The 144,179-nt window shown below is 39.6% G+C and overlaps 7 protein-coding genes and 1 long non-coding RNA gene across 14 annotated transcripts; 7 read left to right on the top strand and 1 right to left on the bottom strand.

The window, feature by feature from the left end:
• The first annotated feature begins 7,443 nt into the window (after positions 1-7,443).
• LOC137026837 (uncharacterized) lies at positions 7,444-28,713 on the top strand. 5 transcript variants are annotated; one of them, XM_067394375.1, is made up of 10 exons: positions 7,445-8,100; positions 8,663-8,782; positions 8,873-8,914; positions 9,032-9,076; positions 9,197-9,214; positions 24,101-24,499; positions 24,711-24,884; positions 26,863-27,147; positions 27,657-27,785; positions 28,184-28,713. In XM_067394375.1, exons 2-10 carry the CDS (start codon positions 8,734-8,736, stop codon positions 28,234-28,236), a joined length of 1,194 nt encoding a protein of 397 aa, XP_067250476.1. In that variant the 5' UTR covers positions 7,445-8,100; positions 8,663-8,733; the 3' UTR covers positions 28,237-28,713. The 5 variants fall into 5 exon arrangements, with proteins under 5 accessions (XP_067250478.1, XP_067250476.1, XP_067250477.1 ...); XM_067394376.1 differs by having other exon boundaries at positions 8,015-8,100; positions 26,863-27,135; positions 28,184-28,707; XM_067394377.1 differs by lacking the exon at positions 9,197-9,214 and having other exon boundaries at positions 7,444-8,100.
• Positions 28,714-32,917: 4,204 nt separating this feature from the next.
• Positions 32,918-39,638, top strand: LOC137026840 (macrophage mannose receptor 1-like). Its single transcript, XM_067394381.1, has 4 exons — positions 32,918-33,183; positions 34,264-34,668; positions 34,882-35,046; positions 38,381-39,638. Exons 1-4 carry the CDS (start codon positions 33,138-33,140, stop codon positions 38,755-38,757), a joined length of 993 nt encoding a protein of 330 aa, XP_067250482.1. The 5' UTR covers positions 32,918-33,137; the 3' UTR covers positions 38,758-39,638.
• Positions 39,639-52,021: 12,383 nt separating this feature from the next.
• Positions 52,022-60,095, top strand: LOC137027422 (uncharacterized). Its single transcript, XM_067395607.1, has 3 exons — positions 52,022-52,379; positions 52,855-59,772; positions 60,083-60,095. Exons 1-2 carry the CDS (start codon positions 52,022-52,024, stop codon positions 54,231-54,233), a joined length of 1,737 nt encoding a protein of 578 aa, XP_067251708.1. The 3' UTR covers positions 54,234-59,772; positions 60,083-60,095.
• A 3,788-nt stretch (positions 60,096-63,883) lies between these two features.
• Positions 63,884-79,604, bottom strand: LOC137026839 (uncharacterized). Its single transcript, XM_067394380.1, has 12 exons — positions 79,441-79,604; positions 78,964-79,246; positions 75,633-75,766; positions 75,493-75,519; positions 71,516-71,795; positions 71,180-71,313; positions 71,065-71,097; positions 70,148-70,427; positions 69,812-69,945; positions 69,697-69,729; positions 68,780-69,059; positions 63,884-64,793 (listed from the first exon to the last, which is right to left on the bottom strand). The coding sequence occupies exons 1-12, from the start codon at positions 79,502-79,504 to the stop codon at positions 64,649-64,651; spliced, it is 1,827 nt and encodes a 608-aa protein (XP_067250481.1). The 5' UTR covers positions 79,505-79,604; the 3' UTR covers positions 63,884-64,648.
• Positions 79,605-98,436: 18,832 nt separating this feature from the next.
• LOC137027424 (uncharacterized) lies at positions 98,437-108,449 on the top strand. Its single transcript, XM_067395608.1, has 9 exons — positions 98,437-98,503; positions 99,206-99,233; positions 99,349-99,393; positions 99,510-99,547; positions 102,895-103,293; positions 103,515-103,688; positions 106,247-106,519; positions 107,732-107,848; positions 108,322-108,449. The coding sequence occupies exons 1-9, from the start codon at positions 98,437-98,439 to the stop codon at positions 108,447-108,449; spliced, it is 1,269 nt and encodes a 422-aa protein (XP_067251709.1).
• Positions 108,450-112,433: 3,984 nt separating this feature from the next.
• LOC137026843 (macrophage mannose receptor 1-like) lies at positions 112,434-118,035 on the top strand. The gene is made up of 5 exons (XM_067394389.1): positions 112,434-112,708; positions 113,494-113,898; positions 114,112-114,276; positions 116,496-116,873; positions 117,300-118,035. The coding sequence occupies exons 1-4, from the start codon at positions 112,663-112,665 to the stop codon at positions 116,870-116,872; spliced, it is 993 nt and encodes a 330-aa protein (XP_067250490.1). The 5' UTR covers positions 112,434-112,662; the 3' UTR covers position 116,873; positions 117,300-118,035.
• Positions 118,036-121,152: 3,117 nt separating this feature from the next.
• On the top strand, positions 121,153-121,774 carry LOC137026845 (uncharacterized). Its single transcript, XR_010895940.1, has 3 exons — positions 121,153-121,287; positions 121,389-121,423; positions 121,669-121,774. It is a non-coding gene; the product is annotated as an uncharacterized lncRNA (long non-coding RNA).
• An 11,009-nt stretch (positions 121,775-132,783) lies between these two features.
• Positions 132,784-140,962, top strand: LOC137026844 (uncharacterized). Of its 3 annotated transcripts, none has more exons than XM_067394391.1 (14): positions 132,784-132,859; positions 133,046-133,168; positions 133,261-133,299; positions 133,420-133,461; positions 133,764-133,805; positions 134,493-134,534; positions 137,176-137,205; positions 137,380-137,664; positions 137,949-137,990; positions 138,315-138,359; positions 138,553-138,597; positions 138,867-138,911; positions 140,335-140,457; positions 140,780-140,962. In XM_067394391.1, exons 2-14 carry the CDS (start codon positions 133,120-133,122, stop codon positions 140,833-140,835), a joined length of 885 nt encoding a protein of 294 aa, XP_067250492.1. In that variant the 5' UTR covers positions 132,784-132,859; positions 133,046-133,119; the 3' UTR covers positions 140,836-140,962. The 3 variants fall into 3 exon arrangements, with proteins under 3 accessions (XP_067250492.1, XP_067250494.1, XP_067250493.1); XM_067394393.1 differs by having other exon boundaries at positions 140,798-140,962; XM_067394392.1 differs by having other exon boundaries at positions 137,380-137,652.
• The last annotated feature ends 3,217 nt before the right edge of the window (positions 140,963-144,179 follow it).

Here is a 144,179-nt window from a genome sequence, read left to right on the forward strand (position 1 = left end):
CAGACGTGGCAACAATGAGCCGAGCGTCGTTACATGGCTAGCGGCTGTGTGACAGACAGCTGACAGTTGATGTTTGTGCATTTTAAAGTTTTATGACTTTCTGTTGGGTTTTGACACGCTCACTGCCAACGACGACAGGACACTAGACCAAAATATGTAGCCTATGGTTAAACTATGTAATGTTAGTTTTCGTTAGCAATTAGTTAACCTTGTTTGTTTTTTGTTTTTTTTAAATGAAATGTTAACTTGGAAAATATATTCATTCATATTTATACATTTACTCTGAATTTAAGTCTAAAAAGTACAGTAGGCTACTTTAGGATTTTATTCAACCGCACTCCATCTCAGAGACAAATATTATATTTATGAAAAACTGACGATTTGGACATCACGGATAGCCTATTACAGTTTGATTTAGATATTAGGCTACATATTGGTGAAACCGGGGCATATCTTACATTTATTTGAATTCACACCTGAAATCCTGTCGTCACTGGCGCGCAATGAACTGTGGGATAGTATAGACCGCGAAGTGTCTTGAGATGGGCGCTTCATTCCACTTGGGAAAAGGAGAGGGTGCACTTGAAGTCGCTCCTGAATTACGTCAGCCGTCATCGCGCCGCGGTGAATCACACTTCTTCTTTTTTTTTAATGGCACATATGAATATGTTTGTTTAATGCAGTTTAAATGTTATGTGGCTGTATAAGCAGTTGTGTTTTAAAATTAAAATTGATAAATTGCTGTTTCCCTTTCCAGTTTGACTTGCCAATTTTACCTGAAACTGCTCATGCAAAGAAAGTTGGCACAGCTGATGTTTCAAGAACTGTAGGGTCTAAATAATTACATTTTATTACATAATTTTAACACAAAATTATCAAAAACAGTCATTATTAATCATAAAAACACATGGAAAAGGTATATATGGTATTGTATTGTTGTCCCAAGTGATTTACCAAAAAGTGGCCCAATTTAGCTGATATCACCCTACCTTTTACAATTATATAGGCTACAACATAACTTAGATTTAACATCAGAAAAATAGCATAACATTTAAAATTATCAGTATATAAAACAGAACAAAACATAATTGTGTACACTTTCATTCGGCTGAGAAGGGAGACGCTGGTGGAGTGCATTATATAAATATATAAAAATCAGAAATATTTGAACTTACAAAACAAATCTATGGTGTATTCAAATTTTGTCTTGGTCATCATAGCTTTAAAATTCTTGCCTGTTACAAATAGCCTAGTCATGCTCAGCAGGTATATTTTAAGATGTCAGTGCAAGTTTCTTTTAGTTAAAACAACTTACACAGTTATATCATTTAACAAAAAAACAAACAAGGTTAACTAATTGCTAACGATATAAAACTAACATTACATAGTTTAACCATACATATTTTGGTCTAGTGTCCTGTCGTCGTCGGCAGTGAACGTGCCAAAACCCAACAGAAAGTCATAAAACTTTAAAATGCAACACAAACGTCAACTGTCTCTGTCTGTCACACAGACGCTCGGCTCATTGTTGCCACGTCTCGGATTGGGATACTTTTACACTGTGCTGTGATTGCGCTACTTTTGGGATGGTTTTGTTGCACAGACCTGGCAACCCTCCACTCCAAATCCCCACCCCTTTCATGCACTTCGAAGTGCGCGGACCCTGAATAGGGACACAGCTTGAGACAGCCCTTAAAATGGCTGACTCCCTGGTCAGTGCTGATTACTGAACTAGGGAGCTGATTGAGGCCCACTCATTATCATGTCCACACTAGTCAATATGGTCATCATAGTAATATTAATGTTGACTGGATTATTTAATTTAGCCAGACCAACTTGTATACATTGTCATAAAGCCACCAGTCTTGCCTTTAGTTGTCTACATTAAAGACTTAATTTCTTCCACTGCAGGAAATGACTCAGCCCAGAAGGAACTTTCCCATTCAGGAATAAAATTGGTGTTAAGGATTTTGAAGCTTAAAATTCAGTTTTTATATTATATATACTTTCTGTTTTATTAATTTCCAATTGTATCTGGACATTTTAATTCAACAAAGATGATGGATTTGTATGTTTAGGAGTGTTGAATACCAAATAATAAAAATGTATAGCCTATAAATGTCTATACAATGTAAAATATTTTATGCCTATGTATTTTCACATTTAAAATGTTTAAAATAAATGTCATTTTGTGACACAAATCATGTCTTCATTTTATAGTACACAATAAAAACAGTTTACAGTAATCGTATATTTGCTGTGATAAAAAAATACAGCAGTAATAATAAAATACTGTGAAATGTATGGTGACTACGATGTGCGTAGTTTGTCATATCCATTTTGTATCAATGAAGTTCCATATCGATCAAGTTCCCGAACAAAACTTGTTGAACCAGTCACCATATATTATAATGCTCACAATGCTTCCACAAGGCAGGAATTAACTTAAAAAAGCTAGCATCTATTTTATGTAGCTGCTGTATTTTTCCTGGCAGAGAAGCTCAGAAAAACATGATCCTTTGAAAAAATGTTGTGCTGTTTTAAATCCTTACCTGTTGCTGCATTTTACTTAAGCCTGTTTCGTTATTTGATTCATCATACCATAGCTAGAAAAACAAGAAGAAACGGCTAGCGCACTTTGCTAACACACATGCATGTGCATAGAGTTCCAGTTTACTTTTATCCAGCAATGTTACTCCACCAAACTAATGACGTTATCAAATATTGACAGATAAAAAATAAAAAATAAAAAAAAAAATATATCAAGTTTGCATGAGTAAACAGTTATGTTTGTAATGATATTGCTTACTAGTGCCGCTCTGTTCATCTCTCCTGGCGCACTCCTAAACACAAGTGAATTTACATGAGGACGCTTTGGTAAATTAACCTAACATTGCAAAATATGAGAAAATACAACGACAGGTACAACAGTACATTGAACATTGCAGTGTACAGTGATCTCTGTAGTGTCTGTGGATATGTCAGTGCATTCATCTTTGTTCCTGTTTTTCTGCATTTCCCTGCAGTCTTGGATCATCATGAGGAAGGAGTATCTTCATTCTACATCTGCTTTTCCTCCTTCATTGCTGTTGTTCTCGTCATCATGACTGCAGCAGTGATCGTGACCACCATCAGGAGCAAAACTAAAGGTGTGTTTCAGCAGTACTCACTGTCAGATCAAGATCTAAAAATGAAAATAATGAAACGGCATACACAATGTGCTGAGAGCAACTCAAAATGCTTTGTTATAGATTTTATTTCATTATTAGCTTAATCATCATTCATTTTGGCTACTAAAGATACCTTGCAAGAACATGCTTTAGTTTTCTGAGCTGAAGATGCAAGTCAACGAACAGAGTTTCTCTTCCTCAGTCTAATTTCTGATGACTGGCTTCACACATTATGTCTACAGTCAGAGCTCAATATAGTTTCCTACATTAAGTGTTTCTATATTAAAATCTCACACCAGTTGTTGGTATGAGAGGCATTTTGACATGCAATGCTTTTAAAGACAGTTCTGGCATTAATACATGATATGATCGTATTTGTCCTTGATGTGATGATGATCTGATGAGGTTTGGTGTCCTGACTGTGTTTCTGTTGAGTTTGTGTTCAGGATTAGATTTGATCTTTATCTTCAGTAGATTAATCCAGTGAACTCTTTGTACTTTTGTTAACACAGATTCCATCAACCCCACCACAATTGTTACAGACAATGTCTACATGGATGCATAAATAATCAGAAGACTTACTTAAGAGAGAAGAGCAGACCTGAAGAAAAAAAAAACCTTTTTAAAACTGCACATAAGTTTTCATTTGTTAACATTAATTAACTACTTTAGTTACCATGAACTAAGAATGAACAATAATTATAAAATTGTGTGTGTTAACATTAGTTAATGCACTGTGAACTAAAAGAACATTTTTATTAACTAACAATAATAAAGGTTAATAAATGCTAACCAATGAGACCTTATTGTAAAGTGTTATCCAAACTTTTACTGTAAAAATATAAGCGCAAAACATTCAGTTAACCTTTTGCATTTTTTTTTTCTTTTGCATTTTACGTGATTGCAATTTTGCAATTTAAAACTGTATTGCAGCAATGTTCAAGTTACTTTCTCATTATGATTAATTGCTTATGCTGTAACATTCCTCTTTATATATGTTATATATGCTTAGATAAAATGTGTGTTTAGATAAAAATGTCTACTAAATGAATGAATATAAAAATAAATGCTTCACCTATTGCAGTAGCTTTGAGTTCTGTCTACATACAGCAGAGGGCAGTAGCTATTGTGTTATATATGTGTTATATCACAAATGATTCTTACATTATGATCATAACGATTACTTTCATGAATCAAGACAATGTGAATTGCAGATGTTAATTATATTAACTAACATATACATGCAACAACAAAAAAAGATACAAGGTGACATTTTTTTTATGAACTGGGAAATGAATGACAAACAGTCTATATATATTTGTCATAATGGACTATTTGCTTAAAAGAAAGAGGAAGTACAGTTAAAAAAAAAAAACCCTGCAGAAATATTGCAGAGTATTATTTTTCCACATTATACAACACACAGTTACAACAACCCAAACTATATCTGTGTGTGTACAGTATACAGACATGTGAAAAAGAAAGCATTCTTTGAATTAGGCCTGTCACTATAACAACTTTTTGTTGTGCTATATGTTCTTTCAGAAATAATTGCGATAAATTATATTATTGTAATTTTAAGACCATTTTATGCCACTGAATATATAATCATATAACAGCATAATACGCAAGAACTTACAGTAGTTGTGCACTGGTGCGGAGCGGGCAGAGCGAGCGTTTTCTGTTCATTCCTATGGAAGTTGAGCTTCGTGCTCGCAAGGTGCATTGTGGGATTGTGAAGCTCGACTTCTATAAGAATTTATTGAAATCTCTCGCTCTGCTCCGCCTCGGCATTACGTCGTCACGTTGGGCTCAGCCTGAGGACATGTCCACATCACTGGCAATGTTACACAGATTCATTTATGCTCCGAATCTTCCTGAAGCAGTGTTTTGAAATCGGCCATCACTTTATAAGTCGTTATTTTGTTTTTTTGGCACACCAAAAAAACATATTTATAATATTAATATTGAACCACTGTACTCACATGAACTGATTTAAATATGTTTTTAGTACATTAATGGATCTTGAGAGAGGAAATGTCATTGCTCCCTATGGAGGCCTCACGGAGCCATCGGATTTCAACTAAAATATCTGTTTGTGTTCTGAAGATTAATGAAGGTCTTACGGGTGTGGAACGGCATGAGGGTGAGTAATAAATGACAGAAATTTTTATTTTTGGGTGAACTAACCCTTTAAGTTATGTATGATATTGCCAGATCAGGGAATATCATGGGTTCAAGCCCTGAACAGCCCTGGATAACCCTCACACCAAATGAAATTTCACAGGTTTTGTTACCCCAAGGAGGACTGGATGGAGTGATGTGTAAATATATGTTGTCACTAACAAAAAGAATTTCAAGGTTTTCCTTTGCAGGTCAAAGCCGTGCTGTTGATTGCTGAAATTCATCCTACTAATCCGAGTGATAATTTAGTGTTAACTGTATGAAAAACGACAATGTTGTTGTCTTGTTTTGTTCTTGTTGTTTTTTTGTTTTGTTTTTTTGTGTGTCCGTTCTATCTTCTCCATGTCTAGGTATGGTATGAGTAAATACAATCAGGAGATTACGTGTGGTATTTTCATAGAACCAGTTCGCTTTTCTGAGTGATGCCTGATTGTGATTACTGGAAAGGAAGTGTCCCTTAGGGGGATCAAAGAGGAGAATGAGCAAACTCAACTGGTGGCTTAAAAGCCCAATGTTTTCTCCAACTGATCAAGAGCATCCCAGAACCAAGGAAGGATCGACGAGCACCTCAATGCTTAGCAACACAAGGGGAATGTGACAGAGAGACTGATTACATCATCCTAATGATGAACCACAGAATGAAGAGATTGAGACTTTGAAGGATTGAGTTGTGATTTATCAAAAGATTTATTTAAGGATTTATTTTGTCTATTTAGTATTGTTATTTTAAGTAATGGGGTCTAGTGTTGATATTAATTCACGATTCATTTTGGCAGATTAATTTTACTATTTAGTATTTACATTACATTACTAAACTGGCGAAAATGAAAAGATTAGTGGAAGAAATTTGACCACACTTTATCCACCTGACAGTTGCGTTAATTCCTAAACCCAGCAAAAGTCCAGGGGACGTTGGGGTCGGGTTCTTTTAGTGGCCCTCGTCGGACCAGCCTGGTGAAGGTTCCCAGTTAATATTTTACGGAGTTAGCTGGGGTTAGAGAGGTATTTGTGACTTGGTTTATTTTGGATGTTTTTCTTTTATTATTCCATTTCAATTTTGATGTAACCATTTTGTGTTTTTTTCTGAAGATTTTGTGATGAGTCTTTCAAGATTGAAGTGGGAGATTGGTGAATCTAAAATTGTCAATATTCATTTATTCATTTATGCATGTTCATTTATTCATATTCTATGTTAATCACTCATTATTAATCACTCATTATCATTTATTGCTTATGATTTTTAATGTTACTTATGACTTCAAGTATTCATATTATCTTACTAAATTACTAATATATAGTGGTAACATTTGTGGTTAAGTTGGGTTCCTGCCAAATCATACCAGAACATAAATGTTCTCAGAACTGATCACACTTTGTACTTTTCCTACAATAATATTTTGTATCTCTGTATTCAAATGAAAGGGGATTTTTTTAAGGTGTTAACCCACCCTTTTGGGGGCTTTTTTTTTTCTTCTGATAAATGTCAACTATCAGGAGACCATAAAATTACCCAATGACTGTTTATATAGCAGGAAACCATGAAATGTCACAACATTTCTTTAAATCCTCCAAAACAATGGAAAAGTTCACTTTGACCTTTTCTTATCTATCCAAATGGACCAGGAAGGGTGTGATGTAAATTTTCCTATGCTTATCGTATAAAATGGACTGAGTCATTGATAGTTTAGCTTTTTCCTTTGGTTTCCCTTTCTTTTCTTTGCTCTTCTTCTCTTCTCATTCTGCAAATGTCTTGATTTTGTTCCTTCTTTCTGTATATTCTGATCTTCATCTATTAATTACAATACTCTGGATTTTACACTACTCTAAATTTTATTATTAACTATTAATTACTTAATAAATTTGTTTGTCTCTATAATTTTTAATTAATAAATGTGTTATTCCTTATTCAAATTTAATCTCTGACATAATCATTGCTGAACTGCCTGGATCTCATTTTCTCAAGTTTTTGCATCAATACTGAACTAAATAGGAAAACAAATAGAATCCGTGAAGCAAGGACCTGCATGCTTCTGAAATTGAATGTGATTTCTCTCTCATTGCCGCGACAGCTCGATGAATGTTGAATGTTGATAGGCTGACATAAATGACACTGTAGCATTTAACATCCCGTCTAAAATGATAATTTTTTCATTAAAGCAGTACATTAAACTAACATTTTCTGTGATTATTTAGATAATCACAAAATAGCATGTGCATACGTCATGAGAGGGACATTGCAGCCTGAAGCTTAAGTTTTAAATAAAACTACATCAGTAATTTAATAGATAACGATAAAGTCAGACTGGACTTTAAACAAGCTATAGCCTGCAATGGAAGTGAAGGTTGGCGTCAGCAATCTTTTATACTCCAAGTGTAAGATAATTATTGGTTAGATCTAAACTAATAGGTGACGTAACATTGAGTCTTCCTGGCAGAACTTACGCTAGAGCTTTCATTTCTTTACCTCATTACTGGCCTTTAATGATAAAGAGTCAAGATATGGAGCAATAGATTCTCTATTTCATCATTATCGATAACAAGTAACTCTGTTTTATCTTTGTTTAGCTGTAGAAAATTCTGTGACATCCACAATTTTTTGCTCTCTATGCAGTCCAGCAGCTTGTCATTTGCATACTGGTGAAATGAAATATTGTACTGATTAATTACACCAGCTAAAGGAAGCATGTAGAGTACTCAAACTTGAGCCTTGAGGATCACCACACGATAAGATGTAACGCCTAGAGGTGTAGGTACCCAGTGTAACATATTCTCTGCTGCTTAGGATCTGACCAGACAGCTGATAGACCGACCCAGTTCTGTAATTGGTCGAGTAGAATCTCATGATTAATAACGGTGTCAAAAGCAGCACTCAGATCTAAAAGAACAAGGATAGCCAAGTTGCCAGAGTCCTAAAAACTTTATTTTGCCAAGAAATGGAAGATTAAAGCACAAAAGAATCAGTATTACTTTTCTTCAGCAGGGTCAAACTTAGCGGTTTTAAAAGTTTGTGGAAAAATTCCTTGCTGTAGGGACTGATAAACAATATTCAGGATGTCTGTTAATAAGCAGTTCATAACTGTTGCAGTTGTTTGTAGTTGTGCACGTAAGTTTCTATAAACTGTGAAGACCTATGAACATATTGTGAATGCATATTTAAATTATATGCATCTATTGTTCTATTTTAAATCTTTTATTACCACAAATTAGAAGCAGCATTATGTCAACCTTATAGTTTGTAAACAGTAGACTTAATATCTCTTGAGAGGCATTTCTGCTTTGCTACATACACTGCATATTTTGTTTTTAAGACAGGAAATCACTATCAGGCTCAGTTGGTGCCACGCCAGTGTCTCAGGAAGCTGAAGCTCTCTAATCTGACATGATGAACTTGCTTTATATCCTTTTATTGGTCCTGTGGTCAGCTTTCAGTAAGTGAATTATATATTTCTTTGCCTCAGATTTTGTGCCTATCTACTATGGACAGGAATCAATAAATGTTTTGCTGTGTGTTTGTACAGATTCATCTGATGCATGGGACCCAGATTACTATACAACGACAGGTGCATCATCTTTGACTTTAATCTATACACTTTTCTGTCAGTATTCCTGTATAATATTCTAAAATTTTTAAAGTGTAAGGATAGCAGTAAATATAATTATGCTGTGTTTTTGTACAGATTCTCCTCATGCACAGCAAACTACTGCGAATACTTCAGTGACAGGTGAATCATCTAATGACTTTATCTATACACTTTTCTGTCAAAATATTTGAAAGTGTGAGGATAGTATCAATTTCATTTTTGCCTTCTTTTGTACTCATTCACCGGTCAATGGTACAACAGTTTACCCTTCAAAAACAGGTACAGTACATCATCGCTACTTCTATATGAGTGACAAGTCTATATGTTTTACAGCTAGTGTAAAAAAAAAATGAAAGTGCAATTTAAAATTAGGAAACTTTTACTTGACTGAAATATCTGTTAAATACTACAGGAAGTAAATTCTTTAACTGATTGTGAAGAATAATCATAACATTCTATAAGAATCAAAAATTCACTGGGAATTGCATGTTATACCACTGAATATCAGATAGGATCAATTGAAAAAATAAAAATATGATTTAATTCAGTATGAAAGACCAGATACAGATGAAAATAACTGTAAACACTTAATTCCTTTTCCAACTTGGTCTCATAGGAAAAGAGAAGTGTCATCAGCTAATTGTGCCACCTTGTTTAGATACACTGCCCTGCCAAATAAAAGAGTCACTGTTTGGATTTAAATGGGCAAATACTTTGTTTTATAATAATCATTGTTGCAGTGATTATTATATTTCTAGCATGTTATATGTCTGACAAAAGTTCTTCTTACCCTAATTGATTCAACAATTAATTAGACATGAACTTTTGGACGATTAGGTTGAGTAAATGATGGATGAATTTTCATTTTTTGGGTGAACTATGTATATATTTTTTAAATTACACCTTTAATTTGGCTTGTTGCTACTTTGAGGCAACTGAAAACGACTGCACCATTGACCAACAAAAGTCAATGGTCTAAAATCAATGGCATAGGTTAGTAATTAGTAATATACGCCTATAGGTGATTGATCATCAAATCCTTTTAACAGTTTATTTTACACACTTTGTGTTTAAGTCTTCCACTTTTTTCACAAAACCTTTGCTCTCTAGAAACCCAGTCAGTTTGGGTTAAAATTCTTTAAAAGGCTTATAAACACTGAATTATTACCAACATATGAAATTAAATTAAGGACATGCATCAGAAAAATTGGGAATGTTGGACAATAAATATAGGAATATAACAGCTTGATTTTGCAGTTTTGTCTAATGTCCATTAAAGCAAAAGTGTCCAAAAGTGGGAATTATGTATACAGATACAGCAATGCATCATGTATTATAAAATCATTATGTTTGTAGTGTGATCCATTAAAACGTACAATAAAGCCTAAATATTTCAATTCAGACCTAGATATTATTACTATTACTCCACGAGGTCTAAAATATATTGTTAGCTGCAAACATGATGATCTTAAATTTATTAATTTACTATTAATAAATGTGTAAAGTTACATAAAATGTAAATACTCAATAAAGTAGGCTAACTACGTTACCTCAGATGGACGAATGGTTGGTTTCTACAACTGGTAAAATAAACCATATATAGGCTAAGACAATACAACATTTATTGAGGGAGCCATACAATTTACTGGTGATTTAATAAAAAAAAAAAAAAAACTGTTCTATTGCGCTTCTGATTTGGCAGTGAAATTCGCCGATTTTGGGTGGGTATAAGATGTGAAAGGTTCTATGGTCCAGTTAGTATTTTCAGCCAACAATGGCGACTGCGCTACCGGAGCGCCATCTAGTGGCTGTTACCCAAAATATATTAAAGTGTCACCTCTTGGGTTCTAAGCTCTTTGACCTGGGCTGCGCTCAGCCCAGACAAAACGTTGCAAAACTTTTTTTAAACGGAAACGGTGGAGCGTTGAACACCCTGTTCTGATGACGCAAGAGATGCAACTATGGCAGCTGAGAAGGCCATTCTTTGTGTTCTTTTTTGAAGAATTTTCGGAGCCTGATTAAATCGGTATAAATACATGTTTAATACTGCAATACGCTCAATGTTACAGTCACTGCCCTTACCGTCCAGAATAAAAGAGAACATCCCAATCGAGTGAAGGGATTTGTGGAAACTGTGGTTCCCATTCAGTCGGTCACGTTCGACGTACGTCGGACAGACCGACGAATAGGAATCTTGCTAGAGAGGCCAATCTACTTCGAGTGTAACTACAATGAGCCAATGCACATTGGCATGCAATCATATGCATCAGCTGCTTGCCTCGCAGCGCGGGTATATAATAAGCAGCAGGTGCGTTGCATCTTCAGCTTTTCGCTGAGGAGCCGAACCGTCTGTAATAAACAGTGGTGTCTACGAGGATGTGTTTGTCTTCAATGAGTCAGCTTTTTTTGGAAAATCTGCTCATGTTGGTGCAGGCGGACAGCACTGCAGCGGGACCGATCTCTCTTCTTTATTTTCTCTTTTCTTTTGTTTTGCCTTTTTGAGAGAGCAAAGCCTCAGTTGTAAAAAGCCGTTCTCACGGCTGGTGAATGGTGCTCTTTTGAGCGCTTAAGAGCTGTTCTCACAGCTGGTAAGAGGGCGGCTACAAGGAGAGAGTGCACACGACAGGCTGCACTATCCCCTGTCTGTGCTGCAGCGGTCATTCCCCTGCGTGCTTCAGCACCTAAAAGAGTAGTCCCTAAAAGAGCTTACACAAGAAGATTTACGTCTTTTAAAAGATGACATTCTACCTGTGTGCTTCTGGTTGCGGACGTTTCCTGTCCTCACTGACGGCCACGAACATTGTTTCACATGTCTGGGCGCATGCTGAAGCGATGCTCGTGGGTGATTTCATATGATAACATGATCACGTTGACACGCCGGTCGTGACTCTTCTTTCTCCGGGAAAGCTTGAGTCCCCTCTGTTGTTGGCCAGCTGCCGCTTGTGTGTTAAAGCACAGCCGCGGGATTGCCCAACACTTTGAGAGACCGTAGAGATCAGCGAGAGCAAAACTCTCTCTCCTCTGCGTGTCGTGGGCCGTCGAGCTGCCGGGCTGCAGCGCGGGTTGTCACGGCAACACAGCGCTCGCTCGGCGCTCTAGATGTGCGGTTCCCTTGCCTAATCTCATTGTAGCGCCCTCTCTGGTGCACCAGAAGAGGTCTACTTTGCTGATAAGGCTTGGGTGACATGCGGTTGAGGGGTTCCATTGGGGAACCAACCCCCTAAGGGCCCCTCCCTCTCTAGCTCATTGCAAGCTGTGCAGTTTCTGGATTGGATTGCTGGTCCTTCTCATAGGGGAACCTAGCATTTCATTCAGAGCTCCAGCTGAGGGTCAGATGTCGATTGCAGCATCGGAGAGAGTGCTGTTATGCTCTGGAAATGAGGGTGATGCTGCCCACTGTAATGGTGTGTGCTTATGCTGACTCAGATTCAGAGTTCACAGCCATGCTTTCCTGGGTATTCCGGATGTGCATGGAAAACTTGGCAGCATGGAGGTATATTGGTGCCATAAATATGGAACGCCAAAAGTGCCAAAATCTGCATAAGTTTTTCCTCTCTCACTGCCCTCTTGGATGGGGTGGCTGTACACAGACCACTCCCACCTGCATGTGAGACCAAGGCACTCTAATGCATGAGGGTAGTTCTGAGCCGGGGTTGAGCTGCGCTTGTTGACTGACCGTGATCAAGTCACGGCACAGGCCCTCGGCCAGACGATGTCCACCTCAGTGGTCCAGAAGCACCCCCTGGCTTACCTTGTGAGGTGTTAGAGGTTGTCAAGCTAAATGCTTTCTCAACGCTCCCATCTCACGAGGTGGCCTTTTCGGTGACACTGACGAGGACTGAGCCCAGCAGTTCTCCTCAGTTAGTAGCAGACCAGGGAGCTTCCCATGACAAACCATTGAGTTCCTCTTGGGCCGCCCCTCAGTCTGCTCGTTGCCAAGGGTGTCGTCTCCTGCAAAAAACTCTGGACCAGCCTGCTCTACTGTGTCAGTTGCGGGGAGGTGACACCTCCCGTTTCTGCTGCTGTTTAAGCGGTTGGTGAGAAAATCACCCCTGAGACGGGCGACCCAGAGATGGGTGGGGCTGCTCTTTCCACATAGCCCAACAGCCAGCGGTACCCAAATTTAAAAAAAAAAAAAAAAAAAAAAAAGTCTTGGAGAGCAGTGGGAGGGGAAAAACCTCACCACTCTCATCCCCCCCCTTCTGTCGCCAGTGGACAGTAGTGAGCAGCGGGTAAACAAAGCCTTGACTGCTCCATCTGTCCAACTGTGGAACCAGGTAAGTGTTGCCCAGCACACTGTGACGCCGCTTCAGGCCGCCTCGCAAAGAGAGCCCCCCAAGCTGCATCCCTGTGTTCCACCTCTCTGCCCCACTGTGGGTACGCCGGTTGTCCCTTTGGTCCTGCTTGTACGGTGCGAGCCTGATTAGCGCTCCCCAGTCCGTCTCACTGGCTCATTCGGACCATCTGGCTCGGCTATGCAATTCAGTTTGCCCGGCGTCCCCCCAAGTTCAGGGGCGTCCTCTTCACTACAGTGAAAGATGTCTGCCCCTGTCTTGTGGTGTGGAGATCGCAGTCCTACTGGCGAAGGATGCGATAGAGCTGGTCCCTTAAGCCGATATTAGGTCAGGGTTCTACAGTCCCTACTTCATTGTACCCAAGAAGAGCAGTGGGTTACGACCTATCCTGGATCTGCGAGCCTTGAATCGGAGCCTTCACAAGCTACAGTTCAAGATGCTCACACAGAAACGCATTTTCGAATGCATCCGTCCCCAGGGTTGGTTTGCAGCGATCGACCTGAAGGACACGAACTTTCATGTCTCGATTCTTCCCCGATGCAGGCCATTCCTGCAGTTCACGTTTGAAGGACGAGCATATCAGTACAGAGTCCTACCCTTCGGGCTGCCCCTGTCTCCCTGCGTCTTCACGAAAGTCGGGGAGGGAGCCCTTGTTCCCATGAGAGAACAGGGTGTTCGCATCCTCAACTATCAAAAACTATCGACAACTGGCTCATTCTAGCACAGTCTCGGGATCAGCTGTGCGAACACAGGGATTTGGTGCTCACACACCTCAGTCAGTTGGGGCTTCAGGTCAACTGGGAAAAGAGCAAACTCGCCCCAGTGCAGAGGATCTCTTTTCTCAGTATGGAGTTGGATTCGGTCGAACAGATAGCACGCTTCACAGAGGAACGTGCTCGGTCAGTGTTGAACTGCCTGAATACGTTCAATGGCAGGACAGCGGTTCCACTGAAATACTTTCAGAGGCTCCTGGGGCATATGGCAGCCGCAGCAGTTGTAACACCGCTCAGTCTGCTTCATATGAGACCGCTTTAACACTGGCTTCACGGCCGAGTCCCAAGATGGGCGTGGCAACGCCGCACGTTCCGGGTGGCAATCACTCAGGAGTGTCGCCAAGCCTTCAGCCCGTGGTCAGACCCCTTGTTTCTTCGGGCAGGAGTGCCCCTAGAACAGGTGTCCCGGCATGCTGTGGTTTTCACGGATGCCTCGACCACTGGCTGGGTCGCCACGTACAACGGGCTTGCAGTTTCAGGGGTTTGGACGGGACCCCATCTGCAGTGGCACATCAACTGCCTCGAGTTGCTTGCAGTACGCCTTGCTCTGAGCCGCCTCAAAGGGCTGCTACGAGGCAAGCATGTACTGGTTGGTACAGACAACACTGCGACCGTTGCGTACATCAACCGTCAAGGCACACAGCTGGCCCCGGGGCCTGCGCAAATATGAGTTTCCCCCAGTGAGCCTACTTGCACAGACACTGTGCAAAGTCAGGGAGGACGAGGAGCAGGTCCTGCTAGTTGTGCCCTATTGGCCCAACCGGACCTGGTTCCCGGAACTCTCACTCCTCACCACAGCCGGAGGTTTTAGGTGACTTACCCCCCGAGGTACTTAACACCATCACTTCGGCACGTGCACTGTCTACAAGACGTGTTTACGCCTTGAAGTGAAACCTGTTCGTCGAGTGGTGTTCTTCTCACCGAGAAGACCCCCGAAGATGCTCGATCCTTCTTGCAGTAAGGGTTGGAGCGTAGGCTGTCCCCCTCCACCCTCAAAGTCCACACTGCTGCTATCTCCGCTTACCACAACCACATAGATGGCAAAACTGTTGGTCAACACGACCTGGTTGTCAGGTTCCTTAGGGGGGTGAGACAGTTAAATTCTCCTCAACCTCCCTCCATACCCTCTTGGGACCTTGCTCTGATGCTTCGAGCACTTCAGATTGCTCCCTTTGAGCCCTTGCAATCAGCAGACTTAAAGATTCTGTCTCTGAAGATTTTGCTGCTGGTTGCATTGGCCTCCATCAAGAGGGTAGGGGACCTGCAGTCATTTTCAGTCGACGAATCGTGCCTAGAGTTCGGGCCGGGTGACGGCCACATGGTACTGAGACCCTGGCCTGGCTATGTGCCCAAGTTTCCTACCACTCCCTTCAGGACCAGGTAGTGAGCCTACAAGCGCTGCCCTACCCAGCCCTGGCTTTGCTCTGTCCAGATACTTTTTTTCCATGGTTGCTCCTAAACGAAGCCCGTGTCTTTCTCTCTGGGAGAACCCATCTCTCATCGAGTTGGAGTCACCCCAGTTCTTCCATATGTTGTACAACCTACAAGGTTAGTCCATATGTACTTCTCCACATAACTCCTTCGGGGAAGGATGTGGCTTCCACAGCGTTCCTTTTCAAACGAAAGGTTACGCTTTCCCAGCGTTATCCAATAATCTCACTGAATGGGTTTGGGAACAACAGTGATCGATCCTCTCTGTGTGTTAGCCCTGTCCCACCGTCCACAGGCAAGGGGGTTCAGGTGGCTTACAACAGAGCGCTGGAAGAGGGCAGCTCCTGTGGCGCTTTGGTAGGGATTCCTATTCATCGGTCTGTCCGACATACGTCGAACGTGACCGACTGAATGGCAACATCTCGGTTACAAAGGTAACCCTCGTGGGAGTTGTTGTCCTGCTGATGCTGCCGCCTGCTTGGTTCGGCTCCTTAGCGAAAACCTGAAGATGCAACGTACCTGCTGCTCATTATATACCCGCGCTGCGAGGCGAGCAGCTGATGCATATGATTGCATGCCCATGTGCATTGGCTCGTTGTAGTTACACTCGAAGTAGATTGGCCTAGTAGAGGGTTACCTTTGTAACCGAGACATTCCTAATTATTGTGATCCAACATTTGTCTTTATGTTTATGAAATTTTATGAAAGTATCCACAATACAATAGCAAAATATATAAGTATAGTATTTAATTATGTTACAATCAGTGTCTAGCCCACCTTCCTAAGAATACGGACAAGAAGACATTCCAATTACTAAATATTTAGAAGGACTTAAAGAAGTTCCAGGTCTATACTTGTGCTCTTATTTTTGAGGTTATTTTGCCAGTAATGTAAATAAACATGTGAAAACAATATACTTGCTCTAATATGCTCTTGTGAATTTATTTTTAATGTTATTTACATTTAAGAGCTGTTTCTTTAATACGGCGTGGTTTATATGCATGGTAATGCTGATTGGGCTAACATTTCTGACACACCCACCAAACAAGAGAAAACATATCTCAAACCTGTTGCACACCTTTGCACACCGTTTCCAGCAAACATGTCGTTCAACACGGAAACCGTAGCAAAACGTTGCGCACCGGTTTGAGCTTGAACGTGCCCCTGGCTTTTAAAGGGAATGGGAGATGACACTCTGATTGGTTTATTGCACGTTATGCCCAAAACACACCCATGACTCAAGAGACTAGGTACAACTCTTTTGGACCATGCACCTGGCGCACCGACCATTTTTTCCATTGTTAAAGTGCATATTGCAGGATAAACATTTTTTTCGAGATGAATATATAACCTTGTACAAAAATACCATATAAAAAGATACTGCAGGGTTTAAAAATGTTTTGCAGGACATAAGGGCATGAATTTAGTAGATAAAGTGACGGTCTCTGTAAAAAAAAACCGTTTTTTTCAGCGTCGTGTCATTTTACGTCACTAAAGGGAGTCGTTCGCTGAGCTCTGTGTTGACTCAGTGCAAAGTAGGTTGATATTCAGTGACAGCGGTCGTGAATCCGTGTGTTTTTGTATTCTATTTATCATTGTCATGGTAAATTATTGTGCTTGTGGGAGCTGCACAAACTCCAGCCTGTCAGGACATCGAGTCCAGAGGTTTACTAACAAGAAAGGACGGTGCTATCGTCCGTGCCGGTGTGTGTTTTGTGCCGGTGAAGAGACGGGACTTTACTTCTGCATCTGCTTCATTAAACCCGTTCATTATAAACTGGAGGATTATTATCCCGGCGATATGACGGAGTTCAACATTGTAATACTATTGTAAATGATTATATGAAAAAAACTTACACACACGATGCTTCTTTACCGTTTTTACTTGAATCAATTTCAACACTGATGAAAAATTATGTTCACAAATACATACAGTCTCACACTCACACAAAACAGTTTTGAATTATGTGCTGGTAATGTACTCCAATTTCATTCATGCCAAACGTATATAGCCTACATTCAAGTTCACACAACTACATATCCCCACACAGTGATCGGCAGGGAATAAACTCATAACGCAGGATTAATGAATAAAGGATAACATTACAAGAAACACATACAGTAACGCTCATAGGCGCCGATTTATGTTTCTGCTGGTGGGTGCCCAGTGACTCAATTTTAGTATTTCCTACTGGTCTCGTGGTAGAATTCTTGTCAATAGAGTCAGAGTTCTAACCGTGCTCTATTTATTAGTGGTTCAAATCTACCCTCATTTCGTTTTTTTTTTCCTCTTTAAGTTAAAAGAAGTTCATTAATGTTTGTATATCAAAATGTTTGTGTGCATTTTGCTAGTGATTTCCCTGGAAAGAAGCGATGTCTGAAGACTAACTTACACAATAACAATCCTCGGCATGATTTCAAAAACAACTCATTTCAGCGCCAGTTCGCTTCTTATTTAACCCAAATCAACATAAACTGGATGTTTTATTTGCATTATATCCGTGCAGCAAGATGACAATTTCGACCCAAAAGCACATTCTTTTCACGAGTATTGTCGCGAGTCATGCTCTCGCTTATATCTGATGCAAAAAGAGTTTGAGTTTGAGCGCGCGCATGTAATTGATCGAGAGCAGAGCCATTTGTGCTCGCACATCACTTGGCTCTCTCGACATTTACCATTAAAATATCGCTGTAGAAACGGCTTTAAATAAGCTATAAAACAGGGATCGTGTCTAAAAGATCCAATCGATTTTTTATATTGGTTAAAATCAGTGGAGAATATCTCGTATTTTTCACGGGATCGACGCCTATTTTGTCTGCCTGCGGGAGACATGATCACGGATCCGTCAGAGAGATGATGTGAATGGTGCACTGTCAGTCTTGTTTTTTTATCTTTTTTTTTTTTTTCACCGGTCTCTACCCTGTTCTTGACTGGTTCTCCTCACACACAGCTCAATTTGTCTCTTTTGACGATTATTCTGTCTAATTCTGGCCTGCCTCCTCTCTTGACGGCATAGCAGGCTGTATTGCTGTGGTCTGTTATATGAGTATGAATTATGAATGAACATTTACAATTTCCTCAGCATCCGAACTGTCATTGCGATCCATTGTTTTCCTATTGTTTATATTGATCGCGCTCCTTCAGTTACGTCACTTCCGATTTGGCATTTTTCAGATGCGGAAGTAAAATTTTATCACAAAAACGACTCCAGAAGCCTAATAGCTAATGGTTTTTTTTTTTTTCCAAATCTATTTCATGATCTCGCAAAGCAACGCGCAGAGAGACCAGACAGACAGTGTACAGAGTGAGTTTTTTTGTGACAATTGTGAGGGAAATACACAATTTATTCCCATAAACTGTGTAGTCAGCCGTTCTCCCTCCCATCTGAACCGTATGAATTGTGAACGCAGTGAGTTATAGGGCGCTCCGTGTCTCCGTCCAGTTTAGGCTAGTAACTAATAGGCCTATGCTGTAATATAGTTTATAGGAGTGTGTCGAGTGAGACTAAATTGTGAAAAGATTTCTCGTCGAGGCGAAAAGTAGTCTTGTGATATTGCCATGACAGAGTGTTAGGATGATTAGGAAAGAATATGCCACCGCTACATTTACATTGCGCTTACACTGTCATGCTTTGTATTTAAATAAAAAAACATTTAATTCAGTTGGATAACGGTCGCCGCCGCTCCATATTCAGAGAGTACACGCGATCACAAAAGTGAAAGTAAACTGCGCGCATTCAAACATGATTTCAATACCACGAATTTTGAAAGCGGCTCCCTGATGAATGCAAATATCTCTCAATATGAAAGCTATCTTAGGCTGGGCAGTGTAGTTGTAACCATCTCTTCTTAGCTCTGTATCAGAGAAAAAGGTTGTCTTATTTGCACTTTGAATATTGAGAGAGGGCGATCATGGTTGCACTTATTGTAAAGTGTTACCATAAAAATGAATAACAGTTTTCTCTTAATCTTATTAAGCACAAACAATAAGGTTTCATTTGTTAACATTAGTTAATGCACTGTGAACTATTATGAACTAACAATGAATGACTATTTTTAATAACTAACATAAACAAAAATGAATAAATACTGTATCAAATATATTGCACGGATTCTATAGAAACAGTCAGACGCGTGCTTCCGAAACGAGGCACATTAGGTCTGCGCATGCGCATTAGCTTGATACAGCCTAAAAAAATACAGGTTTTTTTGGCCATGATTCGAGCGTTTGAGAAAAATATTATTTGACACTTGTTGTCAGATTTCATTGGTGATTACAAATATGAAATTTAATCAAAAGCTTGACAAACATCATTGGAGAATAGAGTGCCCCAGGGATGACGCGTTTTTGTAGGCCAACCCGGAAGTTAGCGGCGCACCGAAAGCCTATGCATTTTTCCCATAGACTTTTGGAAAATCGCAGAAAATAAGCTCTGAGTTTAACAAAGGGTTATGACATGTTTTGTCTTATCAAGATAATCTTTACAAGTTAACACAACATTTATAGATTTTGAAGCCTAAATAAAGTCGTCAGATATAAAAGGCTAACAGTAAGCTATAAACGGACTACAGCACACAATGGTCGCGGATCAACGTCGTCACCACCAAGCTTCCTCAAACTTTATTTAGAAAACAACTATTTAAAAACATGCTCACTGATTATGATCTGCGCTGTGTATGAATACTTATCCACTTTTTCATGAGAAATGCTGTCCAAATGTCCCGTTTTTAATGATGACGTCTAAAGTCCCCGCCAAAGGAAGTAGTCCCTTTTAGCAATTTGTTAGCAACCGCCGATTTTAAGACACAGTAAAAGTTTAAAAAAATCACAAGTGCGTTATAACTGGTGTGTTTTATGTCATAGATCAAAACGAGAAAGTAAAGGCTTTGTTAACCACAGACCTTATTTCAGGCGATTTAGCAAAAACCCATAAAAAAAATTGCAAATTGTCCATTTCTGATAATTCCAGGTTGCTATGGTTGCGCAGGTTGTTTACACATTTAATTGTGGCCATGAGAAATAGATGTAGTTCCCTCAACATAATGAATAATGAATAATGAAAAAAATATCGTGCCCTCACCATATGATCTCGAGGCCATGACTTTACATCACGAGCCACGAGTTATTATCACGTTCCCACGAGTTTGTTGTGGCCACCATGACAAAACTAAATGAACCGAACATGTCCCCTCCAGGTCACCGTAGATACATGATTATAATAGTACAATAATTTTTTCACATAAATGGCTATATTCACATTTATTCACATTACTAGTATCGGTATCTGAATGGTCAAAAGCACACAAAGTTGTCAAAATGAGATAAACGTGTGGATTATCTCACGCAACTACAGTCGGTTATGGGTTAAGTGGACGCAAACATTTGGGTGAAAACAGGATATGTGTCAGTATCCATGGATTCGGTCTTAAAGGGACCATAGCCTATTTGTCATTAATGTTAATAAAACAACAAAATATATTAAATAAATGTATACATGGTAAATAAACCTACTGTATCTGAAAAAAACTGTTTATTTAATTTGTATCTCTGTAGTATTTGTTGTATGTTTGTTATTTGTTTGTAAATTTCTTTTAATATAACAACAATTATATATAGGCCTATTGGTAATGATGCCCTTTGAAGGTTACTGAAAGTTTTGTTCTTTAAGTTTAATGAAAAAAAGTAATAATTTTTATGTGTTTGTCACAGAGTAATAATAAAGAAGCTGTCCTACATTCATTATCTCACCGTGTTGTGCTAACATCACCAAAAAAAAAAAAAAAAAGAGTGAGAGAGAGAGAGAGAGAGAGAGAGAGAGAGAGAAAAACAGAGAAATTAATAAATGTATAGGTATTGGTTTTGGCAAGTACTAGAAAAAAAGTATCGGTACTTGTACTCGGTCCTTAAAAAATGGTATCGGTGCATCCCTATTCACATTGATTACTTGATTTATTTATATTCTAGTTAATAAAAATATTACACACTTGTTCCCGCTTGTTATGGTTAAGTTATGTTTGTTGTTAGTTTCATTCCTGTGTGTTTGTTTCCTGGGCTTCAGTTATGTGTAGTCCTAATTGCATTCTAGTTAGTCTCCTTGGTAACTGATTACATTCAGGTGTCTGTCATTATGTTCCCTGTGTATTTATACTCCCTGTATCTTTCAGTTGATTGTTGGTTCTCGTCTACGTATGCTGTGTTTGTTGCTACCTGTTTGCTGTGCTATGTTAATAAACCCTCGTATTGGAATTATCTTCTTCTTCGTCTGCTTTCCTGCAACACACATGTAACAGAAGAACCAACCAAACAGAATGAATTATGAGGACAACACTTTACAGAACGGCCGGTCTCTGGAGGAATATTTGGAGGGCTATTTGCAGCTCTATCATGAGGCGTGCTGGGATGATGAGTCGTTGAAACAGCTTTTCTGGAGCGGGATGGACGATATTCTGGCCCAGATGCTGCTGTTGAAGGAGGATCACCTTCTTTTCATCAAGTTCGTCGACTATGCTTTGTGGGTTTGTGGTTCCTCTCTCACCGTGGCAGTCGTTGAGAACTTTGAAATCTTCGACTCCCCAGGACAGTCAACACCTCCAGCAGTCATCTTTCTGCCCGCTCCAGAGAAAACACTTCTTCCCAGCCCGGAGTGTCCGGGTATGACAGAAACCTCCCGCAGCGATTCCAGTGATGACACCCATGCCCACCATGGAGTTTGAAACCGAGCCATTGCCTGCCATGGACCACGAGCTTGAGCCCTCTCCATGCCCGGAGTTAATGCCAGCCACAGAGTTCATTCCGGAGCCAGAGCAGGTCACCACACCCGTCCCGAGGCTGGGAACATTCATCAAATCCAGCGAGGAGTCAGTTCCAGTGAAGCAGTTCTTCGATGAGCCAGGTGAGGAGGGCTGGCTCATAAATTTCTCCACAAAGCTCTTTCCTCTGCACTCTAAAACACTCTCTATATTGGATGAAGCGATCCCACACAATTTTCTGCCCACCCCATTGTCTCCATCATCTCCGTTCGACTCCGCCCTCGCCGCTGATCCCAACCAGCTCGTCGGCTTCTTCTTTCTACACCAGCGTGGCTCTGGGATGCTGATCACCTGGCCACACCTCAGGCCTCTGGATCCAGTTCTCCACCTCAACCTGTCGGCCCTGCGAATCCGTCTTGGCTTTATGCTCCCTCAGCTCCGCCGTTGTCTGCCATCACTAAGGCTCCCTTGTTCTTCCAGTTTCACCTTGGTCTCTCGTCACCCTGGTTTCGCTGCGGACATCTGGACCTCCGGCTGCGCCTCGATCCTCCTCCCCTCCAGCTTCACCGGGATCCTCCTTTCCTTCGGTTCCACAGAGGTCCTCGCTCCCTCCGATGTCGCCCTGTTCAGTCGGACCACCGCCTCAACCTCGGTCTCTCAAGCCGACGATGTCACCTCGGTCCTCCAGGCCTGCAGTGTCGTCCTGTGCTGTCGTCCTTGCGGCTTCATCTGGGTCTCCACATCATTCCGCTCCACTGCTGTCAGTCGCTGCCCAGGCTCCGCCCAGGAGTGTGTTTAGGACTCCACCTTGGCTCCTCCCTCCGTCAGTTCCGCCTTGGTGTTCCTCCCTGCCATATCCTCCAGTCTCCTACCCATTTTCAGCCTCTCCTCGCCCACCTCCAAAACCCCCTCCCTCCACAGCTGGACTTTTCCTTTCGGCGTGAGGTCACGCCTATTGGGAGGGGGGAGTACTGTTATGGTTATGTTATGTTTGGTGTTAGTTTCATTCCTGTGCTTCAGTTATGTGTAGTCTTAGGCCCCGTTTACACGTACATGGTTATTTTGAAAAACAGAGACATTTCCCTTCGTTTGCGCCCTTCGTTTACACGCAAATGGAGAATTCGCCTCTGAAAACGAGTCTTTTTAAAAACTCCGGCCAGAGTGGAGATTTTGAAAATCTTCGTTTGCATGTAAACTGAGACAAACGGGTGTTTAGGCAGCCAACATCACAGTATGCGCCAGAGCTCGCACCTATGTTTACATGTGATCATGGAAGCGTTTAGAGTAGCAGTCGCATTTATGTTGGTGCAAACTCTTCTCGTGTGTTTGCATTTGCAAATACAGCTGCTCCATTATGTTGAGGAGCAGAGATGAATGAGTGCTCGGAAATCAGCAATTTTGCAACAACTTCGAATCACTTCAAGAGGAATTCGTGATTCTGATTTGCTTACGTGGGCTTGAACTGCTCGTTACACTCTTGACGTCATATATACACGGGTACGTGTAAATGAAAACTTTTCTGAAAACTGACGTGTGCACGATGTAATTTTTGAAACTGGAGAGGTTGAAATGTCCGTTTATGAAAATAGCCACCCATGTGTAAACGTAGCCTTAATTGCATTCTAGTTAGTCTCCTTGGTAACTGATTACGTTCAGGTGTCTGTCATTATGTTCCCTGTGTATTTATACTCCCTGTATCTTTCAGTTGATTGTCGGTTCTCGTCTATGTATGGTGTGTTTGTTGCTACCCGTTTGCTGTGCTATGTTAATAAACCCTCTTCTTCATCTGCTTTCCTGCAACACACATGTAACACCACTCAGGGAACCTTGTACTTTTAGTAACCTTGACATTCTCCTATTTTATTTATGAATAAACTTTATATAGCTATTACAGTGTCTGTTATCATTTTCCATAGATTCAGATAGTACCTTCCTTATCTACAATGAGGACCAGAACAAATGTGTGTATGCTGTGAGTGCTAATGTATTGCTGACTGCGCCATGCGATGCATCTTTCAAAGCTCAGCGTTTCCGATGGATTTCCTCTTCACGAATCGTCAGCCTCACTTTTAGTCTCTGCTTGGGGGCCGAGAAGATTGAAGACTGGGTCAAAATTATCCTTCTGCCTTGCAATGAATCTAACCCTGGACAAACCTGGGAATGTAAAGATAAGACTTTGTTTGGATTGAAAGGACATCCACTGCACCTGAACTATGGACATGGGCAAAATATGATGTTGTATAAAGGAATAGGTGTTTTTAGTCGCTGGCTGATTTATGGAACCAAAGAAAATTTGTGTTCTCGTGGATATCAAGGTATGACCAAATGTCCAGATATCAAATTTGGACAACCATTAAAATCTTATGGCTGGCAAAATGTTACATTTATATCTAATATGTCTATTATGAATTTCCCTTATGTTAAGCTCAAACACTTGTTTCCTTAGTCATTTAAATATTTCAGACCAAATCCTTAAATTATTCTAAATTAAACTTAAACTTCTAATATAATTTCTTTGTTCTGCAGAGATGCCAAGTATGGGTGGTAATTCACATGGGAAACCATGCCATTTCCCTTTTAAGTTTAATGAAAAGTGGTATGCTGATTGCACTGTGGATGGCAGGAAGGATGGATGGCAGTGGTGTTCTACAGAAAAAGATTTCGACATGGACAGAAAGTGGGGCTTCTGTCCCAAAAAACGTAAGACAACATTGAGCTCACTATTCACTACAGAAACATCTACTACTCAATAAGCACCATAGGCACTTTGTATAGCCGTGGTTTTTAACCAACCTCAACCTCAAGATAAAATAAAATAATTTTAAATAAGATAAAACAATTATTCATAATATTTATTTTAATGAAGTTAGCTGAAAGCAATGTGGTGGATATTTTGTGCTGCTGTATGGCTAAAGTAAAATCTGTTTTGAATTACACCAATTACACCAATGTCCTCAAATTATAGAAATGCCAGTGTGTGTGATAATTTTTCAATTAAATTTTTTACCCCAGTTTAACGAAATACTTAACGCAATTAACGCAGCATCCATTCTTTTCCAGCGTCCTTTGGCTAGCATTTCAGTATGATCACGCTGTCATACATTTAAGTGATTTTAAGCCATTAAAGTGCAATAAGACGCAAAAGAGTGTGTTAAAATGGCCATTTTAATGAGTGAATGGCTAAAATTAAAATTTTATATAACTGCTTATATACTCTGGCTGTTGATGGGAAGATTAGATGGGCTCGCTCCTCCCTAATTACGTATATATATATATATATATATATATATATATATATATATATTATATGGATTATATAGATTATATGGGCAAACAAACTCGTTAAAAGAAGTCAGAGTGGAGGTAGGCTACAATATCATCACAGCCCGCGTCTGGATGGAGACTGAACTGTACTAATACCCAGCAAATGTACTGACTATGATTCCAGTTTGGTTGTTTTTTTGGGAACTATTCCACAAATGTTCTTCGTGGGTTTTGAATTTTTATTTTTTATTTAGCTGTGCATAAGTTGCAGTAGGGTGAGTTTGAAGGGAAAGAGAACAACACAAAACAGATAAAGACCTTTTAGGATCAGTTATTAGTGTATTTAGTGTTTTCTACATCGGATAAGGAGGATAAATTAATTATGTGCTATTCAGTAATGTTTATGACAAAGCTGCAGTCAAAAGTTTAAACTCTGATAATATTATTTCAATTTGAAAATCAAAAAGAGGCTGTTTGATTTGACCTGGCCATAAATGTTAATTAATGCATTAACTATCAAACATGTATGTAGTTAAGGCTGCCGTCATTCACGCATTAATCCATATGACTCCTATCGTAGTTAAAGATAGCTCTTTGTTTCATGCTGAATCATTATTAATTCAGGTATAAGTACATGATTAACCCTTATTGTAAAGTGTTACCATTTTCTTTAATTACTGATGCAGTGAGATCCAGGCAGAAGAGCAATGATTATGTCAGAGATCAAATTTGAATAAGAACAATTTTTACTAAATAAAATGTGAAAAAAATAATAAAATATCTAAGTGTTGATTGCCAAAGGATTGCATCTAGCAAAGTTTGTGAAAATCAGGGTATAGAAAAAAAGAAGGGCCCAAAAGGAGATATTTGCAGAATTAAAAGAGAGAGAAGAAAGAAGCTCTGAGTCTTCTGATACTAAACATTTTATATGTTGTGCTTACATAAAAGGAAGGGACTTAGTAAAGAACCTATTGAACCTATTGAAGTGACCTAATAAGACCTGCTATACAAAATGCCGAGCAGGTCTTATTACGTCACCTTGGTCCTTATAAGGCACGCAGAATAACTTAAGCAGCAGTTGTGGTTTTAAAACCTTTAAGAGATTTTTGCAGATCTTGCATTCTCTAATTTTAATAAATTCAAATATGAAAGATTTTGCATACATCAATTACTATTTTTTAATTAATGAAAACATGGGAATGTGTGATTCTCATAAGTATTATTCATTTGTTGTTGATTTACTCTTTATTAAAAATAAAATGTATCTTTTATATACTTTATCTCACTGCATCAGTATCAGTGATACTGGCCTTCATTCAAAGTACTTAGTAAAAAGATGCCATTAAACATATATTTAAAATAACATGTCTTTATGTTGTTTCTACATGAAAATTCACCAGGTGTTTTATTTCAGATGCCACAGTGCCCAGCATCACAGTGTTCAGGCAGATGCAGGACAGAGAGCATGTGATGGTGATGTGTTCATTTGGCAGGAGGTTCACTGAGAGCTCTTTCCAGCTGTTAGTGAAGGGTGAACACAGCTACATACTGAAGAACCCACTGTGTTATTCAAATGAAAAGTGTGTGTTTGATGTGAATGTGAGCTCACCTGTTTCCTTCACCTGTGTGCACAAGCTGAATTCTGTGGTGAACCAGCAGAGTGAGACCTACACCTGCAGCCCATCTGGTAAAACATACTGTAAATACACTACAAAATTGATTTTCATCAAAGATAACACAAAAGAACTGTACTAGAATCCTAATTCTTAATTTTCCTTGCATGTTGGATTTTGACACCTCAAATATGTCAATGTAATCTAAACACTTTAAAATATTGTTTTTTGTCCTGTCCTGTAGAGTGTTTAATGACGTTTCCTTGTAATGGTTTAATGGCAGTAATAGAGTGGCATACTAATACAGGCTCATAATTTTTTATGTTAGATTTGCTGTAGTATTAATGCATAATTTTGGTTATTACAGTAAGAGCTTATTTATTTATTTATTTCAATTTGAAATGAACTGCCCTAACCCCATATATGGCCACATCAAAAGCATGTCTAATTTACTTCTTATTGGTTATCAGCATTTCTAAATTACAGACCTACATTATACAGTACAGTCAATCTGGTAAAACATCTTGTGTGTCTCAAAACATGTGAGTATAACTATATTTTTCTGTGCATAAACGTTGCCTGTGTTTGCTTTCAGATTTTGCTGCAGATCATCATGAGGAAGGAGTATCTTCATTCTACATCTGCTTTTCCTCCTTCATTGCTGTTGTTCTCGTCATCATGACTGCAGCAGTGATCGTGACCACCATCAGGAGCAAAGCTAAAGGTGTGTTTCACCAGTTACTCACAGTCAGATCAAAATCTAAAAGTGAATGTAATAAAAATGCATACACAATGTGCTGAAGCTCAATGACTTAACATGCAGCCGTTGGTTTTCTGAGCTGAAGATGAGCTGATGACTGTAATGGCATAAAATATTATGCCAACAGAGCTCAATATAGTTTCTGCATGCATTTCTATATTAAAATCTCACACACCAGTTGTTGGTGTGAGGAGCATTTCAACATGCAATGCCATTAAAGACAAATCTGGCCTTTATATATGAGGTTTGGTTTGAGGTGAGAATTTTGTAACTCATTCTGTTGAGTTTGTGTTCAGGATTAGATTTGATCTTTATCTTCAGTAGATTAACCCAGTGATCTCTTTGCATTTTTGTTAACCCAGACTCCATCAACCACACCACAACTGTTACAGACAAGGACTACATGGATGCATAAATAATCAGAAGACTTTCTAAAGAGAGAAGAGCAGACCTGAAGAGGAGAAACATTTACTGTAAAAATATGCATTATTCAAGTAACTTTTGTATTATTATCGTTTTTTTAAATCTGGAATATATACTACGGAGCCCCTAAAGGGACCTTTGCAAAAATAAAAGAGTTTTGTGTGTGCACGAGAAACTTTCGCTCTCATTTGTGCATCACTGCCTATGAATAAAGCAAGAGTATGCATGCACATTAACTAATAAAGATATATGCTCAAAATTATGAAGAAAATGTGAGTATGGATGAATTAATCTATTTGCTCAAAATTATGAAGAAAATGCAAGTATGGATGAATTAATGATCTATTTGCTCAAAATTATGAAGAAAATGTGAGTATGGATGAATTAATAAAGATCTACTAACTCAACATTATACAGAAAGTGTGAGGATGTGCATGAATTAATAAAGATCTATTTGCTCAAAATAATGCAGAAAATGCAAGTATGGATGAATTAATAAAGATTTATTTGCTCAAAATTATAAAGAAAATTAGAGTATGGATGTGTATGAATTAATAATGATCTTTTTGCTGAAATGTGGCTTTCGTAGGGCAGTTTATATCACAGCCTTATGTCTGCTTTAAAGCATTCTCTGTGACGGCTGGGAAACCGCAACATGAACGGCTGTGTGCATTGTTCTTTTTTGCAAAGTAAAAAAAAAGGCTGATACAGTATAAAGTGCTCAAAATGTGGCTTTCATCAGGGCAGTGCATCATATATCAAGGACTTATGTCCATTTTAACGTATTTAACTGTGGCATCCAAGAAATCGAGCTGGGAAATGGGCTCAGTCACAGTGTGCAGAAGAGCAGGCCTAAAGACGGGGGGAAAAAAGTTTCCTGAGCTGTTTTAACTGAAAGCAACTTACACTGGCATATTTTAAAAGTGTCATTGTTTTGTCTCAAGATACACACCAGTAATGTTTTTTCCAAGGCACATTTATGAAAGCTTAATGTAAATTCTTCAATGTCGTATTGAAGACCTAATCCATGGCTTACTCTAAGCCCTGTCTGTGAAACCAGGCCTGTAAGTGACAAAAGTAGTCATGATTACCACCAGTAGAACACAGAGCTGCATCAGCATTCAATTAAAGCTCGACCCATGTTCTGTATCTTCTGTATCTGTATCTTCAGATTCACTCCGAATGATCAGCTTCTGTAAAGTTTGTCATTTCACTTAACCCCTCTGTAATGATAAAACACTCATTCCAGAGTTTAGTGACTCGATATACACACAACAGAAGCATAACCTACAAACAAGCCTGCACTGGCGCTTTACGGGCCCACTTAGGGCTGCCAGCGCTGGGCCCCTGAGAATTTGCTCATTGGCAAAACGTTGGCACTGAGGTAAGCGCTTGCTTTAGTTGGGTTTTTGACCCTTGATTTCTACCTTTAATGTTTCTCTGGCTGTTATAACTGTGTGTTTCAAAAGTTGTGAAAAGAAAAGTTGATCTGATTATCACAATGTGCTACCACCTTAATTAATGAGGTCAAATTAATAATTAGAGTGGAAATCAATGAGCACAGCAAGTTAGGACCTCAGTTTACAGTCTAGTGCCCATATCACTGCACTTTAAATTTAGGAGCCATACAAGCCTGAGAGTGAGCACCCCCTGCTGGCATCACTAAAGCATCTTCCAATCACAATCAAGGTTTTTCAAAAAAGGTCTCCAATCCATGTCACGGTCGAATCCACTTAGCTTTGGAGGGGAGCCAGGCTTTGGCCATGGGACGCTACGGCCACACTGCTTTCCACTGCCTTGATATAAAAGGTCCAATGGAAAGAGCAGCACATCCTGAGTGGCTCATGTATTCCTCAGAGTGAGCTACCACCTGTATTACAATACAGTATAGTCACACTACAGCAACGTTCTCCAACATATTCTATTATTCTAATTGCGCTTATTTTTGCCGTTGGTGTAAGCAGCAGTGCATGCTAATAGACAATATATATTTTACACCATCTTGCTGATAACATTTCTTTGGTCATTTGGCAGTTCTACAGCCACTGTACTGAAATCACCCTTATCAGAATGTGCATTATCTATTTACATTAATTAATGAGGTCAGATTTAAAATTAAAGTGGCAATAATGACCACAGAAAGTTAGGACCTCAGTTTAAAGGATGTTTCTTCTTACAGTCTTGTGCACTCTGACTTTAGGAGCCATACAAGCCTGAGAGTGAGCACCCCCTGCTGGCCTCGCTAAAGCATCTTCCAATAACAATCAAGTCTTCAAAAATGGTCTCCCATCCATGTCATGGCTTGGTTCAAGTCTGCTTAGCTTCAGGTGGGAGCCAGGCTTTGGCCAGGGGGATGCTACGGCCACACTGCTTTCCACTGCCTTGAAAAAGTGGTCCAATGGAAATAAACAACCATTTATTGTGAAAGGATAGTATGTAGACAGGAAGCAAAGAAGGAGAGAGAGGGGGACGGGATCATGAAAAAGTCTACAAGCTGGGACTTGAATTCAGGTTGCCTAAAGCACAAGGGTTCTACATGTCAGCGGCTGCCCACTAGGCTATTGGAATCAACAAACCAGAATTAGTTTGATGACGTGTGCATAGAGTTCAACCAGCATCAGTTTGATAATTAGAAACTCAGCATGTGAGAAACATGGAGGAAACTTAAAAATAAATAATAATAATAAAACTGTCAGAATAAGGATAAGTTTTTCCAAAGAAATTATTTTCTACTTGTTTGTAGCTTATACGGCTCGAATTTACACGGCCGAGCCAAACAGACGTGGAGAATTTAACCAATTGATTCCCAAACTGGTTGTTAGGCCCAGTTATCTACCAAACTTTAACCCGGTGTGGCTCATTCTGGAAGCCAAAACCCCGGAAGTGTGAAAAAGGCTAATACTGAACCTGAAAGAACCATTTGGATCATCGTGAACTTCAAGGAGAGAGGTTCAGCTCCAATGAAGTCCAGCAATCACCACCAGCACAGTGCTGCTCAATATCTGCGGCAGTTGGTGGGTGTCAGTGTGCCTCTGTACACACAGCGAGGCCAGGACTTTTGGACAACAACCTGGTGTCAAGAAGAGCAGTAAAGAAGTCACTTCTCTCCAAGAAAAACATCAAGGACTGACTGAAATTCTGCGGGAAGGATTAGACAGCAGAAGACTGGTGCAAAGTTATTTTTCTGATGAAGCCCCCTTCCGACTGGGACATCTGGAAAATTGATTGTCCGTAGAAGAAAAAGGATCTCATTTTGGTAACAACAGCAATGTTTACAAAGTTGATGTTTGTCATAAGAGCCCCTTCTGCTTTTCACTTCTATATTGCAATGTCATATTCTACTTTTTTGTTAACACAGAGGTAGTGTGTTAAGTGTTAAGACATCATTTACTCACAATGTTGTTGTTCTACATGCCCTACTTTCTTTTATGGACCCGCTCATGCTCTTCTATATAATGGCAGTGAATAGCGACCAGCATCAAAACAGATGCAAATGTATCAGAATGATCTAATGTGACGTGAAGTGGAAAAACAAACCGAAATTGAATGTATTATTTAACGAAATTCATGACCTCCGCTGGTCTTCTCTGCACGGCTGTACGATGTGTGCGTTCATGAGACTGAGTACCACAGTCTCCCTTGAAAAAACACAATTTGTAAGAAGTCAAGATTAACAAAAACTCAACATGAAATACAACTTGTGTACCTTCTTCTCTGAGGTGAATATATCCGTTGTATAGTTGTAACAAGAAGTTATCACATTCACATCTGTCAACTGTCTTTAGACATGTGTCTCTGATAGGTTTGATTATTTTCAAATGTAAGATCAACCAGTGTGCTTTCTTAGAAATGATTAAGTGATGTAGCAAAATCCTCTGTTTGCATCTTTGCAGACATGAGATAATGCAAGATCTGTGATATACTCTTAGAGGTGTTAAAACCACAATTGTGTTAAATGTTATTCTGTGTGCCTTATAAGGAACACGGTGATCTAATAAGACCTGCTGTGTTCCACAAAACTTTTAGACACGCACTCGCCAACTTCCCTGAGCACTTCCCCTTTGGGGAATCCCTGCTGCCATTTTGAAGTTCGTTCCACATCATGAAGTAGACGAGGGAAGTTTATATGGACAGACCCTCGCCGTCTCTCGATTTTGACAGAGGGAGCGAGTCGACTTTATATGTTCACTTCAGGCAGCTCCATATACCACAATGCAACATGATTGTGATGTCACCGCATATTGCATTTACCCCCAAACAACTCTGATATATATATATATTGGGTTGTTTTAAATATAAAACAATATTATGTGTGTGTGTGTGTGTGTGTGTGTTTTATATTTAAAACCCAAACACACTTAGAAATATATAGTATGCTGCATTAAACAATTTCGTAAGGGGAAAAAAAAAAAACTCCGTAGTGGATTCAAGTGATCAATTTGCCAATTCAGCCCATTGCACAGGTTCCGCCAGTAGTGGGCGCTCATGCAACGTAAGCAATGACATTCAGTACATCCGAGTCAATGAGACTGAGGGAAGTTAGCAAAAGAAGGGCATAAAAAACGAACTGGAACTCAGCCTTGGTCTTAAGTACATCCATGAATGTTGCAAGAGATGTACAAATAATTTCAATATACTTCCTGTTACATAAGCACAGCATATAAAATGTTTAGCTTCAGAAGACACTGTTCTGTTTTCTCTTCTTGCATTCTGTGGATATCTCCTTTTTTGGGTCTTTCTTTCTATATACTCTGAACTTCACAAAATTCATCTATTATACAAAACTAGATACAATACTTTGGATATTATTAGTTAGATTTATTTTTCTATGTTATTTTTGTTATTACAATTTTTTACAATTTGCTCGTCTGCCTGGATCACACAGTATCAAGCATGAACCTGCTTTATATCCTATTACTGGTCCTTTGGTCAGCTTTCAGTAAGTAAATCACATTTTTTGCCTTAGATTGTGTCTATCTACTGTAATGGCAGGAGTCAATAGAATTGTTGTTGTGTTTGAGATTCCTCTGATGCATGGTACCTAAAGTACCATACAGTGACAGGTGCATCATCTGATGTTAATATATACATGTTTCTGTCAGTATTAATTTGAAAAATATTTTAATGTGCATGAATAGATGTCAATTTAATTTTAAATTTATGTTGAAGTACTAAGATTAACTTGGAAAAAAATGAAAACAGAATAAAGCTAAATTTTAAAAACACAATTTCTAAAAAGTTATACTAAAATTAGAATGGAAACTGAAATCCACTTCAAACTATTAATAAATAGCATATAAATAATACAATAACAATGCTCTATATACAGCAATGTCAGATATTTGTAAGGTAAAAATGAATTTAAACTTGGACTCTCAGTGATATAAGCTAAGCTATAGTGCTCATGAATCACCTTATTTTATAATGCTGTTTTTTTTAAAAAAATGTAAAAGTAATTTTGTGGTTTGGAAATTGGGGGTGCAGTCTGTAGAGTGAATTTGGAGTGAGTGATGGCATTCCTAGTCAAACTGTAAATTCATTTACAGACAATCTGAACACAAACTGTTAATGTAAACGTTACCGTTATCTGATAACAGATATTTTGAGGTGAGAAAGTTGCATGTACTGATTTAATGTAAACACTGTCTAATGATGATGTCTATCCAGAGATATTTAGCTACATGCAAACGATTCACACATGCACTGGAATAAAGTTTTTTTTTTGCTTGCTATACAATCCACAAATACACAAAGGTCATGAAAGATGTGTAATTTAATGTACAAATAAACGCTGAGCAATTTGTATTGAGATTGTATAGAGATCAGTCTTAAATCTCAAGAAATCAAATTGCAAAAGGGTTAAGAAAGTCTTTTGCACCACAGACATGTTCCCTTTTTTACATTATAAAACAACGTACTCAGGGAACCACGTTACATCCAATTAGCAATCTAGAAATTTTTCTCAATTTGAACTCATGTTGCCTGTTACAGTGTCTGATATCATTTTTCATGTATTCAGATAGTTCCAGCTCCTTCCTTATCTACAATGAGGACCACAACAAATGTGTGTATGCCGTGAGTGCTAACGTGGTGCTGACTGCTCCATGTGATGCAACTTTCAAAGCTCAGCATTTCCAATGGATTTCCTCTTCACGAATCATTAGCCTCGCTTTTAGTCTCTGTTTAGGGGTCGAGAAGATTGAAGACAGGGTCAAAGTTGTCCTTCTGCCCTGCAATGAATCTAACCCAGAACAAACCTGGGAATGTAAAGATAAGACCTTGTTTGGATTGAAGGGACATCCACTGCACCTGAACTATGGAGATTATGATGAGCCAAATATGATGTTGTATACAGGAACAGGTGTTTGGAGTCGCTGGATGATTTATGCGACTGACGAAAATTTGTGTTCTCGTGGATATCGAGGTATGACCAAAAGTCCACTAAACCCTTCAAACCTTTATAATAATGGCTGCCAAAATCAATATGCCTACTATTAATTTTCCTGTATGATATTAGCATTTGTTTAACTAGGTGAAAGACTTCTGTCTCCTTAGTCATTTAAGTTTTTCACATCAAATCCTTAAACTATTCTACATTAAACTTCAACCCCTAATTTCATTTCTTTATGTTCTGCAGAGATGGCTATTGATCCATATGGGAAACCATGCCATTTCCCTTTTCAGTTTGGTGGCCAGTGGTTCTCTGATTGCACTTTGTATGGCAGAGCTGATGGTCAGCTGTGGTGTGCCACAGTCAAAAATTACAACGGGGATCAACAGTTTGACTTCTGCCACCCAAGAAGTAAGACAACACAACTATTCACTACAGAAACATTGCTGTTTATTACTTAATAAGCACAATATGCACTTTGTATAGCAGTGGTTTTCAACCAATATGGTTTCAAATAAGATAAAACAAGCATTCATAATATTTATCTTAATAAAGTTAGCTGAAAACAATGTGTTGGATATTTTGTGGTGCTATATGGCTAAACTAAAATCTGTTTTGAATGTTGCCAGCCACAGAACAACCACACACCAACTATAGCTGGAGAGAGTAGAGAGAGAGTGATAGAGCCGGTACAAAAGTTGGGAATTATTAGGAGGCCATGATTAATGGAGGGTATTTTGTCCCCTCATATCTGATTTGCGCCCTTTCAATTTTTCCAATTTTGCCATTGACTTTAGACCAGGTTTTTGTTGGTCAATGGTGCAGTATCGCACTGCGTATAGCGTGTCATTTGGGACAACTATTGTCACTATACCTATCTGTATTGTTTATTGGAATAAACTGGAGGAAATTTTATTATGGAAGGCCATCTGGAAATTACCAGACAAATATTTATCAATAGGGGCTGGCTGCAGACATTAGGGACGAGTGGAGCTTCACTCAAAGGTAGAAATACGTCACCTTCACTAGTGGAGCTAGCTACAGCTATGGCCACTGCATGCACACATCAATATTGCGTCATTTAATTACTGCATTTGCTTTATTGTAAGGGTAGGTTTAGGGCTGGGGTAGGTGTAGACATTAGTAAAACACAATCTGATAGGTAGTCATTTTATTTTATTAATTGTTATTTTATTGTGAGATTTTGCCTCACTATTTTATTTTAACACAAGCATTCAAAACATAGATTACGCCTATGCTAGCCGCCATGCAACATCAGCTAAAACTGATGAGACATCAATATTGCTCATCAGAAAAATATAAATCGATGAGTTTTTCTTGCATCACATGTTACGACAGCCTCAGACTGCCAGTGTAGCAATGCTGCGGTAAAATTATTCAAGTGGAGGTGACGTATTTCCTGTTTGAGAGTGGAGCTCCACTCGCCATGGTCTGCAGCCAGACCCTTCTCATATTTATTGGTAAAATCAAGTTAAGGACACTTAAACACTTTAGTTTAGGGTCCAATTCTCACTATTAACTAGTTGCTTATTAACATCCATACAAGGATATTGACTGTTTATTACTTATAAAGCATATATTAATGCCTTATTCTGCATGACCATATTCTACATCCCTTAATCCTAAAATTAACAACTACCATAATAACTATTAATAAGCAGTAATTGGTAGTTAATTGTAGTTAACAGTGAGAATTGGACCCTAAACTAAAGTATGACTGAAATAATTTTCATTTCGGATTGTTTGAATATTTCATATGGGGTTCCACAAGGGAGTATATTAGGTCCTTTACTTTTTTTATTATATATTAATGATTTAAATTTGGCTTGTTCAAATAAGCTTTTATTATATGCAGATGATGCAGCAATAATTGTCTCTCATGAGAGGAATGATGTTATTGAATATGAATTAAGTAGAGAGATTGAAGGGGTCTCTAAGTCTTTACATTTGGGGAAAACTGATACTATTTGGCTCAGCTGGTAAATTGAAAAAATGTTTTAGATTTGAGGTAACGGTTGGAGATCAAATTATTACATCTAAACGAGAAGTAAAATACTTGGGTTGTGTTTTGGATTGTAATCTGACAGGAGAAAAGATGGCTGTTTTAGCTCACTCAAAAATTTGTAATCGAATAAAATTTTTTGCAAGACAGGCAGGTTTTTTAGATATGGAAACTTTAAAAATGTTGGCTTGCGCACTAGTGCAGACACACTTTGATTATGCTGCAATTTTTTGGTATAGCGGTATTTCAAAGAAATTAAAAAATAAATTGCAGACTGCTCAAAATAAGTTGTGTAGGGTTATATTGAAAGTACAACCACGGATGCATTTGTTAGAGCAACATTATAGGAAAATTAATTTTTTAAAAGTAGAAAAAAGGGTAATTTTTTTAAACTAGTAATGGTGTTTAAGATATTAAAGAAAATGGTTTCAAAGTATCTTTTAAAATATTATGTGTTTGTAAGAGAGGTTCACGGTCATTCTACAAGGGCGAGTAAAAATGATATATATCCTTGTAGGTTTAAGAGTGAAATGGGAAAAAATTTTATATTTACTAGTTCTGTTGCTTGGAATAAATTACCTAGATGTATCCAAGAGATACAAAAGTATTTTTAAAAAGGAAGTAAGAAAATGGTTGTTTTATTATTGATGTTTGAATTTGAACTTGAAGTTTCTAAACATGATGAAAGTTGCACTCCATAAATGATTTGTTCGTCCATTTTTTTTTAAGATATCGAGGACCACAATGGAAATAAGCCTAAGGCTTTTTTGTGTATTTTATCCTCAACCATTTTGAAATGTGTATGAACTAGTCTATTTTTTGGACTTTTTTGTATTATGTTTTAAATTTTGTTAAATAAAACAAAACAAATAACTTTCAAAATACACATTGTAAATATTTTTTTTGTTAAGTTTTAAAAAAAGATATTGATTTGAACTGTTCTTTCTATAATACGCTGGCTGAAACTTTGTTTAACTTATTTTTGCATTGATTTTATGTAAGGAAATTCTGAAAAGAGTTGAGTAGATTTGTAATTGATAACACTGACCCCACTTTTTTGTGTTTAGAAAAAGTTTTATTTGGTTTCACTAATATCCCCTCACATAAAAGGAAAGAATACTATATTATAAATTAAGTCCTTGATAAATTTCATATACACAAATGTAAGTACAGTAGAATCCAACATTTGTTTTTTGTTCTTGAAAAAGAATATATATCAAGACAATAAGAAAGCAATTAGAACTGTTTCTATATGTGTGTCCTTTAATATATTTACATAATGATTAGCCTACACCACTGGCTATGTTTTTCTGTTTATGTGTATTATTACAGTTCTGACTGTACATGGACTTTGTTTGTTTGAAGTTTAATAGAAAATATCCTCTCCCATGGCCTCATGGGATAGTAAAGTGTCCGTCTTATGCGCACTTCAGAATCTTACCGAAAGTAAAGGTCATCTGGGTACTTTCTGCCTACTTTTTATATGAATTCAGACATACTACTTTTGTCACATTCTGTTTTTTGCTTACTATATAGTAGGAAAGTATGTGATTTTGGATGCAGCCTGTCTGTTTTTTCTCCAAACCATATTATAGGTGTATCATCAGATTTTAGATGAACTGAGGTGCAAATGTGTTTGAACCGTGGGTGGAGAATGGTGCTGTTTACTTTTTTACAGAGAACCAGAATCCTTCTTTATGTTGTTTCTATGTTTTATTTCAGATGCCACAGTGCCCAGCATCACAGTGTTCAGGCAGAAGCAGGACAGAGAGCATGTGATGGTGATGTGTTCATTTGGCAGGAGGTTCATTGAGAGCTCTTTCCAGCTGTTAGTGAAGGGTGAACACAGCGACACACTGAAGAACCCACTGTGTTATTCAAATGAAAAGTGTGTGTTTAATGTGAAAGTGAGCTCACCTGTTTCCTTCACCTGTGTGCACGAGCTGAATTCACTGGTGAGCCATCGCAGTGAGACCTACACAGATGATCACGAGGAAGGGGTATCTTTATTCTACATCTGCTTTTTCTCCTTCATTGCTGTTGGTCTCGTCATCATGACTGTGGCAGTGATTGTGACCAACATCAGGAGCAAAGCTTAAGGTTTCAGGAGTTACTCAGATTAAAATCAAGAAATTAAAATAATGAAAATGCATACACAATGTGCTGAGAGCATCTCAACATGCTTTGTTATGCATTTAATTTAATTATTTCCTTACAAGTAACTCAAAGAAAAATTCCCACAGAAAAAAATATCCACAGAGCTCAATATAGTTTCTGCATGCATTTCTATATTAAAATCTCACACCAGTTGCTGGTGTGAGGTGCATTTTGACATGCAATGCTATTAAAGACAAATCTGGCATTGTATGATATGAGATTTGGTTTTGGGCTAAGAGTGTCCTGACTGTGTTTCTGATGAATTTGTGTTCAGGATTAGATTTGATCTTTATATTCAGTAGTTTTTCAGCACACAGACTAACCCAGTGAACTCAGACTCCATCAACTCCACCACAATCGTTACCAATGATGAGTACATGAATAAATAATCAGAAGACTTTCTGAAGAGGGAAGAGCAGAACTGAAGAGGAAAAACAAATTTTTACTAAAATGTGTGAATTATTCAATTAACCATTCAAATATAATCATCTTGCCATACAGCTTTGGGATGTTTTAACCTTCTGACTTCAGTCTGTATTTCACACAGTGTGATGTGTGAGGGCTCACATCCTTGAGGGAGCTCAATAATGTCACAGATCCCTTGTTTCCCTGGACTTCATTTCCCATGATCCTCCTGTTCTCCACATCTGCACTCACTTCCCTCGTCATCTCCCCATCATCACGGATCACCTGCACCTGGACTCTATTATCAGCACTCCCTTTATATTGCACTCACTCCCTTCACTCATGGTCCATTCTCTGTTTTGCTAAGTGTATGTTTGGTGTTCCTTGCCTGAGTTTATTAAAGTGGTGTCTATATTTGTGGAAATCCGTATCTGCCTCATCCTTCTACCAGTACACCGTAACATATACACCCCAGTTCTGATTTTAAACTGTCCAGGTAGATTTCTAACTGGCTGTGGCTTAATACTGCCATATAAGATAGATATAGATTTATATATATTTCTGTTCTAGATAATGTCAGAATATTCTAAAAGAGATTGTGTCAATCAAGATGTGTCAATCTGGAAGTACAGAAAAAAAGTCTTACAGAAATAGAAATCTTTCTAATGTGACCACATCATACCGCAACAGTTACTCCAAACTCAAACTAAATGTGTACATAAAGAACAAATGAGTGTTGAAGTGTGGCATTGTTAACCAATGCAGTGCCAATGATGAAACAATGATAATGGTCACTTCCAGAGCTCAGCTTTCCGAAGAGAAGCAATAAGCCTTCTAATTACCTTCTTCTCATTCTGCGTAGCAGTACATTTAGTTGAAATGTGTCCATCCTCCCTGCAACGATAACAGAAGAAATCATCCTCCTGTTGGGAAAGAGGTTTCTTACTGCCACTCTTACTGACTTTTACTTTCACAGCAGAGGCAGAAGCCAATGTCTTCACTTTCTGACTCAGTCTATCAACTTTTTTTCTGTAATTCAGAGGCTCCAATTGCTTTATCATCTGATGTACACTGCCTAACCTATACTTTTGTGCTAGCAACTTCTTTGCTGACAGGGTTGGACTCAATTCAGACATTTTGGCTTGTAGAGCCTTCACATCAGCGCTAAGCTTTTGCAAATCAAAATCAGTTGCAGATACACAATCCTGTGCTCCAACACTCCGAACCCTTGCATGTTCTTCCTCTACCCTAATCTGACTGAGCAGCTCAAGAAATGTAGGAGGGTTAGCTCTTTTCTCTTTGAGACGTAACTGTAAAAGCATAATGTCAGCCCCGACTGCTTCTCGCAACAACTGCTCAATTCTCTCTGTTCATATCCTGAGCTCTTACAGCCTCTGTACGTAATCAGATAACATCTCTCCAGATTTTTGTTGAATGAGACGATATGCAAAATATAAATCTTCTCCAGTCTCTGGAGATCCAAAAGCCCTTTCAATTGCAGAAATATACTCATACAAAGCTATAAATCAAACCATGCAACCAAGCAAGAGGTTCAGAGCTCATCTGCATCAAAATGGAAGGGCAAAGCAAAACCCTACTGTCCATACTGTGAGGGCACAGAGCACTTCCTAAATAAGTGTCCCACTATTCAGAAACTCACCAGAGATGAGGTCATAGAGTGGATCAAAGTTAACAAGAGATATTGGAGATGCGGGAGACTACATCAAGCAGTGCAATGTGACCTTAAAAGGCTCTGTGACGTTTGTCAAGGGAAACATCTGAGTGCCCTACATGACGCCAACACACACCCTAAGGCTGAGCAGTCGAAAGCTGAAAGTTGTCTGGTGAGCAGCAGTACGGAAGTTCTCTACCTAGACAGGCCATCCGCTCATTTTCGTGTCTTACTGAAAGTCGTCAGAGTTCTCCTACACAACAAAGACAGAACACTAGACACTTACGCAATTCTGGACGATGGATCAGAGCGCACAATGCTCCTCCCTGAGGCAGTTGACAAACTGGGCCTGCATAAGAGGCCTGAAGATCTCGCTCTCTGCACAATTCATCAGGAAGTTCAAACCCTGAAGGGATCTGCTGTCTCATTCAAAATATCATCTCCTATGAATCCCAAGAGAACATTCCGGATAGTGGAGGCCTTCACCTCACAATGCTTGGGTTTAGCAGACCACACTGGAAAATAAACTTACTGCCATACCAGAACATCAAATTGCTTATGAGATCAAAGCGGGATAAGGAAGCGCTGGAGCTCCTGGAGGCCAAGACGAGGCGTGTACCGGTCGCAGACATCCTCCGATATGCCTCACCTCTGTTAAGGAAGCAAGACATTCCCCCGCTCAGAGCTCCCAAGGAAGACGTCTTACTTGGCCTCAGAAGTCTAGAGAGACGCTTGGCCCGGGACCCTCTATGAGTTGATGAGTACAATGACAGGAGCGGTCAAGAAGATTGACCCAAGTGAGGCTTCAGCCACGAATGAGTCATGGTACATACCACACAACTTAGTGAGTCATAACGGGAAGAGTCGTTTGGTCTTCAACTGCTCCTTTCAAGATCACCGTCAAAGCTTTAATGATACCCTCCTTCCTAGACCAACATTGGGAGCCTCTCTGCTGGGAGTTTTACTGCGCTTCAGGGAACATGCAGTGGCAGTTAGAGGTGACATCAGAGGAATGTTCCACCAAGTCCAGCTCTTACCAGAAGACCGGCCGCTCCTCAGGTTCATATGGAGGGACATGAAGCGCAATAACCCCCCTGATGTCTTTGAGTGGCAGGTCCTACCATTTGGCACAGCATGTTCACCATGCTGCGTCACCTTCGCTCTCCAAGTGCATGCGAGAGACCATTGCTGACCAGGAGAAGTAGTCAAGCATTCAGTGGAGCACTGTTTTTATGTGGATAACTGCCTCCAGAGTGTGCAAACCGTAAATGATGCCAGAGAACTGGTGGACCGGCTCAGAGAGGTACTAGCATCCGGAGGGTTCGAGATCAGACAGTGGGCCTGCAACATAACTGATGTCCTCAGGCACCTACCTGCAGAATCGAGGTCTGATAGCATGGAGCGATGACTTTCTCATGACGAACCTGGCCCGTCAGAACCAGCCCTCGGTCTAAGCTGGCACTGGGATATAGACACCTCAGGCTACAGGAGCTGACCTTTGGAATACGGGGCATTGACAATGAGGAATGTTTACAAGGTGTTAGCTCGACAATATGATCCCCTGGGATTCATTGCACCTTACACACCAAGCTGATCGTCCAGAGCATGTGGGACAAGCCGCATGACTGGGATGACCCACTTATCCCTCAAAAGCTGCAGAAGGCGTGGAAGGAGTGGGAATCAGAACTGCACTTGCTGCCACTCATCTCGTTACCCCGACCCTATGCTCCGATGCAAACTGATCAGAGGGTTGCTTCCAGACACATCCACGTGTTCAGTGATGCCTCTGAAAGTGCCTACGGATCAGTTTCTTACCTGAGAACAGCAGATACGCAGGGACAGGTCTACCTGGCATTTCTGGTGGCTAGATCCAGGGTAGCTCCCGTTCAACAGCATTCCATTCCCCGCCTTGAGCTCTGTGGTGCCTTGACGGCTGCCCAGTTAGCAAAGACATTAGAGAGAGAACTGACACCTAAGACAGATCAGACCATTCTTTGGAGCGACTCTACTACGTGTTGACCTGGTTACAGCCGGAGTCATGCCACTTCAAAGTCTTTGTGGGTACTCGTGTGGCTGAGATCCAGGAGCTTACTGAAGGGAGTACCTGGCGCAATGTGGATTCTGCGCAGAACCCGGCAGATGACGTGACCCGAGGAAAGACATTGGCGGAATTAGCAAAGCCTAACCGCTGGAGTCAAGGGCCATCCTTCCTCCTCAAGGGGCCTGCTGAATGGCCATCCTTACCTGGAGACGTACCAGAACAGGATGTCAAGGAGTATAAGAAGTCCGCTTCGGGTGGAGTGATATCTACTGCGGATAGACATGAGAACTTTCTTCCAGTCATACCTGTCCTGGAAGGATATGTTTAAGGCCGTAATGCAGGAGGTGCATGGGGTGGCAGTCCGAGATGATCCCTTGACAGCAGCAGACTATCGACAGGCAGAGATTACTATCTTCCAGAGAGTTCAAGCGGAATGCTTCCCGGAGGAGTTGCGACACCTTAAAGCAGGGAAAGTGGCCCTCCAAAGCAGTCGTCTCCTCACCCTATCCCCGGAGCTGGACCCTGATGAGGGAATCATATGAGTTGGAGGGAGTCTCCGACGTGCCGAATGGTTAGACCCTGCATTCAAAAATCCTATTGTTCTGGACCCCTTGCATCCAGTGACAAAACTCCTTATCCAGGACTACGATGCTCGGCTCTGTCATCCAGGCCCTGAGCGAGTATTTGCGGAGATGCGCCGGGTCTTCTGGATTCTCCGTGGCAGGTAGGGAGTTCTGAGGGTGCAACACCAGTGTGAAGAGTGTCATAGATGGAAATCTAAGCCATTGGTCCTGAAGATGGCTGACCTACCGGTGGCCCATCTACGCTTATACAAACCGCCGTTGTACTCTATGGGCGTTGACGGCTTCAGACCGTTTCAAGTCAAGATAGGAGAACGCACAGAGAAGATATAAGGCATCATCTATAAGTGCCTTACAACCCGGGCGGTGCATCTAGACCTCATGCACAGTATGGATACGGATTCCTTCCTGATGAGTCTCAGGCGTTTCATCGCTCGCCAAGGGACTCCAGATGAGCTCTGTTCCGACCAGGGTACGAACTTTGGATGGAGCACTACCTCCCGTGGTCTACCCTAAGAGTGAGGGACTAAGCAGGCGGAGATGGCGACACTGCCAAGTTATAGCAGATCACTTCTGGGCCAGATTCATCAGGTGCTACCTACCGACCCTCCAGTGCAGACAAAAATGGCGTGGTACCCCAACGATCTGACAGTAGGTTCTGTAGTCCTGCTGATGGATCCTCTGTTTCCAAGGGCGCTCTGGCCAGTGGGCAGGGTGGTTAAAGTATATCCGAGTGCAGATGGTCATGGTCATACCTAGTAACCTGCAATCCAAGTTAGCCCTAAAAGCTTTACATAGCTCTTTGCTATACCTTAGTTTCTGTTGCAGGCCTGTTTTGCTGCTTGGGACCGTAGAGGCCAAAAACACATGGCCGCTTCACTTAATTGAGCCACAAAAGAAAAGAAAATAAACAGGTACCTTTATAAAAACTGTTGCTCTCTTTAATCAGGATCAGTCACAGTCCATCAGGTTAATCTGAATCCATCAGTCGGAATCCATCAGTCCACTCACTCCATTCAACAGCACACGAAACTCCCGAACATAACATGAACACAACATCCATTGTTGTTCTCCTTCATAACTAGACAGTTCACGTAGAATGTACTGGCTCGTTGTCTCTTTACCGTGTGGTTTATATACACATTTCTGACACACCCACCAAACGAGAGAAAACGTATCTCAAAATGACAGACCCAGCAGTTTAGGTTATCTCGAAGCACATTTTCCACAGTACATTTTAACCTAACTTTTTAGGTTTAATTTTACAAACAAACTTTATCCAAATCAGAAACCCATAACAAATACCCACGTGGGCTACCCAAGAATAAATGAGAAATGCAGCATGTTTTTTTCTATTACTATTTACATATATTAATTTACTTGCAAAAAACAAAGATGTAGTCCTCCCTCTCTCTGTCTCTCTTCTTTTCCCACCAATGTGTCTTCCTTGATCTATGTTTCCAAACAAAATCATTCTGAAGCTATCTCAATTTACAGAAAGATGACTGAAACAAATAAATAAAAAGAGACTAAAAATAGGACACTTTCAGTGTCACAGGCTGATCGGCCACACCTGCATATAAGCAGCATGCTCACAGACAAAGGTTGAGAAGCCTTTCCATAAGACAGCAGACTAATGTTCTCTCTCTATCCAGCTCCAGAAAGCAGTGTGTGACCGATCAGCACCGTCACGAGCACCGCACGTATTCACCCGCACCTGGAATCAATTGAACTCCTGCAATCAAGAGCACCCCCACCACTCACGTATACACTTGTCTTCCAATAAAATCCACCCTCCGGGGCCTTAAACTGAGCTCTCCTTGTGGTGTGATCCTTCCACCCCGCCACACATTATATAAAGTGATTGTGTCTCTTCAGAAAATGTGGAATAAACCACTCGATTCATTTGGATTAGTTTTACGATCTCTTCATTAACTTTAAAACGTCAAAGTGGTAGTTATGTAGCTGTCAATGCAGGGACAGAAAGCTCTCATGCGTTTCTGAAGAGTTTGTGTTCAGGATTAGATTTGATCAGTCTTTATCTTCAGTTATTTTTCAGCACACACAGACTAACCCAGTGAACTCTTTGTACTTTTGTTAACCCAGACTCCATCAACCACACCACAACTGTTACAGGCAATGACTACATGAATGCATAAATTTCTGAAGAGAAAAGAGCAGGTCTGAAGAGGAATTTTTTTTTTTTACTTTAAAAATCTGAATGAAAACTGTTTTATTTTTCAATTAATCTTTTGTAATTATATATATATATATATATATATATATATATATATATATATATATATATATATATATATATATATATATATGTGTGTAGCCCTGTTGGAAAATTTTTATTTTACATTTATTTTTGTATTGTTTTTGTGTTTATTCAATATATATTGTATGTTCTCTACTCGTGAGTATTAGAAACATAACTTTATATTGTTGATGATGTATAAAGTTTAGCTAGGCTCTGATTGGGTAATTTTACATGTCAGTTCGGTTTGAGATATGTGATTGGTCATAGGGGGCGGGAGGAAAGAGTGCGAGAGAAGTGGGGACGAAGATCAGAAATCAGAATCAGAATCAGAAAGAGCTTTATTGCCAGGTATGTTGTTTACACATACTAGGAATTTGTTTTAGTGACAGAAGCTCCACAGTGCAACAGAGTGACAGCGACAAGACAAGACACATAATAAAAAGAATAAAATAATAATATACAAATTTACAAGATAGACAAAGTGCAAAAAAAAAAAAAAAAAAGCAAAAGACAATATATATTATAGACAATTGTATGTACAATTATGTGTGCAAATTGAGATATAAATAAGTGTTTTAAGTAAATAATGTGTAATAGTGTTATGTGTTCCGTGTTTGTTAAGTGTTCATGAGATGGATTGCTTGAGGGAAGAAACTGTTCCTGTGTCTGGTCGTTCTGGTGTTCAGGGCTCTGTAGCGTCGACCGGATGGCAACAGTTCAAAGAGGGAGTGTGCTGGATGTGAGGGGTCCAGAGTGATCTTCTTTGCCCTTTTTCTCACTCTGGATAAGTACAGTTCTTGGAGAGTGGGGAGGGTTGTGCCAATGATTCGCTCAGCAGACCGGACTACCCTCTGTAGTCTTCTGAGGTCAGATTTGGTAGCTGAGCTGAACCAGATGGTAATTGAAGTGCAGAGGATGGATTCAATGATGGCAGAGTAGAACTGTTTCAGCAGCTCCTGTGGTAGGTTGAACTTCCTCAGCTGGCGAAGGAAGTACAACCTCTGCTGGGCCTTTTTCACAAAGATGAAACGGAGAGTGACGCAGTTATGGATATAGTGTTAATTCGGTTATAATAAGTGACCGAAGTGAGTGAAGTGAGTTTATGTAACTTCGTACTGAATCGGAATAACCGGAGACTGAGCTCCTCCGGCCGCGTTGGATTCCCATATCCAGGCAGCGCTTCAGGTAGCCTGGAATTCCTGAAAGCTCCCCTGGCATCGACCGCGGTAAAGTTGGTTTTATATTCGCACATTCGGGCTTCCGCGTTCAATAACTTTCTAATTATATGTGCAAGAAGGTTAATGTTTGCAAATTATAATCAGCGACATTTATGACAACCAACTACATTTTTCAAAATCGATTAAAATGGGCAAGTATTATTGTAATGCTATACTTACCTGCGAATGTCCACCGAATGTCCACCATAGTGTGGTAAACAAGATAGGGACCGTCTAAAAAGTTGTAATTTGTTTTCATTGTGTCCAAACAGACAACTACATTTTAGCCACTTGCAGATATATCACCAAATATCACTCACATTATGCCTTCTAATGCTATAGATTTTCCTTTAGCAAAAACAAAACATTTCTAGGAAATAAAAAAGAACGAACATGTACATGAACTGTAATTTGTTAACAATCCAGACAAGTGGAAAATCACGTGTAATCCCCTGAACATAGTTAATCTCGTCATTTTATCAACAGTTTTTTTTTTATTTGCCTCAAAATGAATGAGAACTGTGTTGGTTTTAACAATGACATATGATTCATTTCAATAGTTTTTGAAAGCATGGGCCGACTGCTCCAAAGCAACTTGGTACATCTTATCTGGATCCTACAGAACATACTACAGCCCATGTCTTGTTATTTTTAAGTGTGATAAAGACTTAACAGTGTAACAGGTGTTGAATTAAAAGAATGGCTAAACTATCTTTTATGTTTTCTGTTGTCATCTTTGTTTAACATTTAAACTCTCACAATATCACAATTCATGTGTATAGATTGATGCTGACAAGTGTGTAGAAATATTACTGTCCATGGCAATGAATCCATAAGAATATTGACAAGTACTAAAAAAGCATGACAGAAAATAGGATGTTTATTTTAGGTGAACACCTCAAAAACTAGTGTCAAAACTTTCTTCAATGTGGTTTATAAAGAGTTTGTGCCTCACATATATATTAAATTTCTACTATCACTGTCTTCTTTATTGACACACCTTCAAGCTCAATAGCTTTTGAAAGGAGAATCCCAGTGCTCCCCTACTAGTTGCAAAATGTTTTTTTTTTATGCTAAAGAACATACTACAAGTCTTAAATGTATAATTATTTACTCTAGATGTTAAATTTCCACCAATCAGTCTATTCTATGGGTTTCTTCATTGACACACTTTCCTGTTCAAGTTTTTGAAAGGAGAGTCACACCGCTTTATATCAAGTTTTAAAATAATTATCTGACCCTAAAGAACATACTACAAGTCTTAAATGTGGATGAATTTACTCAAGAAGTTCAATTTCCACAAATCAGTCTATTCTATGGGTTTCTTCATTGACACAGCTTCAAGCTCAATAGCTTTTAAATGGAGTGTCATACCATTACAAAATACGTTTTAAAATAATTATCTGACCCTAAAGAACATACTACAAGTCTTAAATGTACAATTGTTTGGTCCAGATGTATCACTGCCTCTATGGGTTTTAATCCATGTTTCTAGAAATCCATAAAAACAGAAGTGTTAATTTAACTCCTAAAGAGTTGAATTTGACTCCGTTTCAGATAACATTTACTCCCTAAATACACAGGGCTTACTATTCTCATATCATATATAACTGTGAGGTTCTGCAAAACAACAAGCTTTAAAACATTTATTGCTTTGAATAAAAGTGTCTGTCAAATGCACATTGCACTTATATTTTCCCATAGTTCATTTTGTATTTTAACATTTGACTGCTGTCATACCACCAGATGGCCAAGCTTGTGGTGCAGGAATTTCCTCAAATTCTTGATAGCATGGGAAATAACACAGAAGACTGGATGTGCCACTGCACTGTGCTACAAAAGCGAATACTTGTTTATTAAAATGAACATCGCCAAACTTGTTCTTTGTTGAAACAGGACACATTTATTATAAAGTAAAAATATTTCAGTAAAAAGTTCTGTAAAAATAGTAGTACACAAACGGTTAGCAGATTTTATTCTCTACAATGAGTACCGGGATTTGTGCATTTAATTTATTTATAATTTATGTCAAGTCATAAACTAATAAAACGCAACAATTTCAGTACACTGTTTAAGCAGGATGCGAGTGGAAAGCGACGTGTACATGAGACTTTATAAAAAATAGCATTGGCAAAATTTTTGTTGTACCATATTATGTAATTTTAAAGAAATATATTTAACATGATTTTAAAACAATTTGTTCCACCATTCAAAAACCTTCAATGCAATGTACTCACATATGTTTCCTAGGGGGTGCTAGATAATGATTAAATCATTTGGGGTCAATCTATGCAACAACTGAAAAGATATGAATAATCATTTATACAATCCTGTACTGAATTGTGGTCATTTTTGGTAACTATAACTGATATTACATATTCTCTGAATCATGCAAAAGCATTTTGCAATTAAATTTGTAAACTCCAGTGAAAACATTTGAAATCTGAATGTTGATTGATTAAAAGGAAATCAAAACAGAAATTATTTCAATAGAATGGTTTAGCACAACTGTGCACATTCAGCACCAAGCTGTGAACAGAGGCTGAATCATAAGGAATCATTTATATGTTCATGGGGGTCTGAAGAATTTGTGCATTTACAGCCAAGTACATTATAGAAAGAGTATGATGCCAATAATGTTACTGTACTATACACCATCACTCAGGAAATTGAGGATAATTTTGTTATAGTCATAGTTCTGCAAGATTGGACACATCAATCAATGCACATATATCATGATGTTGTGAGAGTTTAATGTTACATTAAAGTGGTATATGACAGGTAAACATAAAAGATAGACAGTGTATTAAGTTTGTTCATTCTTTAATTGGAGAACACTGTTACATACCTCATTATAATGATCACAACTCTATATCACATGTAATGCAAACAAAAAACACAAGTGGAAAAACAAGAAAAATTAAAAACCTATTACCTATTAACCAAATACCATTGAACAAACAAACAAAGAGTAGACTGGTTGAAGTCAGTACAGCTGTCATACATTGTAGATGTAATTGTAGATGTACATTTCAGCTCCATGGACAGTGGCAGTGCAGAATGAATTTTGTTTGTTCCTTGTTCAGGCCTAAAAATAAATTGTGTAACATTTTAAATCAAGGCAAGGAGAGATTTTCAGCTGAAAAGAATCCTTAGAAGGTTGTCATTAAAGTATCATGTAGTTTGTAGACGGTCCCTCAGAGAGTTCATGACGTCACATCTTTCCATAGAAAACAATGTGTTTTTCAGCTTTTACAAACGTTGTCTTCTTCATAAAAATGTGTTGTAGTTTATAGTCATAATAGTCGGTAATGATAATTAACTGAAATGATTACGTTTTAATGCATAACAACAAAGTTATTGAATCTGAAAGACAGAATGTGCGAATATCAAACCAACTTTACCACGGTCTGGCATCGCTGGATTCCCAGATCGGGACCGCACGCACGGTGATGTTATGTCTAAAACCTGATGCAGCCGCGGTTTTCTCCGTCCTTGACTCTCCGCGTGGATCCTTTCGATGGACTTGTATATGAGCATCCGTGAGTAATAACGTTGTTTCCCATCACTGTTGGCTCGATCAAGAGTGAAGCGGCAATATTGTTTTTATGCCTCAACGCACACGAGCGTCGTTCAGGCCTGCACCGTATTTTATTTATTTATTTTGGGTTTGATACATTTACAAGAGTCTGGGCCCAGTGAAGTTTACTAACTGACAGAAAAGTCACGTAAAGTGGTGTTAAAGTGTGAAATAGACACAAAGTGAGTCCTGTAAAGTTATATATTGTGAAAAACACATTGTTTGAACATTCAATTTCTCAGTTTAAGTGAAAATTCAAGTAAAAGGCAACCAATGATTATTTGAACATTTTGATTCTTTATTTATTTTATCTTCTGTCTAGGTTAGCAGGTTGTGAGATTACTGCATTATTTAATTTTGAAGGCTAACCAGTAAACTAACCCAGGGCACTCTAAACATAGGGACGTATAGAGTGCTACATATAAATTGGAGGCACCGCTGGGATTTTTTCCCATTTTTTAGATATAGTGTGTTATTGTGAGAGACACATTGATTACTCAGTATGGATATTCCCAAAGATGTAACCATAGTTGAGCTCATTGAATGGTGTGAGGGCTTAGGAGTTAACCCCGCCCATGCTTTTGTGTTAAGTGGAGTGCCCATTGATCTAGATGTATCAGACATCGAAGATTTTGCACAAACAGTAAAAGTTTTTGGGAGAGTACGCGTAAGGGGTGAAAAATGCTACTCTCAGATGCAATGTAAAATTGTGCTGTGTGAGTGCAAGCAGCCAGTAAGCCCAGAACATACCCCACCTGAGATTAGACCTGCTAGTGGAGAATTTCCCTGGAAGATAATACTTCTCACTCAAAAAGAGACTTAGCCAGAGCCGTTTTCTGATAAATTTCGCAAGTTATTGCAAGAGGAAGGCAAGACTATGGATGATGTGAGAGCTCTTTTCCCCCCAGAACCTCTTCAAGGAAGTTCACCTGATAGTATCATCAGAGCAGTTGGAGATCTTCTTGAGAAAACCATGACACCTAGCAGTGATACTAATGCTTTCAGGCGCTTGAGAACATTTTCTGGGAGCATTCCCACTCCTCCTGGTGAATAAAGCTTAGAACATTGGCTTGCTCAAGCACATTTAATGGTTGAAAAGTGTAGCTGTTCCAACAGAGAAAAACGCACAAGGATAGTTGAAAGCTTAAAGGGTCCTGCTCTGGATATTATTCAAGCAGTGAGGCTAAACGATCCCAATGCAACCCCTTCTGATTATCTAAAGGCATTGGAGAATGCTTTTGGTACTCCTGAGTCATGGGAGGATTTGTATTTTGCCTTCAGATCTATGCACCAGCAGTCTGGTGAAAAGTTGTCTGATTTCTTGCAGACTAGAGAGATCTCTTAGAATAGTTTTGCACAGAGGGGGAATATTTCCTGTACGCCTGGTCCTGTACGCATGGACCAAGTTAGGCTAGAACAGCTTATTAGAGGTTCTGCACAATCAGACATGATACTGGTGCATTTGAGGCTCAGGGAGAGAAAAGAGAGGCCTCCTACTTTTTTGCAGTTGTTGAATGAGATTCGAGATGAAGAAGAATATGAAGCCTCACGTCGTAAGCTGAATCCTACAGTGAGACAGGTTCATGCTACCAAAGAGACAAAATCAAATTCTTCTGAAATTCAAGAACTGAAAGCTGAAATCAAAGTATTGACTTCTAAGTTGAAGAAAAGAGATGCTGAGCCAGAAACAAAACCAAACAACATTCAAAAGCCAACTGAAATGGAAACAGAGAGTGATGTTCAAATTTTACAGAAACAAGTGAAACAGCTCCAGGAACAGCTTAGTGTAATGACAGTGTCACCAGGTACATCAGTGTCTAGAGAGTTCCCAAGGAGGGATGGCAGAATCAAATCTAATAGTAACAGGAAACCTCAGTTACCTCCGGAAACATCAGATTTTTTCTGTTACAGATGTGGTGAGGATGGCCATATTGCCACTCATTGCAATTCTTCTGAAAACACTGCAAAAGTCATTCAAAAGCTGATCCGTGCTCTTCGGAAGAGTAGAGCTGGAAAGGAAACTGTGTCAGCAGCGACAGAGAACTTCTCTGTTAGACAGGGAAAAATAGAATCTCTTAAGCCATGTCACTTACCTGAGGGTTTAGTGCAGGGATGGACATCTCCGGTCCTGGAGGGCCAGTTTCCTGCAGAGTTTAGCTCCATCCCTGATAAAAACTCACTTGCCTATAACTTTCTATTAATCCTAAAGACCTTGATTAGCTGGTTCAGGTGTGTTTGATTAGGGTTGGAGCTAAACTCTGCTGGACACTGGCCCTCCAGGACCGGAGTTGTCCATCCCTGGTTTAGTGGGTCCATCTCCTCTTGCTAGTGTCACGCTTGAAGGTCAGCCATGCAAAGCCCTGCTGGACAGTGGATCTCGTGTCACTATAGTGTTCGAAAGTTGGTATCAGCAGTACCTTTCACATGTTCCTCTTATGCCTCTTTCAGACCTTGCCATATGGGGTCTCAGTGATTCCACTTATCCTTATAAGGGGTATATAGCTGTTGAATTGGCTTTTCCTGATGTCAAACAACTCTCTGACGAGAAGATTCAAATCTTGGCATTGGTCTGTCCAGATCCCAAAAGTCCAGATCCAGTTTCAGTCATTCTTGGCACAAATACTTCCAAGCTCAACACTCTGTTGGCTCACTGCAAAGACTTGGTCAATAGCAGTACTGTCAAATCGCTGAGAATTCTTCCTTATGAGTTGAATGTTCCCAAACAGTCTTTGACATCCAACAGCAAACTACCTACTGATGTTGTTGGGCTAGTGAAATGGGTGGGTCCAGGACCATTAACCATTCCTCCTCGCAGTACTAGTTATGCTGTGTGCAAAGTCATGCCACACCAACCTCTAGCCAATCACATTCTTCTTGTGGAGACGCCAGAAGATAGTCAACTTCCTGCTGGTGTCCGAATGCCTTCTCTGGTGATGACTCCTTCTATGGATGTGGATAATTTCCTTGTACCCCTTCAAAATGAATCTCACAAGGGAACCGCAATTCCTATTGGTACTCTAGTGGTTCGAGTTTGCGTTGTAGACACTGTTACAGTGCCAGAGAAATCAGTTTCGGAACATCAAGCCCTAGACCCTAGCTTATTTGACTTTGGTGATTCGCCAATTCCAAAAGTCTGGAAAACACGCTTTGTCAACACACTTTCACAGAGAGCTGGAGTTTTTTCAGTAGATGAATGGGATGTTGGACTAGCCAAGGGGGTGAAAGACCACATAAGACTCAGTGATTCTAAGCCATTCCGAGAAAGATCCAGGCGTATAGCTCCGGCTGACATTGAGGATGTTCGCCGTCATTTACAGGAACTGTTGGCTGCAGGAATAATCAAAGAATCACGCAGTCCTTACGCATCCCCCATAGTCGTCGCAAGGAAGAAAAATGTCCGAATACGCATGTGCATTGACTATCGTACATTGAACTCCCGCACAGTACCTGATCAGTACACCATGCCTCGTATTGATGATGTTCTTGATTGTTTGACGGGTAGCAAATGGTTTTCCGTTTTGGATCTGCGGAGCGGATATTACCAGATTGCAATGGCGGAAGAAGAGAAGGAGAAAACAGCGTTCATTTGTCCGTTGGGTTCCTACCAATTTGAGAGGATGCCGCAGGGGATTACAGGAGCTCCAGCGACATTCCAATGATTGATGGAGGCTGCAGTTGGAGACATGAATCTGTTACAGATACTGGTCTACCTGGACGATTTGATAGTGTTCGGGAGAACCCTTGAGGATCATGAACAACACTTGTTGAAGGTACTGGATAGACTAGAGGGGTGTGGCCTCAAAAATTTCACTTGATAAGTGTCAATTTGCCAACCCCAGGTGAAATACCTGGGCCATATTGTTTCTGCAGCTGGTATCGCAACAGACCCTGAAAAAGTGAAGGCAGTTTTTGACTGGAAAAAACCTGTAGATTTGAAGTCCCTACGATCATTCCTTGGGTTCTGTGGATATTATCAGCGTTTCATTGCCAATTATTCATCTATTGTCAGACCCTTGACTGAATTAACTAAGGGTTATCCACCAACTCAGAAAAGAAAGAAGTCTGGTAACATTGAAGAAAAACAGTACTTCAAAGAGTTAGAACCCTTCGCTGATAGATGGGACAAAGAATGTCATGATTCCTTTGAGAAAATTATAAATTGCCTCACTAATGCCCCAGTGTTAGCTTTCGCTGACCAAAGCAAACCTTACATCTTACACGTGGATGCGAGCTTGGATGGGTTAGGTGCAGTGCTTAATCAGGAACATCCTAAAGGTCTCCGTCCTGTTGCTTTTGCCAGCCGAAAGCTGAGTCAGTCGGAACGTAATTACCCTATACACCAGCTAAAATTCCTTGCTGTGAAATAGGGCCATTGTGGATAAGTTCCATGATTACCTTTACGGTGCTAAGTTTACAGTGAGGACCGATAACAACCCTCTTACATACATACTTACAACTGCCAAACTTAACGCCACAGGCCACAGACTTTGATATAGAGTACAAACCCGGAAGAAGCAATGTGGATGCTGACCTCTTGTCGCGGAATGCTCAGGATTCTCAGGTTGAATGGAAGAAGATACCCCTTTCTGGAGTGAAAACTCTTTGTCGCCAGGTTTGTGTCAGTAGGAATGATGACACCTCCAGATTTACAGATCAGCTTGGGGCTTCCCCTGAAGCCATCCCAGATGTCTTTGCTTTTCCCACACACATTGGTGTTGGTCCACTTCAACCTTTAAGTAGAGAAGAATTGATAAAAGCTCAAAGATGTGATCCAGCCATTGGGGTTGTGATGAAACAGATGGAGGCTAGAAAGTCCATGTCTGATCTGAAAACAAAAGATCCTGTCCTTATGATACTTCAGCGAGAGAGTCCTAAGATCCAGAAGAAAAAAGGACTTCTATACCGAATCATCCAAAGATCTGGAAAAGAAGTGTGTCAGTTAATTCTACCAGAACAGTACAGGCCTATAGTTCTAAAAGCTATGCATGATGACCTAGGTCATTTCGGAGTCGAGAGAACAATGGTTCTACCAGAAAGACTCGGGAAGCAAAGAAACGTTTGAATACAATTTATTCAACAGTATGAATGTAAATATCAAATAAATGATAAAGTTCTTTGGCGTAGGCCCCGTCCATAGTACAATTCGGAGGGTAGCAGACGTTTGCAGATCCTGCCTGATAATGAAGGCAGGGGCGGAGCCTACCCCCGATGCAAGGACAGGGACCGACCTGGTGGTGGTGGGGAGGATGGGGGTGAACGCCGGCGATGGTATCTGCGAACACGATAGTGGGTGGGAACAGAACTTATATACTCAGGTGACGTGTAATGATTGGTTAGAATATGAGCAATGAAGTGCATTAGAGTCTTCCGGGTAGAACTTCCGCTAAACGCTCCCATTTCTACCAGAAAGACTCGGGAAGCAAAGAAACGTTTGAATACAATTTATTCAACAGTATGAATGTAAATATCAAATAAATGATAAAGTTCTTTGGCGTAGGCCCCGTCCATAGTACAATCCGGAGGGTAGCAGACGTTTGCAGATCCTGCCTGAAAATGAAGGCAGGGGCGGAGCCTACCCCCAAAACAACTGGGAATGTGAATGAAATACGCACCAGTTGGAGGATTCTTTGAATACGTTCCTAAATATTACCAAAGAGAAAGAGATAATGAATGCACAGACATAAATGAATGTTTAATCATTAACAGAAAGAATCATTATGTCACAGCTTTAATGATGTCAAGAATGCCGCATAACCCATAACATTGCCACATTAGGTCGAGCATGAAAGCCAAGTAGGCCAATAGGCCAGCGTATAAACATGCCATGTAGATCATGTATGATGCCACGACAGGCCATAGTGAGGGGAAGACAGAGTGGATGAATGAGATACCCCGATATGCTGAGTCATATAGATGTAAATAGTAGGAATAGAAACTGACACCGTAACAGGTAGTTTGTCTCAATAGGATTCTTACCACGGAAGATTTAAATATAGGATTTTATGATAAGCTATAACCTTACCTAATGCTTGTTATAAACATAACCTTGGTAATCCTAGATTAACAAAAGAATACCAGTGATGTGAATAGTGATTTGATGCTATGGTCAGAAAGACAAGTTAGTCTGCGATACTAGAAGACTGCGTATGAGGACCATGGTCCATAGAGATAGCGTTCACTTGACCCTGAGTGAGTATAGGGAAATCATAACGAGTGATATTAAATCGTATGAAAACACCACCACCAGTAGTTTGCATTAGTAACGTACTAGTATTAAATTATGACGAATAAATGGCATACGTAATGAATAATATTGACTCATAAGGATATGGTCTTTACATGTAAAGACCGCAAAGGTCCTGTACCTTGAAAAGTCAATATAGGCCAATTCGAGAAGACCTTGGAGTTACATAAAACAGACTTACCTGGTGGCCATGACAGGTTTTAATTATATGAAGAGCTAAGACAGGCCTTTGTGTAGAACCACAACATGCCATTTGATGCAAAAATGAAAACCATTTAATGTGAGGTAATGAGCCATTTGAAGTGATGGCAACGATATGCCCAATGGCAACTATATGCCCGATGGCCGATGGCAACGATATGCCCGATGCAAACAATTTGCCCGATGGCAACGATATGCCCGATGGCAACGATATGCCCGATGGCCGATGGCAACGATATGCCCGATGGCAACGATATGCCCGATGGCCACGATTTGCCCGATGGCCGACGGCAACGATAAGCCTGATGACGACGACCTGTCATGATGGCCATTATATTAAACCTTTAATGTTATAGCAGCAATATTCCATGTAGCTAAAAGTTATGATTGCCATCAAATGTGAATGCAATGAGAGGCCATACAATGTAAGGTAATGATAGGCGATTTTATGAGATGTCAACAGTAAGCCTGATAACAACAATATACCTATAATGCTAAGAGTCAAAGCAATAATAGGCAATTTAGTATGATACTTCGATATATTCTATGTACCGCAAAAGTCATGGGACCATTCCAAGCAAAGCAACAATGTGCTATGTTACACGAAACCATGATTAGGCTGTTATAAGTAAAGGCCACGAAAGGCCCATAATGAATACTGATTAAATGTCACGATAAGCCAATGATATAAAAGGTACACATTTGTGAAGACCGAAGCTGAAGATAAAGTAGAAAACAATGACACCATCGCTAGTAACTAGCAACCAATAATCGACGTAATGCGATTACAATGAGTGAATGAGCATGAGTCATTTTAAGTAAATAATGAAAAGGTATATATGTTTTCTATAGGAAAGACTCATTCAACATGCTTAGGCGTGACTCCCGCTCACGGCTAGATAGAACTAAGCAGAGAGAACTTTGTCTAACTGTCAGAACCTGCTAAGAGAACCCCCAAAGAAATTAAGTTTGACATGACGTAAGTACTTAATGCATGGGGCAGATAAAGATTGAGAAACCTTGTTGTACAATGCCCTTGCAAAAGGGAAGCACTTTACTTGACAATGCTGAACCTGGCTGAAGCTAGCTAACCTTTTCAAAAGTATAACACCATGAGCATCGTTGTTCAATACCTTAGTAAAGAGAAAAGAGAGATTCGGAAGTGCCCTGCACAGAAGGGGCACAATGAGCACAAGTGAAATGCTTATGACCAGGCAGGTGTGGAGTAACCTACGGAGCACAGTAACTGTGATGTCGATGTGTAGTAGGCAGCACAATATATAACTTTAGATATGTCGCGATGTGCGCATCCACAAGTCATGGAGCAAGAATAGTATAGTTGCACATGTTTCGGTCCTGTCAGTTTACGCGCTATTCTGTGTGCGCACACGTTGAAGACGAATTGCTTTCACTATGCATCCATTTTTGCCTGGATAGCCACGTACATGCAGATTTATGTCAAATGTCCTTGTACACCGTGCATATGGCTTAGGTAACGTGAAGAAGAAACTGATGTGTATCATTATAGGGGTTCCACACATTGGATCTTAACTTACAGCAGGCTTGCTGCTGTCTGTATCATGCATGTTAACCAACAAAGTACAGAGAAATAACTTTGCAGCTTTAGAGATGATATGCAAGATAAAATGATATTTTTTTATTTTTTTTTTTATTTTTTTTTTATTTTAAAGAACTGCAATTCTGCATTATCCCTGGATTCTTATTGTACTGCGAAGTAATAAGTCCCTTTAAGACAGTCATTTCACTCGGTGGCCATCTTTGAAACACCTCTCGGGCCGTTTCTCGATTCCAAGAACGCAGAGTTGCGGACTTGCGTTCTTGTGGAGTCCGGTCTTGCCAGCGACCTTGAAAGAACGAACTCGGAAGGACACAAGGACACAGAGCGTATTGTTTAAGAATTGAGATATGCTGCAAACTTGTAGCTCAACTGACCGCCCCAGGATATTATAAGTGGCTAATGCACAATAAATCCAACATAACATCACAAACAAATGTTAAAACCTATTAAAAGATTTCTTTCAAATTATTATAGACATTATTTACATATCATTTTATTTCTTTTTATTTCACTGCGTGTATTTATTAAAATTAGTAGCCTTAGTGTCACATAATTTGTCAAAGTTTTTTTTTTTTTTTTCATTAAATATTCCAATAGAAATACTGCAGGCTTCCTTCAGGTTATCACTTTATTAAAATTAAGCAAAACGAACGGTTTACTTTCACAAGCAGTCACATATTTGCGAGCTTGTAGCGGGAATCTCAAAAGTGAGAATGAGACTTTAAAGCTTACAGCTTCCGTATGTCGACAGCCGCAGACCTAAATGCGCGTCTCGTGCCTCCTTTCTGAGGCACGCGTTTGACCGTTTCTATAGAAACCGGTGCTTCTAAGAGGCGCTGCTGTGACGTGATGACTTTAGCAGTCAGCGATTGGACCTTATTTAGAAGGCGGGACATATTCCGCCATATTGCGCAATACACTTTCTCCCATTCAAAACAAAACGAGTGACACGACTTGTTTTATTCTATAATCTTTGATAGTAACCGTGGAAACAGGTATTGACAGCTGCGTGATGTCTAGTGGCACGCGGTTTCATCCAACACTATGGAACATGGCAAGCAAACTTGGAATAAGAATTGGAGCGAGGATCAACGTCAGCATGGCGTTTACGAAATGCAGCAGCTTTGCGACTAACTCGACTCAACAGATGCCGCTCAAGCACATTAATAGACAGGTGAGCAAAAGTACACGAGATGAATTAATGTTATGTAGCTCACCATAGATGGCTCAACACGATGGAATGTTGGAATATCATGCTGTTGATCTTGCTTACGGTCAACAGACTAATAGAATAGCAGTCTACAACTTTAACACTCAAGTGCAATTTAATGTGATAGTGTAACGTTAGACCAAGTTAAACAGCGATGCGTTACCTCAGTTTTAATTCATAAAATAAACTTACCTGTATGAGTAGAATTTAAGCACTTGCAAGTAGGCCTACTTCAGTAGAATGAATTGACTCGTTCCTATTCCTGGAAATGCAGGCTGGGACTCGCGTGTGGCACTGAAATCAGTCTCTCGTTGCAATCGCGCCCGCGATTCCGCGCCGATGAGATTGTGCCTCTAGCACAGGTAAATTAAATTCATTTAAAACAGTAAAGACTATGCAGTGTTATTTACATTAATCATTTCCTGGATCTGAATACTTACCTGAAATGTGTCAAACACCCTTTATTTCATTTAAATCACCCTAAATGTTCTAGAATTAGGCTACTTTCCGAAAAGGGTTATTCAAATAATCTTAATTTGTCATATCACGATATATGACGTTAGTCGCAGAAAGATAACGCAATAACTATGGAATGAAATCGACTGTCCCTCTTTTGCACAAAGAAAATCTGGTGCACGTGCATGAAGCTGAACACACAGGACATAGACGGAGACTTTAACTGCAGAAAGTAACACGTACAGGTAATTTTTTATATACAGTATGTAAATGACAGCCTTATTACCGCACAGGACATAAATAATGATGTTTCTGCCTCTAATGTTACAAGGGAAGTCACTCGACACTATGCGCCATGCATACCCAAGTTACAAAGCTTGTCGTTCTTTCTGCTGTTAGACAAAGCGGATCATTACGACATGCTATGAATGTAACAATGCGAACGAGCACCGTTCCGTCTCAAATAAATGCGTGCTACTGCACTGTACGGCTCTGCTGATGTATGTAAAGAGCAAAAGAGTATGATTATACACCCAACGACATCAAAATGCATAACACGATGAAAATACTTATCACTGAGATGAAGTGGCTGTTAATGACGAGAGAATATTGAAGATTGCTTTGATGATAGCTAGGCCCTTTGATGATATTGCTGAAACGAAATTCGAAAATGGAATCTGCGGGTGGACGTGCACACTTCTGAAATTTGAGACGGTGTATACGATCACTCTCATAGTGCGACCGCTTCAATTAACACTCAAAATAATAGGCTAACGTGAACTTAAATGACGCTACAGCATTATATCCCATCTAAAATAAACGTTTTCACATTGTAGTACATCGGGCTACCGCTAACATTGTCTGTGTGAATATTTAGATAATCACAATAATGCGTCGTGTGGAACGTCAACTGCGAACTGAACGCCGGCGATGGTATCTGCGAACACGATAGTGGGTGGGAACAGAACTTATATACTCAGGTGACGTGTAATGATTGGTTAGAATATGAGCAATGACGTGCATTAGAGTCTTCCGGGTAGAACTTCCGCTAAACGCTCCCATATCTCATAAAGGACCGATTTTATTGGCCCGGAATGGCCTTAGAAATTACACAGTACATCAAGAATTGTGGTAGATGTGTTGCTCGTAAGACAGTGCCACAAAGAGCTGCGCCCTTACAGCAGATCATGAGTACAGGCCCACTTGATTTGGTGTGTATAGACTTCTTGTCTATAGAGCCAGATTCTAAAGGAATCTCAAATGTACTGATAGTGACAGATCACTTCACCAGATATGCTCAAGCTTTCACAACCAAAGATCAAAAGGCTTTAACCGTGGCAAAGGTCCTGTTCGAAAAGTTCTTTGTGCATTACGGATTTCCTAATCGAATCCATTCTGACCAAGGACGCGATTTTGAAAGCCAGGTCATTAAACAATTGCTAGGGATGCTGGGTATTCGTAAGTCCAGAACTTCGCCGTATCACCCACAAGGAGACGCCCAGCCGTGACAGAACACAAAAGCATTGCAAACACAAAGTAGCAAAAATTATGACAAACCAATCAGAATCTCAGGATAATATAAAGAGGTGATAAATCAGGATAAGCAGCATAGGTGAATGTGGTTTAGAAAATGAATGCTAACACTGGGGAGAGAGATGAAAATATCATCTTCATGGTTTTTATATAGGCCTACAGTATAATTACAGTATGCAGTAACAGTACTTTAGATGAGGGACATTTCACTTTGTAAAGTAAACTGTAGCTCATGTTGTGTACCATCAAACTCATGAGTTTCAAATTTATTAGTATAAATTTATTCAAATTTATCCCTCAGAATGAGCTACAACCTGTATTGTCACACTATAGCAACGCTCTCCCACATATTCTGATATTTTAACTGGGCTTATTTCTGCCATTGTTGTAGGCAGCAGTGGGTGGTAATAGACAAGAAATGTACACTTTTACACCATCTCTCCCACATATTCTGCTATTCTAACTGTGCTTGTTTTGAGAGAGGGCTGTTGCAAAATGCGGCATCGGCATCTCGTAGTGGCACTTGCGGCGGCATCTCCAGCAGCCGCGGCATCGGCATCGGCATCTAGAGCAGCCAGGGAATTTATTCAGCATAATTCGATGTAATATATATATTTTTTATTTTAAAAGAACATTTCATCAGAATAACATTATATACAAGAGGACTATCATTTGTAAGCATTTATCACAAATTTTGGTTAATAACTTTCTGATGCTCCACTACATAAGAGAAAGCTGAAATTGTGTGTGTTTATTTAGGCTACATATCCAGTAATGAGTGTCAGTATCAATTGTGTTTCAGTGCAGACAAAAATAGTAAATCACATGCTTTGATAAAATAAAACTGCATTTTATTATCCATTGCTTTGAAATGCACATGAATATAAACTGATACTCCGTTAATACAGAAATTAATTTCTGATAGGCTATGCTGCACAAAGATACAATTGCAGCATCTCTTAGCGGCACTTCAGGTGCCATCTCCAGCGGCCACAGATATTCTCCAGCAGCTGTCGCTACAGCGGCATCTCCAACACGATCACATGAGAATGCGTATCAATAGTACGAGTTTGTAATCTCGTATAATATATACGCCAAAATGAATTTTGGCGTGCATATGGTACGCAGTTTTTTCGCGTGCATATGATACGCATTTTATGGCGTTTATATGATATGCTCTTGGGTAGGATAGGGGTGGGGGGAGTGGGGGTTCTGTACGTATAATACGCCATAAAGTGCGTATCAAATGCACGCGAAAAAACTGCGCACCGCGCAGTATACATTCTACGAGATTACAAACTCGTACTATTGATACGCATTTTCGTGTGATCGGGCTCGCATCTCGGAGCGGCATCTCCTGCAGACATGCAGGGCCGCGTTATCCTAATGGGCAACATGGGCTGCAGCCCAGGGCCCCGAACACTTGGGGGGCCCGCGAGACAATCCTCTTTTGCGTTTTAAAACGCATCGTTGTCACACCCGAATCAAGAGTCACAGGCGCGCAGCGGACACGCACGCAGGAATACAACCAGGACAGTGTGCGTAGCGTCTGGGTATGCACGTGCATATGGCTGGATTGGTGGCCCGCTATTACATGCTTAACACCAAGGTATACTTCGGGCGTTCGCATCGCGTAATTTTCGTCATCAGGAGGGTTCGCAGACGTCCGCGCTCCCCGTCCGCGTGCAGCCCAATTTTTGTGATGGCACGGACCGTGTGTGTACTGTACAACAGCCCATGCGAAAGTGAATTGAGTGCTTGAAAACAAAAGTCCACTAGATAGTGCGCAGTGCACACGCCGAACGCATCTTTCCGCAGCCAAATACTTTTAGCACGCGCGTCTGTGCGCGAGACAGAAGCCGTGTGCATGTTCATAAAAATGAAGCATAATAGAAATAATGTTGTCAATAACTTGCTAAAGCTTATCTATGTTGTTACTACTAAAATCATTAGTAAATGGACAAAGAAAGGGTCCATACAATGTCTTAACGATGATCTATTGCATTTGACCGTCATTTTTAAGGTGGGTTTCTGAAACTTATGCATGCAGTAATGTTGGTACAGAATTTTAAACGAGTCGTATTGGTTTTCTGAAGAAAAAAAAAAACGGCCACATCTGCACATTTTAAGATATTGCACAAGTGAATAAATGTAACTCGTACACTCGTTGGGGTGGATACTTTTTATTCAACGAAATAAAATGCACATAAAACGTGATGAAAACATATTTAGAGAAGAAACTAATAGTACATTTATTAGGTATAAAACGTGCATTAAAAAAGTCTGTGACAGAATAATTAACTAGAATAATCTTCGGACACATCGCATCTGAAATGATGCTATGACCATTCTGAAATTCCAAAGCCAGAGTCGAATCGGTCGAATTTAAACTTGGACTTGGTAAAAAGCCGTTTTTAAATTTAAATTTTATTTTTTACATTTTTAGATCAGCAATGCAAAGTCATAATGATGGAGGAGCGCATATGAGCCTGTTGTTTTTGTCAATCCATCCTAGAAATGTTTTTACCATTTTTGTCCGCATGTTTTAAATTGATATCTTATTCATATTAAAATCTTCATTCGCATAAGACGCGCGATTATGGATGTCGAGGGGGAGGGGGGGCCCCCTTTGCGTTCGTTAGCCCAGGGCCCCGCGAAGGCTTAACGCGGCACTGCAGACATGGACTTTCTTCTTATTTTAAAAAAAGGTACATTGCAACAAAATAGCATTATATATCAAAGAGATGCCACTTATAATGCGATTCTTTTGTTTATATGCATCAGTATGACTCATTAGACAAGCAAGTTGAGACCGGTTGAGACGGCAGCTAAAAACACCTTTGCTCTTCTTTTATCTCTCATCTGCATACACTTCAATTTCACACAGAGTGATGTATTTATTTCCAGGTAGAAAAATGTTGACATATCTCCCCTTAACAGGCTTAAACTCAAATGACTTTGTGCCTCCAGGTGGGATGAATCCAACAGTTGCAACCCTGTTAATACAAACAGACAAAATAAAAAAAATAGAGAGTGGCATAGCAATCGAAAAAGCATGTAGCATATTAAATATTCTTCCGTCAAGTTTGTATTCAAAGGATTTATTCATAGTAATTATATCTTATATATTCCTATTTTATTAATTTTCTAAATATTTCTCTAAGTTTTGTTTTAGAGAGAGAGAGAAAAGCAGGAAAAAAACATACTTTAAAGGGGACCTATTATGCAAAATTCTCTTTTGTTATATTTGGACATAAATGTGTGTTGGCAGTGTGTACACAACCACCCTATAATGAAAAAATCCAACCACTCCTTTTTTTTAATCCCCATAAATCATAAGCAGTGTCTCAGAACAAGCCGTTTCCAGATCACTGGCAATGTGACGGCACATTAGCCACAGGCCCCACCCACAAATGTTGACAGACACTGCCGTTTGAACATAGAACCACCCTGAGCACATTCACAGCGAGTTGTACACAATCCGCCATCACTGCACTGACGAGAAAGTCTCCCAAGCATTTTAGGTGTTCTGTAGCTGGATGGATTAATCCACATAGCTCTCTTAATTTACTCCCGAAATCTGAGCCCCTGAAGACGAGGTGGATTCATTTTGTTTTTGAAGAAAATGCTCAACCGAAATTTGTTCCTTTCTGTGCAAATCATTTCACACCAGACTGCTTTGTGGAGGAAGTTAAATAGATCAGTAAACTGTTCATGATGCAGCTTACAGTCTCCAGAGTGATACTGGATACAGTTCATCAGAGTTGACTTAAAGATATAAAGTTTACCAGTTTATTAAGCACCACCCAAAAAGATTTAAGGTCTTTATATATTTGTTTACTGTTAGTTGTAACAAGTGTTTCTGTGTAATTTGCTGTGTATGTTGATGATAATGCAAGGGAGATGCACACTTGCACTGTTGTTTTATTAAGCTCTTACAGTGATTTTCTAGAGTGAAATCAGACACTTCATATTTTGCATGAAGTACAATAGACATCATTTTGCATGAAGTACAATAAACATCTGTAAACTGGCTTGTACTAATAGTGGATAAAAACAAGAAGACAATAACTGAAAGTTATAACTGTAATTAAAGGATTAGTCCACTTTTAAATAAACTTTTCCTGATAATTTACTTATCCCCATGTCATCCAAGATGTTCATGTCTTTCTTTCGTCAGTCGAAAAGATATTAAGGTTTTTGATGAAAACATTCCAGGATTATTCTGCTTATAATGGACTTCAATGGCCTTCAGATGGTTACAGGTCAAAAATGATACCAGATGAGGAATAAGGGTCTTATCTAGAGAAACAATCAGTCATTTTCGAAAAAAATGCAACTGTATATGCTTTATAAACACAAATGATCGCCTTGAACGTACATCCGGTTTCCGCATTCTTCAAAACGCTATGCTGTATGTCCTACACCTTTCCTATTCTACTTAAAGGTGCCATTGAACGTTTTTTTACAAGATGTAATACAAGTTTAAGGTGTCCCCTGAATGTGTCTGTGTTTCAGCTCAAAATACCCCATACATTATTTTTTTTTATTAATTTTTTTAACTGCCTATTTTGGGGCATCATTAAATGTGAGCCGATTTATGCTGTGAAGCCCCTTTAAATGCTGACGCTTCCCACCCACGGAGCTCGCGCTTGCCTTAAACAGTGCATAAACAAAGTTCACACAGCTAATATAACCCTCAAAAGGATCTTTACAAAGTGTTCGTCATGCATGCGGCATGCATGCGTCGGATTATGTGAGTATTGTATACTGTTATATTGTTTACATTTGATTCTGAATGAGTTTGAGGCTATGCTCCGTGGCTAACGGCTAATGCTACACTGTTGGAGAGATTTATAAAGAATGAAGTTGTGTTTATGAATTATATAGACTGCAAGTGTTTAAAAATGAAAATAGCGACGGCTCTTGTCTCTGTGAATACAGTAAGAAATGATGTAACTTTAACCACATTTAATAGTACATTAGCAACATGCTAACAAAACATTTAGAAAGACAGTTTACAAATATCACTAAAAATATCATGATATCATGGATCATGTCAGTTATTATTGCTCCATCTGTCATTTTTCGCTGTTGTTCTTGCTTGCTTACCTAGTCTGATGATTCGGCTGTGCACATCCAGATGTTACTGCCTGCCCAATGTTGCCAACTATTTTCAAAGGATAGTAGCTAAAGCCTGCCCAAAAAGTCGCTAAATGTCGCTAGATGACGTCATGCATAAATTAGCATATTTGTGACGTCATCACGTCAGTTGCATTCTGCCTGCCTAAAGTGTTTTCTCTCCTAATCCGTGCTCACATACTGTATTTTAATATAATATAATATAATATAGCCGAATGTCAAATAAAGCTGTTCTCATTTCCTATATATATATATTATATATATATATATATTTTATATATATATATATATATATATATATATATATATATATATAAAATATATATATATATATATCCTATATACATTTTTATTTTTTTGTCCAGCAACAGAACAAGTATATATTTGTAAATTACATGAATTCACAGAGTTCGGATGAACTAAAGCTCTGTGATAGTGAGTAATATAAGTGATAAGCACACAAGAAAAATGGAAATCAAAACCTTCAAACTAAATTCTTTAAATATAAAACAAAGGACAATCAGAAATAGTCTTTAGTCCGTGGCAACACTGTGCGCTCGTGTGTAGCTCGCTCATTCACTTCTGTCAGATGCCGTGAACTCGTGCTGCTGCTCCTCTCAGCCACACACTGAACAGAGTAAGAGACGCCGAGAGAGGTGTGACGGCAGCGGGAAAGCAAGACCTCGCACTCACAGGACAGTGCTGGTGACATTTGAAAAGTTACTGAGGTTTGTCACTAGATTTGTCGCTAGGCACTTTTTTGAAAAATAGTCGCTAAAGGGGTCTGAAAAAGTCGCTAAATCTAGCGACAAAGTCGCTAAGTTGGCAACACTGTGCTTGCCCTTGTGTAATGCCTTTCATAATGTTGGGAACATGGGCTGGCATATGCAAATATTGGGGGCGTACACCCCGACTGTTACGTAACAGTTGGTGTTATGTTGAGATTCGCCTGTTCTTCGGAGGTCTTTTAAACAAATGAGATTTACATAAGAAGGAGGAAACAATGGAGTTTGAGACTCACTGTATGTCATTTCCATGTACAGAACTCTTGTTATTCAACTATGCCAAGATAAATTCAATTTTTCATTTGAGGGCACCTTTAAGGAAAGAAAAACAGAATAAGGGAAGGCGTAGGACATACAGCGTAAGCTTTTTGAAGAATATGAATGTGCGGTTTTGGCAGAAGTACGTGCAAGGTGATCATTTGTTTATATAAAGCATATACACTTATTTTTTTTCCGAAAATGACCAATTGTTTCTCTAGATAAGACCCTTATTCCTCGTCTGGTATCGTTTAAAGCCCTTTGAAGCTACACTGAAACTGTAATTTTGACCTTCAACCGTCTAGAGGCCATTGAAGTCCACTATAAGGAGAGTAATCCTGGAACGTTTTCCTCAGAAACCTTCATTTCTTTTTGACTGAAGAAAGAAAGACATGAACATCTTGGATGACATGGGGGTGAGTAAATTATCAGGAAAATTTTATTTGAAAGTGGACTAATCCTTTAAACTGAACTATATCTCCATGCAGCATATATTTGCAGTTTCTGACATTATAGTGCGTCCTGACTGAATCCTGACAGGGGAGAACGAGCTCTTGAAGCTCCACCCTCTTAGGCAGAGTGCAGCAGCTCATTTGCATTTGAAGGGCACACCCTGGAATGACCCATTTTTGCTCAACTCCCAAAAAAGTCGCAATTTTAACATGCTATAAAAAAATATCTTTGGGGTATTTTGAGCTAAAACTTCACATACACACTCTGGGGACATCAGAGACGTATTTTACATCTTGTAAAAGATAATAGGAAAGATACAGAATAAGAAAAGAGGTAACACTTACAGCTCATTGTCGTTGCCATTATTTTCCAGGCTGTTGCCAATACGGATCTGAGCACCTTCTATCCTCTCTTCACAACAGTCTCCTCGATTAGTGATACTAACTCTGGTTACCCTGTGGACTTCCTTCAAGTCAACTCTCCACCAGGGGTCAATCCCGTCAGTGTGAGTGCAGGACCCAAGCATGTAATTTGACTCTTTATTTCCATCTACAGCATTCTTAGCACCTCCTAAATGATTGTATGTGGAAGACTGGACAGCTTCGGCTCCAAGAGCAAGATTCTCTGTTCAACAAAAAATAATATAATTTCATAATATTTGTAATAATTTCTAATAATAATATATATTATTTTACTTCAGTGTGCTAAATGAAATCCCATAATGAGACATTATGCTAAGATATGTAATAAGAAGAAAGAAGAAGTGCTATATAGCACTAAAAGTGGTTCTTGGCTTGTGCACCTATGTCAAATGGTGCTATGTAGAACCCATAAGAGGTGCCATATTGCATTTTATTTCTTCAACAAAAAAATGTGCTAAACAGCACCAACAGTGGTTCTTTGGCTCGTAAAGAACCTTTAAAGGGGCTTAACAGGTTCTTTGTACAGCAGTGGTGCTATATAGCACCTTAACCACCCCAAAGAGCCATTGAAGAACCATACAGGGGCTTCGCAGGTTCTGTATACAGTAGCAGTGCTATATAGCACCTCACTGATCCCAAAGAACTGGTGAAAAATCAATGAACAACCAAGATTTGATGCTATACTGCAATTAATGTGGTTCCTTAATGATTACGAGCCAAAGAACCACTTTTAGTACATTTTTGTTAAAGTGGGTTTTTAAATTCTTGAATTCTATGACCAATTTCAAAAAACATGAATGTATACTGACAGAATATTTAAAGCAATGAAGAACACTCACTTGAAGCGCAAATGCACTTGGATGTCTCTTTTACTGTTAATAGAAAAACAACAGTTATCCACACATTAATACATACATTTATTTTATCACAGAGTCTTTGATCTCTCTCCCTTACCTGCAAATACCTGAACTTCACACAGAGAGAGGTATTTATTGCCAGGTAGAAAAATGTTGACATATCTCCCCTTAACAGGCTTAAACTCAAATGTTTCTGTGCCTCCAGGTAGGATGTGTTCAACAGTTGCAGCCCTGTAAAAACAATCAGAGACAAGGAAATAGCGACATAATCAAAAAGGCAAACAGCATACTGTATAATTGTGTCAAGGACAATTTTATATTCAAATTACTTATTCAAAGTAAATTATATTCAAGTAGTTTTAAGTCTTATTTTAATCCATCTCCAAAGTGTGTCAATTGTCTAAGAATTTAAAGAGAAAGAGGTAACACTTACAGCTCATTGTCATTGCCATTATTTTCCAGGCTGTTGCCAATACGGATCTGAGCACCTTCTATCCTCTCTTCACAACAGTCTCCTCGATTAGTGATACTAACTCTGGTTACCCTGTGGACTTCCTTCAAGTCAACTCTCCACCAGGGGTCAATCCCCTCAGTGTGAGTGCAGGACCCAAGCATGTAATTTGACTCTTTATTTCCATCTACAGCATTCTTAGCACCTCCTAAATGATTGTATGTGGAAGACTGGACAGCTTCGGCTCCAAGAGCAAGATTCTCTGTTCAACAAAAAATAATATAATTTCATAATATTTGTAATAATTTCTAATAATAATATATATTATTTTACTTCAGTGTGCTAAATGAAATCCCATAATGAGACATTATGCTAAGATATGTAATAAGAAGAAAGAAGAAGTGCTATATAGCACTAAAAGTGGTTCTTGGCTTGTGCACCTATGTCAAATGGTGCTATGTAGAACCCATAAGAGGTGCCATATTGCATTTTATTTCTTCAACAAAAAAATGTGCTAAACAGCACCAACAGTGGTTCTTTGGCTCGTAAAGAACCTTTAAAGGGGCTTAACAGGTTCTTTGTACAGCAGTGGTGCTATATAGCACCTTAACCACCCCAAAGAGCCATTGAAGAACCATACAGGGGCTTCGCAGGTTCTGTATACAGTAGCAGTGCTATATAGCACCTCACTGATCCCAAAGAACTGGTGAAAAATCAATGAACAACCAAGATTTGATGCTATACTGCAATTAATGTGGTTCCTTAATGATTACGAGCCAAAGAACCACTTTTAGTACATTTTTGTTAAAGTGGGTTTTTAAATTCTTGAATTCTATGACCAATTTCAAAAAACATGAATGTATACTGACAGAATATTTAAAGCAATGAAGAACACTCACTTGAAGCGCAAATGCACTTGGATGTCTCTTTTACTGTTAATAGAAAAACAACAGTTATCCACACATTAATACATACATTTATTTTATCACAGAGTCTTTGATCTCTCTCCCTTACCTGCAAATACCTGAACTTCACACAGAGAGAGGTATTTATTGCCAGGTAGAAAAATGTTGACATATCTCCCCTTAACAGGCTTAAACTCAAATGTTTCTGTGCCTCCAGGTAGGATGTGTTCAACAGTTGCAGCCCTGTAAAAACAATCAGAGACAAGGAAATAGCGACATAATCAAAAAGGCAAACAGCATACTGTATAATTGTGTCAAGGACAATTTTATATTCAAATTACTTATTCAAAGTAAATTATATTCAAGTAGTTTTAAGTCTTATTTTAATCCATCTCCAAAGTGTGTCAATTGTCTAAGAATTTAAAGAGAAAGAGGTAACACTTACAGCTCATTGTCATTGCCATTATTTTCCAGGCTGTTGCCAATACGGATCTGAGCACCTTCTATCCTCTCTTCACAACAGTCTCCTCGATTAGTGATACTAACTCTGGTTACCCTGTGGACTTCCTTCAAGTCAACTCTCCACCAGGGGTCAATCCCGTCAGTGTGAGTGCAGGACCCAAGCATGTAATTTGACTCTTTATTTCCATCTACAGCATTCTCAGCACCTCCTAAATGATTGTATGTGGAAGACTGGACAGCTTTGGCTCCAAGAGCAACATTCCCTGTTTTAACATAAAATAACCCATTATGGTCACACTTTAGACTGGAGTCCAGTTCTCACTATTACCTAACTATTGACTTTTTGCCTTAGTAAACACATAAATACTGATTATTAATAGTTAGTAAGGTAAGGTAAAGTTGTTAAGTTCGGGAAGGTATTGGGAAGGATTAAGGGATGTATAGGGTCATGCAGAATAAGGCATTCATAGGTGCTTTATAAGCAGGGCTTAATTTGAGGGGGGATACGGGGGAATGGCATCCCCCTTGTTGAAAAAAATGACAAAAAGCATCCCCTCTGTAAAACCACCATACCCCTTACCATCCAGATTAGATTAACAGTTTTTTGTATTACATAAAACTTATCATGTAAATTCAATTTAAAAATTCTCTATATGATGATTAAAGCTGCTGTCCGCAACTTTTTTGTGTTCAAAGTTTACAAAAATGATCTAATAAGAATGTACAACATGAATCTATTTTCCAAAATGTGTTTTTGTCTTAGCCTGAATCATTATGGTACACCTATAATAAGAGTTTATTTTCTGACTATTTCAGACCGGACTGGTAGGACCCGCCGCAGAGTATCACAGTAACTGCGTGACTCGCCATAGACATACACAGAGAAAAGTTGCTCCGGCTACAATGTTCTTCCGCAAGACGCATGCAGTTCTATTTATTAACCACTAGAGGGCCAAAAATCGCAGACTGCAGCTTTAATGAACTATAAATAACAGCGTTTGACCAATGGGAATTCTATATTGTAACGTGCTTGCGCACAAACAATTTTTTTTCTTTTTTCATGCTTTTTAAAAATGGCCAGGAGAACAGTTCAAGTGCATTTTTTGTTTTGTTTTTTTGTGTGCTGTAAGTGTTCACAAATACACTGATATAATGAAATTATCTTATTTCAAACTGAAAACAAGATCATTTTGCTTTTTTTTTTTGGTTTGAAATAAGATTATGCTAACCCCACTGGCAGATTATTTTAAGAAAATACTTAATTTTAAACTTATTTTTTCTGAAAACAGGACAATTTTTACTGTCTAGAAAATGCTTCTTGATTTAAGAATTTTTTGCAGTGTACGTTTCTCATTTGTACTGCATATGTACTACATGTGAACTTATATACATGTGAACTGAATAAGTATATTAGTAGTTTACTATTTTAATACTAGTAGTACATTTTTTAGTTTTTGAAAGTACACTTTGACGTGTATTCTCAGTAAACTACTAGTTTAGTAGTTTTATACTACAAGTATACTTGTAAGTTTTCTTTAAGTAAATATAATATTTATAGTTTACTATTTTTATATATTTTTTTTGTACTTTCAGTATACTACTATGTTCCTATTTAGTTGTTAGTTTTTGTATACTTTTAACTGTACTTTAAAAACGCTTTATTATAGCTTCATGCATCCTTTTTTAAATCAACACTTGAATGTGGTTAGTTTCAAAAAGAAAGGCAACATTTCGAACAAAAAGTTGAGAAAATAATTTTTTTTTTGTCAAAACACAGATGGAGTAGATCGAGCTCATCACCTATGCATCAACTTTTGCCACATACTATCCTACATCCAGAATCTAATAGCAAACTACTTCTACAACTTTTATGTTTGCTATACAACCAATGAGGTCTCCACTGGTTGGCACCAGCTGGAGAAGGGGATAGTGATGGGCTGTTCCATCTCTCCTGTCCTTTTCATAGCAGCATTTGAGATCATTCTAATTGGCAGAAGACAGATGGTCAGAGGAATCAGACAAAATTTTCTAATAATTTTAAAATAATCCCTCCCCCCTACAGGGATAAAGGATTTTACCACCTCTGCCTCGTTTTTAGCCAGGAAAAACCCTGCTGTGTATTATATGCATGCCAAAAATTGTGTATCACATGCATGCGAAAAGTACGTATTATATGTACATCAAACACGTGCATATCGTATGCAAGCCAAAGTTATAAACAGAAAATCGTGCTACTGATATGCACTTTCATGAGATCAGGCTCTGTTTTAAATGTTTTCATGAAATATCTGTACTGATTGCATGACCATATCATGACATATTATTTACTGCCATGCGAGCCACAAATTAAAGCTTGGCGAGCTGCACAATGAGTAACACTGTGACAGCAGCCTAATAAACCTGCTGCCATCTGTGTCATTAATGTTAATCAAAAAAGGAAAAAGATAAATCACTCACTGTCCTTAACTTTTTTAACTTGAATGGCAGGTTATATGCAATATATAGGCCTTAATGCAAAATATATTTCACTTAAATAATTGCAGATTAACAAAATTAAAGGAAAAAGTTTTGGTTTAGTGTGACGCGCTCCAGATTTCATGGAAAGGAAACCGAGACGGCAGAAAGTGGCATTCTGCTGGGTTTTTTTTTTTTTTTACCAAAGCTTTACAGTTTTGAATGATGTCTTGCTTCTATCTGTATGACCATAAATTACAGAGTAAGTTTCCTCTCTTAGAAGGAAAAAAAAAATTCCAGTATTCGCGCAAGCACCTCATGCCACACACAACATATTCTAGGATTGCTAACTTGACATCGCAGTCTTTGAATGATAATGAACTAATAAAATAAAATACAGCCAACCAATCATATAGAAAGTTACACTGCTCATTTAAATAGTCCATTATACAATCTGCGTGCCATTCAGCGTGACCACCACCTCACTATGCTCTTATTTGTGAAGGATGATGTTTTACATTAATAATGCGAGTGAAGTACAAAGCCTAGTTTACATAGGCTAATAAATAGTTTAGCATCCAAATATGTTGCGAATATATAAACATTTGTTTATTAACACTATATATACGGCACAAATTTTGTGCTGACTGAGAGAGGTAGGTTTCAGTTTTACTTTAAATTAATTTGTTGTGCCTGACATTTATATAGCCTGAATACTGTTAACTTTAGAGGATTTGTTGTAGATTGAGGGAATAACCTACAATAGCTTATAGTTTTATAGTGTTTATAATGTAAACATTTTGCTTTATTTGCATTATTTCGTAATAAATAAAATGCAAAGAATACCTGGCTTATCCTTTTCCTCTCTAAAATTCAATTTCATACAAGTAGCATATTTTTTTAACCATGCAGCAAGCATTTTAAAATATCTTGAAAAAATACTTTAATTTCATTAAACTGTTAACAGTTTTTTGTTTTGTTTAATACATTTGGACAAAATCTTGTTATTAAAGATGTTGTATTGGTTTTGACTAGATGGCAAATACCAGACCCTCTTGTGTTTTTTGAGTAAAGAAAATGCTGTACTTATTATTATTATTATTATTATTATTATAGTAACTGGTATTTTTTCCTAATCAAACCGGTTTCAGAACAGTAATAATACAGAAGGAACGCATGAACAGAAACGTTAAAATACTGATTCTTCTCCAAGTGAACTGATTGATTGATTTTTTCCCCCTTAATATTTAAGCACTGGTTCTGGGATTAAAGGAGTGAAACATTAGTGAAGGGTGGTCCCTGGGTGATGAACATGCACCGGCGGAGATGCGTCAGACAGAAATGCCCTGTAGGTTAGCTCAACTGTGCTTACATCATGCTAAGCTATGTAATGCAAAAGATTATTGGTTATTATAAGTTATTGGTTTCCATATGTTTAGTGAGAACACAATATATACGTGCTATTGTCAGTATGTTGAAAGTAACAACAACAACAAAAACACTTACTTAGAATACAACTGCACGTTGATGTCTCTGTTAATAACAAACAAAGTTATTCACATAGGGATATGTACATCACTTATGTTGTTGTTTCTCTCTCTCTCTCTCTCTCTCTCTCTCTCTCTCTCTCTCTCTCAGTCCCTTACCTGCAAACACCTCAACTTCACACAAAGTGAGTGTTACTGAATTCCCAGGTAAAACAATATTGACGTATCGCCCCTTAATAGGCTCAAATTCAAATGTCGATGTGCCTCTATAAGCAGTGGAAACAGTTACAGCCCTGCAAATACATAAATGAATGTGAAAATGAAAGCCAGAGGCCTCCAACACACCACATCTATAGCACAGAATTCAAGTAACAAACAAAAGTTTAATTCAATCCAACATTTTGTGTGGTATTACAAGTATCATTCCATTTTATTATATAGATCAGATATGACAGAGCAGAACGTCTACTCGTTTACTTGACTGTACAAGGAACAAGATGCTGCGCATGATTTTAAGCGCTATGGGGAAACATATTTGTTTGACCTGTTGTGAACACGTGTGGCAAACACATCAAAGAATTTGGCTTAAATAAACTCTGATGAAGATGTCATCAGAATGCGTATAAATAGATGGGTGTCCTGTGCTCATCGGGTCCTTTCGTCTGAAGAACGTCCTGAACATACCCTCAGTGCGGCAATGAAGCACAGCATCTCGTTCCTGCTTTTTCAAGGAACAGGGTTACAGTCAAGTAACCCGAGAGAGAGGAGCTTTAAAAACGAGCTTGAGATGTCGACTTAGGGACATGTGAGCCTGGAGTAACATGAAAATCAAAACTAACTAATAAATGCGTGCAGAAAGGACCAGCCTGCTGGATCACATAAATCACAAGCTGCAAGGGTGCCCTATAATTGAAAATTTACCTCGGCATAGTTAAATAATTAGAGTTCTGTACATGGAAATGACATACAGTGAGTCTCAAACACCATTGTTTCCTCCTTCTTATGTAAATTTGATTTATGCAAAAGACCTCTGAAGAACAGGCGAATCTCAACATAACACCGACTGTGACGCAACAGTCGGGATCATTAATATGTACGCCCCCAATATTTGCATATTCCAGCTCATGTTCAAGGTTTGAGACAAGCCAGTATTAACATCTGGAGCCACACAGCCGAATCAATAGACTTTATGCAGGTAAGCAAGCAAGAACAATAGCGAAAAATGGCAGATGGAGCAATAATAACTGACATGACCCATGATAACATGATATTTTTTGTGATATTTGTAAATTGTCTTTCTAAATGTTTCATTAGCATGTTGCTAATGTACTGTTAAATGTGGTTAAAGTTACCATTGTTTCTTACTGTATTGTTATTTTCAGCAGTCTGTATAATTCATAAACACAACTTCATTTTTTATAAATCCCTCCAACAGTGTGTAATGTTAGCTTTAGCCCTGTTAGCCACAGCCTAGCTACTATCAAACTCATTCAGAATCAAATAAACATCCACATAAATACAATACTTACATGATCTGATATGCTGCATCACGAACACTTTGTAAAGATCCATTTTGAGGGTTATATTAGCTGTGTGAACTTTGTTTATGCAATGCATTATAGAGTTGCGAGCTTGGGGGCAGGGAGCATGAGCATTTAAAGGGGACACGCACAGAATCTGCGCATTTTTAATTATGCCCCAAAATAGGCAGTTACAAAATTGAATAATAAAAAATCTATGGGGTATTTTGAGCTGAAACTTCACAGACACATTCAGGGGACAACTTAGACTTATATTACATCTTGTGAAAAAGGGTTCTAGGACACTTTTAACTAGCCCAGGAGTAAACTCTAAGCAAGATGGTGAAACCGACAGAGCATGCAAATTGGTAATTCTCTTTAGTGATCAGATGGCCATAAGGAAAATCATTCTTAGAGTCAGAAGCTTGACCGGAGCTGGCACTAGTAGTTCAAATGGGTTATTGACTAGCCCCTCAAGGACCACGGCTAAATCCCATGAGGGAACTTTGATCCTGACAGGAGGCCTAAGTCGCATAGCTCCACGAATGAAGTAGGCGATCAAGTGTGTTTTTCTCACAAAAAAACCCGTCAATCAGAGTGTGGCAAGCTGAAATGGTGGCCACAAAATCTCTGAGTAGCAGGACATGTTTCTGCTGATGGCTTTTCTTGCAGAAAACTCAAGCACTGAAACAATCTGGCAGCGGACTGGGTCTGTGTGATGTGTTGCACAACACCTTTCAAAGATGTGTCACTTAAGGGTGTACATTGTTCTGGTGGAAGGAGCCCTAGCACTTAGAATGGTCTTAATTACATCTGCTGGAAGTCTAGAATCTCTTAGCCAGTCCCCCTTAGGGGCCAAACATGAAGGACCCATTGCTCAAGCTGGGATGGAAAATCGTCCCCTGCACCCAATACAAGATATCTCTTGCTCAGTATTGCCCACAACAAGCCGTAAAGGAGAGATATTATTTTTGAGAACCAGGTTATTCATAGGTTATTTAAAGGCATTTTTACACCTGTAGACTGATTGAATTGTTTTAAAATAGGACTTCTTGGCTCAGTTTGCTTTCACAAGGCAATATTTCAAAGCGTACTAAAATGTGTTTATACAAGACACATGCGTGTACAACTGTCCCCTTATTGGTCAGAGTTTGCTCTGCGTCATCCATTCAAGTGATTGACAAGTTCGCTTCATGAGCATATTATTGTGGCTTTTTTAGTACCTGCTGTCAAGACACACACAAGCTGTCATTCCCGGTGTTAAATTATATAGTACATTCATATTAATTAAATCGCGTGTCGAGACACATGCAAACACTGTATGGATGTTATAATGCAGCTAAAGCAGGAATCAAGGCTTCGTCAGGACTGTGTTCTTGCATGGAGAAGTGCAATTACACAATGTTTTAAGATGAAGAGGTGCTTTTTGGTTTTTAACTGCATGCAGTTGCCTAACTAATGTGCTCACTCACAGAATCAAACACTGCTGCATTTTATATAAGACATTTCCCGTTATGAAATATGATATTGTTTGGTCTGTTGGGTCGGATTTCTTTCACACCACAAGTGAACCACCCCAGAGTTTGTTTGCAATCGGGCCGAGAACACCTCGTTCAGAAGATCTTGGAGCGATTGTTTTGGTGTGAGTCTGCGCGCGACTGCCGTGTTCACATATGCCTAAATGAACCGAGCCAAGGGAGAAAATGCACCAGGTTCCGAAACAAATGCTCAGGTGTGAAAACGCCCTAAGCCAAATTTCTTTGGCGTGTTTGCCACAGTCAAAAAAAGACATTTTCAGCATTGAAAGTAGCTTTTGAAAGGGACCTCTAATTCAGTGCTTTTCACAATACATATTGTTCAAGTGGTTGGTGATTTTTAACATAAAAAGTAAGGTAAAAATGTGCATCCTGTTTTATTTATCCAGGCATATCATAAACATGATAAGATGAAATGATTAAAACATTTCTTACAGTTCATTGTCGTTTCCATAGTTTTTCAGGCTGTTACCAACACGAATCTGTACTCCTCTTATTCGCTCTTGGCAACAGTCTTCACGATTGGTGATCATAACCTTGCTTACATTGTAGACTTCTTTGAGGTCGACTCTCCACCATGGATTAAACTCGGATATAGTGTGAGAGCATGAGCCACTATCGTAATTTGCATCTCTTTTGCCATCCACTGCATTTTCAGCAGCTCCCTTTAGGTCATATGTGGAGGACTGCACAGCTGTGGCTTTATAAGCAAGATTACCTGTTCAATATAAAATGAAATTGAGGGGGGTCAAACATCTTTAAAACAATACAAAGTAATAAAAAGGATCACAAAATCAGAATCACAAGCTTTCAATGATCTTATTTCAGACCATATTGTTAATTTAATCTAATTCATTTGTCATATAAGCAATGGTTGCTTATATCTAGGTATTTCTTTATTATTAAACTTACCTTCAAAATCAGCAAAGCACTGCCCAGAAAAAAGTGTGAGCAACAAAATCACATGTACGTCCATTTTGATCTAGGCTACAACTCTAGAATACAACACATAATCTTAGCAGATAGAGAAAGTATTGTGTCTCACATGAGGTAAAATGATAACCAAACAGATCGTTTTCATATAAATACTGTAAAGTAGGAGTTTTTTTTTTTTTTTTTTTTTTTTAAGTCTCTTATCTGTACAAACACAGTAGCAAACCATGACTCTTGAACCTTGGTCCTCTTACCCCACACTCTTGTCGGGAATACCAATCAACTCAGCCCAGCCTAGCTGTGTCCTCTTCTATAATAGGCTACTGCATGTTAGCTTTGACAAGAAATGCCACAAGTAAACATCAGTGTGAGTGTGGGAGTTCCTGGCATCCATGTCAAATCAATAATGCACTGCCCAGAAAAAAATGTGAACAACAAAATCACATGTATGTTAATTTTGATCTACGACATTAAAAATACAACACATAACGTTAGCAGATAGAGAAATTATTGTGTCTCAATAGAGCTACTTCTTAATTCTTCTTAATTCTTCCTCATCTGTTTTCTATTTGGTTTCCCCTGTGATCTTGTTTGAATATGTGTTTGAAGAATGAGTTCAAGAATGTGTTGAAAAATCAGATCAACCATCTTACCCACTGCTGTTTCATCACATTAGAGAAAATTTCTGTTTTTTTTTCTCTCTCTCTTATCTGAACAAACACAGTAGCAAACCATGACTCTTGAACCTTGGTCCTCTTACCCCACACTCTTGTCGGGAATACCAATCAACTCAGCCCAGCCTAGCTGTGTCCTCTTCTATAATAGGCTACTGCATGTTAGCTTTAACAAGAAATGCCACAAGTAAACATCAGTGTGAGTGTGGGAGTTCCTGGCATCCATGTCAAATCAATAATGCACTGCCCAGAAAAAAATGTGAACAACAAAATCACATGTATGTTAATTTTGATCTACGACATTAAAAATACAACACACAACGTTAGCAGATAGAGAAATTATTGTGTCTCAATAGAGCTACTTCTTAATTCTTCTTAATTCTTCCTCATCTGTTTTCTATTTGGTTTCCCCGGGAATACCAATCAACTCAGCCCAGCCTAGCTGCGTCCTCTTCTATAATAGGCTACTGCATGTCAGCTTTAACAAGAAATGCCACAAGCAAATATGGTTGCCATACATCCGGATTTTGTCCGGACAGTCCGGATTTTAAGCCCCCTGTCTGGCGTCCGGCGAATGGTCTGAAAGCTTTGTCAAATAAATATCTGATATATCATTGGTTAAAAATGTAAACAAGCCTGAGGCTACATCATATCATCACGTTTTATGTATTTCTGTTTTTTTCAGAAATCCAGAAATGTTATGTTTACTGGCACTGTGCCAGTCTGCCAGATTATTTTATTTTATTTTATTTCCAGAAGTCCAGAAATGTTATGTTTTCAGGCACTGTGCACTTTGCAAGATTTTTTTGAAACAGACATCACAATGTCTTGAATAAATACAAATACTTTTTTGCCTCTACTGTTACACATCAAATTGTCCGGCAATGAATAGAGTAGGCTTTTTCAGAATCACTGCATCATGATACCATCGACATAATGGACAAAATTGTATTACGAGTACATTGTAGTTGCGAGTACACTATGTCCTATGCAATTATTCTTGCCTCACTAAATGCCGCAAAGTGTCCTCCTTTTTGGTGTTATGGAAATGGCCACCCTTCAAGCAAACATCAGTGTGAGTGTGAGAGTTATCACCAAAATTAAACAAAAAGTAATAAAATGCAAATAATCATTACAAATAAGTTCATCATTACACAATCGGTATATTATGGAAGCCCGTTTCCGCCACAGTTGAGTAAAAAAATATAATTCTGTAAGTCATAATAATGAGAAACTTTCTCGTAATTATGACTTAGCATCTCATTATATTGAGAAAGTTTCTCATAATAATGACTTAGTATGTCAGAATAATGAGAAAATTTCTCGTAATAATGACTTATTTTCTCGTAATAATGACTTAGTTTCTCATAATAATGAATTATTTTCTCATAATAATGAGAAACTTTCTCGTAATAATGAGAAACTTCTACACATGCGCATAGCAGCGGATCAGTGACACGCTAGCGACATCCGCTGGTCAAATGCGAGAACTCCGCAACCATGGCACGTTCTGCAAAAGTGTAATCTATTATGTCATTAAAAAAATAACATTATTGATAAATTATCAGTAGCCTGTATGAGACGGGATATAGTTGTTTATTCATTTGTAACATTCATTTGTATGTTTGTGTATGAACAAGCAGAAACACAGAGTAGTGATCCATGGATTTCAAACAGATAGAGGAATAAGACAGCACACATCTACATATCCAACTCTGTTAAAGAACGCTTCACCTGGACAGCTGTCTTTTGCATACATTCTAATGAGTCATAAACATCTTAAAAGGTGTTTTCTGTAGGAATATCGCTGGAATGAAGGTTTATGACTGGCCAAGTGCTTTAGGACCCGGTTTATATTAGAAAAGCTTTCCAGTGCCTATGTCTAGTCTAATAATTTGTGATATTCCAGTTTTTAACCTAGAAGCCAGTGCTTTAGTAAATAGTTTATAATCCGTATTTAGTAGTTGTCACAGACACACCAGGCTCAACCATGTGTGCGTCAGAACTGTTTACTCCCGCTGACATTCCCACGGGCGCTGCATTTTGCAAAGTCACAAGAGGGCGCTGTTGCGCGTTCTACACTCTACAAGCTCGCGCAACAGCACTTCAGACTGCTTCAAAGTGATTCTCAATCAATGAAAAGCACAGATTTATGCCAAGCGATTACTAATGAACTCAAGTTGATGAATTATTACAATGTCTACTTCATAGCCTCTATATAAAATGTTTTATACGGTTGTTTTATCATCTGAAGGATCAGCCTGCAATAGTACAAACATTTCAAAATAAGAGTCCCGGTGTGTTGCGGGCTTGTTTATAATTAAAAGTCACACGCTAAGTTTTTTCTTTTTCTTCTGGGCATCTCCCCCACAGGAAGAAAAGACTAATAACATTATTTGACATATATTATTCATTACATGAATTTTACTATTAAAATCTGTGGCCTATTCACTGAGACAGACACTATATGACAGCAAGGAGAACATGGGAAAAGGATAACCATTTAAATGCTGTAATTTTGCATAATTTACAATGCATAATAATGCATTGCAATATTATGCAATATTAGTATGTAATTAAATGTAATAGTATGCTATGTAATTAAAATTAATTTCAATTAATAAAAATACTGTTAAAAATCACACATTATTTGTTTGTCACATGTAGTAGACCATTTTTGTGCAATAGGTAATAGGAGGATTTTTCACCCGGCTACCACCGCAAGTATATTTCAAACCTGTGGGAAGCACTGTATTTACATATATTAATTTACTTGCGAAAAACAAAAAGCTGAAAAAACACATCTCCTGCCTATACAACCTGAGATGCTGGGAAGGCTTCAGCCTCCCCACGACCCTACATATGACAAGCGCTTCAGAAAATGTATGGAATCGATGGATGGATGGATGGATGTAGTCCTCCCTCTCTCTGTCTCTCTTTTTTCCCCACCAATGTGTCTTCCTTGATCTATGTTTCCAAACAAAATCATTCTGAAGCTATCTCAATTTACAGAAAGATGACTGAAAAAAATAAATAAAAAGAGACTAAAAATAGGACACTTTCAGCTGCAATTAGTTTTGCTTGATAATTATATTTACTTTTATTGTAAATATTCTGCTAAGATTTTATATTTCGATATAATTCCTGAAGAAATGCAGAGTTTGCCATCATTCATTTGAATGTGCTTTTATCAGTTTTGAAAGCATTGTGATAGCCTTCGAAAAATCTGCTGCAAATATATAGTGTTTTGCTGATGGTGAAGTATGAATGACAAAAGTGTTCATGGATTTTGGAAAATGTGGTCACTGAATGAAAATGTGGTCACTGAATGAAAAAAAAAGGAAATTAGCTGTAAAAGCTCTTCCTCTTCCCCTTTTGCACTGATAAATTTGGCCTTACATCACCTCACTAATTATACCTCGGACATGAGGTTCACACGTACATGAAATCAAAGAGTAATTTATATAGTAATGTATGCGTATTTGGTGTGCTGTGGGTGAGGGCGCCAAGCTCGAAACTTGGCCCAAACCCAGAGTACTCACCCTCCTTGACTGGGATAGAAACCAGCAAGAGTGAGGTGATGGGGTGGTGGAGGGATGCTGTGAAACTTGTCATATAACACACATATTACATGCCTAAGAAACATCTTTAAAATGCTGACAGTAAGTTAGCCAGTTTGTTCTATAACAGGAAGGATGTGGCATCTGGGCCTGCTACCACTGCCTTCCATTCAAGGATGCCACTGAACATTCAGTTCTTCTTCTCAGTGGGCACAGGCACACCAAACATTCATTTGCATCATAAAATGTAGAAATCTAGTCTTTGTCATTTTGATTTAAGATGATCATTTTATGTTATTTTGCATCGTTGTATAGCCCTTTGTCTGCCTTAGATTGTGGGTTTTATAACATATATGTGTTTTATATGTGCTTTTATAACATTTAGCTCTGCACATGAATCCCAATACATGCCTCATTATGCAAATGACAAGGACTAAACTTCTTCAACACAGGAAATGTGAAAGAGAAGAACTGAAGAGTGAAACTGAGTTAGTGCACATTGTGTTAGAAAGGACAATAGTTTGAGGCATGATGAAGCTCCTTCTGCTGGTTGTAATGTTATCTTTACGTAAGTACATTGTTTTCTCCCATGTTTTATTTTTAACTTTACAATGTGTACAGAGAATAAATAATATAATAAAAATAATCTGTTCAATTTTTTTTACCCAAATAAATGTTATGACGCAGAGAGTGGATTACTAGAGGGGATTACTGTACCAACAACAGAATTCACATATGAGGATTTCGGTCAGTTGAATCAGTTATTTTGCTTTGATGTTTGTGAATGTATGCATGTAATGCGCACACACACACACACACACACACACACACACACACACACACACAGAGAATAGAAATATAGTTTGTCTCATCTCTCAGCCCTGGCTTAGATCTACTGTTGTATAGAAAAATATTTTTACATTTAATTTATGAGCTTTTTATGTGCCTTTGTTGGACAGGAGTATGATGACTATTACACTTTTTGGGAGCCAGTATATCACAATACGGAAAGTATGATCTATTTTTGTTTTTGCCGTTCTCTAACTTTACTAAAGGTCCTTGAATTCAAAAAGCCCTAATCTCAAAACTGCCATGTTTTAAGTTGAAGTGATTCTGCCTAACTGTTTTTATCATTGTTTATGTATTTTAGTAAAAACAGTAGAATTCATTTAAAAGCAACATCCATTACTTTCCTCAAAACAACCGCACTGATAATAAAGTAATATGTGTCAAAAGGACAGCAGATGATGCAAAGTATGTTTTGTATATTATTATGTCAGTTATTGTCAGACTGGTGTTTAAATTGAACATAAATAATGTATCGAGATGTGTGCAGCTATTATTTAAATATCCAGTGTCAGGACATTAGAAGTTGAAGATGCACTGTATTGTTGGTAAAATTTTAGCTGCAGAAATTTGTAATATGTTCATATTTCACCAGCATGTTGATGTTTCAGATATTCCAGTGCCGAACATCACAGTGTACCGACAGATGGAGGACAGAGAGCATGATAGTGTGATAGTGCTGTGCATGTTTGACCAAATGAGATACAGTTGGCAGGTGCAATCTTTCGAGCTGTCTGTGGAGAGTGAACTGAACTACACCAAGGAAAACCTCAAATGCACTTTAGATGGAGAAATGTGTGTGTTTATGGTCACGGTGAGTCCACCTGCTTCCTTCACCTGTGTACATGAGAGTCACTCCAATGGAGAAGTCAAGAACCTGAGCAGCCACACATACAGTTACAAGCGGTCAGGTAAAACAAACACATCTCTGCTAGGACATTTATATGTTACTCCCTGCATTATACAATACTGGCATGTTTGCATTTCACTATTTTGACTTTTTTTTTTTCATCTTACTCTCTCTACCTCTGTTTCACCTTCATCTAATGATGTTTGGAATGCATAATTAGCCATTTAACAATTATTACAGCTGATCACTTGAGTGTCTATATGAAACTGTATATTTCAATGCATACAAGACAAAGCGTCGTTTTGCCTTTCATTGCATTTTTCAGTCTTGGATCATCGCAAGGAAGGAGTATCTTTATTCTACATCTGCTTTTCCTCCTTCATTGCTGTTGTTCTCGTCATCATGACTGCAGCAGTGATCATGAGCATCATCAAAACTAAAGGTGTGTTTCACCATATTAACAGTTTTATATTAAAGGGATAGTTCACACAAAAATAAAAATTCTGTCATTAATTACTCACCCTCATGTCGTTCCAATCTTCATCTTCAGAACACAAACTAAGATCTTTTTGTTGAAATCTGAGTGATTTCTGCCCCTCTATTGAAAGCTACATAACTACCATTTTGATGCTTCAAAAAGTTCATAAAGAGATTGTAAAACGAATCCATATGAATTGAGCGGTTTAGTCCAAACTTTATAAAGAGACTCAATCACTTTGTATGATGAACAGTTTGAATTTAGGCTTTTATTCACATATAAACATTCATCAACTCACACCCCAGGGCCTCATTTTTGGGGCGATTAATGTGAAGTGAAATGGACATGTGAAACTGCCGTTATTACCAGCATTCCCGGATTGACTTTATCATTTATATTTTTCTTCTACTTTTGTTTTTTTACCTCTTGCGAGTTTAAAATTGTGATTTGTGAGAAATGCTGATTTTCTCCCCTGATTACTTGATTTTTTTGAAAATATATTCTATTGATCTGCATCTAGTGTTATTTTATGATTTAAAGTGGTGTGTTTTCCTTAATTTTATGTAACTGGTGGTATATTTTGTACCTTTTTGTGATAGGATTCAACCTATCTGGTGCCCAAATTTAACTTACTTAAACTGAAATTATTTTGGACGGGCCACCACCGTTATAGTGTGTACGCACAGATTTGATCTTAGAGTGTGCGTACGCTTAAATCCACACCAGCGCTCATATTTATAAAAACGGTCTTTGACGTGGAAAAGTGCTTAGAGCCACGTCAGGGTCTGAGTAGACGTACTCACTTTTCCTGGTCAGATTAATACAGGTTTTTGGAAATCTAAGCTATTCTTGCAGCTCTACAATGACTGGTGATCTTTTATATATAAATGACATTAATTAGGTGTCATTTACAATGTAGAATAATGAAACCATTCACATCTGAAAGAGAGGCTTACACTCGTTTTCTGTGTGTACGTTTATTCTATGAATCACCCGTACGCACATTTGAGAAATGATCATAAGATCAAATTTAGGATGGTTTCTGTGCAACATTTTATAAATGAGGCTCCAGTTGTGTAAACAGAAGCTCCAGAAAGTTTGCTTGATGCGTGCGAGAACCAATGAGGTTCATTCTTGTTACGCTCATGTTTGAGCTTCTGCAAGAGGTTGTTCTCGAGCATCAAGCAGTTACGGTTGAGCTTCTGTTTATGTTTGCTGATCAATGTTTATACCTGAATAAAAGCCTGAATGAAATCTGTTCATCATATAAAGTGATCGAGTCTCTTCAGAAAATTTGGACTAAACTACTTAATTCATATGGATTAGTTTTACGATCTCTTCATGAACTTTAAAGCGTCAAAGTGGTATGTAGCTGTCAGTGGAGGGACAGAAAGCTCTCATGCGTTTCTGAAGAGTTTGTGTTCAGGATTAGATTTGATCTTTATCTTCAGTCATTTTTCAGCACACACACTAACCCAGTGAACTCTTTGTACTTTTGTTAACACAGACCCCATCAACCACACCACAATTGTTACAGACAATGACTACATGGATGCATAAATAATCAGAAGACTTTCTGAAGAGAGAAGAGCAGACCTGAAGAGGAAAAACAAACTTTTACTGTAAAAAAATATAAATTAAAAATATGATTATTTTAAATAGAATTTTACAAAAAAAGTTCCTTTGTTGAGATTTTCTTTTATATTTTACATGATGATTTTATGTAAATATAAAAATTTTATTTTCTGATTGATTTCTGTCTACATTACCTACAGCAGAGGGCAGTAGCTGTTATATTCCACAAATATGTCTTAAAAACCATTACTTGCATGAATTACTAGAGAATGTGAATTTCAGATGTTAATTAAAATTTATACATGATTATTGCTTACACATAATTGTTTAATTGTGTGTGTTCAATACTCACTGCTGTGTGTGTGCGCTAACTGCAATATAGCATGATCTCATGTTGCAGTAACAGGGTTTGTAATGTAAATGTATTACACTGTAAAAAATGCTTTTCTTGTTTAGTGTTTTTAGTTCCCTTTCAGTCGGTCACGTTCGACGTACGTCAGTAGTGACCGACGAATTGGGATATCGCTTAGAGAGCCCTATCATCTTCGTGTAAACTAAAACAAGCCAATGGAATTGGCGTGCGATATTTGCATAATGCGCACCGCCCCCGACAGGTGTATATAAATAGGAAGCAGATGCAATCGCACTCTGTCTTTCGCTTCGGAGCCATTCACTGGTGTCCTGTTTTAGAAGACTCCTTTCTTCGTTTGTTTTATTCTGAAACATTGCCTCAGAAGAGGATTTACAGCGAGCTTTCAGTGCTGGTGAAAGGGCACGTTCAGCGAGGTCGCGAGTCTCCGAGGAGCTGAGCTATAAGCTCGAAAACTGCTGTTTTCACAGCAACACAAAGAGTGTGTGCGTGTGTAGCGATTTGGGCCGGTTCCTCGGTGTGTCAGGGAGTGGTGTACCTTACACATCGCGTCGCTCCCTGGGTGCTTCAGCACGAGTGAGTTGACTTCCCCTTCTAAAAGAGCTTTACAGACGAACCCTGACAGTATGTCATTTCGTCTGTGCGTTAATGGGTGCGGTCGTTCCCTGGTCCCTGCTGATGGGCACAATCGTTGCATCTCGTGTTTGGGCATTCTGCACGCTGAAGCAGCTTTTGTGGATGGTTCATGAAGTCTCAGGAAGCGGGGGTCCCCTCTCCTATGCCGCGTACGACCGTTTTTTCCGGCCCCGGGAACCGGAATGACGGTACGGCGCTGTATAGGAAGGGTGACCGGAGGATTACGGTCAGGGCTTCCCCGCCGAGCGGAAACGCTCCTCGGGCCCCTGCCGCCTCATCAGCACCGCAACCCATCGTGCCACCGTTGGTTTCCGCTGGGCCCTCTACGGACTGTCCAGCCGTTACCTTTGGTGTGCCGGCGGCGGATCGGATGTCGATCGCTGCATCGGAAGGTGAGCCTGAGTCCTCGGGGGAGGATTCGGACGCGCTGCCGCCCGGGACGGTAGCGTTGCCCGAGTCGGATCCCGAGCTTACGGCTGTGCTCTCCCGGGCCGCCTTGTGCGTCGGGCTTGAGTGGAACCCTCCACCCTGTCCCGGCCCATCTCGGTTGGACGATTGGTACTTGGCGGGGGGTCGCGCTGGTCAAATCCAGCGTCCCGCCCCAATGCCTTTCTTCCCGGAAGTACACGATGAGGTGACCAGGTCTTGGCAAGCTCCGCATGGGGCTCGTACAGGGCCTGGTCCCTCGTCCGCCTTCACCTCCCTGGACGGCGGGCTAGCCAGGGGGTACGCGAAGATCCCGCCAGTCGAGCGGTCTGTTGCGACGTAGTTGTGTCCAACGGCCGCTGGCTGGCGCGGTGAGCCGCGTCTCCCGTCCCAGGCCTGTGAATTCTCAGCCGGTCTGACTGAGAAAGCTTACAGTGCCTGTGGGCAGGCTGCCTCTGCCCTGCACGCGGTGGCCCTATTGCAGGTCTATCAGGCAAAAGCGCTGTCGCAGATGCCCCAGGAAGGTCCTGACCAACAGCTGCTTGGGGAGCTGCGCGCTGCCACTGACCTTGCCCTCCGGGCAACGAAGGTGACAGCGCGTTCTGTTGGCCAGGCGATGTCTACTCTGGTAGCCCAGCAACGCCACCTCTGGCTGACCTTGGCAGACATGAGGGAGACCGACAAACATCGGTTCCTGGATTCCCCCGTGTCTCCGGTCGGCCTTTTCGGCGACGCGGTGGAGAGCTGTGCCCAACAGTCCTCCGCTGCACAGAAGCAGGCTGAGGCTATCAGACATGTCATGCCACGGCGGTCCGCTGCTGCCTCCACCCAGCCGCCCGTGGCTCAGCCTCAGCCCGCTCGTCGCCGAGGGCGCCCGCCTGCGTCTTCCTCCGCCCCTGCTAAGTTGGCAAAGCAGCAGCCTACACCAGCCAAACAGCAGGGTGCCGGGCGCGGACGTGGTGCCCAGCCCGTCTCTGCCAGCCAGGTGGCAAGCGGTCGGGGAAAACTCGGCCCTGAGACGGGCGACCTGGAGCGGAAGGTTCCTGCCCTTTGGGAGAGTATTCCATCTGCTCTCCCACCCCCGGAGGAGGGCCGGGGGGGATTTTGTGGCGGCTGTCCATCTACCGCCGCTGGCTCTCCGGAGTCCAGCGGTACCCACTTTGCCACAAAAGGAGCAGTTTCCTCAAACTCCAGGTCACAACAGGGGGTGTCTGCCAGTGTGCCAGGCTCCGCCTCGCTGCTGTCAGCTCCCTCCCCATTCGCCAGCAGGTGGCAGTGTGATGGTGCAGACCGCGTCCCGTGCGCGGTCTCCCATGCACACTGCTGCCTCGCAGAGTCTGACCCCACTCCGGGCCGCCCCCAAGCCGTCCGGGTCGGGTCCTTCTCTGCCTTGCTGCCCCACCCCCGGTGCGTCTGTGGTGCCTTTGGTCCTGCTGGCTCAGTGTCTGGAAGCGTGGAGCACACTCCCCAGCCTGTCCAGTTGGCTCATTCGTACTATCAGACTCGGCTATGCGATTCAGTTCGCCCGGCGTCCCCCGGTCTTCAGGGCTGTCCACTTCACTCAGGTGTCGTTGGACAGTGCTCCTGTTCTCCAGGTGGAGATTGCTGTCCTCCTGGCGAAGGGTACAATCAAGCCGGTCCCTCCAGCCGATATGAAGTCGGGGTTTTACAGCCCCTACTTCATTGTACCGTAAAAGGGCGGTGGGCTACGGCCAATCCTGGACCGTCCTCAGGATTGGTTTGCAGCAATAGACCTGAAGGACGCATACTTTCATGTCTCGATTCTGCCTCGACGCAGACCCTTCCTAGGTCGGTCTGCGTTCGAGGGTCGGGCATGTCAGTACAAAGTCCTACCCGACATGGTTGTAGCTCCCAACCGGTTGGGTCTTCAGGTCAACTGGGACAAGAGCTAACTCGCCCCCGGGTAGAGGATCTCTTGTTTCGGTCTCGAGCTAGACTCGGTCGCACGGACTGCGCGTCTCACCGAGGTGCGCGTCCAGTCGGTGTTGAACTGCCTGAGCTCGCTCGAGTGCAGGACAGCGGCTCCACTGAAAGATTTTCAGAGGCTCCTGGGGCATATGGCATCTGCAGCCGCGGTAACGCCGCTCGGATTGCTTCATATGAGACCGCTTCAACACTGGCTCCGCGGCCGGGTCCCGAGATGGGCGTGGCAGTGCGGCACGCTCCGTGTCCCTGTGACACCGAGCTGCCGTCGCACCCTTATCCGGTGGTTGGACCCTTCGTTCCTGTGGGCCGGAGTACCCCTCGAACGAGTGTCCAGGCACGCTGTGGTCTCCACAGATGTCTCTGCCACGGGATGGGGGGCCACGTACAACGGGCATGCAGTGACAGGTCTTTGGACGGGGCCTCAGCTGCATTGGCATACCAATTGCCTCGAGTTGCTAGCGGTTCGTCTTGCGCTGGCCCGCTTCAAGGAGCTGTTGTCAGGCAAGCACGTTCTAGTCCGCTCACTAAGCATTGCGGCCGTTGCGTACACCTACCGTCAAGGTGGTCTACGCTTCCGTCACATGTTGCAACTCGCCCGCCATCTCTTGTTGTGGAGTCAGAAGGATCTGAGGTCCCTTCGGGCCACTCGTGTCTCAGGTGTGCTCAACCGTGCAGCCGACGAGCTGTCACGGCAGCATCTACTTGCGGGCGAGTGGCGGCTCCACCCCCAGGCGGTCCAGCTGATTGGGCAGCGGTTCGGCGAGGCCCAGGTAGTCCTGCTTGCCTCCCCGGAAACTGCCCTCCGCCAGTGGTTTTATTCCCTGACCGGCGGCACGCTCGGCACGGATGCCCTGGCACACAGCTGGCCCCCGGGTCTGCGCAAACATGCGCTTCCCCCAGTGAGCCTTCTCGCACTATTCATGTGCAAGGTCAGGGAGGACGGGGAGCAGGTTCTGTTAGTGGCTCTGTACTGGCCCACTCGGACCTGATTCTCAGACCTCATTCTCCTCGTGACAGCACCTCCCTGGCCGATTCCTCTGAGGAAGGACACCCTGACTCAGAGACGGGGCACCCTGTGGCACCCGCCTCCCGATCTGTGGAACCTCCACGTGTGGTCCCTGGACGGGATGCGGAGGTTCTGAGTGATCTCCCGCAAGCGGTCGTAGACACCATCACTTCCGCTAGAGCTCCTTCTACTAGGAATCTCTACGCGCTGAAGTGGAACCTGTTCGTCGAATGGTGCGCCTCTCGCCGAGAGGACCCCCGATCATGTTCGGTCGGATCCGTGCTTTCCTTTCTGCAAGATGGGTTGGAGCGAAGGCTGTCTCCCTCCACCCTCAAGGTGTATGTTGCCGCCATTGCCGCACATCACCATGCAGTTGAGGGTAAGTCCCTGGGGAAACACGATCTGATCGTCAGATTCCTGAGGGGGGCCAGGAGACTGAATCCTCCTCGCCCTTCCTCCGTACCCTCTTGGGATTTGACCCTGGTTCTCACAGCTCTCCGGGGTCATCCCTTCGAACCTTTGCAATCAGTCGACCTGAAACTAATGTCTCTTAAGACGGTTCTTCTGGTTGCATTGGCTTCCCTGAAGAGGGTAGGGGATCTGCATGCATTTTCGGTCGACGAAACGTGCCTAGAATTCGGGCCCGGTGCTTCTCACGTCATCCTGAGACCCCGGCCTGGATACGTGCCCAAGGTTCCTACCACTCCCTTCAGAGATCAGGTAGTGAACCTGCAAGCGCTGCCCTCGGAGGAGGCAGACCCAGCCCTAGCTTTGCTCTGTCCCGTCCGCGCTCTGCGCGTTTACGTGGACAGAACGCGAAGCTTTAGGACCTCAGATCAGCTCTTCATCTGTTACGGAGGCCAGCAGAAGGGAAAGGCTGTCTCCAAGCAGAGGATGGCCCACTGGATAGTGGATGCCATCGCCTTGGCGTACGAATCCCAGGGCGTGCCTTGCCCGCTCGGGTTGAGAGCCCACTCCACCAGAGGGGTGGCCTCTTCCTGGGCGCTGGCTCATGGCGCCTCGCTGACAGATATCTGTAGAGCTGCGGGCTGGGCGACACCTAACACGTTCGCTAGGTTTTATAGCCTACGTGTAGAGCCGGTATCCTCGCGTGTACTCGCATCCACTAGTCGGTAGACGTGTTGTACCAACTCTAAGTGTCGGCTTGCAATGCCATTCCCGCCACTGGCCGGATACGTGCATACTTTCACTCCAGTCGCGTTCCCCGCTTGGCGAACCCTGTCGAGTTCCTCCGCCTCCCCCTTCGGCTCGGACATTGCGGAGTGTCTGATGCCAGGCCTACATCCGTCGCTGACGCTGTCTGTTGGCTGGGGCCCATATGTCGTGACCCCTCTACGTGAGCGGTCCCATATGTGTATTTTCCACGGTTTAAAACTCCCTACGGGCCGAGTCCGTGTCTTTCCCTTAGCAGAGCCAGCTCTGCTGTCACCTGTCAGATGAGTCTCCCCCTAACCAGGTGGAGCCATCCCAGGGACTCCATATGCGTACTGCCCCCCCGGGCCAGTCCATGTGTGTATTCCCACGTAAACTCCTCCCCCATTGGGTAGGTAGTGGTTTCCGCAGCGTCCCTTACGGGTTCGCTTCCCCAGTGTGTCTAGTTTACTTAGTGGGTAGTGGTTAGACAGCAGTAGACTCTCTCGGTGTAAGCTCGCCCCCTTCACCGCCAGCCGGTGCTATGGGCGGCTGAGCTTGTGCTGGGCACTGGAAGGGGTTTCGTAACTGTGGCGCTTTAGTTGGGATCCCAATTCGTCGGTCACTACTGACGTACGTCGAACGTGACCGACTGAAAGGGAACGTCTCGGTTACGTATGTAACCCTCGTTCCCTGAAGGAGGGAACGGAGACGTACGTCCCGTCGCCACAGTTTCTGTACCCTCGCTGTAGTGCGGACACCAGTTGTCTCCTCAGCGAAAAACAGAGTGCGATTGCATCTGCTTCCTATTTATATACACCTGTCGGGGGCGGTGCGCATTATGCAAATATCGCACGCCAATTCCATTGGCTTGTTTTAGTTTACACGAAGATGATAGGGCTCTCTAAGCGATATCCCAATTCGTCGGTCACTACTGACGTACGTCTCCGTTCCCTCCTTCAGGGAACGAGGGTTACATACGTAACCGAGACGTTTTTCCTCCGTAAAAAAAACAAAAAAAAAAAAAGTCGCGTCCACACAAGCATGTTTAAAAAAAACAAACAAAAAAATTATGTTATAAAGCTCTGTCAAAAGCCTTGTAGGACAATCAGAAGCCTGGAAAAAAAGTTTATTACCCGTTCCAGTAGGCTTACAACATTGTCATTTTATTAAGCATTTTATTACTATTATTATTATTAATAATAATAGTAATAAAATGCTTAATAAAATGACAATGTAAACAAGGCTTACAACATATACATGCACTGTTCTCCTATTATATTGTGGAACAGAGTCGTCAGAATGCAATACTATGCAGGTCACTACTTATTATAATGTTTTTGTTGAACATTATTATTAATTCCATAAACCAGAAAAATACAATGAGACATATCAGAACAATACAATGAGACATATTCATTCAAAGTAAAAAAACAAAACAAAAACATTATAATAAGTAGTGACCTGCATAGTATTGCATTCTGACGACTCTGTTCCACAATATAATAGGAGAACAGTGCATGTATATGTTGTAAGCCTTGTTAACACAGTTATGAGCAGCATTATTTTGGCTACAATCGTCATTGCACAGACTCACCTCACGTAAACAAAGAAGATCAATTTGACGTCAAACAAAGGAGATAATCCTGATCCTGATCTAAACCAGGTTGGATTTATCTGGATTTGTCAACATTAAACCTACTCTGAAACTCAGAGTTTGTTCGACTAGCTTCATGCAACAGGCTTCGGAGTTTCTAAAAAATCTTCACCCAAAAAGGTTTGGTTTCAGTAACCGGATTCAGCGTTTTTGTGTGGACGGATGGCCAAACCACATAGAAAAAGCCGTGGTTTTGAAAATACTCATGTTCATATTGACAGGGCCTAAATATCTAAAAATTCTTAAATCCAGATGCTTTTACTAGACAAGGAAAATGACATAAAATATTTTTCTTGCTTTCTGAAAAAAAATTTAATCCAAATGAAGTAAAAACAAGCTAAATTATCTGCCAGTGTTGTAAGAAAAATAATCTTGTTTCAGTTTGAATTCTTGTTTCTGTCCCAAACATAAATATAGAATGCATTGCGGCATGAAGCATGTCACTATTGTTGAGATTTACATTTCTACGTAAGAGGATCTATGGTTGGAAAGATGCTTGAGAAGCTCTGCAGTGGTCAACCTGAAGCTTTCACCTGCACACCCACTGAAGCTATGAAGGGTTGAGCCCTGAGAGACTGGGTCGCTGTGGGAAGAGGGTCTGATCAACCTGTGGCCTGAGTGGGTCCTAACGCCCCAGGACAGTCGCAATAAGCTGTACTGTATAAAGGGTGTAAAATAGTCCATTACACCACATCGCATACTGCCCAATTACCCCAGTATAGTTGTCATAAACTGTACTGAATAAAGGGTGTAACCCTGGGGCAAAAATAATCCCTACATTACATCACATAGTATGTAGATAGTTAGTCTGAACCACTCCAAGCGGGACTCAAACCCTTGTTGCTGACAGGCCCACTAACAAGAACACCAAAGACCGCAGTTTTTTTTTTTGCACAGGTTTACCTGCACGGTTCTCACTAGCTGGTCTCAGTTACAAGTCCACCAACTAACTGTACAGTTTGATTAATTTGTCAGACAAAACGGCACATTGAGCATTATGATTGGTCAGATCACCTGTCAGTCCAACTCCCAGCAAAGGATGAATTGTTGATAGCACTTCAACATGTTGGGAAATTTTTTTTATTATTATTTGCATTACACTTGTGATGGGAGAAACAAAGCTTTTCAAATCTTCAACAGAACTGAACCAATTGCTTTGCAAAATGATTCACTGTTTCGAAGCATTTGAATCACCACACACGAACGCACAGCCTTGGAAAGTATACTTCATACTGTATACTGTATACTGACTCGTACGCATACACAGGCGTTTTACGTTTGCTCAGTTTTAAGCAATCTCTCACCACAAGTTACTTTCTAACCTCTTCGCACAATCTTAGGCCCCCCATTATCACTGTAGATTGCATGCATGCGTTTCCAGTCTGTTCTGTTTATGCAGTTTTTCTTTGACTACCTTTTGAATCGACACCCCCAGGGCACGGTTGCCACCTTGTGGATAAAATAATTACTGCAAAAAATTAATTGCGCATGTGTGACCCATGCATAAAAAGTATGCGTGATTACAAAAATTTGGCAGTGTGTATACTCTTCTGATGACGAAATTCACGTCACGCACACTGTACACTGACCTCATGTACACGTAAAAAGTGAACTATCCTTTGGGATTTAAGAACACAGTCTCTAACATCCTTTGCTAGTGCGCCTCTTGAGGTCGGGGAGAGAGGTTTACCTATACAGCTCTCAACTATCTGGTCTTCATTAAACCTCACTCCCATCTCATGGCACTAACATAACCCCACCCAGTCCTAATCGCCCCGCTCTGAGTGGACTCAAACATGGATCACCAGCATGGGAGGCGAGCACGCTAAAAAAAAACTGACCAATATCTCATAATTGAACATAACCGACCGACATTAAGATCTCGTAACTGAACAAAACTGACCGTCATTGAGATTTTGTAAATAAAAAAACATCCTTGATTGAGGTCTCATCACAGAATAAAACTGACTGACCATCATTGAAATGTCTCAATGAAACAAAACCGACCATCTTTGAAATCTCATAAAGGAAGAAAACCCACCATCACTAAAATCTCGTAATATAACAAAACCATCCGTCTTTGAAATCCTGTAAAGGAACAAAACAGAATGTTATTGAAATCTCACAAAGAAACAAAACCGACCGTCACTGAAATCTTGTAATGAAAAGAAACTGACTATCATTGAAATCTCACAATGGAGCAAAGTTGATCATCATTAAAATCTTGTAATGGAAAAAAATTAACTGTTATTGAAATCTTGTAACCAAATACCGACACTGAAAACCAACCGTCATTAAAATCTTGGGACCCACTTTATATTAAGTGGCCTTAACTACTATGTACTTACATTTAAATTAATCATTTGATACAATGCACTTATTGTGTACATACATGGTTTTAAATTGTACTTATATTTTAAAAACACCTGCATGTAATTACATCTGTAATTAATTTCTGTAATTACATTTATAATTACACTGTTGACCCATCCCTTACACCTTACCCCTATCCTTAAACATACCCATACCACCAAAGCTTTCCCTAACCTTACCCGTATCCCACCTCAATAGCTGCAAACATGTTTTGCAATTCAATATGAACCCAATAAGTACATTCTACTTATTTTTTAATGCAAGTACGTAGTAGTTAAGGCCACTTAATATAAAGTGGGACCAAATCTTGTATTGAAACAAAATCAACCATTATTAACATGTCGTAATGGAACAAAACTGACTCTGAAAACTGACCGTCATTGAAATCTCATCACAAAACAAAACCAACAGTTTGAGATCTCATAATGGAATAAAACTCATAAAGAAACAAAACTGTCTTTGAAATCTTGTAACAGAAGAAAACTGACCATCATTAAACTCTCATAATGAAACCAAACTGACCGTCATTGAAATCTCATAATGGAGCAAAGTTGGTCATCATTAACATCTCATAATGAAAAAAACAACAACTGTTAATGAAATCTTGTAACCAAATAATACCGACACTGAAAACCAACCGTCATTAAAAATCTTGTATTGAAACAAAATCGACCATTATTAAAATGTCGTAATGGAACAAAACTTACTGACAATGAAAACTGACTGCCATTGAATCTTGTAAAGAAACAAAACTGACATCACTGAGATCTCGTAACCGAATAAAATTGACCGTCATTGAAATCTTGTAACGTAACAAAACCGACTAGCTTTGAAATCTCATAACAGAACAAAACCGACTGACACTAAAAAACCGACCATCATTGAAATCTTGTAAGATAACAAAACCAACAGTTTGAAATCTCATAACGGAATAAAACTTGTAACAAAACAAAACTGTCTTTGAAGTCTCGTAACAGAAGAAAACTGACCATCATTGAAAACTGGCAGTCAATGAAATCTCATAACCTAACCAAACCGTCCGTCACTGAAATCTTGTAAAGGAACAAAACTGACCATCATTGAGATCTTGTAAAGGAACAAAACCATCCGTCATTGAAATATCATAATAAAACAGAACTGACAGACATTAAGGTCTCGTGAAAGAATAAAGAAACAAAATCGACCATTATTGGAATCTCAACTTGTCAACAATGGTGACAATCAACAAAATCAACTCTGAACATCACAAAACAAGTTACTAAAATCACATCAATGCTTTTTGTTGACTGTCACCATTATACACTGAATCTTGATGTCTGTGTAAGTCTACATGATACTGTCTAAATCATTTCTGTATAATCCCTTTTATAGGACAAAAGTTTCATGCATAGAACATTTACTCAGTTTAAATGCACATTGCCCACCATGCACAGTTGTCCTAAAGCCACTGGGGTGTTGGGGAAGCTGGGATTTGGGCCCGTCTTTGCTGCTTGTAGATATATTTTGAGTTTTTTTCTGGCATCTTTCTGATGTAGTTGATGTAGTTTCAGCGGCTGGAAGGGAATGGTTGGATGGAGGGGGCAGCTGCTCATCATCCTCAAATGTCATACACCCTTCATTCAAAATGACATAAAAATAGAAAAATTTCCAATTTTTGGCCAATTTTTATCTAATTGACCAAATTCCTGTTGCCACCCAAATGTATTATAGCGGGCATCATGTCAAACTTAGTTGGTAAACAGCAGGCTTAATATCTCTTGAGAGGCACTTCTACTTTGCTCCATGCACTCTGCATGTTTTGTTTTTAAGACAGGAAATCACTATATCAGTCTCAGTTGGTGCCACATGAGTGTCACAGAAAGCTGTAGCTCTCTAATCTGATATGATGAACTTGCTTTATATCCTTTTATTGGTCTTTTTCAGTAAGTGAATTATATTTCTTTGCCTCAGATTTTGTGCACATCTACTATGTGTAAGGACAGGAATCAATAAATATTTTGCTGTGTGTTTGTACAGATTCATCTGATGCATGGGACCCAGATTACTATACAACGACAGGTGCATCATTTAATGACTTTAATCTATACACTTTTCTGTCAGTATTCCTATATAATATTCCATTTTTTTTTAAAGTGTAAGGATAGCAGTAAATATAATTATGCTGTGTTTTTGTACAGATTCTTCTCATGCACAGCAAACTACTGCGAATACTTCAGTGACAGGTGCATCAACTGACTTTATCTATAAATATTTATGTCAGTATTTCTGTATAATATTCCAAATTATTTTAAAATGTAAGGATATTGGTCAATATAATTATGCTGTGTTTTTGTACAGATTCTCCTCATGCACAGCAAACTACTGCGAATACTTCAGTGACAGGTAAATCATCTAATGACTTTATCTATAAATATTTCTGTCAGTATTCTTATATAATATTCCAAAATATTTTAAAATACAAGGATATCAGTCAATGTCATTTTCCTGTGTTTTTACAGATTCTCCTCATGCATGGCAAACTACTGCGAATACTTCAGTGACAGGTGAATCATCTAATGACTTTATCTTTACACTTTTCTGTCAAAATATTTCAAAGTGTGAGGATAGGAGTCAATTTCATTTTTGCCTTCTTTTGTACTCATTCACCGGTCAATGGTACAACAGTTTAGCCTTCAAAAACAGGTACAGTACATCATCTCTACTTCTATATGAATAATAAGTCTATATGTTTATGTTTTACAGCTAGTGTTCTTTAAAAAAAAAAAAAAAAAATTAAGTGCAGTTTAAACTTGGGACATTTTTACTTGACTGACATATTTGTTAAAGAATAATCATCATAACATTCAATAAGCCTCAAAAATTGACTGGGAATTGGGTATTATACCATTAAATATCAGATAGGATCAACTGAGAAATTATAAATATGAATTAACTCAGTATGATTGTATAAAAACTCCTTATTTTTAATCAATTGTTCACAAAAAGAAAAAAAGAAAAAAAAGTTTCTAATTCTTATATATTTATTATTCCAACTGGTACAATTGTGTTGAGAGAAATTACGATTATACACAAGATACCAAGAAAGTTATGCTTGTTTGTGAAAACTTGCAAGCTTTGAGGGTTTCTTATTATCAGTCACATTTCAATAAGATCCATGCGCTCACATTTGTTAATATTCATAGAAAGAACAGATACAAATGAAAATAACTGCAAACAATTCTTTTTCCAACTTGGAAAATGTTTACAGAAAATTCCATCAAATTAATACAATGTGTGTGTGTATATATATATATATATATATATATATATATATATATATAATATATAATATATAATATATATATATATATATATATATATATATATATATATATATATATATATATATGGCAATATAACAATTTACGTGTGGTAGAAAAAATACTCATGAGATAATGCTGTTCAAGTACATCAGTCAGGTTTAGGTGATAGAATATATAGTATATCATTATTTATACAGAAAGTTCCGGTAACACTTTAGAATAACTCACGCTATGAAGCATTAGTTAAGCATTAGTAAATAGTTAATTTATCATTTATAAAACATTAATAGACATTAGTAAGCCATTTATAAATACAGCTATAAATGCTTTGTTCTTGATTGTATTTTCATACTTTATTAATGATCAATTTATCATTTCTAAATTATGTATTACATTATTCACAAAGCAGTAATTTAGGAGTTGTCAGTGGTTCATAAGATCATTTAGGAAGTGTAAGTAAATGATTAATAAAATATTTAAATGTACATTTATGCATCTTATTATTTAGACATATAGTATTAGTCACTCAGTGTGTTAATAAATGCTTTATTAACATATTCCTAGTGTCAAAACTACCTCGGTACTAACTTTAAAACATTAGAGAACAGCAGTGCAGAAGATCACTGAACCTTTAAATCTCATTTATAAAAGCTTCACAAAGCATAAACAGTCCTCACTTTAGATGAGCTCACAAAAATAGTTAACTGACCACTTCTAAATGTTTTATAATTACCTGAATTAATCATGAATTGCAGTAGGAATATGTGTTAATAAAACATTTATTAGCACACTAAGTAACTATTACTATGTGTCTAAATAATAAGATGTATAAATGAATGTTTAGATAGTTTATTAATCATTTACTTACACTTCCTAAATGAACTACTGACAACTCCTAAATAACTGGTTTGTAAATAATGTAATACTTAATTTAGAAATGATACATTGATTATTAATAAAGTATGAAAATACAATTATTAAACACATTATATATATGCTTATAAATCAAGAATAAAGCAATTATAGCTGTATTTATAAACTACTTACTAATGTCTATTAATGCTTTATAAGTGATGAAATAACTATTAACTAATGCTTAACTAATGCTTCATAGTGTGCAGTTATTATAAAGTGTTACCCTAGTTCCCATAAAAAAAGGAAAATGAATAACTGAATACTCCTTATAACCAATTAACAATTCATTTACCACTGGTTCAAACTTCTGTACTTCATTTATATAGTTAATAAGGTGTTAACAAAGCATAAAAACATTATCAAACTGTTTTATGAGCTAATTAAACAATAAAAAAAAAATTAAAATACTGAAATATTTATTATATAAATAAAAAAACAAGGATTGTCAATTTTGATTTCATGGTGACTTTCAGTGCACGATCAGTCTCAGCCTGTTGTTACCACTGACGCAGCATCTTCTGTCGCCTCTGTCAACATTTTTTGTTTGTTTTGTTTTCATTGTTATCCTTGTAAATTAAAATTATTAAAAATAAAAGTAAAAAAAAGAAAAAAAGAAAAATCACTCTCGAAGTGTTGAAATTTTGTTGCCCAAAGACTTTATTATCAGAGATACAAAGCCGAGTTGGTTTGCAAAGCAACTGTATTTGGATTTGACGATCAACTGAGGCGTGGCTAATACATTCCAAATGTCACTATTATTTATCTTTTTTTTTAGTCTCTTCAATCTGTTGTTTTTAAGAAGTGGATAGGAAATGAGAGGCCTCACCATAGTGTAAAAACAGGAAACTCAGTTTAGCATATGTGAGCACATTCCATTCCTAGACAAGCCTTTTCACACAGTCAGATACACCGTCAAAACAAATTTGTTCAGTTTACTCAATTCAGTTGTGCAAACTTGTTGCCTTAATTCAATTAAGTAAGCTTAACTTAATTGTATCAAGTCACTATCATTTAAGTTCTGTGATCTGAGGAATGCATAAAGTAATTGCTTTGTTTTACTGATTGTGGCTTTATTTTACCATTTCTTGTGTCAGTATTACCCCAACAATGACAGCAAATAAAATTGTATTGGTCTTTATAAGTTAGCAATACAATATAATAAACCAAATTTCTACATGACGTCTAAATTAGTTATTTTAATTCTTTTTGGTTTAATGCCAAATTAGGTCACTTTCTAAAAGCAATCTGTTTAATATGTCTCTTCCTTTGAAACCACAAATAACTGTAATTTCCTGTTTGGAAATCAATTGGAAGAGAGTTACAATAACACAAAAGAAGTTCCAAGTGCACAAACAAAGGGAACACTATCACTAATATGAGAGAGTAGTAGGCAGTACAGATTACTAAATTGTTGTAAGTTCAACAAAGTCTTGGACATTAAGTAAAGTTTACTAAAAAAGGATAGTTAGAACAACTGTTAGGTTTTGCAGTGTTTTTACTTTTAAATGGCTATATTCACATTGATTAATTTATATTCTTATTAATAAAAATATTCCACACTTGTTCCCATTCAGGGAAACTTCCCCTATATTGTTTATTAATAAACTTTACATACTGTAGTATCAAATGTGCTGCCTATTACAGTGTCTGTTTTCGTTTTCCACAGATTCAGATAGTACCTTCCTTATCTACAATGAGGACCGCAACAAATGTGTGTATGCCGTGAATGCTACTGAAGTGCAGACTGCTCCATGCGATGCATCTTTCAAAGCTCAGCGTTTCCGATGGATTTCTTCTTCACGAATCATTAGCCTCTCTTTTAGTCTCTGCTTGGGGGCCGAGGAGATCGAAGACTGGGGCAAAATTATCCTTCTGCCCTGCAAGGAACTCAGCCCGGTGCAAACCTGGGAATGTAAAGATAAGACCTTGTTTGGATTGAAGGGAGAGCCACTGCACCTGAACTATGGACATGGGCAAAATATGATGTTGTTTACAGGAACAGGTCCTTTTAGTCGCTGGCTGATTTATGGGACCAAAGAAAATGTATGTTCTCGTGGATATCAAGGTATGACTAAACCTTCACCTAAAAGATAGCAAATTTGGACAATCATTAAAATCTTATGGCTGCCAAAATGTTAAATTTATATCTAATATGTATATCATGAATTTCCCTGTATGATGTTACCATTTAACTATGTGAAATACTTCCTTAGTTTTTCAGATCAAATCCTTAAACTATTATAAATTAAACTTAAACCCCTAATGTCATTTCTTTATGTTCTGCAGAGATGTTTAGTACCAGTGGTTATTCAGTTGGGAAACCATGCCATTTCCCTTTTAAGTTTAATGAAAAGTGGTATGCTGATTGCACTGTGGATGGCAGGGAAGATGGTCGGCTGTGGTGCTCCACAGAAAAAGATTTCGACACGGACAGAAAGTGGGGCTTCTGCCCCAAAAAAAGTAAGGCAACAACTATTCACTACTCACTATACAGAAACATTGTACATTTTCCTGTTTCACACTTGCCGTCTGCTCGAGGGGGCCTTGTTTTGTAGATTTAAGCTTTCAGCAAATTATTTCATATTCATTTTCTTTTGTTAATGATGCAGTGAGATCCAGACAGACAAGCAATACATATTAATATTCAAAGTACTGTATCTAAAAAAGTTTGTGAAGATCAGAGTATAGAGAAGGGCCCAAAAGAAGATATTTGCAGAATGAAAAGATAGACAAGAAAGAAGGCTTGAGTCTTCTGAAACTAAACATTTTAAATGCTGTGCTTCTGTAACATGAAGGGACTTGGTAAAGTGCCTATTGAAGTTCTCTCTTTATTCTGACTTCTCTTTTTTATCCATTTAGCCACCTTAGCAAGTTTTATCAGGGTTTATCCTTATGAGGCACACAGAATAACTCAAGCACGTGGTTTTAACACCTTTAAAACCTTTAAGAGAATTTTGCAGATCTTGCATTCATGTCTTTCATGTCTGCAGAGATGGAAACAGACACTGACTTTGATACCAAGGTACACCATGTGATCATTTCTGATGGAAAATACACCCACTTGATCTTACAGCACAGAAGAGACACAAAACATCTTACATTTGGAAATTGTAACGAAGGGAGACTCAGGCAGGGGATCCAAGTGCAGCATTTTATTAAAAATGAGCATAGTCGTACAGGCTGGGTCGAACAGGGGCAAACAGGAACATCAGAGACAGGCAGGATCGTAGTCAGAGAACAGGCAGTGGTCAAAAGGCAGGCAGAAAGCATTCACAGTCCAGGAAACAATACACAATCCAAAGGTATGCGGCAGAGAATCATAAACGGGAAACAGACAAGGTCGAGAACAGGCAGGCAGACAGGGAATGAACGCTCGGAATTGTAACATGAGTTAGCAAGACTTCGCGGTGAGGTGGTCTGTGTGAAAGTCCTTTATAGTCCTGGTAATGAGCTGCAGCTGGGTGTGGTGATTAGTGTGGAGTGATTGTGGAGTGAGTGCAGGTGATAAGCAAGGGAGGATTATGGGAAATGGAGTCCGGAGTGAACAGGAACGTGACAGGAGCAGGCGGTGATCATGACATAATGCCCCCCTCCTGGAAGGCTCGTCCTCGCGACGTAAACGGAACAGCTAGGGAGGGGGGGGTGGGTGCATTGGGGACTGGTATGCAGACATGAACAGGGTCCCCAATGCAGGTTCCAGGAACTCGGCCACCATCGCGGGTCAGGTGCCACGGGCAGCCATGACGGGTCAGGTGCCACGGATAGCTACGGCAAGTCAGGTGGTTCGGGCAACCACGGCAGGTCAGGTGGCTTGGGCGCCCACTGCGGGACAGAGTCCAAAGATGACCACGGTGGGTCAAAGTCCATTAATGGCCCTAGTGGATTATAGTCCATGGGCGACCGTGACAGTTCAAAGGCAGATGACGGCAGTGGCCAGGCAGGGTACCCACCCACAAGCTCCCCACCCTCAGGTATACTGCCCCCCCCCCCAAAAAAAGTTCTTGGGGTATTCAACGGGAGCCGTGGCGGGTTCATGGGCAAGGAGCTCGGGAGAAGAATCGGAAAAGCCTTCTTCCTCCTCCTCTTCCGAGGCTGAGGCGAGGGTTCTCCGGTTGGAGCGGGTTCTGGAGCGGACTCAATGGCTGGAACGCCCCCTATATCCTTAAGCTCCGAGGGGGCGGCCATCTTGCCCGTGGGCACTGGCAAAGCAGCCATCTCGTCCATCGCGTCCAGGGTACTTGAGTGCGTTGCAACCAGTGAACTTGAGTGCGTTGTAACCGGTGAATTTGAGTGCGTTGCAACCAGTGAATTTGAGGCTGGCTTGAGTGCGAAGCGTTGGTTTCGGAATGCCAGCTGCTCGTGCCGAAGTCAACGGTGGGTCAGCCACGCTGGAACGCAACCCACTCCGCTCCCTGACTGATCTAGAGACGAGGGCTCTGGGTGATCAGCGGAGACGTGACGGGGCTCTGGGTGATCAGCGGAGACGTGACGGGGCTCTGGGCGATCAACGGAGACGTGACGGGGCTCATGTACATATAATTGAATAGAGTTAAAATTATGCGTATTTGACATGCTGTTCGGGGTAGAGGGCTCTGAGCTCTGAATTTTGGACCAATCCCAGAGTACTCCCCCCGATTGTGGTAAAAATAGAAATGAGGAGATGAGGTGGAGGAGGGATGCTGATAAACTTTCAGATGAACAGAGGTAAGTCTGCTGAATTTATACCTTGGTTGAGTTGATTAACTGAATGTTCTCCACTTGTGCTAATTAGATGAATTATCTGAACCTGCTCCTCCCAAACTTTGTTAATAAAACTGTTTATTAATTCTTCATTAAAAATAAAATGAATCATTTATCATCAGTTCTTTGTATTTCTGGATCTCACTGCATCAGTATCAGTGATACTGGCCGCCATTCAAAGTACTTAGTAAAAAGATGCCATTAAAAATATATATTTAAAATAACCCATCTTTATGTTGTTTCTACATGAAAATTCATGCTGGTGTGTTTTATTTCAGATGCCCCAGTGCCCAACATCACAGTGTTCAGGCAGATGCAGGACAGAGAGCATGTGATGGTGATGTGTTCATTTGGCAGGAGGTTCACTGAGAGCTCTTTCCAGCTGTCAGTGGATGGAGAACACAGTTACACACTGAAGAACCCACTGTGTTATTCAAATGAAAAGTGTGTATTTGATGTGAAAGTGAACTCACCTGTTTCCTTCACCTGTGTGCACGAGATTAATCATGTGCTGAACCATCACAGTGAGACCTACACCTACAGCCCATCTGGTAAAACATACTACAAATTGGATTTTCATCAAAGATAACACAAAAGAACTGTATTATAATCCTAATGCTCCATTTTGCTGGCATGTTAGATTTTGACACCTCAACATGTATATCAATATAATCTAAACAATTAAAAAAAATATTTTTTGTCATGTCCTGTAGAGTGATCAAAGAGCGTTCCCTGTAATGGATTAATTGCAGTAATACAGTGGCATACAGGCTCATTATTTCATGTTAGATTTGCTGTAGTCTTAGTGCATCATTTTGGTTATAAAAGTAACAGATGCTTTATTTATTAATTTAAATTTGAAATGAACATTATAGCACTATATATGGCCACATCTAGAGCCCTACGTGTTGTAAGGGTGGAACTCCTACAGGGGTTCAGGCTGTAAGGTTTGCCGAGCGACTAAAGAAACTTCACCAGTAAGATGTTAGAATAATGTAGATTTCTTGTCTATTACCACCCACTGCAACTTATACCAACGACGGAAATAAGCGCAGTTATAATAGCAAAATATGTGGGAGAGCGTTGCTATAGTGTGACAATATTGTATTGCAATAGGGAGCACATTAATGTTACTAAATCAAAACTAGTTAACACATCATTTGTAATTGAAAGGGTTTAATGACAATATCTGATTATGGTTACACTTAAAATAATCACAAAATAGATGTATGAGATGATAAAATCATATACCATTGAACGTACACAGCATGTATGAAAAAAGTTACCTGAGAGAGAGAAAGAGAAATAAAGAGAGAGAGACAGAGAGAGAGAGAGAGGGCAAGAGAGTGCCTGAGATCCAAGGAAGAAGAGCATAGAAAAGAGCCCAGAACAACCGTTAAAATCTTCTTTTATCCCTTCCTTGACCATGTGACTGAAACTCAAATGTGAGACATTCAAACTGACCAATCAGAAGATAAAACTTCCCCCCACTGTACTAAAGGTGTGACCATTTGTAGACCCCCGATGTACACACATCTTGGCCTACAGGCCTTGATCACGATCACCTTTGTGCCTCCCAAATGCCCCTTGGCAAGAGAGAGGGGTGTGAAACAGTAAAGCAAATGTCTTTGTTCATTTTAAAATATCTTTGGATATTTTCAATTCTTACAGTGTTTTGAAAACCTATGAGTGTGTAACTGTAATTGTTTTTTTGTTGTTGTTGTTTTTTTTTTGTACAAACATTTTGCCTATGTTTGCTGCAGAGGATCATGAGGAAAAAGTATCTTTATTCTACATCTGCTTTTCCTCCTTCATTGCTGTTGGTCTCGTCATCATGACTGCAGCAGTGATCGTGACCACCATCAGGAGCAAAGCTAAAGGTGTGTTTCACCAGTTACTCACAGTCAGATCAAAATATAAAAATGAAAATAATGAAACGGCATACACAATGTGCTGAGAGCATCTCAACATGTTTTCATTATGCATTTAATTTAATTTAATTTAATTATTTCCTCACAAGAAGCCGTTGGTTTTCTGAGCTTTAGATGAGCTTCCTCAATCTTATTGCTGATAACTGTAATGGCATTACATATTATGCCTACAGAGCTCAATATAGTTTCTGCATGCATTTTTATATTAAAATCTTTGGGTTCTTACCAGTTGTTGGTGTGAGATGCATTTTGAGATGCAATACTTTTGAAGAAAATTCTGGCATTTATACATATAATATGAGGTTTGGTTTGTAGTGAGAGTGTTGCAACTGTTTCTGTTGAGTTTGTGTTCAGGATTAGATTTGATCATTATCTTCAGTAGATTAACCCAGTGAACTCTTTGTGCACTTTTGTTAACACAGACTCCATCAACCACACCACAGCTGTTACAGAGGATGACTACACAAATGCACAAATAATCAGAAGACTTTCTGAAGAGAGAAGAGCAGGCCTGAAGAAGGAAAAAAAAAAGTTTCCTGAGCTGTTTTAACTGAAAGCAACTTACACTGGCATATTTTAAAAGTCATTGTTTTGTCTCAAGATTCACACCAGTAATATTTTTTCTAAGTCACATTTATGAAAGCTACTTAAATGTCTTATTGAACTAAAGCCTAACCCATGGCTTACTCTAAGCCCTGTCTATGAAACCAGGCATATAAGTGACAAAAGTAGTCATGATTACCACCAGTAGAACACAGAGCTGCATCACCATTCAAATTAAAGCTCGACCCATGTTCTGTATCATCTTTAATTTCAGTAAAGTTTGTCATTTCAATTAACCCATCTGTAATGATAAAACACTCATTCCAGAGTTTAGTGACTCGATATACACACAACAGTAGCATAACCTGCAAACAAGCCTGCACTGGCCCATTATGGGCCCACTTAGGGCTGCCAGCGCTGGGCCCGTGAAAATTTGCTCATTGGCAAAACGTTGGCCCCCTTAGCACTAAGGTAAGCGCTTGCTTTAGTTGGGTTCTTGACCCTTGATTTCTACCTTTAATGTTTCTCTGGCTGTTATAATTGTGTGTTTCTAAAGCACATTTGTTATAGCAAAAGTTGTGAAAAGAAAAGTTGATCTGATTATCACAATGTGCTACCACCTTAATTAATGAGGTCAAATTAATAATTAGAGTGGAAATCAATGACCACAGCAAGTTAGGACCTCAGTTTAAAGGATGGTTCTTCTTACAGTCTACTGCACTGTGACTTTAGGAGCCATACAAGCCTGAGAGTGAGCACCCCCTGCTGGCCTCACTAAAGCATCTTCCAATAACAATCAAGTCTTCAAAAAAGGTCTCCCATCCATGTCATGGCCTAGCCTAGCTTAAGCCTGCTTAGCTTCAGGTGGGAGCCAGGCTTTGGCCAGGGGATGCTACGGCCACACTGCTTTCCACTGCCTTGATGAAACAGGTCATATTAGTGCCCTCTTCAATCGTGTGAAATTTGAAGTACATGCGCTTCTCCAGTCCGAAGATATCGGCGAAAGTTTTTTTCTAAGGTAATTTTTTCACTTCACCACGTCGCTTCCACATTGAATAGCTTCTCATCCTTACATGACTGTTAAAGTTAACTTACATTTTCGTAAACCTTATTTTGTGCTCTAAACACTGACATATTGCATGACTTTGTGTCATACAAGGTCATCGTAAAATCTAGAGAAATGTTCGAGGTGGTCAGCGGGGTACAGTTGAGACACAGTGTATCAAATGTACCCGCACCATAGAATCCTATTGCGGCCCATGCAGTTTAGTTGCAGGATGTAAGTTCTATTAAGATCTATTAATCTATTAAAATTAATAGATTTCATCTGTTTTATTATTGCTGTTTGCAATTGCTCAATGTTTTTTACTGTTACTCAACTTTTCAACTGTTAATATAAAATTTATGGCCTAAAATTAAATATTGTATCACTGTTTGCCATTACTGCACAATGTTTTACAAATGGACTACTTTTAACTAAACAGAATAATAAAATAAAATACTAAATGGAAATAAAAACTGTTAAATTCTCATTTTTAAAGGTATTTTACATTTGCAGTGAATTGGTTAGGCAGCTTTACAGCATTCCGGATGGGTGTCTCAACTGTACTAGGGTACTGTTTCAACTGTACCTGACTGTTTTCGACATGGGTACAGTTGGAACAAAAAAGCTTCTTGTGTTTATGAGCTAATTGTGAAAAATAGGACCTACTTATGGATGTTAATTATTAATAATATTTTAGTAGACAAGTAAAAGAAATGTCATATGAAAAATCACTTAGTTTTGGTGTGGTAACGGTGAAAGCAAAAAGTGTACCAACTGTACCTGGTCTACCGTACACAAATACAGTCTTTGCATTAATGTTGAAACAGCAACAATGGGTTTGTAATACTGTGCATATTACAAACTTTAAGATGATGACGACAGGAAAATATGAGTGAATGAGATGAAATATCACTGAGATATGACAGAAGTTTTTATATATATCCAGAAATATCCAGGGTGCGATTCTCATTATGAATCAGAGGATCAAGTCTGCGTGTTAAGGGAGCTGCCAGCCGATCATTTCCCCAGCACGTCGCGAAAAACACTCCCTATATGCCAAAGTGCATACTATCCACCCTAAATAGTAGCTATTGAATATTACTGTCACATAGCCTACTATTTAGGATGAATAGTATGCCCATTGAGACGCAGACACTATCTTTACATCACACGAAGTACTACGATAATACACAGCTGAGCCGAGCAGACACGGAGAATACAACCAATTAAACAGCCATCTCTTTGAATTAGGTCAAATTTAGCACTTAATGAGAGCTCTGTAGTTTCACCAATAAATCATCAAAACCGTTCAAACATTTTTATGACATTTAATTCGTAAAAAGACTTTGATTCCCGATCTGGTTGTTAGGCTCGGCTATCTGCAACCAGAAAAACTTTAACCCGGCGTGGCTCATTCTGGAAGCCAAAAACCCGGAAATGTGAAAAAGGCTAATACCAAACCTGAAAGAACTGTTTGGATCATCATGAACTTCAAGGAGAGAGGTTCAGCTCCAATGAAGAAGGCTTCAGGACGTCCCAGAGAGTCCAGCAATCACCACCAGCGCAGTGCTGCTCAATATCTGCGGCAGTTGGTGGGTGTCAGAGTGCCTCTGTACACACAGCGAGGCCAGGACTTTTGGACAACGACCTGGTGTCAAGAAGGGCAGCAAAGTCACTTCTCTCCAAGAAAAACATCAAGGACTGACTGAAATTCTGCCGGAAGTACAAGTATTAGCCAGCAAAAGACTGGTGCAAAGATATTTTTCTGATGAAGCCCCCTTCAGACTGTTTGGGACACCTGGAAAATTGATTATACGTAGAAGAAAAAGGATCTCATTTTGGTAAAACAGCAATGTTTACAAAGTTAAGGTTTGTCATAATCTGCTTTTCACTTCTATATTGCAATGTCATATTCTACTTTTTTGTTAACACAGAGGTAGTGTGTTAAGTGTTAAGACATCATTTACTCACACTGTTGTTGTTCTACATGCCCTTCTTTCTTTTATGGACCCGCTCATGCTCTTCTATATAATGGCAGTGAATAGCGACCAGCATCAAAACAGATGCAAATGTATCAGAATGATCTAATGTGACGTGAAGTGGAAAAACAAACCGAAATTGAATGTATTATTTAACGAAATTCATGACCTCCGCTGGTCTTCTCTGCACGGCTGTACGATGTGTGCGTTCATGAGACTGAGTACCACAGTCTCCCTTGAAAAAACACAATTTGTAAGAAGTCAAGATTAACAAAAACTCAACATGAAATACAACTTGTGTACCTTCTTCTCTGAGGTGAATATATCCGTTGTATAGTTGTAACAAGAAGTTATCACATTCACATCTGTCAACTGTCTTTAGACATGTGTCTCTGATAGGTTTGATTATTTTCAAATGTAAGATCAACCAGTGTGCTTTCTTAGAAATGATTAAGTGATGTAGCAAAATCCTCTGTTTGCATCTTTGCAGACATGAGATAATGCAAGATCTGTGATATACTCTTAGAGGTGTTAAAACCACAATTGTGTTAAATGTTATTCTGTGTGCCTTATAAGGAACACGGTGATCTAATAAGACCTGCTGTGTTCCACAAAACTTTTAGACACGCACTCGCCAACTTCCCTGAGCACTTCCCCTTTGGGGAATCCCTGCTGCCATTTTGAAGTTCGTTCCACATCATGAAGTAGACGAGGGAAGTTTATATGGACAGACCCTCGCCGTCTCTCGATTTTGACAGAGGGAGAGAGTCGACTTTATATGTTCACTTCAGGCAGCTCCATATACCACAATGCAACATTATTGTGACATCACTGCATATCACGTTTAATTTAATTTACATCCATGAATGTTGCAAGAGATGTACAAATAATTTCAATATATTTCCCAAGATCTTTCTGTTATATAAGCACAGCATAAAATGTTTAGCTTCAGAAGACACTTCTGTTTTCTGTCTTTCTTTCTCTATACTCTGATCTTCACAAAATTCATCTATTATACAAAACTAGATACAAATTGGATATTATTACTTAGATTTATTTTTCTTATTTTTGCTATTACAATTTACTTGATTCGTTCGTTTGTCTTCATAATTTTATATTTTAAAATTTGTTATTACTTATTCATATTTGATCTCTGATATCATTTGCTCATCTGCCTGGATCACACAGTATCAAGCATGAACCTGCTTTATATCCTATTACTCATCCTTTGGTCAGCTTTCAGTAAGTAAATCACATTTTTTGCCTTAGATTGTGTCTATCTACTGTAAGGGCAGGAGTCAATAGAATTGTTGTTGTGTTTGAGATTCATCTGATGCATGGTACCTAAAGTACCATACAGTGACAGGTGTATCATCTAATGACGTTAATCTATACATGTTTCTGTCAGTATTAATTTGAAAAATATTTTAATGTGCAAGAATAAAGGTCAATTTAATTTTTCCTTTTTTTTTTCTTTTTTTTTAATGCCGTGTAATACATCTGTCCCTGATGCACCTTTAATGACAGGTGCATCATCTAATGACTTTAATCTATATATTTTACTGCCAGGGTTCTTTTTTAGGGCTATTAAAAAATGAGACAATCCTTGAAATATCAGTTGCTCTATAACAGTGCTGAAACTGTTTTTTTTTTTTTTTTAAGTAAAATTCACAGGGGAATCCAGAAATACGTGCAAAAGATTCACACGTACACTGGAATAAGTTTTTTTTTTGCTTGCTATACAATCCACAAATACACAAAGGTCATGAAAGATGTGTAATTTAATGCACAAATAAACGCCGGGCCATTTGTATTGAGATTGTATAGAGATCAGTCTTAAATCTCAAGAAATCAAATTGCAAAAGGGTTAAGAAAGTCTTTTGCACCACAGACATGTTCCCTTTTTTACATTATAAAACAACGTACTCAGGGAACCACGTTACATCCAATTAGCAATCTAGAAATTTTTCTCAATTTGAACTCATGTTGCCTGTTACAGTGTCTGATATCATTTTTCATGTATTCAGATAGTTCCAGCTCCTTCCTTATCTACAATGAGGACCACAACAAATGTGTGTATGCCGTGAGTGCTAACGTGGTGCTGACTGCTCCATGTGATGCAACTTTCAAAGCTCAGCATTTCCAATGGATTTCCTCTTCACGAATCATTAGCCTCGCTTTAAGTCTCTGTTTAGGGGTCGAGAAGATTGAAGACAGGGTCAAAGTTGTCCTTCTGCCCTGCAATGAATCTAACCCAGAACAAACCTGGGAATGTAAAGATAAGACCTTGTTTGGATTGAAGGGACATCCACTGCACCTGAATTATGGAGATTATGATGAGCCAAATATGATGTTGTATACAGGAACAGGTGTTTGGAGTCGCTGGATGATTTATGGGACTGACGAAAATTTGTGTTCTCGTGGATATCGAGGTATGACCAAAAGTCCACCTAACCCTTCAAACCTTTATAATAATGGCTGCCAAAATCAATATGCCTACTATTAATTTTCCTGTATGATATTAGCATTTGTTTAACTAGGTGAAAGACTTCTGTCTCCTTAGTCATTTAAGTTTTTCACATCAAATCCTTAAACTATTCTACATTAAACTTCAACCCCTAATTTCATTTCTTTATGTTCTGCAGAGATGGCTATTGATCCATATGGGAAACCATGCCATTTCCCTTTTCACTTTGATGGCCAGTGGTTCTCTGATTGCACTTTGTATGGCAGAGCTGATGGTCAGCTGTGGTGTGCCACAGACAAAAATTACAACGGGGATGAAAAGTTTGACTTCTGCCACCCAAGAAGTAAGACAACACAACTATTCACTACAGAAACATTGCTGTTTATTACTTAATAAGCACAATATGCACTTTGTATAGCAGTGGTTTTCAACCAATCTCAACCTCAAGATGACAAAATGGTTTCAAATAAGATAAAACAAGCATTCATAATATTTATCTTAATAAAGTTAGCTGAAAACAATGTGGTGGATATTTTGTGGTGCTATATGGCTAAACTAAAATCTGTTTTGAATGTTGCCAGCCACAGAACAACCACACACCAACTATAGCTGGAGAGAGTAGAGAGAGAGTGATAGAGCCGGTACAAAAGTTGGGAATTATTAGGAGGCCATGATTAATGGAGGGTATTTTGTCCCCTCATATCTGATTTGCGCCCTTTCAATTTTTCCAATTTTGCCATTGACTTTAGACCAGGTTTTTGTTGGTCAATGATGCAGTATCGCACTGCACCAGGTCAATGATAGGGCCCACAGTGTGTAAGTGCACTGTGTATAGCGTGTCATTTGGGACAACTATTGTCACTATACCTATCTGTATTGTTTATTGGAATAAACTGGAGGAAGTTTTATTATGGAAGGCCATCTGGAAATTACCAGACAAATATTTATCAATAGGGGCTGGCTGCAGACATTAGGGACGAGTGGAGCTTCACTCAAAGGTGGAAATACGTCACCTTCACTAGTGGAGCTAGCTACAGCTATGGCCACTGCATGCACACATCAATATTGCGTCATTTAATTACTGCATTTGCTTTATTGTAAGGGTAGGTTTAGGGCTGGGGTAAGTGTAGACATTAGTAAAACACAATCTGATAAGTAGTAATTTTATTTTATTGTGAGATTTTGCCTCACTATTTTATTTTAACACAAGCCATCAAAACATAGATTACGCCTATGCTAGCCGCCATGCAACATCAGCTAAAACTGATGAAACATCAATATTGCTCATCAGAAAAATATAAATCCATGCGTTTTTCTTGCATCGCATGTTATGACAGCCTCAGACTGCCAGTGTAGCAATGCTGCGGTAAAATTATTCAAGTGGAGGTGACGTATTTCCTGTTTGAGAGTGGAGCTCCACTCGCCATGGTCTGCAGCCAGACCCTTCTCATATTTATTGGTAAAATCAAGTTAAGGACACTTAAACACTTTAGTTTAGGGTCCAATTCTCACTATTAACTAGTTGCTTATTAACATCCATATAAGGATATTGACTGTTTATTACTTATAAAGCATATATTAATGCCTTATTCTGCATGACCATATTCTACATCCCTTAATCCTAAAATTAACAACTACCATAATAACTATTAATAAGCAGTAATTGGTAGTTAATTGTAGTTAACAGTGAGAATTGGACCCTAAACTAAAGAGTGACTGAAATAACTTTCAAAATACACATTGTAAATATTTTTTTTGTTGTTAAGTTTTAAAAAAAGATATTGATTTGAACTGTTCTTTCTATAATACGCTGGCTGAAACTTTGTTTAACTTATTTTTGCATTGATCTCATGTACGGAAATTCTGGAAAGAGTTGAGTAGATTTGAAATTGATAACACTGACCCCACTTTTTTGTGTTTAGAAAATGTTTTATTTGGTTTCACTAATATCCCCTCACATAAAAGGAAAGAATACTATATTATAAATTAAATCTTTGATAAATTTCATATACACAAATGTAAGTACAGTAAAATCCAACCTTTGTTTTTTGTTCTTGAAAAAGAATATCAAGACTATAAGAAAGCAATTAGAACTGTTTCTATATGTGTGTCCTTTAATATATTTACATAATGATTAGCCTACACCACTGGCTATATGTTTTTGTGTGTATGTGTATTATTACAGTTCTGACTGTACATGGACTTTTTTTTGTTAGAAGTTTAATAGAAAATATCCTCTCCCATGGCCTCATGGGATAGTAAAGTGTCCGTCTTATGCGCACTTCAGAATCTTACTGAAAGTAAAGGTCATCTGGGTACTTTCTGATATACTAATTTTGTCAAATTTTGTTTTTAGCTTACTATATAGTAGGAAAGTATGTGATTTTGGATGCAGTCTGTCTGTTTTACACTTTGTATTTTTCACCAAACCATAGGTGTATCATCAGATTTTAGATGAACTGAGGTGCAAATGTGTTTGAACCGTGGGTGGAGAATGGTGCTGTTTGCTTTTTTACAGAGAACCAGAATCCTTCTTTATGTTGTTTCTATGTTTTATTTCAGATGCCACAGTGCCCAGCATCACAGTGTTCAGGCAGATACAGGACAGAGAGCATGTGATGGTGATGTGTTCATTTGGCAGGAGGTTCATTGAGAGCTCTTTCCAGCTGTTAGTGAAGGGTGAACACAGCGACACACTGAAGAACCCACTGTGTTATTCAAATGAAAAGTGTGTGTTTAATGTGAAAGTGAGCTCACCTGTTTCCTTCACCTGTGTGCACGAGCTGAATTCACTGGTGAGCCATCGCAGTGAGACCTACACAGATGATCACGAGGAAGGGGTATCTTTAATCTACATCTGCTTTTTCTCCATCATTGCTGTTGGTCTCGTCATCATGACTGTGGCAGTGATTGTGACCACCATCAGGAGCAAAACTTAAGGTTTCTCAACATGCTCTCAACATGCTTTGTTATGCATTTCATTTCATTATTTCCTTACAAGTAAAAGTAACTCAAAAAAAAGACATGTAACATGCAGCTGTTGATTTTCTGAGCTGATGAGATCCTCAATCTTATAGCTCATAACTGTAACGGCATTACATATGCCTACAGAGCTCAATATAGTTTCTGCATGCGTTTCTATATTAAAATCTCACACCAGTTGCTGGTGTGAGGTGCATTTTGACATGCAATGCTATTAAAGACAAATCTGGCATTGTGTGATATGAGATTTGGTTTTGGGCTAAGAGTGTCCTGACTGTGTTTCTGATGAATTTGTGTTCAGGATTAGATTTGATCTTTATATTCAGTAGTTTTCCAGCACACACACTAACCCAGTGAACTCTTTGTACACTTTTGTTAACACAGACTCCATCAACTCCACCACAATTGTTACCAACGATGAGTACATGAATAAATGATCAGAAGACTTTCTGAAGAGGGAAGAGCAGACCTGAAGAGGAAAAAGAAACTTTTACTAAAACATATGTGAATTATTCAATTAACGTTTCAAATATAGTCATCTTGCCATACAGCTTTGGGATGTTTTAACCTTCTGACTTCAGTCTGTAATTCACACAGCGTGATGTGTGAGGGCTCACACACTTCTGAAACAATGTTTTAAAAAGTGTTTCTTCTACCGAACACGAAAGAAGATACAGTATTTTTAAGAATATGGGCAACCAGCCAAATTATTTTAATGGGGAGAAAAAACACTATGGAAGTCAATGGGGCCCATCAACTGTTTGGTTATCAACATATTCAAAATATCTTCTTTTGTGTTCAGCAAAAGACACAAGTTCATACAGGTTTGTAACAACTTGAGGGTGATTAAATGATGACAGAATTTTGCTTTTTGGGTGAAATATCCCTTTAACATTGACAGCCCTAATTATATTATATAATTACTTTTTTTTATTTATTTATTTTTTTTTTATTTGAATAATTTGTTGAGATTTTCTTTTATATTTTACATGATGCAATTTTAGAACTGTGTATTGCAGCAACTTTATGTTCTCATTAGGATAAATTGCTTATGCAGTAACATTCTTCATTTGTATGTTTAGATAAAAATGTCTTTAAAATGAATTCATATAAAAATAAATGTGTCACTTATTGCTGTAGCTTTAATTTTTGTCTACATCAGAGGGCAGTAGCTGTATGTTACATTACAAAAAATCTTTTATGACATGAAGATGCACAGAAAAGCTCGTCTAGCCTTTGCAAAAGCTCAACTGGACAAAGAAGAAGTTTTTAGTCCCTACGGTCAAGCATGGTGGTGGGAACATTGGTGTTTTTCAGCCAATGGGACAGGCAACCTTGTAAAAGTAAATGGCATCATGAAAAAAAGACTACATTAAAGGGGCAGTGGGTGCTCTGGGAAATGCTAACGTTTGCTTGCTAACATTGAAAGCATATGATCCCATCCTCCCTGCAAATCACCGTCCAAAGTCACGCCTCCTCCAAAACACAGGAATACACACACACACACACACACACACACACAGACAGCTGGGGCCCGTTCTTCGTACGTCGCTAACTCAGTTAGCTGGATTTGATTGTTGACGATATGGCATGATCTTGGATCGTTTGGTTCTTCGAAGCTCATCCTAGACTTGCTGTCATAGCAACAGGTCCGTAAGCTCAAACCTGCTCGGGAGCAGGCTTATTTCATGTAAACAGGATTAGATTGCATCTTTTTAAGCGGAGGTGATGTTTAAAGTCTGTCCCAGCCTCTGCTACTTTCCCACAAGAGTACCCTAATGTAAACCAGGGACAATAATAATGATTTCAAAATAAATTTGCAAATAACACTATAATGCTGTGTAGTGTCATAATATAGACACCGACAGTTTTACTCTGTGAGAGATTCATTCGTGAGGGAATAATTACGTAATATTTTTTATTGGAGTTTTACACATATGATGTACAGATGTCTATGCCATACATGCATTTGTGCATTTGAACCGCGACATATATTATGGGAGTGGCTTGATGAAGGGCAGGAGATGCAGATAACTTGATCTTGACCCTTAAGAAACTTTAATTAATGCTGTCAAATATGCTTCAAAGGTAAATTAGTTGCTAATTACAACATTGAAATAAAAAAATTAATGTACAAATAATAAAAATTGTGAATATAGCCTAAATAATTGGGTAATCATGTAAAAAAAAAAAAAAATAGTGCACATTTTATTTATCTAACATTTATGTCATTCTTCTGTCATTTATTCGCTTGGCTGTTTCCTTATAAATGTCTAGAAATTCGTCAAGTTTTTCGTCAGGTGTCTTTTCTCATTCTATGATGTCTTTACGTTGCCGTCTTGACTCCAGCCAATCGTTGCATTGCTGATCAATGTTTCTACTATCGATACATATCCCCTTTTAAGCCAACACATGAACGCGCAATTATCTCAGATAACTCAATCCAGCGATACTAATCATACACAACAGGTGTGTTCGAAGAACCCAATTAGCTGGATCATGATTAGCACGATGATATCATCTTGGATGTGTCATTTGATCTCGGATGTAATAAGCGACGTACGAAGAACGGGCCCCTGCTCTCAGCAAAGCATCACTAGAGAAGGCGTTAAACTACCTTGTGTCTCAAAGAACATAACATTAAAATAATAATGAATGTAAACAATTAAAGCCTGGCAAACATTTAATGACTAGATAAAACATTCTAAGACTGTGCTCAACACACAGCAATTACTTCCTTCGACTGATGCAGAATTAAATACTTACACACGAAATTTGAAGACCGACTGTAATCGCTGACTGAACGCAACTGGCTCTGACTGGACACGTTTGAGCACGATCAGTCATAAGTATCAGTTTACATTCATAATCGGCCTTATAATCATTAAGTGTGCGCGCGGCGTTAGAGAGCTTGTACCTGACTGCTGCAGATTTGTTTCAGTGTTGATACTATTGTCATGGATACATATAATTCCAAATCTGACTGAACAGCTCTGGTTAGAAAGTCAAGGTTTGCCATCTCTTAATTACGGTAATTATGGCATGAATACAGCATAAGCTTGTTGTTTTGATTCAGTATAGAAGGTGGCTGCTGTTTGTTGCGGGACCTGTGACTGACGTCTGTCTGTATAAACACTGCATAGCATGAAACGCGCTGATGACGTATAAGTCCAAAACTGAGTCCAGTTGAGAATTTGTGGAGAGAACTGAAGACCAGAGTGATGGCAAGGAAGCCTTCCAACCTCAACAACTTGGAGATTTATGCAAAAGAGGAAGGGGTCCAAAATCCCAGTGGAAATGTGCAAAAAAAAAAATCACATTTGTAAAAACAGTTTGATAGCTGTGATAAAAAATAAAGTCTTTGCCATTGATTTTTGAGAAAGGATATAAATAATTGTGGACATGGAATGTTTTGTCAAAATGTAAAAAATAATTAAAAAAGCATAATATTATGCATTAATATCTCTAAAACAATGTCTTTGTCACCTTTCTGTGTCATTTCCAGCTAGAAGTTGCCTATTTTTCAAATAAAAATTCAAATCATAATCATTTTGAATCATTTTGAGATATGTAAAATCAGTTCCGATTTTAAACTGTATATCCAGGTAGATTTCTAACTGGCTGTGGCTTAATGCCATATGAGATATATATGTATATATATATATATATATATATATATATATATATATATATATATATATATATATATATATATTTCTGTTCTAGATAATGTCAGAATATTCTTAAGGAGAATGTGTCAATCAAGATGTGTCAATCTGGAAGTACGGAAAAAATTCTTGCAGAAATTTCACATCATACCACAACAGTTACACCAAACTCAAACTATATGTGTACATAAAGAACAAATGAGAAGTGTTGAAGTGTGGCATAGTTAACCAATGCAGTGCCAATGATGAAACAATGATAATGGTCACTTCCTGAGCTCAGCTTTTGTGCAATATGCCGTTGTACTTTTTCAAAATGTGATGATTTGTGTAGTTTCTTTCCTTTTCCATTTTAATACAATATATGTTATATGTACCTGTACTGAATAATTTCTTGATGATAAAATTTGCTACATTATAGCATAACATAAAGGCCTTGTTTCTGAAAAACTACTTTTCTGTCCTTTTTTTGAGGACACGAAATAAAAAGTTAAGTAACACCCAAACCCAACTACTGCACAACATTTTACAGCAAGAAAAATCCTTTGAAACACAATGAATTTCCTTCTTTTGCTTTTTAGCTGGTCAGCCTTACGCAAGTACTGTACATTATATTTTTGTAAATTTCACAAATTGAATGAATTTCTTTTATCCAGAGAAATGTGCTATATTGTATATACCCTATTATGGTTTACAGAGCAAAACCTGTGAGTATAAAATAATTTGATTTTTAATTGATATTTTCAATATTGAAGGAGAATCATACATGTGAACAGAAATCTAACTTTTGCTCTTTGTTTCTCTCTAGCCTCAAATCTTCTGAGAAAGAGCCATCATCCATACGTATGCTAATACAATCTGACTTTGTTTACTCTCTTCAGAAGTATTTGGTGTAAAATAACAAAAAAAAAAAAATTCCTAAGAATTTTATAGACCCTAAGAACTGTTCCTTAGAACACTGAAATTGATTTAAAAGCAATATTATAGACTACTGACCTACAGACAAATCAAGACATTAAAAGAGTGTTTAAATTGAGTCTGCATTAAGATGTTCAGTTTTTCACCAGCATCTTACTGTTTTATTTCAGATGTTCCAGTGTCCCTCATTAGTTTACCAGCAGATGGAGGACAGAAGTAGCGTGATGGTGATGTGTGCGTCTGAACTTATGCACTATGCTGTTACTTCCTGGTTCCCTTTCAGTCGGTCACGTTCGACGTACGTCAGTAGTGACCGACGAATTGGGATATCGCTTAGAGAGCCCTATCAGCTTCGTGTAAACTAAAACAAGCCAATGGAATTGGCGTGCGATATTTTCATAATGCGCACCGCCTCCGACAGGTGTATATAAATAGGAAGCAGATGCAATCGCACTCTGTCTTTCGCTTCGGAGCCATTCAGTGGTGTCCTGTTTAAGAAGACTGTTTTGTGTGAACTAAACTGCCTCGAAGAGGATTCACAGCAAGCCGTGTGTGCCGGTGTAACGGTGCTACAGCGAGGTCGGGAGCTCCCGAGGATCCGAGCTATAGCTCTCAACTGCTGTTTTCACAGCACACGCCTAAGAGTGAAGTGTGTGTTGCGATTTGGGCCGGTTCCTCGGTGTGTCCAGGGAGTGGTGTACCTGGCACATCGCGTCACTCCCTGTGTGCTTCGGCACGAGCGAGTTGACTGTTTTCCCCTTCTAAAAGAGCTTTACAGACGAACCCTGACAGTATGTCATTTCGTCTGTGCGTTAATGGGTGCGGTCGTTCCCTGGTCCCTGCTGATGGGCACAATCGTTGCATCTCGTGTTTGGGCATTCTGCACGCTGAAGCAGCTTTTGTGGATGGTTCATGTCCCCATTGCGGGAACATGACTATCGCGGTGCTGAGGTCGAGACTCTCCTTCCTGAAGTCTCAGGAAGCGGGGGTCCCCTCCCCTGTGCTCCGTTCGACCGTTTTTTTCCGGCCCGGGCCGGAATGACGGTTCGGCGGTGTATAGGAAGGGTGACCCGAGGATTACGGTCAGGGCTTCCCCGCCGAGCGGAAACGCTCCTCGGGCCCCTGCCGCCTCATCAGCACCGCAACCCATCGTGCCACCGTTGGTTTCCACTGGGCCCTCTACGGACTGTCCAGCCGTTACCTTTGGTGCGCCGGCGGCGGATCGGATGTCGATCGCTGCATCGGAAGGTGAGCCTGAGTCCTCGGGGGAGGAAGATTCGGACGCGCTGCCGCCCGGGACGGTAGCGTTGCCCAAGTCGGATCCCGAGCTCACGGCTGTGCTCTCCCGGGCCGCCTTGTGCGTCGGGCTTGAGTGGAACCCTCCACCCTGTCCCGGCCCATCTCGGTTGGACGATTGGTACTTGGGGGGGGTCGCGCTGGTCAAACCCAGCGTCCCGCCCCAATGCCTTTCTTCCCGGAAGTACACGATGAGGTGACCAGGTCTTGGCAAGCTCCGCATAGGGCTCGTACAAGGCCTGGTCCCTCGTCCGCCTTCACCTCCCTGGACGGCGGGGAAGCCAGGGGATACGCGAGGATCCCGCCAGTCGAGCGGTCTGTTGCGATGCAGTTGTGTCCAACGGCCGCTGGCTGGCGCGGTGAGCTGCGTCTCCCGTCCCGGGCCTGTAAATTCTCAGCCGGTCTGACTGAGAAGGCTTACAGTGCCTGTGGGCAGGCTGCCTCCGCCCTGCACGCGATGGCCCTTTTGCAGGTTTACCAGGCAAAAGCGCTGTCGGAGTTGCCCTAGGAAGGTCCTGACCAACAGCTGCTTGGGGAGCTGCGCGCTGCCACTGACCTTGCCCTCCGGGCAACGAAGGTGACAGCGCGTTCTGTTGGCCAGGCGATGTCTACTTTGGTAGTCCAGCAACGCCACCTCTGGCTGGCCTTGGCAGACATGAGGGAGACCGACAAACATCGGTTCCTGGATTCCCCCGTGTCTCCGGTCGGCCTTTTCGGCGACGCGGTGGAGAGCTGTGCCCAACAGTTCTCCGCTGCACAGAAGCAGGCTGAGGCTATCAGACATGTCATGCCACGGCGGTCCGCTGCTGCCTCCACCCAGCCGCCTGTGGCTCAGCCTCAGCCCGCTCGTCGCCGAGGGCGCCCGCCTGCGTCTTCCTCCGCCCCTGCTAAGTCGGCAAAGCAGCAGCCTACACCAGCCAAACAGCAGGGTGCCGGTCGCGGTCGCGGACGTGGTGCCCAGCCCATCTCTGCCAAGCCAGGTGGCAAGCGGTCGGGGAACGTGTAGTCTCCGGAGTCCAGCGGTACCCACTTTGCCACAAAAAGAGCAGTTTCCTCAAACTCCAGGTCACAAGAGGGCGCGTTTGCCAGTGTGCCAGGCCCCGCCTTGCCACTCGCAACCCCCTCCCATTCCGCCAGTAGGCGGCAGTGTGATGGCGCAGACCGCGTCCCGTGCGCCGTCTCCCATTCGCACTGCTGCCTCGCAGAGTCCGACCTCACTCCGGGCCGCTCCCATGCCGTCCGAATCGGGTCCCTCTCTGCCTTGCTGCCCCACCCCCGGTGCGTCTGTGGTGTCTTTGGTCCCGCTGGCTCGGAGTCTGGAAGCGTGGATCACGCTTCCCAGCCCGTCCCGCTGGCTCATTCGTACCATCAGACTCGGCTATGCGATTCAGTTCGCCCGGCGTCCCCCGGTTTTCAGGGGTGTCCACTTCACTCAAGTGTCGTTGGACAGTGCACCTGTTCTCCGGGCGGAGATTGCTGTCCTACTGGCGAAGGATGCAATCGAGCCGGTCCCTCCAGCCGATATGAAGTCGGGGTTCTACAGCCCCTACTTCATTGTACCGAAAAAGGGCGGTGGGCTACGGCCAATCCTGGATCTGCGCGTCCTGAACCGGTATCTTCACAGGATGCCGTTCAAGATGCTCACGCAGAAGCGTATTTTCGAATGCGTCCGTCCCCGGGATTGGTTTGCAGCAATAGACCTGAAGGACGCGTACTTTCATGTCTCGATTCTGCCTCGACACAGACCCTTCCTCCGGTTTGCGTTCGAGGGTTGGGCATATCAGTACAAAGTCCTACCCTTCGGGCTGGCCCTGTCACCCCGTGTCTTTACGAAGGTTGCGGAGGCGGCCATTGTTCCCCTCAAGGAACAGGGCGTTCGTATTCTCAACTATCTCGACGACTGGCTGATCCTGGCCAGCTCGCGAGAGCAGTTGTGCGAACACAGGGACATGGTTTTAGCTCACCTCAGCCGGTTGGGTCTTCGGGTCATCTGGGACAAGAGCAAACTCGCCCCCAGGCAGAGGATCTCTTATCTCGGTCTCGAGCTAGACTCGGTCGCACGGACTGCGCGTCTCACCGAGGCGCGCGTCCAGTCGGTGTTGAACTGCCTGAGCTCGCTCAAGCGCAGGACAGCGGCTCCACTGAAAGATTTTCAGAGGCTCCTGGGGCATATGGCATCTGCAGCCGCGGTCACGCCGCTCGGATTGCTTCATATGAGACCACTTCAACACTGGCTCCGCGGCCGGGTCCCGAGATGGGCGTGGCAGTGCGGCACGCTCCGTGTCCCCGTGACACCGAGCTGCCGTCGCACCCTTGTCCGGTGGTCGGACCCTTCGTTCCTGCGGGCCAGAGTACCCCTCGAACAAGTGTCCAGGCATGCTGTGGTCTCCACAGATGCCTCTGCCACGGGATGGGGGGCCACGTACAACGGGCATGCAGTGGCAGGTCTTTGGACGGGGCCTCAGCTGCATTGGCATATCAATTGCCTCGAGTTGCTAGCGGTACGTCTTGCGCTGGCCCGCTTCAAGAAGCTGTTGTCAGGCAAGCACGTTCTAGTCCGCTCAGACAGCACTGCGGCCGTTGCGTACATCAACCGTCAAGGTGGTCTACGCTCCCGTCGCATGTCGTAACTCGCCCGCCATCTCTTGTTGTGGAGTCAGAAGTATCTGAGGTCCCTTCGGGCCACTCATGTCCCAGGTGTGCTCAACTGTGCAGTCGACGAGCTGTCACGGCAGCCTCCACTTGCGGGCGAGTGGCGGCTCCACCCCCAGGCGGTCCAGCTGATTTGGCAGCATTTCGGCGAGGCCCAGGTAGACCTGTTTGCCTCCCCAGAAACTGCCCACTGCCAGTGGTTTTATTCCCTGACCGGCGGCACGCTCGGCACGGATTCCCTGGCACACAGCTGGCCCCCGGGTCTGCGCAAATATGCGTTTCCCCCAGTGAGCCTTCTCGCACAACTCCTGTGCAAGGTCAGGGAGGACGGGGAGCAGGTTCTGTTAGTGGCTCCGTACTAGCCCACTCGGACCTGGTTCTCAGACCTCATTCTCCTCGCTACAGCCCCTCCCTGGCCGATTCCTCTGAGGAAGGACCTCCTGACTCAGAGACGGGGCACCCTGTGGCACCCGCGTCCCGATCTATGGAACCTCCACGCGTGGTCCCTGGACGGGATGCGGAGGTTCTGAGTGATCTCCCGCAAGCGGTCGTAGACACCATCACTTCCGCTAGAGCTCCTTCCACTAGGAGTCTCTATGCGTTGAAGTAGAACCTGTTCGTCGAATGGTGCGCCTCTCGCCGAGAGGACCCCCGATCATGTTCGGTCAGATCCGTGCTTTCCTTCCTGCAAGAGGGGTTGGAGCGAAGGCTGTCTCCCTCCACCCTCAAGGTGTATGTTGCCGCTATCGCCGCACATCACCACGCAGTTGAGGGTAAGTCCCTGGGGAAACACGATCTGATCGTCAGGTTCCTGAGGGGGGCGAGGAGACTGAATCCTCCTCGCCCTTCCTCCGTACCCTCTTGGGATCTGACCCTGGTTCTCACACCTCTCCGGGGTCATCCCTTTGAGCCTTTGCAATCGGTCGACCTGAAACTAATGTCTCTTAAGACGGTTCTTCTGGTTGCATTGGCTTCCCTGAAGAGGGTAGGGGATCTGCATGCATTTTCGGTCGACGAAACGTGCCTAGAATTCGGGCCCGGTGATTCTCACGTCATCCTGAGACCCCGGCCTGGATACGTGCCCAAGGTTCCTACCACTCCCTTCAGAGATCAGGTAGTGAACCTGCAAGTGCTGCCCTCGGAGGAGGCAGACCCAGCCCTAGCTTTGCTCTGTCCCGTCCGTGCTCTGCGCGTTTACGTGGACAGAACGCGAAGCTTCAGGACCTCAGATCAGCTCTTCGTCTGTTACGGAGGCCAGCAGAAGGGAAAGGCTGTCTCCAAGCAGAGGATGGCCCACTGGATAGTGGATGCCATCGCCTTGGCGTACGAATCCCAGGGCGTGCCTTGCCCGCTCGGGTTGAGAGCCCACTCCACCAGAGGGGTGGCCTCTTCCTGGGCGCTGGCTCATGGCGCCTCGCTGACAGATATCTGTAGAGCTGCGGGCTGGGCGACACCAAACACGTTCGCTAGGTTTTATAGCCTACGTGTAGAGCCGGTATCTTCACGTGTACTCGCATCCACTAGTCGGTAGATGTGTTGTACCCGCTCTAAGTGTCGGCTTGCAATGCCATTCCCGCCACTGGCCGGATACGTGCATACTTTCACTCCAGTCGTGTTCCCCGCTTGGCGAACCCTGTCGAGTTCCTCCGCCTCCCCCTTTGGCTCGGACATTGCGGAGTGTGTGATGCCAGGCCTACATCCGTCGCTGACGCTGTCTGTTGGCTGGGGCCCATATGTCGTGACCCCTCTACGTGAGCGGTCCCATATGTGTAATTATCCACGGTTTAAAACTCCCTACGGGCCGAGTCCGTGTCTTTCCCTTAGCAGAGCCAGCTCTGCTGTCACCTGTCAGATGAGTCTCCCCCTACCAGGTGGAGCCCCCCCGGGCCAGTCCATATGTGTATTCCCACGTAAACTCCTCCCCCATTGGGTAGGTAGTGGTCTCCGCAGCGTCCCTTACGGGTTCGCTTCCCCAGTGTAGTCTAGTTTACTTAGTGGGTAGTGGTTAGACAGCAGTAGACTCTCTCGGTGTAAGCTCGCCCCCTTCACCGCCAGCCGGTGCTATGGGCGGCTGAGCTTGCGCTGGGCACTGGAAGGGGTTTCGTAACTGTGGCGCTTTAGTTGGGATCCCAATTCGTCGGTCACTACTGACGTACGTTGAACATGACCGACTGAAAGGGAACGTCTCGGTTACGTATGTAACCCTCGTTCCCTGAAGGAGGGAACGGAGACGTACGTCCCGTCGCCACAGTTTCTGTACCCTCGCTGTAGCGCGGACACCAGTTGTCTCCTCAGCGAAAAACAGAGTGCGATTGCATCTGCTTCCTATTTATATACACCTGTCGGAGGCGGTGCGCATTATGCAAATATCGCACGCCAATTCCATTGGCTTGTTTTAGTTTACACAAAGCTGATAGGGCTCTCTAGGTGATATCCCAATTCGTCGGTCACTACTGACGTACGTCTCCGTTCCCTCCTTCAGGGAACGAGGGTTACATACGTAACCGAGACGTTTTCAGTGGAGAATTATCATAACCATACATTGAGTAAAAAAACATCTATTTTCAATGAATCACATGTGTTTGTGGTAAAAGACATCCCACGTATATCCTTCACCTCTTTATAAGGATTTGGAAATTAAACACTCCTTCGTAGTGAGACTTACACTTATAGTCAGTCTGGTAAAATAATCATTTATAACAGCTAAGGGGCGTTATTAGGCACGACGCAGAAAAGAGTCACATTTATTACGCCATTAGATGGCGGCAAAGATTGTCTTTATGAGCGAGTCACTCAGTCGCAAAGACTTTTATATTGAAACTCGTTGTGAACACAGAACAAGACATAAATGACAAATGCTTTGACTAGCGCTGTCAGTGTCAGCAGGGCACAGGTAACCCCATTAAAATGTTAAAAGGACAAGAACGCAGTAGACATTCAAACTGATTTTTTATTATGAACATAGGACTGACCTGAAGGAAAATGCTAAATTAGAATGCAGGTAATACAGTCGATATCTCTCTCACAATACTCTTCTACATAATGTAGTAAGCTTCAATTAACAAAATCAATTGAGAGCAAACATATGTTTACATTGCTAAGAATGGTTGCTAAGACTGATATAGCAACATAGAAGACAACTCATGGTCCTTTAGGAACCTGTACAGGTTCGAGATTAAATATTATAGTCCAGCAGTGACAAGAATTGACAGTATACACACTAACAGACTAACCCTGCATATGTTTCAGTTGAAACAGAGCCTACCATGACATTTACCAGCAAAGACTGAGAATGCATAAAGAACACTGCAACTTTCAGAAGAAAAGTTGAGAAGGCAAAAGAAACAAACCAAGAATATACATTTAAATTATTATTATGCTTTTAAATTATTACATTAAGAATTTAATTAAACAATGTTATGAATGTGTTTTTTTCTGCTTTCCTCAATTATAGATCATTTTAATAAAAATTAATTCAGCAAAATTAATACATTTAATTTATAGAGCATTTTTCTGCTGTTTTCTTAAAGCTGTAGCTTATGTCTACATCCAATAGGGGGCATTAGTAGACAAGACAAGTTTATTTATATAGCCCATTTCATACACACTGGTAATTCAAAGTGCTTATTAAAATAAAATAATCATAAAATAATCACAACATATGCATAAGAAATAAGCTAAGATAAGATAAGATTGTATAAAGTTCAATCAGTCAGATGTACAGTGCTCATTCAGTAAATGCACAGCTAAACAGATGTGTCTGGATTTGAATGTGACTACAGTTGAAATCTGTAAGCTTGCTCCAGCTGCGGCTTGCAGAACAGTTAAAAGCAGACTCTCTTTTCTTTGACTGAACCCTTGGTATTTCTAAGTGACTTGATCCTGATGACCTTAGTGATCTGTTAGGTTTATATTCTATGAGCATATCTGCAATATATTGAGGTCCTAGGCCATTGAGTGATTTATAAACAAGTAACAGAACTGTAAAATGAATTCTAAATGCAACTGAAAGCCAGTGCAAGGACCTGAGGACTGGTGTAATATGTTCATATTTTCTGGTTCTACTCAGAATCCTGGCAGCAGCGTTCTGTACGAGCTGCAGCTGTCTTATGGTATTTTTGGGAAGGCCAGTGAGGAGTCCATTAAAATAACCCACCCTGCTGGTGATGGAAGCATGAACAAATCTTGACTGGAATCAAAGCATCTAATTTTTGCAATATTTTTGAGATTATAATATTCTAATTTAGTTATTGCTTTGACATGACTACTGAAACTAAGACACCAAAATCCCACCAAGATTCCTGACTTAACTTTTAGTTGTTTGACCCCTAGATTGAAGGTATGCATTCACCTTGAGAACTTCATCTTTGTTTCCAAATGCAACCACTTCAGTTTTCTCTTTGTTTAACTGAAAAAAGTTCTGGCACATCCAACTGTTAATTTCATCAATGCTTTGGCACAGGGAGTCAATGGGGCAGTGGTCTTTAGGTGATAGGGCTAAGTAGATCTGTGTGTCATCTGCATAGCTGTGGTGAGCAATCTGGTTCTTTCTCATTATTTGGCTCAGTGGCAGCATATGCAGGTTGAACAAGAGCGGTACAAGAATTGAGCCTTGCGGGACTCCGCATGTCATGGATGTGACTCAGACTTATGGTCACCTATTCTCACATAATAACCTTTCCCTATTCTCTTGTAGGGCTATGCGATATGACGATATATATCGCTACCACAAAATAAAATTGTTAGAGATTTTGCTATATCGTATATATTGTAGTATGTAAATATATATCACTATTGACACTTCAGAGTGATGAATAAGAATATAAAGAGCGGAACGTGCTTGATGTTAAAAGACTTATAAGCGCAATATGTCCTGAAAAGGAACTCGGTGCAGCACTCATGCTGACTGGCACACTGCCAAAGTGCACACATGAAACCTGCCTCTCTCAGAAGGCGATTGTGAATTAGAGATGTCCTCAATGTTAAAGTGTATTAAGCACAATAAGTAGGGGTGGGCGATATACTGGTAGACACGATTAGCCGGTAGAAATTTGTCAAAGATCGTCTCTGTCGCGTGAGGTTGCGAAGCTGTGCGGTCATGAAAGATTATAATTTGCAAGAGTTTTTAAGCATTGCGGTTTAAAAACAAGTGGTTTTAACCCGTTTAAGTGCAATTAGCAGGGAACGACAACTCATTTCAGCATATGCACGCGCTCTCTGAGAGACTGTGATCATAGAGCGCGTGAGGACTGAACCGAGTGCTTTTTGATGCCTAATTGGACTTGAACGGTTAAATACACATAGCTTACCTATGCGTCAAAGTGTTTTGTCCATCTTTGTTCTATTGTAGTTTGTATTCTTTGCTCTTTCTTTATCACAGTTTATTTATCCTCAGTAAGCTTGAGAGTTTTTTAGGCAAGTGTTTTTTTTTTTTTTTTAATTATATTGAAATTGATGATAATTATGAAATTTCAATGATATGGAAAATGTTGATATTATAATCTTATTTAAAGCAAAAATAACTATATTGTAATATATATCATTGTCGTGATATAAAATGACTCCTATCATGATATAAGATTTTGGTCATATCAGACCATATGGACCATCCCAGAAAGCTTGTCTTAGTTTTCCAGCCTGTCAAGAAGTATGTTGTGATTGACAGTGTCAAACGCAGCACTGAGATCAAGTAGTACCAGGACTGATATTTTGCCTGTATCAGTATTAAGCGAATATGATTTATTATCATTAGGAGCGCAGTCTCTGTGCTGTGATGTGGTCGGAAACCAGATTGAAAGTTGTCAAAGTATCCATTCGAGCTTAAGAATTTTTCAGCTGACTGAAAACAACCTTTTCAATGATCTTGTCTATCAGCTGCAGTAGCGGTGGTTTAGTACAATGCAGGATTTACAAAATGCTTTAAAAAATTAATTAAAGATGGGACAGTAGCCACTTTATTTGGATTTATGGTAATAGCATTTAGTTTCCAACAAACACTGTAAGCGGTAAACCAGTCACAACAGACTGAGCCGTTTGACCAATCAGACCAGAGTAGGCTCTCAGAAAGGAGGGGTTTAGGGATACTGAGACTGTGTCTGAAATCGGCCCCTTTTACACTTAAATATGGCAATATTTGAAAGGAACGGACATTTGTTGTGGTGTCCGAAACCACAGTGGATGTTATTGAGTGCACTCATTCAATTTCACAATGCAACGCAACAAGTGTACAACCAATATATGCTCAATGGCTAGAGAATACCCATAATGCACTGTCACATAATCACACGCAAATTAATTCCAGAGTCTGACCAGAAGATGGCGCCCCCAGCTGAATCATCCATCCATACATTTTCCAAATCACTGGTCCAATGTGGCTACAGTGTAATATCATCCTACAGTGTAATATAATCGTTTTCGTTCACTCCCTCAAGTGGACTATGTTAGTGAAGTAATGTAGTGAATTGTGAATGAGGGTATGGGGGTGATTTCAGACACAGCCTGAATCTTTGGATGAATTGTTTGAGAAGCTTTGAAAAATGCAGTGATGTGCAATGTATATAATGAGGAAACTAAAGTGTTTTTTGACCTTTGATACATGTAAAACTGTTGTAGGAGACCTCCGAAACTAAATTAGGAACCTTTAAAGTAGCAAAATAGGGACACTTTAATAAATTGGTCAGGCAACGCCTATTTTTACGAGTTGACCTATAGCTGATGATTTTTTGAAAATGGGGTACGAATAAAAAAAACATTATAACTCAGCAACTGTATAATCGATTAAGACAAAAATTAGTATGCATCTTTGATGGACATCAGTTGCCTTTTTGACCCTTGTGTTGCTTCAACCTGTTTCATCAAACCCGTTTAACAGCAAAGTCTTTCTTGAAACTATCAGTGAAGTGCTGTAAAAACCACATCATAAGATACATTTCAATTCCATCATTAATCATTCAGATCGGCCATTGTTGCTTGGACCCCGAAGAATGCCACTTGCAACTATATTTATATAGGCCTACCTTATATACATATTATTTTTACTGGCATTTATTGATTCAGAGCCTTGCATATCCACATATTCAGTGGATCACTAAAGTGCACACAATGGCATTGCTTAGGTCAAAGCAGAAAAAAGTTTTACTTAATACAAATATCTTGTAGGATTTCAAAGATAAATTAACTTAAAATTACAAACTAAGTTACAGTAAGGAGATCTAGAAGTTCACTTTTATAAATAGAGATGTTTTTTTGACAATTGTGTGGTATATGTGATACCAGGGCAGATGTCACAGTGCCCAAAAAAATGTGATCCTGTGGTTGTGTGGTCAGAGCTGAATGTACAGAGCTGCACGTCCAGATCGCCACAAAGAACAAATGTGCACATCTATAAACTGTGTAAAAATGAAGAGTCAGTCAGTAAGTATATTCAGACAGTCCAGATGTTTTGTATACATATTTCAACAATAATACAATATGGCACTGTTTGCTGCCTTAATAACTCTTAAAATCAGCCTGATTTTGGAAACCCAGCAGCAACTGGAAGTAGAAAGTTGTTTTCCACTTCTGTATTTGCTACATTTACTCTGCATATTTCTTGTTTAGAGGAAGTCAGTGTCAGACTCAGTCACTGTCAGGTGTGAGTCTCAGAAAGCTGTAGCTCTCTAATCAAAGACAGCATGATGAACCTGCTTTATGTCTTTTTATTGGTCCTTTGGTCATCTTTCAGTAAGTGGATCACATTTTTTTAGCCTCAGATTTTGTGTACTGTATCTACTGTAAGGACAGGAGTTAAAACAATTTCTGCTGTGTTTGTACAGATTCATCTGATGCATGGTACCTAAATAACTCTACGACAGGTGCATCATCTAATGACTTTAATCTAAACATGATTCTACATGTGTTCCTTTATAATATGCCAAACAATTTTAAAATACAATGATAGCAGTCAATATAATTTTTGCTGTGTTTTTGTACAGGGCTGCTTCTCTCTACAGCCTCACTTTCACCTTCACGAACAGGTGCATTATCAAATAACCTTAATCTATTTCATCTATACACTTTTCTGTCAGTATTCTGTATTCTGTTAATATAATTTTATATAATCTGCATAATATTTTATATATTCAGTCAATAAGTAATTTTTATCGCTACCTCAATCGGTTAGGTTCTCCTCCTCTCTATCTAAATAACTCTACGACAGGTGCATCATCTAATGACTTTAATCTATACATGTTTCTACATGTGTTCCTTTATAATATGCCAAACAATTTTAAAATACAATGATAGCAGTCAATATAATTTTTGCTGTGTTTTTGTACAGGGCTGCCTCTCACTACAGCTCCACCTTCACCTTCACAAACAGGTGCATTATCAAACCTTAATCTATTTCATCTATACACTTTTCTGTCAGTATTCTTTATTCTGTATTCTGTTAATATAATTTTATATAATCTGCATAATATTTTATATATTCAGTCAATATGTAATTTTTATCGCTACCTCAATCGGTTAGGTTCTCCTCCTCTCTATCTGTATTTAGGTAATCTCTGAAAACATATCTTTTTTCTCAGGCCTATTCATAATTTCATAAAAATTTCAGTTTAATAATTTATCAAGTCAAGTCAAAGTTTATTAATAAAGCACCTTTTTAAAACAACAAGTGTTTATATAAAAAGTGTTACATACAAAAAGAAAACATAATCAATAACACAAACAGTCAGCACCATAAAGGAAAAGCACTTAAGACACAATAAAACAGTAAAAGAAAGCAGCTCTTACAAATGATCCACCTGTGTATAGTTATCACATCACCTCGTTAAGTTCCCTTTGTTTAATATTATATATAATTTCTTTCTTTTTAAATTAATTAACATTACTACAGCACCATATTGGTACATCATGTTTAAGGCATGTTTAATTTCCTTCTTAATAGTTAACATTTAGTTTATTCATTTAGAGTTTCTAAAGTTTGGTTTAATGGTCATAAATTGAGCTTTTCAAACTGTAAATAAAAAATAAAAACTATGTGTCTCTTTTTATTTTAATGAAGCTCAAACCCCATCCAGGAGGAAATCATATTACTGGACACCAAGTAAGCCAGCAAATTTCTTGTGTTATATTGTTGCAGAAGTTTGGCTATGTAGTGATATTAACTCAAAGGGGAAATATTAATAATTATTCATAATAACTCATTATGATTAATTATGAATATTTAAATCAGTTAATCGGATTAACTTGATGTAGCTACATTAACATTACAATCGATAGATCTGTACATCCTGTGAACACTCAGAATCGATTATTAATTAATTCTAAGAGAATGGTATTTTTCATGGCTACAGAAAAATAATTTAGCTTTTACAGTGCTTAGAGCTGTAATAAGAGCCAATCATTTAAGAGCAAATTTATTCACAGACGGGGAGACAGAACCAAATATGTATTGTGCACAAGTTTATCAGCTAAATCACGAAACATAACTAAACTGACAAACACATATACACACACACGTCACACATAAATGGGAAAAATTATAAATAATAAAGTAAAACCGGAAGTGGGAAACAGGAGGAGCTATGAAGAAACAAAAAAAAAAGGAAAAAAAACATCAGTATTCATCATAAAACTCCTTTTTTTAATGAAGGAGGTTCACAATTTTAACAAACTAGCAGCAATTTAGTATATTGTACGATACTTGCATTAGGCCTCAGCCTTTCTTGAAGAGCATCCCAAATATACCGTTGCAGTAGAAAGTCCTGAGGGTTCAGTCCGATGGTGCTGAAGTTGCAATCGATATCTTCTGTGTTGAAAGTAGAATAGATAACAAACTTGCATGGTTAGTTTGAATCTTATTAGGAAAGAGTCCTTTTCTCTTCTAGTTAAGCACATTGCTGGGGGAAGGGCAGACCCAGGCCTAGGCCTTGCAGAAGCCCCCCCACCCCCCAATGGTGCAGTTTTACACCAATGCTCTCATAGACCAACATGCCCCCTTGGAGCAAGACACTGTATGCAAAATTTCAAGTCGATCGGACTAACGGTTGTGTGGTTACAGTGCCAGCTAGTGTCCAGATTGAGCCCATACACACGTGAACCGAGTTTGGTGCAAATATCTAATTTCGTTGTCGAGTTATAGCCATTTTAGTAAAAGTGGCTCTGCCCACATTGTACGTTTTGGCACCCCTTAGCAACCGTGAATCAAAATTTCAATTTTTTCGATAACTTTTGATATTCAGACGAATGATGCTGAGCAAATCCCAGACATGCATCTTGTCCGCCTTGAGCCAAGGATTCCAACAATATAAGACACTTGAGCCACTGTATAAGACACTGGGCCTAATGGTTCAGGAGTTATGAGCTATTTCATACTTTTGACCACTGTAGCGCCCCCGTCAGGCCAATCGGACGAGCCTTGGTGATGTTGAGGGTGGTAAGAGTACTACCAGCCCTCAATTACACCTAATTACACCCATCCGCTGACTCATCCCTTACACCTTAATGCACACTTAAATCTACCCATATCACCAAATCTGTCCCTAACCTTACTCATATCCCACCTCAATGGCAGCAAAAGTTTTTTGCAATACAATATGAACACAATAAGTACATTTGTAATATGTTCAAGTTCGTAGGGAAGGAAGAGGACAGGGTCGACTTTGACTGCTGACTGAGTTTTTATTTCAATAACAAGATGTCCAAACAAAAGTCTATGCAACGCACAATAAACAATCCACATCCACAGATGGGCTTCACTCCAGTAGTGCTCTCCAGCTCAGTCCCAGTGTCTCTCAGTCAGCAGTCCCTCTCTCTCACACACTCCTGTTTCTCCTAGCATTTTATCCTGTCTCCGCGCAAATTACTGGAATAAGAAACAGGTGTTCGTGATTTACATTTAACCCACTCATTTACCACGCGTCTCCCGACGCTCTCTCCTGCTGCAGACTTCGCTGAACCACGCCCCCCCTGCCACAACATTATACTTATTTTTTGAGTACATAGTAGTTAAGACCACCTAATATAAAGTGGGACCGATATTTTACATAAAAGGTGTTTACATATTGTCCACAAGACAAAAAACAGATGAATTTGAAGTTTATGTACCATTCTTAATACTGTGTGTCGTTACCTGGGTGATCCATGACTGTTTTTTGTTGTTGTTGTTTTGTGATGGTAGTTCATGAGTCCCTTGAAAAAAAGCACAACAAGTACAAGCACTACATTTTACAATAACTCAGCAAATGCAGCTGGTCTGCTTAATGTTGTGTGGTTATAAAGTGTGTGTGTGTGTGTGTGTGTGTGTGTGTGTGTGTGTGTGTGTGTGTGTGTGTGTGTGTGTGTGTGTGTGTGTGTGTGTGTGTGTGTGTGTGTGTGTGTGTGTGTGTGTGTGTATATTTTTGTTTTACTGAAGATCAACCCCCCTACACTATTAAAAATAGAACCTTTTTTTTTCTTAGCATGAAGAACATTTTAAAAATCTAATAACCTTTTCTCACTATAAAGCATCTTTTGTCAAATGGAAAGGTTCCATGGATGTTAAAGGTTCTTCATTGACTCATCAATGTCAATAAAGAACCTTTATTTTTAAGTGTGCTGGAGGAAACTGTATTACCCAGTGTAGAGCAAGTCAGCAGATTCACATTATTGTTGCTACTAATGCAAGAACTTCATTTTAAAACAACAGTTTTTGTTAAATTTCTACTTTGTTTTTACAATAATCTTTTTCTTTTATATTCTTTCAGATATCACAGCATCATATTGGCACATCCAAGGTAGGTCCTTGGATGGTAATTTCCTTCTAATTAGTCAGCATTTAAATAAATAAATAAATAAATATGCAGTATAATTGTTTTTATTTTATTTTAATCCATTTTACAGTTTCCTCTTGAAAGTCAGTTTAGGCCACAGTTTGGAATTAATAAGCATGTCTGTCAATGTGATTTCAGATGCCCCAGTGCCCAGTATCACAGTGTTCAGGCAGATGCAGGACAGAGAATATGTGATGGTGATGTGTTCATTTGGCAGGAGGTTCCCTGAGAGCTCTTTCCAGCTGTTAGTGAAGGGTGAACACAGCTACATACTGAAGAACCCACTGCTCTCTTCAAATGAAAAGTGTGTGTTTGATGTGAATGTGAGCTCATCTGTTTCCTTCACCTGTGTGCACGAGATTAATTCTGCGGTGAACCAGCAGAGTGAGACCTACACCTACAGCCCATCTGGTAAAACATACTGTAAATACAATACAAAATTGGATTTTTAAAATTATTATAATCCTAATGTTATTATGTTGGTATGTTAGTTTTTGACACCTCAACATACTGTATGTCAATGTGCCTAAACACTTTATAGATTATTATAGATTTTCTTCTGTAGATCGAGTGTTTAATGAGGTTTCCTTCCGATGGATTAATGGCAATAATACAGTGGCATACTAGTACAGGCTCATTATTTCAGGTACAGTAATTGTAAAAAGTAAAAAATAAATAAATTAGTGTGTTTCTCTGTTTTATTTAAGCTCAACCCAGCAACATGAGGACACCGTATTTCAAAGCACAGAGTAAGTCATCACACTTGCACTGATGCATAATTTTGGTTATTGATTTTTTTTTCTATTTAAATTAATGAACCTTACTAGCACCATACCGCATCAAATGTATAATTTAATGGTCATATACAGCCTTGTATACAGCCATATGATATGGTGCTAGTAAGGTTCATTAATTTCAATACTATGGGCACATCAAAGGCACATAGGTCTATAGTTTCCTTCTTATTAGTTAAGTAAAAATTTCCTTGTAATAATTTGATGGCCATATACAGCTTTTCAAAATTATAAAAAGCTTTAAAAAAATGCAGCTATGTGTCTCTTTATTTCTTACAGAAACTCAAAACCCCATCACATGCACACCGTGTTACAAGACACCGAGTAAGTCAGCAGATTTGCACTCTTGCACTGATGCATAATTTTTTTTTTTTTTACATTTCTATTTAAACTAATGAACCTTACTAGCACCATATGGACGTATCAAAGGCATATATACTTTAACGGCCACATACAGCTTTTCAAAATCATAAAAAGTTTTTAAAAAAATGCAGCTGTGTCTCTTTATATCTTATAGAAGCTCAAAACCCCATCACGAGCACACCGTGTTACAAGACACAGAGTAAGTCAGCAGATTTGCACTGATGCATAATTTTTTTTTGTTTGTTTTTTTACATTTCTATTTAAATTAATGAACCTTACTAACACCATATGATATGGTGCTAGTAAGGTTCATTAATTTCAATATTATGGGCACATCAAAGGCACATAGGTCTATAATTTCCTTATTAGTTAACATTTAATTCAGTAAAAATGTCCTTGTAATAGTTTAATGGCCATATAGCTTTTCAAAATAATAAAAAGTAAAATGTGTCTCTTTATATCTTATAGAAGCTCAAAACCCCATCACATGCACACCGTGTTACAAGACACCGAGTAAGTCAGCAGATTTGCACTCTTGTACTGATGCATAATTTTGGTTATTGATATTTTTTTTATTGATATTAATGAACCTTACTAACACGATATGGGCACATCAAAGGTATGTAGGCCTATAATTTCCTTCTTATTCATTTTGTTAAGTATACAGCTTTTCAAAATTATAAAAATGTAAAAACAAAATGTAGCTATTAGGGGTGTGATGAGACGGGTAGCTCAGAAGACGAGACACGAGATTGAGTTCACGAGAACGAGACGAGACAAGATTTTTACAAAGTATTTTTAAGAAATCCTCAATGACGAAATACATGACTAAAAATAGTCTGCAGGTGCATTTGAAATGTTTTAACTAATCCTCTTGCAATGAATGTCCTTTCAGTTGTACTTTCTGAGTATGAATTATCATATGTAAAAGACAACAATTCTCAAGTACTGTAAAAGGTTTTGCCACTAACTCAACTGACTGACTTCTCTTCTGTATGATTTCAGTCTCTTCAGGCCTTACTGTACATGATTTACAAATTTTGACCTCCTAACTGAACTCATTTCCACAAATTGATCATAGAAATAAAAACATAAAGTATAGAAAATGGTAACACTTTACAATAAGGTTAATTTGTTAACATTAATGTATTAACTAACATGAACTAACAATAAGGATACATTTGCTACATTATTAATCTTTGTTAATGTTAGTTAATAAAAATAGTCATTCATTGTTAGTTCATGTTGGTTCACAGTGCATTAACAATAAGTGCAACTGTGCAACCATAATCAAAGTCCTCTCAGGGACTGCTCTCATCAGGGAGCTGCTTTCAAAATGCTGGGTATTTAAATCACGTTTGAATGTGAGCTTTTGTTTACGCTCACTTTCGCGATCGCATGTACTCTGTGAATAGGGAGAGGCAGGCGACCGTTATTTAGCTGAATTGAATGGTTTTTTTTAATTCTATAAAAAGCAAAACGACAGTGAAGGCATAATGTAAATGTAGCAGTGACATATTCTATCCTAATTTCACCCTCACACTCTGCCATGGCAGTATCACTCACGAGAAAACTTTTCACCTCGATGAGAAATCTTGTCACATTTCAATCTCGTCACACCCCTATAGCTATGTGTCTCTTTATAATGCATTATTTTGGTTATCAAAGAAAAACTGATTTTATTTCTTTATTTATAAATATAATTAATTTACATTACTAATCCCACTATATATGGGCACATCAATTACATCGAGACCTATACAGTCCATCTGGTAAAACATATGCTACAAATGGCACTTTCATCAAAGATAACTGAAAACTATTATAATCCTAATGCCTAATACTTGCATGTTGGATCCAGGCTCTTTGAAATTACATCTACTGTATGTGCCCTGTGTGTCTCTCAACTTGTGACTGTAAATGTATTTTTCTGCAGTTTTTCTGCAGCATGAGGAAGGAGTATCTTCATTCTATATAGGCCTTTTCTCCTTCCTTGTTGTTGGTCTCATCATCATGACTGCGGCAGTGATCGTGACCACCCTTAAGAGCAATACTAAAGGTGTGTGTTCACACAAAAAACTCATATTTAAGTCTGATATTCATTTGCACATATAAAACTACTAAATACATCATTTATGTTATAGCTTTTGGTTTTAAATAGGGTAGAAAAGCTACAAAAAATAAACACATCTCAAAAGAGCTGAAGTAACACCTAGATCTCACTTGCTCATAACATGTGTCTCTCTACTGCTATGAGACTTTTTCACACATTTATTTAGCTGTGTTTTGACACATTATGCTGCTGTACACGCCACAGTTAGCACTCTTATATTGCACCATCAAATAAGAAAAAAGTCAGCATAATGCATTTGTTTCAACAGTGTGCTTTTTTGGTTCAGTGATTACTGAGACAGAAAATGACTATACTAATGTATAAGGCGACATCCGAGTTTCTGAAGAGGAAAGAAGAGGCAAACGATCAATTCAGACTGATCCAATCATTTTCTGCATGCTGAAATGTAACACCCTTTCAACATAAACGCACACACACACACACACACACACACACACACAGATGGATTTAACTTTTACTTTTATGTTTAAATATATATATATATATATATATATATATATATATATATATATATATATATATATATATATATATATATAGACATGTGAAAAAGAAAGGACACCCTTTTGAATTCTATGGTTTTGCGTACCAGGACAAAAATGTATTCACAAAACATCTTAACAAACGTAGCTCCTACTATGCCGATTTAAGAGAAACTCTTAAAAATAATTGGTGTGTCAGTCCTGCAGACTCATACATTTTTGATCTTAGAGTATTTCACAAAAGCAATTTAGTGCTAAAACTAGCTCCTAAATATATAAATTTTAAACAAATAATGACATAACCATGAATTACATCTCTATTCTCTACTGTTCTGCAATTACACTTTTTTTGTGTGTTACTTTGAGAGAGCAATCATCTGTTGTGTTTTATTTTCTGTGATTTATTTTTATCATCATTTATAATAATTAGTCATTTATGTAGTTTTCATTTAATTTATCATTTAATAATTTATTCATTATTCATTACATTGTTTGGAATATAAGAAACAAATGGGAAATAAAATCTAAATTTCTTATATAAATAAATCATTTATATTCTGAGGTTTGTATGCATACTACTGACCGCATTTTAATAGGCATTTAATGTCAAAATGATTTGATATACTATTTTACTTTACACAATATGTTTGTAAACATGGCCAAAAAAATGGGTTTTTCCATTATATACAATGCATCTATTCATTGTCTCTAATTTGAATATTAAAAAATCTTTGGGCAACATGTAACTAAAAAAAGAAGTAGCTATATAATAATGAGAGTAGTAACTTGGAAACATTTTCATATGTCATATTTCATAGAAATATTGATATATAATTTTACTTATTATGCCTGATAACTTAAGCATGCTGTAAGTCCTGGTGAATGAAACTGATGCATGTTTTATAACAAAGTCATATTCTGATTTTAAACCCCATTAAAGTTGTCTAGAGATGCTAATTTCTGACAAACAATATGAAAATTTGTGCTGAATTTAGTCATATAGTCAATGTCAGTCATATTTAAAGACCAAGGAAAAGGAGTTGCCATGGTTACACCTCTAAACATTTGGTATCTCTTTTATATTACTTTTTATTTTACTTATTTCCTTGCTTTTGCAATGCGTGCTATTGATGTTTAATCTAATGATTGTGTGATCTGAAGGGATGTTTGTCTTCATGAGAAGATATAAGAAAATGTCTCCATTTCAAGGTTTTAAAGTCACAGGACAATGTTGTGAAGCAGTCATTTTCCATTGCTTTTGCTTTAGTATAATAATATTTCTTGGATTTGCACTGGTCAGATGAAATAGATGAAGTCTAAGCATTGAGACATTCGTACAAAGTCTGATCATTAAAATATGCAATTAAGATTATTCAATAAACTTTTTATTTTCATCACTTCTCCTGCTTCTGCTCTTCACTGGCATACCCAATCAAACTCTCAGGCTGATAGAAGACTGATATCTTCTGGCAGGGACTCAGCGTCTAGGGTCGAATCTAAAATATCTGACATGGAGATGCACCTGATCTATACAGTTTGGATTAGTTTTTCTCATCGCAGGCTTTAGCTTCAGTAGTTTAACATGACCACACTGAGACTAACCCTGTGAACTCCTTGCACACTTTAGTAAAGACAGATCCCATCAATACCAACAATTACTACATGGATGAATAAATAATCAAAAACTTTCTGAAGAGAGAAGAACAGACTTGAAGAAAAAACTTTTAATGTAATGAAAAAAATTTAATATATGAATGATTCAATTAACACCTTGTATTTGTTCCCTATTTGTTAAGACATTATCACGCCTATTTGCTTATTTTTTTTAACTGTTGTTGTAGTTTGTTTGAACAAGAACTGCTAAATGAATAAATGTAAATGTTTTTGAGCTGTTTTATTACAGATGTAGTTTCTGTCTACATCCAGTAGGGGGCAGACGTATATGTGCTTTAGTACTGATAAGTGCAATGCATTTCACAGATGGTGAAATAATGTGCCTTTCATCTGTAGGGTAACAGTATGGAAGGAGAATATCTTAAATAACATGCTGTATGTTACTTTTCTATCTAATCTTGCTATTTAATTGGCTTCTATCTTCATAAACACAAACAGGTTTCATATTCAAAATTAGACAGTAGAACAGCTTGCTTTTGTCACAGAAAGAACGTTGTATAGAAACTTCCTCTTTCCCAGATGGGAAAATTATGGTTTACTGATTTTTTTATTTCATAATCATGTTTAAATAATTTCTGCAATGGTTCATTAATGCAATAACATTTTAACAATTGAACCATCTTTATAGTGGACTTCAATAGTCTCCAAACAGTTGAAGGTCAAAATGACAGTTTCAGTGCAGCTTCAAAGGGCTTTAAACGATACCAGATGCGGAATAAGGGAAACACTAGATAATCTGTCATTTTCTAAAAAAATACAACTGTATATGCTTTATAACACAAATTATCACCTTGCAAGTGCTTCCGCTTTCCATATTCTTCAAAAAGCTTACACTGTATCCTATGGAACGAACGCGGTGCCAGTTCCGTTTTTTCCGTAAGTAGAATAGGGAAGGCGTAGGACATACAGTGTAAGCTTTTTGAAGAATATGGAAAGCGGAAGCACTTGCAAGGCAATAATTTGTGTTTATAAAGCATATACAGTTGTATTTTTTTTTTTAAGAAAATGACTGATTGTTTCTTTAGATAAGACCCTTATTCCTCGTCTGGTATCGTTTAAAGCTCTTTGAAGCTACACTGAAACTGTCATTTTGACCTTCAACTGTTTGGAGACCATTGAAGTCCTGGAATGTTTTCATGAAAAACCTTAATTTCTTTTCGACTGAAGAAAGAAGGACATGAACATCTTGGATGACATGGGGGTGAGTAAATTATCAGGAAATTTTCATTCAGAAGTGAACTAATCCTTTAAGAGAGCTGTGCATAAACAAATGCCCACAAACCTCAATGAACTGAAGCAACGTTGTAAAGAAGAGTGGGTCGAAATTCCTCTACAACGATGTGAGAGACTAACAAAGTCATTTGGAAAATTATTATTTCGTTTAACTTAACAGACTACTAAGTTATTGCTGATAAAGGTGGTTCTGAATGGGGTGTACTTAGTTCTTTCACACAAGGCTTCTCCATTTCGTCTTTATTTTTGTTAATTAAA

Source organism: Chanodichthys erythropterus, chromosome 9 (genome assembly GCF_024489055.1).
Source record: "Chanodichthys erythropterus isolate Z2021 chromosome 9, ASM2448905v1, whole genome shotgun sequence".
In the NCBI taxonomy this organism is placed as follows: Eukaryota; Metazoa; Chordata; class Actinopteri; order Cypriniformes; family Xenocyprididae; genus Chanodichthys; species Chanodichthys erythropterus.

What these genes read in the sequence shown, in the direction of transcription:
- LOC137026837 (XM_067394375.1), top strand. Translation starts at nt 8,734, where the DNA reads ATGATGAACTTGCTTTATATCCTTTTATTGGTCCTGTGGTCAGCTTTC. An exon ending in GGGCTTCTGTCCCAAAAAAC is followed by an intron (nt 24,885 to 26,862) that starts GTAAGACAACAT and finishes GTTTTATTTCAG; the next exon opens with ATGCCACAGTGCCCAGCATC. An exon ending in CCCATCTGGTAAAACATACT is followed by an intron (nt 27,148 to 27,656) that starts GTAAATACACTA and finishes GTTTGCTTTCAG; the next exon opens with ATTTTGCTGCAGATCATCAT.
- LOC137026840 (XM_067394381.1), top strand. Translation starts at nt 33,138, where the DNA reads ATGAACCTGCTTTATATCCTATTACTGGTCCTTTGGTCAGCTTTCA. An exon ending in GGTCCTTTGGTCAGCTTTCA is followed by an intron (nt 33,184 to 34,263) that starts GTAAGTAAATCA and finishes TCATGTATTCAG; the next exon opens with ATAGTTCCAGCTCCTTCCTT. An exon ending in GTGTTCTCGTGGATATCGAG is followed by an intron (nt 34,669 to 34,881) that starts GTATGACCAAAA and finishes TATGTTCTGCAG; the next exon opens with AGATGGCTATTGATCCATAT.
- LOC137027422 (XM_067395607.1), top strand. Translation starts at nt 52,022, where the DNA reads ATGATACTGGTGCATTTGAGGCTCAGGGAGAGAAAAGAGAGGCCTCCT. An exon ending in TGTAATGACAGTGTCACCAG is followed by an intron (nt 52,380 to 52,854) that starts GTACATCAGTGT and finishes CTGGCCCTCCAG; the next exon opens with GACCGGAGTTGTCCATCCCT.
- LOC137026839 (XM_067394380.1), bottom strand. Translation starts at nt 79,504, where the DNA reads ATGGACGTACATGTGATTTTGTTGCTCACACTTTTTTCTGGGCAGTGC. An exon ending in GTGCTTTGCTGATTTTGAAG is followed by an intron (nt 79,247 to 79,440) that starts GTAAGTTTAATA and finishes TATATTGAACAG; the next exon opens with GTAATCTTGCTTATAAAGCC. An exon ending in TGAAGTTCAGGTATTTGCAG is followed by an intron (nt 71,098 to 71,179) that starts GTAAGGGAGAGA and finishes TTCTATTAACAG; the next exon opens with TAAAAGAGACATCCAAGTGC.
- LOC137027424 (XM_067395608.1), top strand. Translation starts at nt 98,437, where the DNA reads ATGCACAGTTGTCCTAAAGCCACTGGGGTGTTGGGGAAGCTGGGATTT. An exon ending in ATGTTCTCGTGGATATCAAG is followed by an intron (nt 103,294 to 103,514) that starts GTATGACTAAAC and finishes TATGTTCTGCAG; the next exon opens with AGATGTTTAGTACCAGTGGT. An exon ending in GGGCTTCTGCCCCAAAAAAA is followed by an intron (nt 103,689 to 106,246) that starts GTAAGGCAACAA and finishes GTTTTATTTCAG; the next exon opens with ATGCCCCAGTGCCCAACATC.
- LOC137026843 (XM_067394389.1), top strand. Translation starts at nt 112,663, where the DNA reads ATGAACCTGCTTTATATCCTATTACTCATCCTTTGGTCAGCTTTCA. An exon ending in CATCCTTTGGTCAGCTTTCA is followed by an intron (nt 112,709 to 113,493) that starts GTAAGTAAATCA and finishes TCATGTATTCAG; the next exon opens with ATAGTTCCAGCTCCTTCCTT. An exon ending in TGACTTCTGCCACCCAAGAA is followed by an intron (nt 114,277 to 116,495) that starts GTAAGACAACAC and finishes GTTTTATTTCAG; the next exon opens with ATGCCACAGTGCCCAGCATC.
- LOC137026844 (XM_067394391.1), top strand. Translation starts at nt 133,120, where the DNA reads ATGATGAACCTGCTTTATGTCTTTTTATTGGTCCTTTGGTCATCTTTC. An exon ending in CCTAAATAACTCTACGACAG is followed by an intron (nt 133,300 to 133,419) that starts GTGCATCATCTA and finishes GTTTTTGTACAG; the next exon opens with GGCTGCTTCTCTCTACAGCC. An exon ending in ACCGTGTTACAAGACACCGA is followed by an intron (nt 138,360 to 138,552) that starts GTAAGTCAGCAG and finishes TATATCTTATAG; the next exon opens with AAGCTCAAAACCCCATCACG.